At 33.9% G+C, this 142,748-nt stretch overlaps 11 protein-coding genes and 1 long non-coding RNA gene across 23 annotated transcripts; 7 read left to right on the top strand and 5 right to left on the bottom strand.

The window, feature by feature from the left end:
* Positions 1 to 14,424: 14,424 nt before the first annotated feature.
* On the top strand, positions 14,425 to 18,407 carry LOC132632742 (calmodulin-binding protein 60 A-like). Its single transcript, XM_060348804.1, has 7 exons — positions 14,425 to 14,580; positions 14,783 to 14,855; positions 15,972 to 16,018; positions 16,192 to 16,637; positions 16,722 to 16,882; positions 17,432 to 17,635; positions 17,955 to 18,407. The coding sequence occupies exons 1-7, from the start codon at positions 14,498 to 14,500 to the stop codon at positions 18,318 to 18,320; spliced, it is 1,380 nt and encodes a 459-aa protein (XP_060204787.1). The 5' UTR covers positions 14,425 to 14,497; the 3' UTR covers positions 18,321 to 18,407.
* Positions 18,408 to 27,068: 8,661 nt separating this feature from the next.
* LOC132632741 (uncharacterized) lies at positions 27,069 to 34,599 on the top strand. 3 transcript variants are annotated; one of them, XM_060348801.1, is made up of 6 exons: positions 27,660 to 27,719; positions 31,681 to 31,733; positions 32,795 to 32,955; positions 33,163 to 33,369; positions 33,456 to 33,620; positions 33,789 to 34,599. In XM_060348801.1, the coding sequence occupies exons 4-6, from the start codon at positions 33,178 to 33,180 to the stop codon at positions 34,263 to 34,265; spliced, it is 834 nt and encodes a 277-aa protein (XP_060204784.1). In that variant the 5' UTR covers positions 27,660 to 27,719; positions 31,681 to 31,733; positions 32,795 to 32,955; positions 33,163 to 33,177; the 3' UTR covers positions 34,266 to 34,599. The 3 variants fall into 3 exon arrangements, with proteins under 3 accessions (XP_060204786.1, XP_060204785.1, XP_060204784.1); XM_060348803.1 differs by lacking the exons at positions 33,163 to 33,369; positions 33,456 to 33,620; positions 33,789 to 34,599 and adding exons at positions 27,069 to 27,254; positions 32,220 to 32,686 and having other exon boundaries at positions 27,650 to 27,719; positions 32,795 to 32,951; XM_060348802.1 differs by lacking the exons at positions 33,163 to 33,369; positions 33,456 to 33,620; positions 33,789 to 34,599 and adding an exon at positions 27,070 to 27,254 and having other exon boundaries at positions 27,650 to 27,719; positions 32,220 to 32,951.
* A 9,710-nt stretch (positions 34,600 to 44,309) lies between these two features.
* On the top strand, positions 44,310 to 55,670 carry LOC132632739 (calmodulin-binding protein 60 A-like). Of its 3 annotated transcripts, none has more exons than XM_060348799.1 (8): positions 44,310 to 44,462; positions 45,028 to 45,109; positions 52,725 to 52,777; positions 53,249 to 53,712; positions 53,830 to 53,990; positions 54,146 to 54,352; positions 54,440 to 54,604; positions 54,803 to 55,670. In XM_060348799.1, exons 1-8 carry the CDS (start codon positions 44,365 to 44,367, stop codon positions 55,400 to 55,402), a joined length of 1,830 nt encoding a protein of 609 aa, XP_060204782.1. In that variant the 5' UTR covers positions 44,310 to 44,364; the 3' UTR covers positions 55,403 to 55,670. The 3 variants fall into 3 exon arrangements, with proteins under 3 accessions (XP_060204782.1, XP_060204781.1, XP_060204783.1); XM_060348798.1 differs by having other exon boundaries at positions 54,800 to 55,670; XM_060348800.1 differs by lacking the exons at positions 44,310 to 44,462; positions 45,028 to 45,109 and adding an exon at positions 51,640 to 52,269 and having other exon boundaries at positions 54,800 to 55,670.
* A 748-nt stretch (positions 55,671 to 56,418) lies between these two features.
* LOC132632735 (calmodulin-binding protein 60 A-like) lies at positions 56,419 to 62,371 on the top strand. The gene is made up of 7 exons (XM_060348794.1): positions 56,419 to 56,809; positions 57,113 to 57,197; positions 57,999 to 58,048; positions 58,162 to 58,652; positions 59,421 to 59,575; positions 59,858 to 60,052; positions 60,161 to 62,371. Exons 1-7 carry the CDS (start codon positions 56,694 to 56,696, stop codon positions 60,701 to 60,703), a joined length of 1,635 nt encoding a protein of 544 aa, XP_060204777.1. The 5' UTR covers positions 56,419 to 56,693; the 3' UTR covers positions 60,704 to 62,371.
* A 308-nt stretch (positions 62,372 to 62,679) lies between these two features.
* On the bottom strand, positions 62,680 to 64,424 carry LOC132632737 (uncharacterized protein At5g50100, chloroplastic-like). The gene is made up of 6 exons (XM_060348797.1): positions 64,212 to 64,424; positions 63,958 to 64,014; positions 63,808 to 63,861; positions 63,668 to 63,728; positions 63,325 to 63,368; positions 62,680 to 62,809 (listed from the first exon to the last, which is right to left on the bottom strand). Exons 1-5 carry the CDS (start codon positions 64,311 to 64,313, stop codon positions 63,334 to 63,336), a joined length of 309 nt encoding a protein of 102 aa, XP_060204780.1. The 5' UTR covers positions 64,314 to 64,424; the 3' UTR covers positions 62,680 to 62,809; positions 63,325 to 63,333.
* Positions 64,425 to 65,540: 1,116 nt separating this feature from the next.
* LOC132632738 (uncharacterized) lies at positions 65,541 to 69,639 on the top strand. 2 transcript variants are annotated; one of them, XR_009579459.1, is made up of 7 exons: positions 65,541 to 65,679; positions 65,783 to 66,278; positions 66,752 to 66,889; positions 67,191 to 68,078; positions 68,170 to 68,351; positions 68,577 to 68,717; positions 68,904 to 69,639. It is a non-coding gene; the product is annotated as an uncharacterized LOC132632738 (long non-coding RNA). The 2 variants fall into 2 exon arrangements; XR_009579460.1 differs by having other exon boundaries at positions 66,752 to 66,904.
* Positions 69,640 to 69,749: 110 nt separating this feature from the next.
* LOC132632736 (uncharacterized protein At5g50100, chloroplastic-like) lies at positions 69,750 to 100,428 on the bottom strand. 2 transcript variants are annotated; one of them, XM_060348796.1, is made up of 8 exons: positions 100,273 to 100,428; positions 71,969 to 72,111; positions 71,734 to 71,841; positions 71,478 to 71,534; positions 71,330 to 71,395; positions 71,189 to 71,249; positions 70,733 to 70,776; positions 69,750 to 70,106 (listed from the first exon to the last, which is right to left on the bottom strand). In XM_060348796.1, exons 1-8 carry the CDS (start codon positions 100,409 to 100,411, stop codon positions 70,068 to 70,070), a joined length of 657 nt encoding a protein of 218 aa, XP_060204779.1. In that variant the 5' UTR covers positions 100,412 to 100,428; the 3' UTR covers positions 69,750 to 70,067. The 2 variants fall into 2 exon arrangements, with proteins under 2 accessions (XP_060204779.1, XP_060204778.1); XM_060348795.1 differs by lacking the exon at positions 100,273 to 100,428 and adding an exon at positions 72,353 to 72,558.
* Positions 76,536 to 78,591, bottom strand: LOC132634234 (nucleobase-ascorbate transporter 6-like). Of its 2 annotated transcripts, none has more exons than XM_060350520.1 (5): positions 78,320 to 78,591; positions 77,469 to 77,566; positions 77,184 to 77,357; positions 76,948 to 77,007; positions 76,536 to 76,811 (listed from the first exon to the last, which is right to left on the bottom strand). In XM_060350520.1, the coding sequence occupies exons 1-4, from the start codon at positions 78,408 to 78,410 to the stop codon at positions 76,948 to 76,950; spliced, it is 423 nt and encodes a 140-aa protein (XP_060206503.1). In that variant the 5' UTR covers positions 78,411 to 78,591; the 3' UTR covers positions 76,536 to 76,811. The 2 variants fall into 2 exon arrangements, with proteins under 2 accessions (XP_060206503.1, XP_060206504.1); XM_060350521.1 differs by having other exon boundaries at positions 76,536 to 76,804.
* Positions 100,429 to 104,411: 3,983 nt separating the features above from the next.
* LOC132632734 (LIM domain-containing protein WLIM1-like) lies at positions 104,412 to 107,449 on the top strand. The gene is made up of 5 exons (XM_060348792.1): positions 104,412 to 104,853; positions 106,357 to 106,453; positions 106,551 to 106,588; positions 106,705 to 106,794; positions 106,958 to 107,449. The coding sequence occupies exons 1-5, from the start codon at positions 104,716 to 104,718 to the stop codon at positions 107,159 to 107,161; spliced, it is 567 nt and encodes a 188-aa protein (XP_060204775.1). The 5' UTR covers positions 104,412 to 104,715; the 3' UTR covers positions 107,162 to 107,449.
* Positions 107,450 to 107,846: 397 nt separating this feature from the next.
* LOC132632733 (pentatricopeptide repeat-containing protein At2g20540-like) lies at positions 107,847 to 112,334 on the top strand. Of its 2 annotated transcripts, none has more exons than XM_060348791.1 (2): positions 107,847 to 110,658; positions 111,913 to 112,334. In XM_060348791.1, the coding sequence occupies exon 1, from the start codon at positions 108,217 to 108,219 to the stop codon at positions 109,894 to 109,896; it is 1,680 nt and encodes a 559-aa protein (XP_060204774.1). In that variant the 5' UTR covers positions 107,847 to 108,216; the 3' UTR covers positions 109,897 to 110,658; positions 111,913 to 112,334. The 2 variants fall into 2 exon arrangements, with proteins under 2 accessions (XP_060204774.1, XP_060204773.1); XM_060348790.1 differs by lacking the exon at positions 111,913 to 112,334 and having other exon boundaries at positions 107,847 to 110,251; positions 110,335 to 110,844.
* Positions 112,335 to 114,850: 2,516 nt separating this feature from the next.
* On the bottom strand, positions 114,851 to 116,377 carry LOC132632731 (uncharacterized). The gene is made up of 3 exons (XM_060348789.1): positions 115,923 to 116,377; positions 115,670 to 115,815; positions 114,851 to 115,305 (listed from the first exon to the last, which is right to left on the bottom strand). Exons 1-3 carry the CDS (start codon positions 116,272 to 116,274, stop codon positions 115,216 to 115,218), a joined length of 588 nt encoding a protein of 195 aa, XP_060204772.1. The 5' UTR covers positions 116,275 to 116,377; the 3' UTR covers positions 114,851 to 115,215.
* Positions 116,378 to 126,699: 10,322 nt separating this feature from the next.
* Positions 126,700 to 136,274, bottom strand: LOC132632730 (nucleobase-ascorbate transporter 6-like). 4 transcript variants are annotated; one of them, XM_060348787.1, is made up of 15 exons: positions 136,254 to 136,274; positions 135,546 to 135,698; positions 134,679 to 134,776; positions 134,395 to 134,568; positions 133,958 to 134,058; positions 131,858 to 131,933; positions 131,702 to 131,761; positions 131,427 to 131,611; positions 129,337 to 129,433; positions 128,895 to 128,981; positions 127,889 to 127,947; positions 127,710 to 127,801; positions 127,526 to 127,603; positions 127,276 to 127,436; positions 126,700 to 127,155 (listed from the first exon to the last, which is right to left on the bottom strand). In XM_060348787.1, exons 2-15 carry the CDS (start codon positions 135,634 to 135,636, stop codon positions 126,940 to 126,942), a joined length of 1,575 nt encoding a protein of 524 aa, XP_060204770.1. In that variant the 5' UTR covers positions 135,637 to 135,698; positions 136,254 to 136,274; the 3' UTR covers positions 126,700 to 126,939. The 4 variants fall into 4 exon arrangements, with proteins under 4 accessions (XP_060204770.1, XP_060204768.1, XP_060204769.1 ...); XM_060348785.1 differs by lacking the exon at positions 136,254 to 136,274 and adding an exon at positions 136,040 to 136,192; XM_060348786.1 differs by lacking the exon at positions 136,254 to 136,274 and adding an exon at positions 135,788 to 136,024.
* Between the last annotated feature and the right edge of the window lie 6,474 nt (positions 136,275 to 142,748).

Genomic DNA, 142,748 nt, shown 5'->3' with positions numbered 1-142,748 from the left:
ATTTGATAAATAAAGTACAAAATAGCAATAGATGATTAAGAAAGATCAGAAATGCATTTATAGATTTTGCAATTAAGTTTCAAAAGATGAGGCAAAGCAACAAAAGTCTTGAGCATGATTCAAACCTCAATTTTAAAATCGTGCTATTTCAAAAGTTTTCTATATGTTCAAACTACCAAGACTCCTAGAGTAAGAATCCAATTCTTCAAAGTCTCTCCTGGTTTGGCATCCCGGATGGTTAGTGTCTTGGTGTCGACATGAATCAACTCTTTTTGGGGATATAAGAACATAAAAAATGCAAAATGATATCAGTCCCATAACATAAAGTCAAGTAGGTAAAGTCATGATCACATAGAGTCAAGTAAGTCATGTAGCAAATAATTCCGCAAATAAAGTCAAACAAATTGTCAAACAAATGTAAAGGATTATATCAAAAAAAAAAAAAAAAATAACGCGTCCTAATATGCATGTGACCTCTTTGTGCCAGAGGTAGGCCTAACGTTTGTTTGAAGGGTAAACTGTGCCATAATACGTCATCCCATTGCTTTGATTGATTAAACAAATTCTATTTCCCTAAAATAAAGTACAAAAGTAGTGTAATATTTATTACATGTCAAATGAGTACAACATAAAGTGTTTCCTAATCTAAGTAAAGTAAATACAATTTCCTATGTCTAAATTTAAGCTCTGTTTTGTGATGTCATTGATCTTCGTCATTCATTGTACTCCAATGTAAATCCATACCTGTCATAGAAACGTTAGTCATTCCCTCCCTCCTAAAGTTTAATTAATTAGAGCAAATAGTCAATATTTAGGCACAGTTATCCTTCAAACGTGCATATAAAGTAAGATTATTGTCGCTTGGGGTCGTGAACCCGCTTGGACGTTTGGGTAAAGTCATCTAATGGACTTAATACACCAAGGGTATTAAACCTCCTAGGTCATGAAATGTATGTTCTTAATAAGGGTGTTGGTTTAGCTCTATCTTAGGCTGACTAAGAGTTGTTTTCCTATGACACAAGGTTCCCCCAAGCGGACAACTTGGGAGTGGAAATTCTGTGGCCGTCGACTGCACCGCCGATCGACTAAATCCACAAGATCGATCCAACTAAAAGGTAATTTGATAGTGAACGGGCGCGAACCGCGAAACCGTTTTAAGTGTGTGAATATGTGTGAGTTTTCCAGAAGTGGAGGAAATATGAACGGAATGATAGTTTTATCAAAGCAGTAACACATAAACAGTTTATATCAAACAAACAGTTTATATCAAGCAAACAATTAATAGCATGTAAAAACAGTTAACAAATGATAAAGTAATTTCAAATAAGCACACAAAGCATGTTTAAACTAAGTCCGTTATGGTTAGAACCTAAGTAATCCCCAGTGGAGTCGCCAAGCTGTCAAACCCCATTTTTTAACCCCGGAGGTTAAAGTAGAAGTATGACGTATTGGAGATTCCTGTTTTTTTGTTTGTTTAAGGAGTCGCCACCTAATTATTTACGGTGAATTAGGACACCTAAAGTTTATTAAAGTTATTTTCTAAAGTTAGCTCTGTTTAAGGTCTGCGAAACTTAAGATTCTAGATAAGGGTTCAATTAGTCTAAAGGGAAGGTATTAGGCACCCTTTAAGACCCATTAACAATGGTTGACCGACCGGACTTATAATTAATTAGGCTAAGTGTAAATATAGCTTTATAGAAAAAGAAAGTAGATTTGTAAGTATGGCTAAAGTTATAAATAGAAATAGAATGTTATTCAAAATAAAACTTGTAGAAAAGTAATAGTTGCATAAAGAATTTAGTTACTAAAAGAAGCGAGATGTGTAATGTTTTTATGTATTTGAAAAAAAATGACCAACAAATTTAAAAGTTATTTAATAAAATTTAAAAGGTTTTATAGAATGACTATTAATTCAATGTATATTATGCAAAGACTGTTTTAAACAAAATGTGTTTTTTGAAGTGTTGAAAAATGACTAATGTGAAAGAGCTATCGGTGGGAGCTAGTTTACCTTTTATTTCTCAAAACAAATTAGCGTTAGTATAAAATTAGTAACGTTTTAAATTTCTAAGATAGTAAGAATGAATCTTGATTCTCAAAATATGTAGTCATGATATTTTTAAAAAATCAATTATTCTAATAAAACCGAATAGTATCGATACTAATAATTAAAAAAAAAATGAAATGAAACCTATGAATTAATTGTTAGCTCTCTTTTAAATTAACTACCCATCCTATCAACTCACTAATTACGCTAAAGTTTATCCTAGCTAAGAAAACAAACCAAGTAAAGTACTAATTGTACAATATAACTTAAATGTACGAAATAAAGAGCAAATGAAATTAAATGGGTTTAGCCCATCTTATAGAACTGCTGTGACTTGTTTGTTACTGGGTTTCGGCCCAGCGAATTTAGTATACGGCTGCGGATTCCATGTGGTAGCGGTGTCGTTGAGTCTCAAAATGAAACTCATCGAATCCAGTGTTCATGCAAACAAAGAAAGACACAAAGGATAAATATTAGAAAGCGATATTTTTATACTCAACAAAAAATAAAACACCAAGAATTCCTAGTAAACAATGGCTAAACATAATTCTGAGATGCATAAGGGTCTGAAAAGTACTTTGTTGCATTTTAAGTATTCAAACAGGTTCATACCACACGTACATCTGAAGCATATGTTAATTTTTAGCATTTAATATCATTAGAAGTTACAAAGCAGCTCCTTTTATCCATTACACCGCAGCTTTCAGTTACGTGAAAAACAGAAAACAAACGTAGTGAAGTGTAATTAAAGTTGTCCAACAAAGCAAGATCTCACTCCTGCAGAATATTCCAGTGAATAATTCCTAGCCACCATTAAAGCCATTAACATTGGAAGCACATCGCTAAACACAAGATCCCTTTCGACACACTAACAGGAGCTTAAAACATGTTTGCTAACATTTATTTCATGTATTCCACTCATGACCCCAAACTAAAACGAAAGACGGGAACGAGTGAAGGAGTTGGATTGACCTCTTGTGATGCAATGAACCACATGAACAACCAGAGCATAATTTCTAATAGGCTTCTAAATATAGCATTTATTAGCTAACATTCAACATATTTATGCAGAGATGAACACCTTAACCATATGGCTGAATATTGACTCCTTGAACTATGCTAATGAAACAAACTATAATGGGCCATATAAGGATTTTAGCAAAGAAGCAGATAATAGTCAGATTCCTGAAGCAATATGATGATAAGTTTCAACTAACAATAACATTAAATATCTCAATCATTCGAACTGGACATATTACATATTAGGGGTGACAGACTGAATCACTTACAAGCAACGAACGGATCTGAATATGTGATCGTATTTGAAGTATCTAATGCTAGCTCGAGGTTGATAGATTAAAACAAGTTCCATTATCAGGTCATGTAATTGGATAATCCAGCAATTAAAACTAATAGAGGCCCAGCCTGTCGCCGAAAACAGGATGAACAGCATACCCATGTAAATAAGGACCTAAAAAAAAACCTAAACTCACTGAATACAATATAAACTATGAGACTGCTTTTGCCTTATCTATTTCTACCCATTATTTATTCGAAGTAGAATCTGGAAGTTGGACATATCAAACAAGGCACATTAACTCGGAGAACAGATTGGGATCGAGATAGCAACACTACGGATATTTGTGACTACTAATCAACAAATTCGACTAACTATCGGAACGGGCTGATTAGAGAAGCCATTACGTTTAACTCCATATTCTGAGCTGATCTATTCAAAACCAACAGATAGTCGCAGAACCAAATAACTACTGAAGCAAGAAAAGCAAATAAAGGAAAAGATTGGAAAGTTATTATTTTCTTCTACATACGGACATTTTCAAACCGCCTCATTTCTATATCAAGATGAAATTGTGAAACTATAGAAAATATTTCTGTACCTGATTACTTAATCATAGTTGAAATTAACCCTGCTAAAGCATAATGTGATATCTGGTCGCATAATAGCAGTAATTCGGACCCAATAAAACAATCTTTGATCAAAACATCAACTCACAAACATTGTTTAACTAACATAACCAGCAGTTAAATTAAACATTACTCGTTACTAAACCGAAATTAGACTAACTAAAACTTGGACATACACAATACTACTAAACTGGTAAATTGAAAATTAACCAAAAACTGAAGCAACAACATATACGAATAACATCACAGATTTTAAATTCGAAATAAAAGAGCACGCTGACCTTTTGTGGGTGCAGTGAAGTGGGTATCGACGTCTCGAATCTATGCTCGAACTCGAACGAACCCGAACTCGATTAGAATAATTAAAGTTTCAAAACGAAGAAATAGAAATAGAGTAATTGTTCCCCCACGGCTAAAGTTCACCGGGAAAAAAAAATCAAGTGTGGAAAATGGTGTGAGTCTCTCAAAAAATACTGAAAACAATTCCCAGAATCTGAAAATCCTTCAAGATACCGAAAAAAATCCCCCCTAACTCTGTTCTCGATTCCCCTTTTTATGGAAAAAATGGAGGAGCGTAGTGGAGCGGAGGAAGAGTAGCGGTGAGTGGAGAGTGGGGTAGCGGCGGTGATGATAAAAAGGAGAAAAGAAAGAGAGGTAGGGTAGAGGAGGAGCGTGGAGTGGGGTAGCGGTGTAGGGTAGGCGGCGGTGTTGGAGTCGTCGGCGAGGTGGGGACGAGGAGGTGAGGCGGAGGAAAGGGGGAAAAGGAACGGCGTGGTGGGGAAAAGGGAAGAGGAGCGGCGGTGGTGGGGTGAGTCGGCGTTGAGTGGGGAAGAGAGAAGCGGGAAGGAGAGAGGAAGGAAGGGGTGCGGCGGTGTGAAAATGAGGAGATGAAGGGTAGGGTTTCCCTCATTTTGCTGAAAAAATGAATTGGACCCGGTCCATTTGTGGACCGGGTCAAATTTTAGACTGGGTATTAAAAAGAATGGACTGGTAAACTAAATATGGACTGATCTAAAAATTGAGATAAAAAATATGGTCTAGTCCAAAAATATTAGGAATTAATCGGACTTTGATTTGGGGTCCGGTAAGTCAAAATACGGACTGAGTGCAAGAAATAATTTGGCTTCTAAATTTGAATAAGAGACACATTTTGATTAACGATGTACTAAGGGTGCCAGAATATCACCTACGGAAATATGTAATTATAAAAAGACCCGGGTAAAAATTATATGATGTCGCAAATGACCGTGCAATAATATTTAATAACAAACGCTATCATTTAAATGTGCGAAATAAATGCGATGTGTGTGCAGAAGTTGGTAGAAATGTCGAGAAATGCAAGTTTCAATAATACTAAATAATAGTAGCAAATAAATAGCGGTAGTAATACTGCTAAATAACAATGATAATGGTAATAATGATAATGTTGATGATAATGGTGATAAAATAATAATAGATATAATAATAATGGTAAATAACAAACATTGATAATTAAAAAATGATAATAATTAATAATAATAATAATAATAATAAAGATGATAGTAATTAATAAATAAAAAATAATAACGATAAATAACAATTACTGATAATAACAAAAAATGATAATGAATTAATAATAATAACAATAATAGGGGTAATAATAAAATAATAATGATAATAATAATAATAAGAAATAATAATGATGATAATAATAATAATAAATAACAACTATTGATAAAATAATGATAATAATTAATAATAAAAATAACGATGATAATGATGATTAATAATTGATAACAAATAACGCTGATAATAATGATTAGTAATTAATAATAATAATGATAATGATAATGATAATGGAAATAACAAGAAATAATAATTAATGACAACTGATAATAAAAAATGATAATTTAAGAATAATAATAATAATAATAACAATAATAATGATAATAATAAACTGCAGAAGAATAAATAAAACGTGGGTGTTAATAAAAGACTAATAATTATAGTAAAACTTAAATGCATATTTTTTTAATTTCTCGAAATACCAGAAGTATAAATAGGTATTTCGGAGGAGATGCGGGACAAAATTGGGTGTCAACAAACGGTATAGTTCCGTTTTCTTGTGCTAGTACATTTTGTATGTATTGAACGGACCAAGTAGAGATAAGTGTTTTTGTACTGAATATATAAAACAACCTCTCTAGCTCGTTAAATGTACTTGTACTCTTAATCTTGATGTGATTGTTATGATCAATGTGCTTCGTTTATTATTTTCATTTATTAAAAGGTACGACTCAACCGCGAGTTAATGTATTCCTGGTAAATTGGATAATGGCAAAGTGCATTTGTGAAATAACAATTAGTTGACAGAATCCATGTCTCGACCTTGAGATTGATGATACCCCTTTATGGATGCTTATAAGTTTTCATGTGAAAACCCTGCAGGTGAATTTTGTATCCGTCAGATGAAATAAGTTAAGCGGAAGTATAAAGGATTAAATTAGTCGATGAATTAAATTGTCAGTAATTTAATTTATTTGATTGGTATCTGTAATCTTAACATGGGGAGTTAAATAAATTTTAATGAATGATATTACAGTTACAGTTTTCTAGTGGAATAAATTGTAATTTATTGTGGCGGGATTAATTCACTTATATTCCGAATTAATGCCGCAATAGGGAGCCTCGTTATTAAATCTGTGGTCCTTGTTGTGCCTGAATATTCTAGAACAAAGAAAATAAAAAAGAAAAATAATATCCTTAATGGAAGGAAAGGCTACACGTTTTTGCTAGGGTTTTACCCTAAAAACGTGTGCATATAAAGAAAGTCATTCAACCCTAAATGATATTCATTCTTTAGCCGCAATACTTGTCACTCAAGTATTTCGTTCATAGAAGTTCAGGATACACAGTAGAAGATCATAGACCTGGAGAGTACGGACGCTATTGAAGACTTGTGCGACAGCTTCAAAAGATTAGTGTTACAATCTCGAATTTGATTATGTTTATCTAATTTACATGTAAGAATATGATCTTGGTTGTTTGCTTCCGCCGCGTATATATGCCTATTTTCTATCAATCTTAGCCGTCGTTACACGCGTCTTTCTAAGCAACACGTAGGAAAAGGAGAGGCACATGCACGACCCATTTAATATTTTTTCGGCACCCCTCTAAAAACCCTATGTATGTATATATAAGAGAACTATATGTCAGGTGCCCTACACGCATTATCTCTCATAGATCATAGCATTCATTTTGTTGTTTTTATTTTTAGTGAAAGAATACTTAATGGCACAAAACACAGTTTTCGAAGATGTTAATAATGCTGGAGAAGGAAACAAGAGCTCACATACTGGAACAACAAACTCTACTCCTCCTCTTATAAAACCTGTGATTTGTTCTTTCTTCTTCCTTTTCTAAACTTATAATTTCTTAATTTTGCCCTCTTTCTTGTCTAATTCTCAATCATTTGCTCATTCTTTAATACATTTATTTTATTTTGGTGGTGGATTCATTTTCCTTTTTTTTTTTTTTTTTTTTTTTGTGTCTATGTTCGAATTTCACTTGTGTTATTTAAAATTGTCGTTTGCCAATAAGCTTTCAGGCTACTCTTGATTGGTTAGAAAAAGCTTAATTTCGCACATTTCAATAGCATTGGAACTTTTGTGCAACATTAATATATTGGTTAGGGTTGATATGTTTCAAATCGAAAAAAGATTTTTTTTATAAACAATGATATTTTCACCTAAAGACTATAGTATAAGATCAGATGAAATAATAAAGAATAAAATGTCCAAGACAGAGGGTCCTCCCGAAAAGGAGAACAAATTGGCTAAGTCGAGACCTTATCAAAGCCCAATGTGGTAACATGCCTTCCTTTTTCCATTTTTTGTTTTGAGCGGACTGCCCTTCTTTTGGGGTGATCTTTAATTTTTGTCATTGGCTTGACACCCAGAGGTCTTGAATTCGAACTTAGTCTCAATCGAAAAAAGAAAAAAAAAACGCAAGGTATAAGTCCCAAAATTAGGCCTTGAGGTAGAGGTTTGCAAAATTTCAGCAATTTTTTTTTTGCCTTAAGGCAGAGTTTGAAACCCAACTTATGTCTTGCGATTTTTTTTAAAAATTTTTTTGACTGAGCGGGATTTCGAAACTGCAACCAAAAGGCTTTTAGCGAAGGGCAAAATTAAAGGCCACTGATTTGAGGGACAAAAATTAAAGACCACCCTCAGCGAAGGGCAATCCTGCAAATTTCCCTCCTTTTTTGGGCAATTTGCACGATTGTCCTTCGTTGGGGGTGGTCTTTAATTTTTTCCCCTCAAATTGCTGGACTTTAATTTTTGTCCTTCGTCTAAAAAATCCCGAAGTTCTGGGTTCGAACACTGGCTTAGTCATAAAAATAAAAAAATTGCAAGGCAAGGCTTTGCTAAAAGCCTGCCTTATGCGGCAGATTTTGTCTTAAGGCATAATTAAAAGTCTGCCGGATACGGCAGACTTTGCCTTATAAGACAGACTTTTAGTTATGCCTTAAGGTAAAGTCTGCAGCATACGACAGACGTTTTGCAAAACCTTGCCTTACAAAATTGTTATTTTTTTGACTTGAGCGAAGGTTCAAACTCGGAACCTTGAGATATTTTCGGCCACCTTTTAAAGCGAAGGGTAATCCGCGCAAAAAAATGTTCTTTTTCTGGACCTTTTGTTTGAGCTGGAGATTTGGACTTTAAGGCATTTGATGTAATCGATTGACCCAACTTACATTAGTCCTCCTGTTATTTACACAAAATATAATCTGTTTTATAAGGTTTTAAATGGTAACACTGCTAATCGGTGATAGAGAATTATTCGTGAATCACTACTGCAAAGAAACTGAAGACCAATTGACTTACCCAAATGACAATTTTTTGTAAGGGTTGGCCACTTTTTGGCTCATTTTCTAATGTTCAATCACGTATTGAAATTTAACTTAAAATTCTCCATCTTAGTTATAAAGATCTTTTTTTGTTGCGCTTCTTCATGATTTGAACTATACAATTCAAATTCTAGAATTTTTTCATGAAGTTTGAAATGTGGTGATTTAAAACTCCAGGTATACAATTAATGTTTTGTTTATCTTACTCATATACAATACTATTACGGTAAAAAAAAATGATACAAATAGAAGAATTATAATACTGAAAAAATCCTGGCGTTTCGTCAACGTTTTGTGACCAAAATAATGACGATCAAGTTAAGATGAGTCTTGCCTAATATCAAATAAGAAATTCTGGTGACTGACCAAGATTTTCTTCTCGATTCTGGTGAAGAAGTTATTTTTTTAGCGAGGTCAAACTTAAACAATAACACTGAAAAATCCCAATTGTGCAAAGATCACCCTGAAGTGAAGAGATCAAGGTTGACTCGGGACCTTCTCTAGGCACATTGTGGTGATATACCTTTGAGTTTCTGGACTTTTTGCCTGAGTGGAGCTTTGGACTATGGGTATTACTTATTAGGGGAAAGGATATAAATGGCCATCCGGCCTAAAATAATCAAATCCATTTTGTAGCCGGCCAGCCCATTTACTACCCCCCCCCCCCCCCCCAACCAACACAAAAAAAACCTTTTGTGGCGACATAGTCGCCACTACAAGTCGTCACTAAAAGTTCGTTGAAAAGGACTATTTGTGGCAAAGATCAACTATGCATAGAAAATGTAGTAAAAATGTATCATACGTATAAAAAAAGTATCATTGTTGTATAGAATTTGTATCCCTACCGTATATCTATAGAAAATGTATCATAGGTTTGTATATTGTTGTGTATAATAAATGTATCATCAACGTATACTCACTAATCATACATATAATGTACATTAGTTATACATTGATTATTACACTAATGATTCACATATTACACATAAGTATAGAAAATGTATCATTGTTGTACAATTTATGTATAAATTGTATCATTGTTGTATAGAAAGTGTATCATACGTCTAGACAGTGTAGCATACATATACACTATATAAACTGTATCATTCTTGTATAGAAAGTGTAAATATAATCCCAGCATATGTATATAAACTGTATCATTCTTGTATAAAAAGTGTATATATAATTCCAGCATATGTATATAAATTGTATCATTCGTGTGTAGAAAGTGTATATAAACTGTAAAATTCTTGTATAGAAAGAGTATATATAATTTCAGCATATGTATATCAACTGTATCATTCTTGCGTAGAAAGTGTATATAAACTGTATCATTGTTGTATAGAAAGTGTATATATAATTCCAGCATATGTATATAAATTGTATCATTCTTGTATAGAAAGTGTATATATATATTTCCAGCAATTGTATATAAACTGTATCATTCTTGTGTAGAAAGTGTATATAAACTGTATCATTCTTGTATAGAAAGTGTATTACAATTCCAGCATATGTATATAAACTGTATCATTCTTGTATAGAAAGTGTATATATATTTCCAGCAAATGTATATAAACTGTATTATTCTTGTGTAGAAAGTGTATCATACGCATGAAAAATATATCATGCATATACATATAGAAACCGTATCATTGTTGTATAGAATTTGTATCACTACTGTATATGTATAGAAAATGTATCATACGTATAGAAACTGTATCATTATTGTATAATATGTGTATAATAAATGTATAATTAACGTATAATATATGTATAATTAACGTATAATTTATGTTTAATAAATGTATACTTACTAATTTTTGTTAGTTTGTAAAGTTTTCGATGATGGTTCCTTTAGTTTATTTATTTAGTTCTTCTTTTTTGATCCCTAGTAGAAGATAGATAAATAAACGGAAGTTTGCAGTGAACCTTTAGTGGTGACTTTCACAAAAAGTTTGATTTTTTTGTTTGCAACAAACTTTTATGGCTAAAGTCTTCACAAAAAGTCTGATCGTTTTTTTTTTTTTGGGTCAGCGCATGGCATTAGTTTGACCGAATGGCCCACTCGGGACATTTGTTCAAAATGGGGCCTTTTTGGGTTTTTTATTTTCGTAATGGTCACACCATGTACTTTTTCCTACTTATTAGGCTGTAATGGATGGGCCCAACTTCTATATTCCTTTTACTTTTATTGTTCACACACAAAGCATCTGTTTATAACTTTATAACGATATCACTGTTAATCGGTGTTTCGTGAATCATACTGCAAAGAAACTGAAGGCCAATTGACTTACTAATTAAGATGACAAACTCTTAGAGACTACAGTAAAAAGAATAATATGCAAAAGAAGTAAGAAGGTGCTTAGAGTCTTCAAATGAAGCCGTGAAGAGATTTGTGTCTCTCTATCTAAATGATTGATAATTCGTGGCAACTACGCTTTATGTAGGATAATGTGGTTTAATTTTTCATACTTTCTCAACAATTTAATAGAACTCGTTATCTTTCACTCTAGTGTGACAAATATTTAAACCTCCCCTCGAAATTTATATTTGATTACATTGACTTTCTGAACCATCAGTGATCAGTCTGCATTATGTCCGTGTAGTATGTACGAGTACTATTTACATAAATTGAGAGACCTCGAAATGAAGAGCCATTTTTTTTGGGGTGGGGGTGGGGGGGGGGGGGGGGGGGTTGGTGAGGGGGTGAAGTAAGAACTACAGGGTTGTCAATAAGAATTTGTTACATTAGTGGTGAACCCCCTGTAATATCCTTTTGATCCCTTTTCTATTTTATGTTGCTCGCCCTCTATGGATTTAACATCTGGCTTTTGTAAATAGAGTTCGGTTTGAGTGTTCATCGATCGGGTGAATCTATATGCTTTGGGGTGGTGAGACGAGATGTAACACAGTCTGGTCAAAACATCTGTTTTGGAGCTTTCAGGCCGGAACATCTGGCATAATAATTTAGAAAAGGCAGAATTATTCAAATTTTAATTTATTGCGTTCGACAATGCATATTAATTAACGTGTCAATTAATCGGCCTTAAATAGTTTTTCTTTTTCAATCACTAAATTATCTCTTCTGGCGTGATGGATCTCTGACAAATTGGATATTTGTTTCAATTCAAGTACTTTTATACTATATTAGAAGAGTGGGTTGGATCTCGGCACCTTTCGATTCACGGAATGTGATCTGGGACACGATGGGAGTTTGCGTGTCTCGGTAGGAAAGAGATCACCGGAGTATAGCACCACTCTTCTAATATAGTTTAAAAAAAAAAGGTGGAGCTCACTCTTTTATAATAGTAGAAATAAAATAAAAAATTAAGGTGGGTACACGTGAAGAAGTAGGAGGTTATTGCAAAAAAAATAGGACATTTAAATAATGGTAATAAATTCAAAAAAGGGTAAAGGTACGCTTAGAGAAAATTTAAAGAAGAGAAATTCATGAAAAAAGAAATAACGGTTTAAATTGAACACAAAAACCGCTAAAAAAGTCATAAAATCAAAAAATTTCAAACTTACACCTTTGGGTATAAGTTTAGACACATACGTCTCACACAAATAATGAGGAATAACATCAAGAAGACGAAATATAAACGGTCAAGAAACGTATACACATATTTTCTTAAAATGATGAAGTTGGTCTATACTTAAAAATTTAAGACTACAACAGATGCTAACACATGAAAATGTTTTTCAGTGTTGTTGAGTAGAAAGAGATGATGACATGAAACTCGATAGGAGAAGGTGTATTTCAAATCTTTCAATTGGAGAACCAAACCAGGAAAGTCATATATGGGAAAAGCGAACTAAGTGAAATAATTTATTGATATTTTTAATTAATTGAAGCATAATACTTTCTATAATAAAAATTCCACAATTATATTACTAAAAGGTACTCTCTCTATCCTAATTTATGTGACATAGTTTGACTAGGCACGAAGTTTAAAAAAGAAAGGAAAGATCTTTGAAACTTGTGATCTAAAATAAGTCATAGATATTTGTATAAATTTAAATCATTTCATTAAAGATAAAAGGGAAAGTTTCAAATTAAATTACTCAACATAAAACTATATCATTCTTTTCTTTTTAAGACGACTAAAAAAAAAATATACTACTATTTTTTTGTGTTGGGCCTGTGCTAGCTTTCATCATCGAGTTATCATAAGAAAGAATAGAAAATTGGGCAGGGAGTTGAAGACACACTCACATCGTTTTCTTATAAAAGACAAATTATTATACTTTTCAACTGTCTAGCCACTTACATAGAACGGCAAGATTATATAATGATTCTGTTGAAAGAACTTATTAGTCTAGTCTAGATATTTAATAAGTCTAAATCAATTCAAGCATCTCTAGGACTGATATAGCACGCACTGAGAGAAGTACGAAATTATAATTTTCAATCAAAGTTGGATATTATATCTAAAAATGAATAAGAACTAAACCAATTTCAGACATTAATTTATACGCGGAGTTGGTGCCATTAAACAAAATACTAAATAGTACTCCATACAAATTTAAAATCTAACTGTCTAAACCCATCAATATATTATCAAACAAATTTAACCGTATGCGAAATTTCAGTCTCTGGGCAATTCATTTTTCATGTACTGTTCCATCGGTTCGAATTACGTTTTCAATCCTTATTCTTGTTTTTTTCTGGTCCAGTCAATTCTTATTTCTTAAAGCGGCGGAACACAAAATGCAAGAAAAAAAATTATTTAAGACTTCAAGAAATTAAAGTATGGAAAAAATACAGAAAAGAACTCATCAAAACACAAAATGCCATACGTTTTGCAAAACTACGGGAGCGCGAAGAACTACAACTTCAGTACAAAAATAATCAAAAGTAGATACAAAAGTATAATTATCTAAATGATAACTTATTCCAATGACATCGAGAGAAACGGCTTGCGAACGATTAGTAATTGGAAGGTGAACTTCAATTGCCTAAAATATATATATTAATCAACTTCCAAACAAAAGGAAAAGGACAAATGTGAAGGATAAGGAAAAGAAAAAAAGAGAAAATATGAAAGAACATGAGTAAAGCCCTAGTTCACTTGGTGAACTCCCCGCCTTCGATAATTGTGGTGGAGGGTTCAAATTTATCAGGCATTCTCTTCTCCTATTCACCTCCCCTTTCCCTTATGTAATTAAAAAATATCAAAACGAGAAAAAGAACAAATGTCAATTGAGGTGCAAGAGTCCATAGGGTTCAAAAATTTAAGTGGAGATCATATAAACAGATTTTGAAAACTTAATCAAACATTCTGTACAACCATTCTTACATGCTAACCTAAGTTGGTTGCTGTTTTTCTCTTTTTTGAATTTGTCTCTCTGTCTTACTATATCTTTTTCATGTCCCCTCTCATGTTTTTTTTCCCTATGCCATTGGAGTTGCAATGACTTTTCAAAAGAGTAGTATAGTAAATTGCATTTCGGTTTCACTGATATTTCTCGGTAGAGTTGGGCCTACGCGGTTTCATGGATATTGAGTCTCCCGATTTGCTATAAATTATGTCGCGCTGTCTCTCGCTTTAGTACTAAATACACTTTCCAAAACTACTCTTCTACTTTAACAATATAGTCACAAGCTTTTTGAAAGAAAAAAAAAACACCTGCAAATGGACCTGGGAGAAAATTCTCCTAGTTATTCAGGACCTCCCTGGTTCTCATTTCATAAGAAGAAAAAACTCCCCAAACTAAAGTCTGTGCTTTATCTGGGCTATTTTGTTATTATCTTCGCTTTTTATCTTGCTTGGTGTTATTTAGTATTTCTGAATATCTGATAGCGTTAATGATTTGCATGTTCCTGATGGGGATTAACAGTATTGATTAAAAACTGAAATTTTCGTTTAATTTTGCTCTCTTCTACTAGTTTTACTCCATTTTGGGCTATTGATGATCAGGTCCGTTATGGTTGTGCTCCAAGTCTTGCGTTTACTCAATAAGTCAATGAGGCGGCTATGCATTGATCCAGCTGTGAGTAGCATCTGCCTTAAATCTATATTTTACACCTGTCTTTATGCCTTCATATGTTAGTACTATAGTAGTTGTTTACTTGCGCCTTGTGCCTAGTTAACGTGATACTCCTTATTAAAATAGGGCTCATGAACCTTTTAGGGTTGCCTTTTTTCATGAGACATTTTTCTTTTTATTTAGCAATCCATTTTAATTTATTTATTTGTAATTCAGAAAAAGCTTCTAAGAAGAAGCTAAAATGACTCAGCAAATATTAGTAGCAAAATATTTGGTGTTATTCAAAAGTCTTAACATCACTTTCTCGCCCGTGCAGGTTATCGGAGAAGTAACTAGCACATCATGTGACTGTTTAGCCCAAAAATATCAGAAAATGACAACCGTAATTTTTTTCAATATATATATATATATATATATATCTTTGACAATATATATACTCCAGCTTACTAGTACTGATATGTTGAGATAAAAACTTGGTTAACTAATATATAGTCTAATAAGGTTTGTCGTATAGTTTCTGAATCGTTACATTTAATTTATTGCCAATGAACATTAATCTATGTATCACCTCGTTAGCTCCAACAATAAGCAATTGAAGATTGGAAGCCAAAAGAGGAGACAGTTAAGTTGATGAGATGGACCGGAGGTAGTAGAATTTGGAGCAAATACCACACGAAGTCAACGTAATTATGTTATTTGTGTCAAAATAATTGTAGTGCAACTTCTTGTTGTGCCAAAATAATTTTGACAAGGAATCGTCTTTTCCGGTCAATCGATCTATTTCTAGGATATATGCTATCGCATCATATCCCTAAAATCCTAGTAGTTTATTTGTACTTACAATTGTGTGCTAATAGCTAAGCGTGACATTTAATTTCTCTTTGCCAGTTTACCCCTTCCAAGAATTTGTTCACTTCATCGTTCATTAGCTTCTGAATATGTTGATCAATTTCTTGTGCTGATAGTCATCTAATTTATTGGTCTTTGATGTTTATGTCTTCTATTCATGCCAAGATGATTGAAAAAAACAGTACCATTACTTTTTATTTTTGGCCCTGATGATTTGATTTTCAGTCTTAGCTTCTGTCATCTAATTAAGTTCTTTGTGAAACTATACAGGCTGCAGGAGTTGAACCGAAAGTTGACGAGATTTCAACCGGCCCAAGGCAACGATAAGCGTCCTTTACTTAATACTTATAATTATTAATCATCATTGTCGTTATCCTTGCTGCTTTTATTTTCATTAACCCTGTTCCTGCTAGTGTTTGATACACAAATTTGTGTTCTATCCTATTCCATTGCTTTTTATATGATAGTGGGACTTGTACATATTGCACAGGAAAGAGCAGGAAAATTCGAACCCTTGTGATCAGTGTGGATCACGGCATTTAAAATTAAAGTTTTCAAACAACATAAATGGTACAATTTATACTGGGCTACCCGTAGGTGGAGATCGGGGCAGCACCTTAAATCTAGACTTAGTTGATTGCCGTACTGAGAATATTGTTAAATCTGAGCCAGAAGCATCAGCAGAGGTGGAAATAGTTGTCCTTGAGAAAGATTGTACAAGTTGTGCTGGTGACAAATCGCTGATTCGAGGAGATCCTCATGTCAGATTGAAAGATGGCACAGTTTCTGTAAGTCATATTTCATTCAAACATACTAACAAACCTATGAGCAAACGTGAGTTGAGACTAGGTGCAAGAGCTGTGTATCCCTACAATATTGGAACTAGAATTAAGGAAGCAGCCACTGAACCATTCTTCGTGATGGATCGTCGTTCCAGTAAGACTTTCTAATTAATCATATATTCTTGTTCCTAAATTAGATCCGAATGCTGCATATATAAATATTGTTTGAATTTTGCAGTGCCTAAGAGCAAGAAGCCTCTACATCTTGATGATCAAGTATGGAAACTGCAGACGATTGGCAAAGGCGGTCCTTATCATGATCGTTTAATGAAGGAAAACATTAAAACTGTCAGGGACTTGTTAATTCAATATTTTCTGAACCGTGATAACCTACTAAAAGTAAGACTTTTCGCCCCTCTTAATAGAAATCGCTTCAACAGCATATATAGTTGAGGATATAGAAACTTTTATTGCTTAATTAAAATTTTACTTTTAACCTCTTTCGGATGAAGGTTCATCCGAATTTGCCTGATACTGTGTCGCCGATTCCTGTCCATCATATCTAATATGGATGGTAAAAATAGTTGGACCAGTAGTTGCAGAGAAACAAAATTAATTAGTAAGGGTAGGTAGCCATAGATATTTCCCCCGCTTCCCGTCTATTGGCAAGCGGTTCAAGCTGTAGCTTGTACTGAGCAGGATAGGATATGAATTCATGATATCACCTGCCGGCCGGTAATTTATTATTTTTTTGGTCGTCATAGCTGGTTACATGTTTTAACTAGTTAAAGAGTTATGAATTGAAACTTCTAGCTAGCTGTTTTAATTTGATATTTTGTCTTCACTATGATGTTAATTTGTTTTACTAAGGCCAATCTAGTGCACTTTCTCTTTTTGTTCATGTTGCATAATGAACTACTGAAACATTTGCATATTGCATATGTAAAGATCATCGGCAGGCATATGTGCGTTAAGAAATTGGATGCAGCAGTTAATCAGGCAAAGAGTAAACTTGACTTGAAAAGATACGTGTATCCTTCTGCCCATTCCCAGGAAAGTCTACCAGTGGTATTTAGTGATGTGGGAGAATTGCTCGGAATATACCAAGAGGGGCAGTTCGTGTCGGTCGAAAAGCTGACTGGACCTCATAAGGTTCTAATTTTACCTTTTTTCACTTCCTTTTTAACATTTTTCTTCAACAAGCAAGCAGTATACTAATATTTTGTCACTGGCAAGGATGGAAGAGTCATTCTTAACTACAGGTCTCGGATTTTAAGTCTCGAGAAAAAGATTCTGGCTGGGAGCGTTTTCCTCTTTAGTAGGCTTTACGTGGCCTAAATTAAAATTAGTTTGTGGTTCCAGATCGATACCGAATATATAGTTACCAAAAAGAATTAGGTACAGTAATATTTTGTCATGAGGATTAATGACTGACTTGCTTTTATTCCCTTTCTACTTCATGTGATGACAGGCTTATGCTATGGAATTGGTAAAAACGGCCTTTCAAGATGGCCAGAATTTCAAGGTTTTGGATGATGATACTATTAAACTGCTTTGTTCTTCCTATTCATCAAATGCCGTTTGTCCAATGGAAGTGGTTGCTCTTGATGGCTCTAATGGATTCTCATTTGAGGCTTATTATCCAGTTGACACACAGCAGGAATCTAATGCTAATAATTGTATGCCGGGCACAAGTACAATCAATAATTATGACTCTACAAGCCAAATGAATAGCTTAGAAACTCTTACTGGTGAAGTACCAGATCCTCTTCTGTATGACGATTCCATCTCCTATTCTCTCCCTGAAAGCTTCTGGGATTTTTATAATATTTTTTAATCTATTGGTTAATATCTTCTATTTTATTGTACTAGAGTAATATAGAACTGAAATTTACAAGGAGACTTCAAGAGTTTCATATTTAAAGTGTGACTGCAAAATTAGCACTTGTTATTTTTTAAGTATTTTTTTTTAATCTTTTCTTAATATTCTCTATATGAGAGCGCTGTAACAGTTTTCACAACTAATAACATTTTGTTATAATATTTAAAAAGAATATCAATATCTGCCTCAAGCCTTCTCTATTTCTTTGGATAAAGTCTTGATATTTTGCTAAATATGAACTTAGCCGCCAGTGTTGAACCATTATATGTAGTCACAGGAATTTGGAACAATATACTTATATGGTCATGTAAACATCAGTTACTGTTGAGGTGAGACAGACATGCTCTTATTTTAGCATTTAGAGCCCATTTTTCTCTTATCCTTGATATATTGGTTATTAAGTAGTAGTAAGTAGTTGTTTCATGTAACGTCAATCCAATTTATTTTGCCTTATTGAATCATGTTATCTTTTATCTCAACTCACGTTTTCTTATAGGGTTTTTAGTATGTTTGAATGAACTATGACTTGCTGAATCTGTAGGGTTATATTTGACCCAACTTATAACGAAGGGTAAAAATAGCTAATTTTTTAAAGTAAAGGATTATTTTTTACCCTTTTCGCCTTCTTAAATATCAATTGTTTAACTACTTAAGAGTTGATTCGCAGTGATTGAAAGTATATTTTCCACAGATTTTAAATCAGCCGACTTAGTTTAGTGATAATTAGAGTGATTTTTAAATGATATGTCCAATTTATAAATAACTACTAGTTGTTCTCTGCCCTTCCATAGCAAAAAGAAGAAGATGCTCGGGCATTACATAGCCAATTAATTGCAACGAAAATACATTTGCTTGTAGCTCAAGCTTACCATCACTTTCACACACAGCTATCGTTCCTTAAGTGTTTTTTTCTCTTTTTAGTCTTTTGTTTTCTTTTTCACAGTCAGCCACGTTTAGGATAATGATTTGACCATTGGTCCTCTTTTTCTTTCTTTTTTCTCAAAATAGACATACGCATAATGAGCCTCAACTTTTTAGGCATGCTTAATTTTCTTAAAATTAGCTTTTGATCTTAATAAGTGTCCCACAGATATTTAATTAAATTTGTTGATGTAAATTTGGTTATTATCTATAATAATTTGGATAATAATGAGATTTGAGTTATTAATTCAATAAATACACCGATGACTTAGATACGATTAACCAAACAATTCTATATTGTGGGTGTTATTAATTATAAAAAGTCTTCTTCTTTTGTCTTGTCTGTTGTTTTAATAATAATAACAAATAAATAAAAGGTTTGATATAAGATTCATGATTCTCTGACAATGATAATAAAAGCTTGAATTCTATTTAGCCATTTTTTGCCATTTCTGTGGTTTATTTTCAAAGATTGATTATTTTGATATGAATTAATTCTTTTGAGGAGGTGAGATCTTTTGGCTCTAATTTGAATATAAGAAAATGATTTTTTCAGATCTTTTATGTGTAAAAAATAAAAATCTGCTATAAAAAAGCCATAAAACTAAACAAAATTTATGAAGGGTCGAATAACTATTTTCCCTAGTTTTTTCCAGTTCTCTTATCGTCTTAATTAGGTCCATGACATTGTTTTATAGTATTACACTCTTCTTTTATAGATCTTTTTATAATTTTTTTATTAATAGCCAAATTGCTCTTACTTTAAACAGGGAGGGAAACATGATAAGTATATACTCTGCAAAAGACTATATAACCTCTTCTCTATTTCTGGATAGTACAAAACTTTGTATCAAGATAAAGTACCAATTCCAATTATTGAACGTTCTTATTGTTTGACTAATAAACGTAACAAGAGAAAGAAAAGTACTGAACCAAATCCAACCTTAATTAAGCGCCCTTATAAGAGAATTCCCTAAAATGTTTCACCATCTTTAGCCAGTTTCCTTTTTAGATGATTGATGACTAAAAGAACTAAATGTATAGAATACAGTCATTATTGAAACCTCATTTTCAAACATGTTCGAATTCATTAACGAAGTAAAAATAGAGTACTAGTCATTTACTTTGCCTTTTTGAATCCCATCAAGGAGGCAGTGTAAAGATGCCACGTCTAGGCCAACTTGATCTTATATTAAATGAGACGAAGTTTCATATTGCCGACTTTAATATACGACCCATAATTGCATAATGACGACATTTATCCGGAAAGAATTACTTTACTCCCACTGTTCCAATCATTTTGACATTTTTACACTTCTCGAGAATCAAACGAATTATTTTTTGATCTTATTTTTTTACATATTTTTTAAATATTTTAAATTATTAATAATGATTGACTTATAATATTTTTTGCATAATTTTTAAATATATAAATTTTATTTTAAAAAATTTAAAAATTTTATATTTAAATATATAGTTAAATTAAAATATTTAATTCTTAAAAAGTGAAAAATATTAAATAAATGGTACGAGATAGAGTTCATCTTAATATAAAAACAAAAAGGGAGACCAGATGTTAACGTCAATCAAATACGACGTAAAAGTTACGGTCCTGCATTATTTACGCTCTGATTACTTTTACCGATGTTTATTCATTCTTTAACCTTTTGCTCGTGCTATTCATGAGCACACCTCACTTCATGATTAGATTTTAAAATGTCATCCAACTATGACCTGTTTAACATAATCGCCAGTTAGATGGACTCCAGAATTTATTTTGATTTTTTATTTAAATTCTTTAATTGAAACGTTGATCATCTGAATCTTTAAATATAAAATAAATTGTGTTATTTGAATTTCTCGTGCTAGGTGGGCACACGCGTGCAGCTCACTTGCTGTGACAGAGTGTGAGAGACCATTTTTTTTTACATTTTTAATCATTAAAAATTAATTTAAACAAAAATTCTATTTTAAAATTTATTTAAATAATTAAAAACCCAACCCATCCTCTCTGATAGTCCACTTCGCTGTCACCGATGCTCCACTTCAAAACTATTTAAACAAATCTCCGATCAAAAACGACACCATTTTTTTAATTATTTAAATAGATTTTGAAGAGGCGGCAGTGGTGATGGGGGCGGCGGAGGCAGCAACGGCAGTGGCGGAGGTGAAGTGGGCTATCGAAGAGGATGGGTTGGGTTTTTTTAGATTTTTTTTTAAAATTATTTAAATAGATTTTAAAATTAATTTTTTTTATTGACATGGCTTATTTTTATTGGTCTGTTTTTCCATGTCACAGCAAGTGAGCTGCACGCGTGTGCCCAGCTGGCACGAGGGGTTCAAATGACACAGTTTATCTTATATTTAGGGGTTCAAATGGTCAATGTTTCAGTTGGAGGTCTAAATGAAAAATCAGAATAAATTCAGGGGTCCATCTATGACTTTGGCCTAAGATAACTACACCAAATTATGTGTATTTACGTACTTTGATGGATGGTTTTATAAACACTATAGGTGGCAAACGAGCGGATTAAATGAGTCAAGCTAATAAGCGAGTCATAACTTAACTCATCTAAAATTTAATTGGGTGAAAATATATTTACTCCATCTCAAATTATTTGTCGTGATTACTAAAAATAATTGACTCAAATTATTTATTGTTTTAGAAGTTTAAGACACAATTATTATTTTTTTTAATCAATTTTGCCCTTAATAGAATTTTGTCATTAATGGAGCTGACACCTAAATAAGATAAACATTTATGGAGAGAGATTATAACTTAAATATAAAATAGGAGTAAAGTTAGTCAAAAACTTCTCATAATTAATATTCCTTAGAAGGGATGTAAAATTAAAAAGATAACAGATAATTTGAGACGGAAGAAGTTTTATAAAACACTAGATCATAACGCAATCCGCCGATATAACTCAAAGTATGACCAAATCATAAAAAGAAGCACCCTTTTATATTCTTCTCATAACCCAAGCACCAAGTTCTAAAAGTTTTTTTTTTTTTTTTTTGCAAGTAGAACTTTTAATATATTTCTTACTTCAATCCTTTACCTTTCTCGGTCACAAAAGTATCTGGAAAATATTTTTCAACAATGGCTACTGTTTTTGGCTTTCAAATAACATTAAACTTGTGTTTTGCTTTTTAATCATATCTCCCAATAATGAAGCTTTGAAGACCCAAAAAAGAGGATTCTCCGTGATAATTCATTATGGGCAAACGACTTATCCAATTCCTTTTTGTCCCACTTTCATAGTACTTCTAATATTGAGGAATAACAATTCCAACCTATTTTAGTTTTTCTTCTTTTATTCCTTAACGATGGCTTTTCCTCACCATCTTATTTTAATTGAAGGTGATTGATTTCGTTTTAAATTCTCTCAAAATTAGCCCTCCAAGAAATGAGATCACCACGTGAAATCATGTTGAATGACAACATTGTTGATGTCATCTTGCACTATGAAAAACTTTTTAAAGTGTAGCCGCAAAGCAAGACCATTTAGAACCCTATAGCCATAAGAGAAACAATAAGTAATTCATTATTTTTCTCCTTTCTAGCTGGACTTCGTCACATGGATTTTTCACCTTATTACATTGCTGTTAACACTCCATCCGTCCCTTTGTCCTTATTAGTTCTTTCTTTTCCTTATTCGTCTGAAAGTATCGTTACTTATGATATTTTTAATATTACGAATAATTTGACGAGAAAAAAAATACTCTTCTCGATACATTTAATTTTATCCGCTATCCTATTTTTCTGCAACCCAAGAAGTAGCAATATGGTTCCACGATATCCTTCAATGTTACAACTCATAGGTCAACAAGAATTCCACAAACCCGTTTTAAATTACAAAGCCAATACCCATAATACTACAAATTAAGTCACATCAGTATTTATTGCTTTGATATTTCGTGTTTTACTTTAATGAATAATATTGCATGTTAACAGTTTGGTTAAAATCGATCCAAATCGAAAATCGAACCAAATTGATTAAATAACCCGATATTTACTTGGGTTGGATTTGATTTGGTTTTAAATTTTAAAAAATTGATAATATTTGATTTGATTTTAGTTTTACTATAAGCAAATCAAAGGAAAAACCGAATCAAACCGATAATTTTTTTTATAATTATATATATACAATATATTAATTTTTATAAAATACTTTTAAATAATGTGTATGCTTTTTAAGCAAAATTTCATTTATCTCTAATAGGTTAATGAACTTGATATCTTGAGCCCATTTCTAAAAAGAAATCCGTGAATTCAAACTCATTTATTCAAAAAAAATAACTATGAGATTTATCTAGATTTGTTTTTTATATTTCTTATAAACTTTATGTTGAAATATTTATGTGATATCTCAAAAAGACATTCTTATCTAAATTCATTCCTTTAATACTAATTAAACGAGTCTTATTATTCAGGTTGACTAGACTCTTAATTAGCCATTATGTGCTTTAATGTTACAACTCATTGCCAATTATCTTCATTCTACCTAACTTATGTTTGCAGTATTGTTCCAACAGACAATTGATTCCTAAACTTCATTATGGGCAAAACGTATGACTCTTGACTAGCCTTGATTGGATCCATTATTACATTGCTCTTTATTGATATCAAATCAATCCTTTCTTTGGACCGTTGTTGCTGCTATGATATTCCATTCTAGCAATTTATTCTTTGATCTCTTATAAATACGTGCAGCTCTTTTACCTTTAGGAGATAGAGATCAATACAAAATCCTCCTACCATATTATAGTGTGCTGGGTTTTTCTTTTTTAATCTTTGTTAAATTGTGACTCTTAGTTTTATACTAAAAAAATTTGTTGAATCCTAAGAAATACATCCATACCTGGTGAAATATTCTTAAGGATAGTGTCTTAATTGATACGCGTCAAGCTACGTAGAATTCTCTACAAATGTTCGTGATCAAGTATTTTCCATAAGATTTCCAACACTTTATTCACTTAATTAAAACTTATAAATCGTAAGACATTTTCTCCATAATCCAAGATAATTGTAGCTTTCCTAATAAAAGAGTAATGACGAATAATAAGTTGGAAAAATATAAAATTCTCTCCTAATTGCAGGAAGAAAACATGAAAGAGGGAAATACACCGTTAGTTTTCTTAAAAATCGAAAAACTAAATCAAATCGACTACAACCAAACCGATGGATATGTATTATATTTTTTGATTTGATTTTAATAATTTTAAAAACCGACTAGATTGGTTTGGTTTTGGTTTTGGTTTTAACCCAAAACCGACTCAAAATGACCCATAACACCCCTAATTATGCATATTTTAGCATGCAAACAACAGATGCCATCAAGATTTTCAATCATTGTATTGTTGCAGAGTCATTGTTCTCTCTTTTTTTGTGGTGAATTTTGAGAAATTCGAATGGGAAGTGGACACGAGTGACTTGACATACTTAACCCTTAGAAGAAATTGGCGTGTTTTACTTAGTTTTGCGTAATTTGTCATCGTTGATCATACATTGGGAACAATTATTAAGTTATCAAATCAAGAATCAAGAATTACAGACAGTTCTTGATAATTTAAATATCACAAAAAGTGTAAATCTTCTTCAGATTCTTTAAAACAAACTTAAGAACTATAGTAGATTGTGAAAATTTTACTTTACAAAATCGTTGTTTTCGGTCTGTTGGGCCTCGTAGTCGTGGATACGAAAAAGGCGAGCTCTTTTCGGAGAAGCTCACCATCTTACGCGTCAGTCTAATTCAGTTTAAAGTGCTTACGAAACAGTATAAGAGAATATTGTTATGTGGCTGGAAGAGTAGAGTATAACGCGCAGTACTGACTTATCGGTATCCGTTAGTACCTGCCCCTTTTCCTTGCTGAGAAAAATAGAATGTCTCACATTGATTGGATTTCATGTAGTAAACTTACGGTTACAGGTATTCAAACAATGCAAAAAGTTGAGATGAATGATAAACGAAAATAAATATGACCCAAGAACTAAAGAATGTTTTAAAAAGCGCCTAAAGAATAATGTTGGAAGAAATTGCTTGAAGATGTTGTTCCAATTGGAAGAAGTGGAACAATTTAACTTTCCGATTATATTCAGCAATGCTACTCCCACCTATAGGTGGACACAGTTTGGGCCAAATAAAATCCAAACCGGAATCCGAACTTTTTAAATATTTAGTTTAGATATTTGGATTATGTATGGATTTAGTACTATGGATTTTTAAATATCCGAAAATTCGAAATTTTTATACCTTTTATCTAGACCTACCTATATCATATGTACTAATAAATCTAGTTTCTAAAGGTCCAATCGATTAGTACCTAAGACCCTACCCATTAAAATATTAAATCCAATATACAATTCTCTACTAAATCAAATATAATATACGGTTTTCTTACTTCTCAAGTCTCAAAAGTCTCACGTCAGTGTAACCAAGGCAATGTTCTTTATTATTTTTCCAGATGACTACGTAGATTTTATTTTGTTCATTTCCACTTTTCCATAATGCTTTTATTTAGTATGGATTTATTATGTTGGACATGACTTGGATTTGTTAATCCTAACTTGAACTGGAAGGCTTTTTTTACTGAGCAATTAAGATTTACTCTGGTGGAACTAACACATGAATTTCATTCCTAAAAGTTTGTCTTAAGTCTCAAAAGTCAAATTCGAAAATCCGAAATATTCAAACCGAATAATCCGAAATCGAACTTAAAATATTCAATCCAATCCGAACTTATTTGGATTGGATTTGGATTGCAATTTCTTCAATCCGAAAACCGAATATCCAAACCGAAAATTTCATATCCAATCCGATGGCCCAAACGCCCACCCCTACTCCCACCCCAGCTTCTAAACCTGTCTTAGCATGTGTGTGTACACGTGTTCATAAAAAAATATTACTCCCTCCGTTTCAATTTATTTGTCTTACTTTTCTTTTTTAGTCCGTTTAAAAAAAATGTCTCTTTCCTTTTTTGACAATTTTTTTATTTCAACTTTTCACATGACATGTTTAAAACCACAAGATTAAATGCATTTTGGTACATTATATTTATCTTTAATCTAAGACCACAAGATTCAAGCGTCTTTCTTACTTTCTTAAATCTTTTATCAAGTCAAAACCCAAGAGACAAATTGAAATGCAGGAATAAATATATCATTATGTGACGGTTCATTGGTGCTTGATTTTTTGAGCCCAATGTTAATTACTGAAATTTATGTATTGGGTTGGGCGGGGGGGGGGGGGTGCGGATAGCGTAAAAGCGCCAACAATTGACAATTGTTGGCTTCTTCAAGTACCCAAAGGTTAAAGGAGTGATTGCTTCCTTTGACAGACAAACACATGACTTCAAACTAATATGAAATTAGACCAGTTGACCATACCAAAAAAAGTACAAAAATATCAACCACCACACAATATATCACCACTTAAAATGTCATGGGGATTAACACCGCGTATTTAAAATTTGGCCTTGTCTAGTTATTTAAATCCGGTTGCACCGTTAAACTACTTAAAATACTCCCCAAAATTAATATAATAAGGGGATATATTAATAAAATAAGCAACTTATGACATGACAATTCCACGGCAAGCCTTTTTGCCATTGGAAAGTATGAAAATGTGGATTGGCAATGGCATTCCCTACCATAAGTACGACTTAACGGAGGTTATCTTAGCGTCATTACACGCGTCTTTCTAAGCAACAAATAGGAAAACGAGAGGAACATGCACGACCCATTAAATTTTTTTTCCGCACCCCTCTAAATATAAATGTATAAGAGAACTATTTTTCAGGTGCCCATTATCTCTCATAGATCATAGCATTCATTTTGTTGTTTCTATTCTTAGTGAAAGAGTAATTGATGGCACAACACACAGTTTTCGAAGATGTTAATAATGCTGGAGAAGGAAACAAGAGCTCACATACTGGACCAACAAACTCCGCTCCTCCTTTTACTAGGTAAACCCACTTCAGATCATGCCTCTTTAGTTTTTTTCACATTATAAAAATGCTGGATTAAATTTATGTAAATATCATTAACAAATCCAAAGACACAAATAATGAAATGGTTTGTTGCTTGATTTGGTTAGCTGTGTTGTCGCATGCTTGAACTATAATTTTAAACTCAATTAGTCTTATCCATGATTTGCCGTATAATTATTCGTTGGTGACTTAAACATTATTTTTGTCCCGTGCTGAAAAACGAAGAGGTTATAAGTGGGGCTTCCCGCTATCATGTGTGACAAGTTGGCGCATGTGATGCTTCTGCTTTGATAGTATATTGAATATGACAATCACCGTTGACGTTGACTTAGTCATTTCTGGTCTTTTATTGGTCTCTCTCCCTTTTCTAGGGCCATAAGGGATGTCGTGTCTCTCTGCAAACTCCGGCGGATTCTACTGGCTTTGTTTCCTAATTTTCCGGTGAGTTCAATTTGCCATAAATTCCTACTTTAATTAGTAAGTATATATGTATTTGTATACTATTATTTGCTTAGCTTTGACGTGTTCTTTTTTCCCTTTCACCACTTAAATTTGTTGGTACAAGTTCATTTGTTTCGGATAAATTGATAATCCTCGTTTTGCACTTTAACTTTGTGGTTTTATTGGCTGGATGCAAATAATTATACGCTTGTGTTTTTATAACCTTACGTTTCTGTAAATCCTTGGACTGTTATAAGTTTTTAGTTACAACTACGTAACCTAAATCAGATGTTTTTCATCGAAAGTTGTGGACCACCAATTTTCTCCAGATTTTTTTTTTTTTTTTTTTTGTGAAGGAGGGTGAATTACGGGTGGGGGGTTTACACCAGTTAGGCTTGACTCACTAGAAAAAAATTGATAGTTTTGTGTGGCCAAAAATTAATAACTCTTAGCTCATGAGGCAAATGATTGTGCCGTAGATCTAAGAGTGAAACTATGGCATTTTTGTTGTTGGTGGGCATGCAAACTAAAAAAGGTCTTTTGGCATTCGGTTGGACAAAAAATAATGAATCCATTTTTGGCAGATCTGGAATGAAAGAGTAGGGTAGGAGATAGATCTCTGTGTTTTTGTGAAAAAAAAGGACATCGATCATATGTAAACTTAAAAGAGATATTGTTTTTTAACATTCCAATGTAGAGGTCCCCAAAAGAAAAAGGAAAAAAAAAGACACTAACACAAAAAGGATATTTGGTCACGGACTGAATTGAAAAATAAAAGATAGAAAAAAGGGTCACACACTGAATGCAAAACTGACTACAGAATCTCACTTACCAGGTAAAAACTGAAATAGACTGACACCCTTGTCTATCCCTTTCCAAAAGTTCCGAATTAAAAGGCTGTTTTGTTTCCACAGTTTAAATTATGTGTTGATGACAACGAGGTTAATTAGAAGCACAAAAATTCACTTCTATGAAATTTTTCGTGTGAGCTTGTACTGGATTTTCTTCGGCTAGTTGTCGGACATGTACGTTGCACGTGTATTCTATATTAATTGGTAAACTCATTTTAAAATAGAATACATAATATTAGAATATGTGTGTCATGAGTTACACCAAATTATAGAGTAAAAAATTCAAGAAAAATGTATTTCTTAGAGATACACCTTATATATATATACCTTAGAGATGCACCTTATATATATATTAAGCCATCACCTTAGGTTGTGAGTCTATGGTGTGGGGGTTGACTTGACCCTGCCATGTCTATTATAAGCAAAAAACTTACAAAATAGAGGAGGACATGGACCTTGCCTCTTAGCTGCAAAAGAGGGTTGATAAAACAATCTGAAGGGGAAGGATCAACTGCCAAAACAAAGATCTTCCCCAATAAAAAACTTGTCTCACAAAAAATTACATTTTTCAAACCTTCTTCTAACAGTAGGAAGGTGCCATTTGTCAAGTTGAAATAGACCATTTGCCTTTCTAGGAAGTTGTTGAAGAGAAGGATATAAGGTCCTATTTCCACTTGTTGAGACAAGTGTAGCAAGAAAATCCGCTACTTGATTTACTTCTCTAGAGATGCACTTGTTCACCGATAAAACGCATAACATGCATGACTACTTACTATTGTCTACATGACATCCATAGTTTCCATCATCTATCTGGATGATTGGTATGTACAACTGAAACATCTATCTGATGCTAATATCCTCTAATGTATAAAAGAAAATGCAAAAGCACAAAACTGAAAAAGAGGAGAATATTTTACTTCCCAATTAGACGGAAGAACATTAGCTTTTGTAAATTAAAAATGAACAAAAATGTTTTGTTATGGTTGGAGTAACTACTAAACAAGTATTTTGTAGTAGCTTTAACTCTTTGAACTTCTTGCAAGGCACACCTTTCAGCACTTTGTAGATTTCTCCTTTTAAAAGTGTTACATTTCTTTCACTTTAAAATTAAATCAACATCACATATGTGCATTCAAAATCAAAATATTATTACTCCTCCCATCATACGTTCATAGAATGAAAAAAATAAAATATCAAGCAATTATATCAAATGTTTACCAAAAGTGGCTAATAAGAAATTACGAACAGAATCAAGGAAACAAATTGTGAAAAATCATATATATAAGTCGCATCACAAACAAAGTCTTGTTGTAGTAAACTGTTGGAGATAGAAGGGGCGGACACACATTGGCTTAAGCGGTGTCGGCCGAATTGTTTTAGGAAATATATGCATGTAATTAATGTGAAAAACCAAAATAACTACAAATAAAATAAAACACGGCTTAACATAGAGAGGCTCCAACATATTTTATCTATCACTACAACAACCAAAAAAAAAAAAAAAACATAAGACATTGTAGGCTCAGTTGGTTGGCTACCTGAACGCTCACCCTGTTGGTGACGGTTTGAATCTCCACATTGTAATCTCCTCTCCTCCCCCATTTCCCCTTCCTCTTCTCCCTATGTAATAAAAACAATTTTAAAAAAAATTAAAAAAAAGACATTGTAGGCAAAGAAACCAACAAATATTATGAAATAAAAACGACCACGTGATAAATAAATATTTGATATTTTACACTTTGATTTACAGATCTACTAACGGAATAAAAATAGATTAAAAAAAGACATAGTAATTACAAATTAAAGTAAATGATAGGGAGAAAAGATACAGAAGACTTGCACAGATCTAAGAGACATTAGCTGAGAAGCCATGTAGACTAATGTCATCACCAACTCGACTTCTCTTTCCTAAAGAAATCACAAAAACCTTCTCTTTTGAAACTGAAGAGTTATGTAAATGTTTTTTGGTGAAGATTAATCGTAAATAGGAGAAAGACAATTAATTAAGTTGGAAAATAGGTCTCTCCAGACGTCTTTTTGTGTCCAGATTTTCACGACCCATAGGCATTTAGTAGATGAATATGATCCATCTATTAAATTTTTGGTTAATTGACTTTAGTGCATTAATTATTCGAAAAAAAACTCTTAGAATTCTTTAGAATTTCTATAACAACAAAGAATATGTTGATTAATGTACCGGTTTATGAAGAAGGTTTTATATTATTTTTTTTTTCATTCAAAGGGTTTTGTAGTTATTCTTGAACTTTATAGGGTTATTTTCGTAATCCAATTTTTAAGTTTATTGCTTCTCACTTTTAGTATCATATATGATGAAAGTACCATAATTTCTAGGTCCAGGTAAATTAAAGTTACTGTGTCAATGTTCGCTGTAAACATGCATAAAAGTATATAACAAGCTTTATCAGGAGAATAGTTCAAAGGTTTTAGGAGAGTCTTTATGAGCCCGATTGTAGAGATCTTCATTTGGCTTCACGTTGTTCAACAATTTGCTAGAACGCTAATTTTATTCTCTCAAAATTGAATTTCTAGTCAATAGTTTCACGTCCTGGAATGGAATCCATATGCAAATTGAGCATCAAATGTTTCTGATTAGTTCCATGTTCCATGGGTCAATTTTTAAATAGCAAATATTAGCTTTCAGTGCACCTTTTAAAAAAAAAAAAAAAAAAAAAAAAGAGAGAAAAAAAAAAAAGAAACAACAATTGAAGAGGAGGATAGAAAATTAGAACCTATAAAAATGCATCAATATTGTTGAAGTGCGTGTTTATTGCGTGGACCTGATTTTCCCGCAGGCCAAACAAGTGTAAAGAATTTTTTAACTTTTTTTGTGGCAGATTGATTTGAATATAGGGCCAACGTTTGTTTTTATCTAATGTTGAAGTGTTCTCATCTAAAAACGTTAAGCTATTATAAATAATATATTTTTAATTATTTAATTATAGTATTACTCTATAAATACAAGCTTTCATTAGTTCAGGATATAAAATAGATACCTCTTTAGACCGAACTGATTTTGTAATCTTCTTGTCTTTGAACAAATACCTGTCATATTAAATCCTGACTATTTAATTAACATTTTATATTTCCAGGTGGTGACTGAGTTTCACTTTGACTTGGATATAATTTTGACTGCCCGGAACAGGTGAGAAAACAGAGAGCTGTTAGGAATTTTTTCAGAATCATGGTTATATTGCTTATATTTATGCTCAAGTCATTAGAGATTGGATTTAAGTAAAACACACTGACAATGTAATGAGCTTTTGTATTATCAATTTGATTTAACATGTTATAGTAGACTACTTGCCATATATTCTAAGTTACTAATCAATGCTTATTGAATAGAGTTATTAATAATTATCTTTTTAAATGACTTGATTATGTAAATTGTTTTTACACTGTTAGTGCATAGACTTTAATATCAAAATGATTTTAGAATCCCACTGATGGTGGAGAAAAAAAATTACAAAACACATCATTTGTACGGTAAGTACAAGTAAAACTTTAGGATAAGCATTAATTGGTATAACCTAGTTAAAATGGTAATAAACTTATAAACCCTTAGAACTTGCATTGTAATTTCATGCTATATCGGAGATTAAACTATATTCTACATTTACATTTAAAACAGGAATTCCGAGAAGAAAATCCATCCTTCTAAACGAAAATGTTTACTTTTAAATTTCTCACACGAGATAGCCCCAGTGATATTTACTGGAGAGTGTATCTTTCCCCAAGGAACCAAGTTGGAATTGGTTGATGTTGTTACAGGACAACAAGTGAGACATGGGCCTCTTGCCTCTGCACAAGTTGAAATATTTCTACTCAAGTGTGACGAAAATCGGACAATTCAGGAACTAAACGGTCATATTATGATGCAAAAAAGAGGTGGAAAATTAGGGCACCGCAAAAATCCGTATCTGAGGTTGCAAGAAGGCGTTGTTTCTTTTGGTGAAGCTAGATTCAAACACACTCCAAAGCATATGAAGAAGTTGAAGGTGGTAAAGCTAGGAGCAAGGGTTGTCGATCAACCTGAAGAAATTAAAGTGATGGAGGCCGTGACAGGACCCTTCACTGTCAAGGATAAACGTTTAATGAGTATTTCCATTTAATTCCTACACACATACTTAATTTAATAAACATCATTTCTTTCTAATTTTCACTGAAAAAGAAAAAATGACTCTGTTTGAGTTATGGGTTTCACAGGAAGCAAGTAGAGCTACCCTCCTTCGCTAACTGATGATGTATGGAGACTAGAGAAGATTTACAGAAATGGTGCTTTCTACAGGCGGTTGACTGAAAATGGTATCAAAACTGTGGAGGATTTCCTAATTGGACTCCACAACAACAGTCAGAGGCTACGCCAGGTAAGAAGTTACTAATTCTATCTAAGAATCTTACTTCACGAAATTTATAGGAGTATCATATGTTAAGATAATTAATTAGTCCATAATGGTTTAAGGTATCCCCTAAACACTTGGACCATGCACCTTAACAGTATTAGATGAACTGTTAATATTTTCCCGTTTCAGTAAGAAGCAATACAAATGAGTGTTTACTTTTTATGCCTGTAGATCCTTGGCAAAAGCATGTCTGATAATTATTGGAAAAAGGTTACAACGCATGCTAAGACATGTGATATTGATGGAAGAACATACTTGTATTATCATACGGAAACAGAACAAAAATTTGCAGTGGTGTTTAATATTGCTGGTCATGTGATAAGGTTGGACTCAGGGTGCGGTTTACATCAATTCAACAAACTCTCTGAATCTCAAAAGGTATGTATCTATTGATTGATTATCATGAATCTATCATTAGTTGGCCCATTTCTAGTTCCCTGCTTCAATTTTGGATTGATAAACAGGCGTATGCACGCAAGTTAGTGGAAACTGCATTTGCAAACTGGGAAAGTGTCCTAAAATTTGATAACAATATTTCTATCATGGATCACTTATCATCGTCCATATTATCCCCACCATCCTGTCCCACACTTGATGATTTCCAGCACTCAGAACTTCAAATTACCTCAGTAAGTACTCTTTCACCAAATTGTTTTTTCTTACACTACTACCCTGTGCATAAATGTCAATGTGATGAAAAATGATAGTACTATATACTTGGCGGGTTGATTCTGAAAATCACTCTTGTTTTTCACAAATTAAGAACAATTTCTACCTCTTATGCAATTGTTGACCAGCATGCAGAATCAGATGAGATGTCTCTTGATATCCCCACTCCTGCCCATACAACCACCCCCAACCAGATCACCTCTATGAATGCAGATTCAGAAGATTTTTTGGAGTATATTATGCAGCTTCTCAATTCTGATGAACTTCAGTTTGAGGATTTCTCATACGGAGAGCCTGGACAAGCCAACTACTTTGCTGCTGAAACAAGCGATGCGCAGTTCCATGAATTGCAACATGGTGAGACGATGGATCTTTCCCAAAACCAATTCACAAATTTCATGGTTTCTGAAAATGTTCATTCCGCCATCCATATTGGAGGTAGCACAAATGTCAATCAACGATGCCAAATGAACAATGTCTCGGTAGTTCCAGGGGCCAAAGGCAAGTCGAAGAAGAACTGGGCCAAGGTATCTCTGCGATGGTTCTTATTGAAAAGCTTTGTTAAAAAGGTCCGAATTAGCAAGAAGCGGAAATTGTCCAAATAAGCATATGGTAAACAAGAACCACCGGCTTTATCCCATTTAGCTCCGGTGGAGATCGATCAGCAGTCATTACAGTTTTATACCGTGTGACGTTTTTAGTTCATCGTTGAAATTAGTGTGGGTATATTTTATGAATAACTTGAGTTCATGCTTTAACGTGAACTAGTTGACGAGTTTGAGTTGTTGGAACTTACGAAACATGTAATGATTTTAATTATTAGTATTATGTCTGAAAGAACGAATGTTAATTCGAATTGGAGGAACATGCCATACAATAATATTTGTGTACAACTAAACATGCTTTGCAATTAAGTGGCCCGCTACATTTATTTGTCTCTGTTCTACTGCCAAAGAATAAAGTACAATGGCGCCCATAATTAGTCATCTTTTGAGATCTTCTTGCTTGCAGAACTAAGGATGTGCCAATAATTTACTTTCTTGCTATCTTATAGTCACTGTTTTGAGCGAAATACCTGTTCAAAACAGGTATGATGTCTGTTCGGAAAAGGCAACAGAAATATCCGTTGGGAAAATGAAAATATTCTGTGAATTTCTAAGTTAACTTTTGCGCGGAAAATATTAGAAATGAAAAAATGAATAAAATAAATTTGATCTAAAAATATTATCAATCAATCAGAAATTGAAAACATATTTGTTATATTTCAGATAACGTTGTAACCGTTTTGTTATATTTCAGAACATTGTCTGCCACAAGCCTTCTCTATTTCTTTGGATTAACGTCTTGACATTATTTAGAATTTTGCTGAATACGAACTTAGACGCCAGAGTTGAACAATTATGTAGTCACATGTATTTGGAACAATATACTTATATGATCGTGTAAAAATTGATGAGAAACAGACATGCTCGTATTTTAGCGTGTAGAGTCCCATTATAATGATTATCACTATTTTCTTTTATCCTTTAATTAACGAATTGATATATTGGTTAATTAATTGTTGTAATATTTTCATGCATGTCACGTCAATCCGATCCGTTTTGCCTTATTGGATCAGGTTAACATTTATTTCCGAAATTTACTGTCTTTTCGGCGAAAGAGGACCATAAATTGCATATTAAAAAAATATTATACCATCTCTAGACTAAGTAGAAACCACTAATTTGAGTTAACAAATATAAGGCTTCCTGTGATTTCTTGTTTTCAAATTCCAATTATGCACATAAACACATCTGCTCCAAATGTATGAGATGTTTATTACCTTACAACTATGTATAAGTGTCAATATAGGGCTTTTATCGTCCTCACATTAGGCTTTGTAACAATAAGGCTCCTACACGTGGCTGTTTCACCCTACATATTTTACTTTTGCTCTCTTTCATTTTCTTGAAGCCATGCCCACTTGGGCCTATGTAATTGGACTATGAGCCCGTTTGGATTGGCTTACAGCTTAAAGCTGTTTGCAGCTTATAAGCTGAAAAAAATAAGTTGGGGTAGTCCAACTTATTTTTTTTGGCTTATAAGCTGTTTTCAGCTTATAAACTGCTTTAGATAAACTAAGTCAAATGGGTTCAATTATTTTTTTGAGCTTATTTTAAGCATAAAATGACTTTAAGCTGGCCAGCCAAACACTCAAAAAAGCTGAAAACAACTTATAAGCCAACTTATAAGCCAATCCAAACGGGCTCTATATTAAGTACTCACACTATATATCTTATTTTTTTTTGTGGACATATCCCTTATTAAATCATTCATCCCGTTTGTTTTACCTCATAGGCTCAAATTAAAAGTTTTTTTACTTGCCCATTTTAGCAAAGCACGAAAGATTTATTAATTTTTCTTATACTTCCCTTATCATTAAATGTCGATATAGAGTATTAGTAGTCAAACTTAAATTTTTAAAGCATAATTAATAAGGGTAATTAGTATGTTTTACCCCTAATAAATAATTTATGCAATTTTGGAGTCACAGTTTCATTTTCAATCAGAGCGTATATTAGATCGTCCTAATTAGTACCTCATATTATTTTCTTTAGATGTGTCCAGTATAAAGGAGAATATTATTTTAAAAATGATTTTCAGAGAAATAGATATGTTCTTACTTATTTTCTTGTGTTCGATAAGTAAACAAAACATATTATTCTATAATTATTTGTATATAATCTAGAAAAGTAATATGGGAGGTGGGGCTAGGATGGGTGGCGGAGATGGCAGCAACGGGCGATGGAGGTACTGAAGATGAGGTGTATTGGACGGTCTGGAAGGAGGAATTGACAAGCTATACCCACTTTCACAAACAATTGGCATTTCTTTGACCCATTTTTATTTAGCAAAAGCAAGCCTGATAATATTGGCATTAGGTAGCCAAATATGTATTAACCCAGCGCAAGAACAGGCATTCAAATTATTATTTTTCCTTTTTCTTGTTTTGAACAATAATGTATTTTCCTTGTTTACCTCCGTTTCTGTTGGAATTGGGAGTTACATGCAAACTTTGATTTTGTCTTCCATTTAATAAGCAAAGTTTCATGATAGAGTTTTATATTACTTTACCTTTTTTTTTAGTAAGTAAAACTTATAACTTCTAGCAGCCGTAAATGAGTTTTTTATTAAAGAGTATTCAAATAAAAATAATTTGAAAACATTTATTCACAAAATATTTTTCTCCCGCGTTTGGAATATATACTTGATGGTTATAGTTTTGCAAATTTAATGCATAGTTGATATTTTTATCCCTTTTTTATACATAATAAATATTTTTTTATACATAATAAATATACACATTGTCTAATAGTATAATAATTAGAATGTATACATGGTATTTCACATAATATATCAGAATGTATACATGGTACTTCACAATAAATATCTGAATGTATACGTGGTATTTCACACTATATATAAGAATGTATACATGATACTTCACAATATATACCAGAATGTATACATGTTACTCTTCTTCTCTATTGCATTCACAAAATGTACACATGATACTCTTCTTCTCTATTGAATTACTACCGAATTCCTAGAATGTATACATAGTACTCTTCTTCTCAATCTATCGAATTCCTGTAATGTATACATTACCATGTATACATGGTACTTGATCTTCTTCATATCGAATTTCCAAAATATATACATAGTAATGAATACATGGTACTTTACAATATATATCAAAATGTATACATGTTACTTCACAATAATACCAAAATGTATACGCGATACTCTTCTTCTATAGTGAAATCCTAGAATTTATATATGGTAATGCATACATGGTACTCGATCTTCTTCTATACTAATAAAACAAATGTATATACCATTTATTAGATGAATAGAGACCAATGTATACAGATACGTTAGATGAGTACAAACTAATGTATACAATTTATTATTCTAGTTTTACATCAGAGCAGTATGTATACTAGTAATATGTATACATATTATCCCAGCCATACATACTAGTATTATCTCATATTTTTTTAAAACTATGTATACTAATTATTGCAAAATAGAAGTATATGAAATGTATTTGGATAGAATATCGGTTTTAATTAGAAATACCGATCGATGAAGAACTCGAAAAACATTTATGAAAAAAAAAAAGCAAATAGAAAATAAGAAATCCTAGTGGAGGCATCACGAAAATGTCTATTCTAATAACTATTGAAGAAAAAAAACAAAAAATTGAAGAAAATAGAAAAGAAGACGTGTTCTTTTTTTTTTTTCCATAAAAAGTTGGGATAAGGGCCTGATTTACCCCTCTACTATTGGAAATAGTCCACATTTACCCCCGTTATACTTTCGGCACAAATTTGCCCCTACCGTTACTTAAGTAGCAATATTTGCCCCTATGTTTAACACCAGTCCACTGTGGGGCTGATTTACCCCTCTACTATTGGAAATAGTCCACATTTGCCCCCGTTATACTTTCGGCACAAATTTGCCCCTACCGTTACCAATAATAATTACCAACTAATGTAAACTTATCACAAACACAAATTCACGAGAATTCAATAGTTTTTTTTTTATCAAACTTATATTTTTAATTAAAAAAAATAATTGAATAACTATGATTTAGATACCAAATTTTTTACTCGTTTTATCAAACCCAGTTAAATGAGTCTTAAAATTAAAAGACCAAATGATGTCTTCTTCTTACCATTAAAATGTTGTCTTCGACATGTTCAAGAATTGATTGATAAGGAAACCACAACACAACACCACAACCACGGCCACTATAGTTACAACCCTTGGTGCTTCAAAGCGTGATTTCTCTTTTTCTTTTTTACTTTTAATTTGTTGTGAACTTGTGATGCTACTTTTTGACACGAATTTATTGTTTTGGTGCTTACTTTTTTTCTGGTGCGTACAAAAGACGATGACGTAAATTGAATGATATTATTGTATTGAATTTTGTTGTTTATGATCTGAATCTTGATATGTTAGTTAATGTGTGCATTTATCAGCTAGATTTTGAGATAAAGAGTTAATTGGGGTGAAAGGGAACAACTTAATTATCATTGTCAAATTAGTTTCTTTTTCATTTTGGGAAAAGGGCCTGATTTGCCCCTCTACTTTGGGAAATGGTTCATATTTACCCCCACGACTTGGCCACAATGGACAAGGGTTAAATATAGGGGTAAATATTGTAACTATTCTAACGGTAGGGGTATAAGTGGACTGATAGTATAACGAGGGGTAAATATGAACTATTTCGCAAAGTAGAGGGGCAAATCAGTCCCTTTTCCCTAAAAAGTTGAGTTAAAAAGTTAAATATATAGAGTAGACAGGGAAGAACAAGGAGAGAGAATAAATGTATTGAAAAGTATGGTGAAGATTACTAAACAATTTTAAGACAATATATAATGAAAGAGGGGGAAAATGGTAGGAGAGAGAATTGTATATTCAGCTATTTTAATGGGCTGATTTATGGATAATGGGATACAAATTTTAATGACCCAAAACGTGTGAAAATGACTATTCATTACCAACTTCTTAAACCACGGCCATTTTATGCCAAATATTTTTGAAAGGGGGTATGTCATGTCAATTGCCCGTGGGGGAAGACACAAACTTGATTTTCCTACTTCTATTTCTATTGAACAAGTCATTTTCTTCATTTTTAAGGATCTTATTTTTCTAGAGAAGATGTTTTTCAAAAAATTTGACCAACCCAACATTAAAAAATTAAAAATTATTTTTCTCCAAACTAAACACACGCATTATTTGATTTTAACCTCCAAAGTTTTGATTCTTTTGTGAATATCGAATATTGTGTCCCCTTGTATTTGTTAAAACTTCTTCAAAACTTCCTTCCTCATAAATAATTTGTTCTTTAAAAATTATTCAATTAGACTAAGAGAATTTTCATAGTTATGAAGACTCCAACAAGACATAATTATCGTGTCACTAAATTAAATTAATTATACAATAGAAAAACGTGATATAAGTTATATTTTTATAATTAAATTTACTATTTTTATATCTTGAGCTTGAGCCCGAACTTAACGCGGACCTCATGCAACTAGTATATGTATATCTCTTTTTAGCACGGATTGACCTTCATTTGGGGTGGTTTTTAATTTTTGCCCTTCAAATTGGTGGTCTTTAAGTTTTGTCCTTCGCTTAATACTCAAGCCCATTTGCAGCGAAGTTTTGCCTGAAGGGCAAAAGTTAAAGACCACCATTTTGAAAGGCAAAAATTAAAGACCCCCCCCCCCCCCCCCCCAGCAAAGGTAATCCTGCAAATTGCCCTATATATATCTCACTAACTACATGGACCTTGATGATTATATACGAAGTTAAATATTTAGTTATTATAATTCTCTAGCAAATATATAAGTATTTAACTATCAGAGGTGCATCAATTTATGAGTTTAATTACCTGAGCATAATAAACGGATAAAGTAATAGAAAACATGATTTGGACACTATGAACTAGGAAGAACTAACAATTAAAATGGGTCCTCTGCAGGGCATATGTAAGACATCTCCATCCAAAAACTAACATTAGAATAGAGGTCGCATTTACATAAATGTTGAATTTAAAGGCGTCACATGTGCCACTGTTAGAGAACCTAAGATAAACGACTCACAACACATAAGAATTATGTATAAAGTGGAAAGGCAATTTTGTCTTTTAATTTTCATTGTCGTATTATATGTTCTACCGAGTAATTATTCTCACAAAATATCATCTCTAAATTCTAATGAATCCTTAAATATCAATTGTTTAAGTACTTAAGAGTTCATCCATAGTGATTGAAATTATATTTTCCACAACTTTTAAATCAGCCCACTTAGTGATAATTAGTTTGATTTTTAAATGATACGTTCAATTTATAGATAATTACTCCCTCAATCTCAATTTACGTGTCATTTTTTCCTTTTAAAGACTCAATTTGACTAAAATTTGAAATTAAATTGAATTAGATTAATTCAATAGTTTAAGATTAAAATTTATATATTTGAAAACTACATAAAAAGTACTATATGTTGCGATTTTTGCATATCAATTTGGTAAAAAAATATATCATAAAATGTTGATCAAAGTTCATGCGGTTTGGATTTCAAAAAGTGATAAGTGCCACATAAATTGGGACAGTATTTCTTTTCTACCATTCCATGACAAAAAGAAGATGCTCGGATATTACATAGCTAATTAATTTCAACGAAAATGCATTTACTTGTAGCTCAAGCTTACCGATTACCATCACTTTCACTTACAACTATTATTCGTTATTTGCCATTTTGTTAGAGAATAAAGATTATTAAAGGAAATACAACAGTGACAAATATATAGAGAGAGACTGATATATTATTCAACTTTGAACTTAAGAGAGATTTTATTATGTAATATTATTCTACAAATGAACTTCTATTTATAGGAGGGGAAAACTTGATGGCCAAGTTAGCTTGGTGACCAAGCTAACTTTCTCCTAATAAACTTAATGGATATACAAAAAACTAATATTTACAACACTCTCCTTGCTGTCTTCACCGTTTTCCTTTTTGAACAGTGTGCTTTTTCTTCCCCCCTTTCACATTGCCTTTTTTCCCTCACCTTTTTCACGCTGCTGTCTTCACCATTAAGGTACCATCTTTTAATTGAAGACATAAAAACGTATATTATAAAATATTTACTAGGACTAAATTTAATTGCTTCAAAATTAATTAAGACTTACTCTCTCTGTCCTATATTACTTGTCCACTTTTCTCTTTATATGCACTTTAAGAAATCATAAATAAAAGTGTACTTTTATTATTAATAATTTTGCATCTCAAAAAGCTAAAAAAAAATTGTCAAATAAAATTAAGTATGATTTTTTTTAATGAAAAGCTTAAGGCCTCTCTTTGAAGTTTCGCTTTAGGCCACAAATATCAACAAGTCGCCCCTGATCCCATCGCCCAATGCCATCTCTGGCGAAACCAACAACCCACAGCTCCCTCTTCTCCTTCTCATCAAATCTTAGCATATCCTCAGATCTGAGTGTATTTTATTTCTTGTAACTCAGATATGAGTGTATTTTATTTTTTGTATATCATATTTGAGTGTATTCGCTATTTTTTAAGTCTAAAATAGACTATTTTCTTTATGTATTTTTCGTACATATTTCAAATGAGATTTTTTTTTATATAAATTAATACAGTAAATTTTGAATACAGCTGGATCCCTGTATTATTTTTGCATTTATGTTGTTTGAATACAACCGAAAATTAAATATAATAAGTTGAATGCAATGTAAACGTAGTTATGAATGAATACAACCTAATTGAATACATCCGAATTCAAATATAGCCGAATTTGAATAAATGTTACTGTAGCTACGAAATGTAATTAGTAAAAGTGTTACTATGCCTAAAAAAAAAAACCTAAAGTGTAGTCATTTTTGTAAGTTGTTGTGAATTAAATTTGGCCGGATTAAGTTGGGTCAAGCTAATACGGGTTATAATTCAACTCATCTAAAATTTAATTGGGCCAATACGAGTTAGGTAAAAATAAATAAAACACTGGATTATAACCCAAGCCATCATAACCCAAAGTTTGACCAAATTATAAAAACAAGCACCTTTTGATATTTTTTTCTCGTAACCCAAACACCAAATTCTAAAAGCTTTTTTTTGCAGGAACTTTTTATATATTTCTTACTTCAATTCTTTACCTTTCTCGGTCATAAAAGTGTCTGGAAAATATTTTCCAACAATGGCTACTGTTTTTGGCTTCAAATAACATTAAACTCGTGTTTTGCTTTTTAATCATATCTCCCAATAATGAAGCTTTGAAGACCCAAAAAAGAGGATTCTCTCATAGTTCATTATGGGCAAACGTCTTACTTATTACACTTCTTTTTCTTCCACTTTCATAGTACTTCTAATTTTCCGGAATAACAATTCCAACCAACTTAGTTTTTCTTTTATTCCTTCCCATGGCTATTCCTTACCATCTTAACTAAATGGAAGCACATTAATTTCTTTTTAAATTCTCTCATAATCAATCATGAAAAAAGTTGTTTGAAAAGCATAAGTTCACTGCCCTCCAAGAAATGAGATCACCACGTTAAATCATGTTGATGTCATTTTGCACTATAAAAACTTTTAAAGTATAGCCGCAAAGTAAGACCACTGTAATTTTTTTTTCTCCTTTCTAACTGTACTTGGTAATGCGTTACATGTATTTTTCTCATTATTACATTGAGATTAATGCTTCGTCCCTTTGTCCTTCTCAGTTCTTTCTTTTTCCTATTCGTCTGAACGTACAAATTAAGTCACTTATTATTATGTATCTAATAGTGTAAACGTTACGTGTGGTACTTAATGAATACTAGTATGCCCGTTTTAATATGCAAGCAACAGATACGATCAGTTTCTTGAATCATTGTGTTGTTGCAGAGTCATTACTTTATAAGTGAATTTTGATAAATTGGAAACAGGAAGTAGACGCCAGTGCCTTGACATAATTAACCCTTCAAGAAATTAATTCGCCTGTTTTACATAATTTATCTTCCCAACTCCCATAGTCGTCATATATCGAGTCTAATTAAAGTCATACTTTCATTATCAGATAACATTTTTTGTTCGGGTAGGCCTCATGGGTACGAAAAAGTCGAGCTATTTTCTGATAATGCTCACATAGTTTAGACTGCTTGCGTCTCCGTATAATTCGTGACTAAATGATTAAACCTTTTCGTAAACGACTTCATTAATTAGGGATTAGATCCGTATGAAAGTATTTGCTATATTTTCAATGATTCCTACCTCCACTATACTGAAAATAAGTGTACATTTTTACTTATGTTTGGGAAACCAAAACATAATTTATCATTAAGTTCCTAATGTAACCTTATCATTATTATTTTCCAAAAGATTGAATTTATTATAATCAAAGAATGATATTAATAAACTTATCAATTTATTAATTACTTTTTATGGGGTGTGCCAATCAAACATTCACTAAGGGCAAAAAAAAAAAAAAAAAGTTAAATTGCCTCTAATTATAGAAAGGTGATATTTTTTGAGACATACCAAAAAGAAAATGATGTCACGAAAATTGAGAGAGGGAGTATCTCACTAGACCCAGAAAACTACATATCCATATAGGCATAGCAATGCTACTCAGCAATTTAGCCTTCCGATTATACTCAGCAATGCTCCTTTTCCCCAATTTCCAAACCAGTGTTGTTTGTCTACGCGGCATTTTAAAATTACTATTTATTATTGAAATGTATCTCAGTATGTGATGGTTAATTAATTGGTGCTTGATTCTTCAAGCCCAATGTATGTATGTAGATCGTAGAGAAAGGGGGGAGCGGGGTAAAAGCGAAGGAAGCGATTGATTCCTTTGATAGTCACAAACAACTACAAGTTCAAGATAATGTATACAGTAGGAAAATAAACCAATTTGAACCATCAAAACTGAAGAAAGTACAAAAAGATCAACCGCCACTATCCAATCTTCACAGTTACACGCATCTTTCCAAGCAACATGTAGGAAAAGGAGAGGCACGTCAACGACCCCTTTTTCTTTTTCCTTTTTCTTTGTCGGCACTCTAAAAACCTGTGTGTGTGTATATAAGAGAACTATATTTCAGGTGCCCTACACGCATTATCTCTCATAGATCGATCATAGCACTCATTTTGTTGTTTATGGCACATAACACAGTTTTCGAAGATGGTAACAATGCTGGAGAAGGAAACAACAGCTCACATACGGGAACAACAAACTCTACTCCTCCTTTTACCAGGTAAACCCACTTGAGATCATGCAACTTTAGTTTTTTTCGCATTATAAAAATGTTGGATTAGATTTACGTAATTATCATGTGACCAGGAGGTCACAGTTAAGTTGCTGTCATGTGACTAGGAGGTCACGGGTTCGAGTCGTGGAAACAGCCTCTTACAGAAATGTAAGGTAAGACTGCGTACAATAGACCCTTGTGATCTGACCCTTCTTCGAATCCCGCACATAGCGGGAGCTTAGTGAATCGGGCTGCCCTTTATCATTATCAAACGCAAAGACACAAATAATGAAATGGTTTGTTGCTTAATTTGGTTAGAACTATAGTTTTCAAATTCAATTACAGTCTTATCTTATCCATGATTTGCCGTACAAATATTCGTTAGTGACTTTACCATTATTTTTGTTCCGTGCTGAAAAACGAAAAGGTTATTAGTGGGGCTTCCCGCTATCATGCGTGACAAGTTGGCGCATGTGATGCTTCTGCTTTGATAGTATACTGAATATGATAATCACCGTTGACGTTGACTTAGTCATTTCTGGTCTTTTATTGGTTTCTCTCTCTTTTTTAGGGCCATAAGGGATGTCGTGTCTCTCTGCAAACTCCGGCGTATTGTGGTAGGATTTCTACTGGCTTTGTTTCCTAATTTCCCGGTGAGTTTAATTTGCTATAAATTCCTACTTTAATTTGTAAGTATATATCTATTTGCATACTATTATTTGTTTAGCTTTGGCGAGTTCTTTTTTCCTTTCACCACTTAACTTTGTTGGTACAAGTTCATTTGTTTCGGATAAATTGAGAATCTTCGTTTTGCACTGCAGCTTTGTGGTTTTATTGGCTGGCTGCAAATAATTATATGCTTGTGCTTTTATAACCTTACGTTTCTGTAATTCCTTGGACTGTTAATAGTTTTTAGTTACAACTTCTTAACCTAAATCAGATGTTTTTCATCCAAGTTGTGGACCACCAATTTTTACCCCCTTTTTTTTTGGTGAAGGAGGGTGAACTACGGGTGGGGGTTTACACTAGTTGAGGCCTGAATCACTTGAAAAAATTGATAGTTTTGAGTGGGAAAAAATTAATACTCCATCCGTCCCAAAATAAGTGTCATCTTAGTAAAAAACACGCATATTAAGAAATCAATAATGTAACCTGAAGTTTACTAAATTATCCCTATATAATAAAAATAAATTATTTTTTTCTTTTGATTAGAGTATGCACAAGTAGTAATCCTTTTGACATTGGGAATCCAGCGTTACTACATGGCTTGTTGAAGGGAAAAGGGTCAAGTTTATCCTTATACTTTGAACTGAGGGGCGGATTTACCCCTACTACTTTAAACTTTTCAAACGTACCCCTACCGTTATCAAACATTGCAAAAATATCCATCCCACGTGGAAAATATATATATTTATTTTATAAAAAAATTGATTTTTTTAAAGAAATAAAAAAAAATAAGAAAAGTATTTGTATAATTCTTTATTAAAAAGTATGTTTTGTACAGGACCTGTCATCATTTTGTGAGGTACTTAAAATCTTTAGCCCATGGGACCTATCATCATTTTGTCTTCTCTATACCATGATTTTTCTGTACAAATTTACTATGTTTTCTTCATTTTTATAGTAGAATGAATTAAAATGTAGGGGAAAAAAATTAATGCCTAATAACTAAATATTTGATAAATAATTGAACTCCCTATGAGGAGATAATGAATTTTCGGAAGGATAAAGTACGTATATATACATATTAAGGAGAAATATTTACAAAACGTAACGATAGTTTTCTATGTACAAAACTTAACATTACAAATCCTATAAAAACCATACTTTTAAAAAGAATTATACAATTTTTTTAAAAAAAATGTTTTTTCATTTCTTTTTAAAAAATTAGTTTTTTAAAAAAATATATATTTTCCACGTGGCATGCTGACTGGTTGCCCAGGTGGCTGACATGGCAAGCCACCTGGGCAGCCAGTCAGCATGTCGTTAGGGCTGGGGATATTTTTGCAAAGTTTGATAACGGCAGGGCTAGGGGTGAAAAGTTTAAATTATTAGGGGTAAATTTGCCCCTTAGTTGAAAGTACAGAGGTAAATTTGACGCTTTTCCCCCTATTCAATTATCACTTAGATGCTACTTTAACTTGTCGTTTTTTGTCTAAGGGTAGAGTTGGAAAAAACTAACTAATTTATGTCTTGATTTTCTAAGGTAACACTTATTATGTGATAAATCTTTTTCGCTAAGGTGACACTTATTATGAAATAGAGGGAGTAACTCTTAGCTCATGAGGCAAATGATTGTGCCGTAGATCTAAGGGTTTGCTGAGTTTAGTGTAATAACTATGGCATTTTGTTGGTGGGCACGTCAACTAACAAAGGTCTTTTGGCATTCGGTTGGAACTAAAATAATGAGTCCATTTTTGGCAGATCTGGAATGAAAGAGTAGGGTAGGAGATAGATCTTCGGTTATTTGTGAAGAAAAGGACGTCATATGTATACGAAAAATTTTATGGTGTGTGAGATATGCCACGTCATACTTGTGTGAGGGTCTCTATTAATGGACAAGTGCACATTTATGGGTCTCACTCCATTTTAACTTTTCCTCTCTCTTCACCCACTTTCTTCAATTCACCCTCGTACCCCTCCAGCCATAACTTATTACTCCACTTACTAATCTCTCTTTGCCTAAGCTTGACAAAAATAATGTTAATTTTTTAGTTTGTTTACACAAGCCTTTTAATTATATTAATTTAAATAGCAAAACAAGACACAGTGGAAAAGACAACTTAATGTCTTGAAATTAGTTTTTTCGTATTTAATTAATTAATTAAAGTCATTCACAAGAAGAAGATAATGATAAAAATAAGAATGTCGAATTTTAATTATTAAGTTACATCTGTGCAACAATAAACATTCATTAAAGTAACTTTTCCGTTATTTCACTAACACAGTGCACAAAAATAACATTATACCAAGTACGAGTATATAAAGGAAATCGATAAATCATAACCAAATTGATAAATTGAGCTAACTGAAATAATAATAATTTATTGGTTTTGATAATGAGGAAAAAAAATGATTGTAATTTGATTTAAACTTGAAAAAGGTCAAATTAAGACAAACCAACCTAACATTATATATATTCAATTTTTAAAATTACTATAAATTAAATATTTATTATAATCTACTTTGTAAATATCTTTTTTTTACTTTGTCATAGTTTTTGTTTCTTAACATTTTTAACACCATATTTGACCTTGCAATTTTATCCCTGTGCGCGCGCGCGTCTCTCTCTCATATATTAATTAAATGAATCCATTACACCTATGATGTTTTTGTTGTCCTTGACAAAAATTTATTCATTTTTAATCAAGTTTCTTATGGCATTGTAAATTTAGTTCTGTGTGTAATTGATTAACATGAACTGGAGTAGATATATTGTATGAAATAGTATGGCAGTTGCATCATATTTCACAAAAAGCAAATTAATTTTGTTATAAAATATTTCACATCGAATCAACAAAAAATCAAAAAAAAAAACCCAAAAAAGCAATAAAACTCGATTTTATAGATTTAATTTTATTTATAGATATAAAATACCGACACAATTGATTTGATTTAATAAATAAAAAAATTCAAATCAATCAGATCTATTTACACGTACCAAGCATCATATGAACAATATAAATATATACATGAATATAGAAAGAATTGGGTGAAGAAAAAAATTATGACGGAAAACTGATTTAGAAAATAAAACGATGAGAGTAAAATAAATAGAGAAGACGATTGCTGATGGTGAAAGCTGAGGTTGGAGAGAGAATTAGCACTAGGAATGAGAAGGGGTCATAGAAGTGGGATCCATATATTTTTTTCAATAAAATATTACCCTCACATGCCAAGTAATATTTGTGTCTCACCCATGATAAAAATTTTCATATGTACACTTAAAAAAGGAATTGTTTTTCAACATTCCAGTGTGCTTTTTTTTGCGCGGATTGCCCTTTTATTTGGGGTGGTCTTTAATTTTTGCCCTTCAAATTAGTGGTCTTTAAATTTTACCTCTCGCTTAACATTTTAAGGTTGTGAATTCAAACTCCAACTCAATTAAAAAAATTCGCAAGGCAGACTTTGCAAAATTCTGCTTTTGCACAGGCAGAATTTCTGCCCATGCACATTCTGCCTGAAAAGTGAATTTCTGCCTTAAGGCAGAATTTGTACGGACAAAAATTCTACCTGTGCAGGCCAAATTCTACCTGAAGAGTAAAATTTAAAAACCACCATTTTGAGAGGTAAAAATTAAAGACCACCCCAGCTAATTGCCCTTCCAATGCTAGAGGTCCCCAAGAGAAAAAAGAATCGGAAAAAAGGGACACTTTTCACAAAAAGGATGTTTGGTCACTGACTGAATTGGAAAAGCAAATAAAGAAAAAAGGTCACACACTGAATGCAAAACTGAGACAGACTGACACCATTGTCTATCCGTTTCTAAAATTTCCGAATTAAAAGGATATTTTATTTCCACAGTGTAAATTATGTGTTGATACAATGAGGTTAGAAGTACAAGAATTCACTTCTATCAAAAATTTCCTGTGAGCTTGCAGTGGATTTTCTTCTATGAAAATCCTGTGAGTTCGTGTCGTGGAACGGAATCCACCTGCAAATTGAGCATCAAATGTTTCTGATTAGTTCCAGGGGTCAATTTTAAATAATAAGTGCTTTTCAGTGCACTTTATTAAAAAAACAATTGAAGAGGAGGACAGAAAATTAGAACCAATAAAATACTGTTGAAGTGCATGATTTTCTCGCGGGCCAAACAAGTGTAAAGATTTTTTTTTAACCTTTTTATGTGGCAGATTGATTTGAATATAGGGCCTATGTTTGTTTTTCATTTTTTTTGTGCGGATTGCCCTTCTTTTGGGGATTTATTTGTGGTCTTTTAAGTTCGGCTCTTTGTTTGGATACTTAAGGTTTTGAGTTCAAACTCTCGCTCAGGCATAAAAAATAAAAATAAAAATAAAAAATCGCAAGGCAGGGCTTGGGGTAGTGTATGCTGGATCCGGCATACAGTCCTTAAGAAAAAAGTAAAATTATGCCGGAGGGGCAGACTTTTCTTTGAGACATATATTTTATTTTTTCTACTTTTCAAGGCAAACTTTTAGTTATGCTTTAAGGAAAAGTTCGCCTTATGGGACATACTTTTAGTTATGCCTTAACTAAAAGTGTGCCCCATAAGACATAACTAAAAGTATGTCCCATAATCCGGAAATTCTCCTTAAGGCATAGTTAAAAGTTTGTCTTATAAGGCAAAGCCTATGTCTTAAGGAAAAGTTCGGCCTTATGGGGCATACTTTTGGTTATGCCTTGATTAAAAGTTTGCCCAGGCATATTTCCTTAAGGAACAGTTCTGCCCCATACGGCATAACTAACTTTGCCTTGAGGAAAAGTTATGCCCCCTCCGGCATAACTTTAGTTTTTCCTTAAGAACTGTATGCCGGATCCGACATACACTTCCCAGCCTTGCTTTGCCAAATTATTTTCTTATTTTATGCCTGAGCAGGACTTCGAACCCAGAACTTCAGGTATCTAAGCGAAGAGCAAAATTTAAAAATCACAAATATGAGGGGCAAAATTTAAAGACCACAAATATGAGAGGCAAAATTTAAAGACCCCCAAAATAAGGGAAATTCTGAATTGCCCTTTGTTTTTCCGGGAAAAGGACATAAAGGCCATCCAGCCCAAAGTGTAGCCAGCACGACTTTAGTCTCTACTAAAAGTTCGCTGCAAAAAAAAAAAAGGATTACTTGTGGCGACTTTAGTCGTCACTAAAGATCTTTTTTTTTTTCGGTAAAAGCCACTGAAGATAAACTATGTATAGAAAACATATCGAAAATGTATCATACGTACAAAAAATATATCATTGTTGTATAGAATATGTATCTCTACCGTATATGTATAGAAAATGTATCATATGTTTTTATAATTGTTGTGTAATTTGTGTATAATAAATGTATCATCAACGTATACTCACGAATCACACATATATTATGCATTAGTATGCACACTATACATTGATTATACACTAATGATTCACATATTATACATATTCCATACATAATAAGTATCATCAACGTATACTCAATAATCGTACATATATTATACATATAATAAATGTATCATCAACGTATACTCACTAAACACACATATATTATGCATTAGTATGCACATTATGCATTGATTATACACTAATGATTCACTTATTATACACATTCCATACATAATATGTATCATCAATGTATACTCACTAATCATACATATATTATACATTAGTAAGTTTATTATACCTTGATTATACATTAGTCATTCACATATGTATCGAAAATGATAGAAAATGTATCATAAGTCCATAAAACGTATCGTTGTTGTATAGAATATGTATCCTTACTGTATATGTATAGAAAATGTATCATTAGTATTATTATACATGTTTTGAGATATTTCTTGAAGGATCAATAAACTTATAAATATGCACATATTATACATGTTTTGGAATATTTTTTGAAAGTTCAATCACTATATAAGTATACATATTATACATGTTTTGAAACATTTGTTGAAGGTTCAATACAAATTTAACTTTTAGTGGAGACTTTTGTAATTGCCACTTAAAAAAAAAAAAGAGAGAGAGAGAGAAAGAAAGAAGAAGTTGATCTTAGTGGCGACTAAAAGTCGCCACAAATAGTCCTTTTTTTGCAGCGGACTTTAGTGGCGACTAAAGTCGCCACAGAAAGTCTTTTTTTTTCTTTTTCTTAAAGGGCGTTTGCGCTGCTGCCTGCTAGGCCAGCCAGCGCTTGAGAATAGCTTGGGCCGGCCAGCCAGCTCACGGTATTAGGCCCAAATGTGGGATTACTTTGGCCTATTGGCCATTGTATATCTTTTTGAAATTTTTACTTAGTGTAGTAATTATTGATAATAACTACCTTTCAATTTATTTATATTTAGAAGCTACAATGATTTTGTAAATTACCATTCGTAGCTATATCAAAATACATCATGTTGGAGTGGTTTAATCCAGGTCCGAACCCAACCAACAACATTACTTTTCTTATATTTTTTTCCTAGCTTCTTCTCCTTATATTTTGAGTGTATTTCGTCATATGTATCATCAAGTTGGAGTGGATGCAAGGGCGGACTCACATTGAGCAAAGTGGGTGCTCGAGAACCCATTGACCGCATCTCGAGCTTTATATATTTATATATAAAACTCAACAAAACGCCTATATAAAATGCTTAAGCACCCATTAAACAAACATACCCCTTGGTGCGTTGGTTGAAAAGTGAATGTCAAAGCATCTGCTTGCGTGAGATTCGGGGGTTCGATCCTGGTTTATAATGCATTTTCTTTTTGAAACTATGCTGGTTCGTAACTTCTTTATTGAGTTGGTGTTTCTAATTAAGTCTTCACTGCTTTGTTTCTCAATTTTTTTGGCAGATTCTTCTTTTTATGTTTACCACCTGGCTTTCCTTTTCTTTTCTTACTACTAACTTAAAAAGAAAAAAAAAGTTTTCCTTTTTAATTAGTTTGTTTAAGCGTGGTGAAAAAGAGAGAGAGAGAGTTATCACTTGTAGTAATGTTCTCTAGTCTTCCCTTCAGTATCTTAACTTGAACACAATAGTTTTTCTTTTTCTGCCGCTTTGCCTTTTTTGACGACTATTATTTGTCATTAAAGGCGAGCACCCATGACCTTAAAATTCTGGATCCGCCACTGAGTGGATGAAGTGGTTATTGGGTGTGGCTCTATCCCTTCCCACCCAGGTTTGAACTCAGCCAACAATATTACTTTTCTGACATATTTTTTCTAGCTTCTTCTCTTTGTATTTGAATGTATTTTTCGTCATATGTGAGCCAAATACATATGAGATGAGTGTATTTGGCCAAGTCAAATGCATTAGCTACGAATTGTAATTTGGCAAATGGTAGCTACATATAATAAGAGCTTCATATAAGGTAGTTATATCTGTAAGTTTATCTTTTTCTCTTGTTTTTTCGTAATGTTCAAGTGTTCTCATCTAAAAACATTAAGCTATTATAAATAATATATTTTTAATTATTTAATTATACTATATTTCAATAAATACAATCTTTCACTTGTTCAGGATATTAAATAGAATATCCCTCTTTAGACCGAACTGTTTTTGTAATCTTGTTGTCATTGAACAATTACCTGGCATATTGAATCCTGACTATTCAATGAACATTTTTATTTCCAGGTGGTGGCCGTGTTTCAGTTTGACTTGAAACTAATTTTGACTGCTCGGAACAGGTGAGGAAACAGAGAGATGTTAGGATTTTTTTTTTTTTTAGAATCATGGTTCCGACTGCTTATATTTATGCTCATATCATTAGAAGTTGGATTTAATAAAACACACTAATAGTGTAATGAGTTTTTGCATTATCAATGTGGTTTAACATGTTATAGCTAGACTACTTACCATATGCTCTAAGTTACTAATCAATGCTTATCGAGTACATTTACTTGTAATTATCTTTTAAATGACTTAATTGTGTAAATTGTTTGTACACTGTTAGTGCATAGACTTTAATATCAAAATGATTTAAGTATCCCACTGATGGTGGAGAAAAAAAGTACAAAACACATCATTTGTACGATTAGTACAAGAAAAACGGTATAACCTAGTTAAAATGGTAATTAACTTAAATCATTAGAACTTGCATTGTAATTTCATGTTGTATCGGAGATTAAACTATATTCTACATTTTACATATAAAACAGGAATTCCCAGAAGAATATCCATCCTTCTGAACGAAAATGTTTACTTTTAAATTTCTCACACAAGATTGCCCCAGTGGTATTTACGGGAGAGTATATCTTTCCCAAAGGAACCAAATTGGAATTGGTTGATGCTGTTACAGGACAACAAGTGAGACATGGACCTCTTGCCTCTGCACAAGTTGAAATATTTCTACTTAATGGTGATGAAAATGGGACAATTCAGGACCTAAACAGTCGTATTATGATGCGAAAAAGAGGTGGAAAATCAGGGCGCCCCAAAAATCCATATCTGAGGTTGCAAGAAGGCGCTGTTTCTGTTGCTGAAGTTATATTCAAACACACTCCAAAGCATATGAAGAAGTTGAAGGTGGTAAGGCTAGGAGCAAGGGTTGTCGATCAACCTGAAGAAATTAAAGTGATAGAGGCCGTGATAGGAACCTTCACTGTCAAGGATAAACGTTTAAGTGAGTATTTCTACTCAATTCCTACACACCTACTTAATTACCTTCAATAAACATCATTTCTTGACAATTTTCATTGAAAAAGATAGAATAAGTCTGTTTGAGTTATGATTTTCACAGGAAGCAAGAAGCGGTACCCTCCATCACCAACTGATGATGTATGGAGACTAAAGCAGATTTCCAGAGATGGTGCTTTCCATAGCCGGTTAACTGAAAATGGTATCAAAACTGTGGAGGATTTCCTAATTGAACTCCATAACAATCCTCAGAGGTTACGCCGTGTAAGAAATTACTGATTCTATCTAAGAACCTTACTTCACAATATTTATACTTGCAACTTCAACTTGTGAGATTTTGTGGTTCATGAAAGGTCTATTACTGCAATATCTGTGTTTTCTACATTCCGGAAATGACTCTTTTTCTTTCATGCATGTAGATCCTTGGCAAAAACATGTCCCATAATTCGTGGAATACCGCTACAAGGCATTCGATGACATGCAATCTTGATGGAAGAAAATACTTGTATTATCATATGGTGACAGAACAAAAAGCTGTAGTGGTGTTTAATGTTGCTGGCCAGCTGATATGGTTGGACTCAGGGTGCGGTTTACATCATTTCTATACACTTTCTGAATCTCAGAAGGTATGTATCTATTGATTGATTGGCATGTATCTACTCATCTGTTGGCCCATTTCTTGTTCCCTGCTTCAATTTTGGATTGATAAACAGGCATATGCACGCAAGTTAGTGGAATCTGCATTTGCAAACTGGGAAAATGTACTAAAATTTGATAGCGAGATTTCTGTCATGGATCACTTATCTTCGTCCAAATTCTCCCCATCATCCTGTCCCGCGGTTGATGATTTCCAGCATACGGAACTTCAACTTACTTCTGTAAGTGCTCTTTCACCAAATTGTTTTTCTTACACTACTAATGCACTGAGTAAACGTACACTGCAATGTGATGAAAAAGAATGACATATTTCGTGTACTGATTTGAACTTTGAGAATCTCTCTTTATTTTGCAAAGAACAATATAACTATATCAGCTCCTTTGCCTTGATGATAATTTTGTTTAACTGTGCACAGAAGTCACATTTGATTCAGCGAACTGCTGAAAGTAACCAGTGCGTAGTCAAAGCTGAATGTTCTACTTCTAATGCAATTGCTGACCGACAATCAGAGTCAGATGAGATCTCTTTTGCTATCACTTCTCCTGGCCATTCAGGTCTAGGTACCTGGGGTTATCTGGGATCCCCCAACGATATCACATCTGTGATTTTAGATTCAGGAGATTGGGAGAAAATTATGCAATTTCTTTGTTCTGATGCAATTGAACTTGAGGATTCCCCACATGGAGAGCCTGGCCAGGTCTATCACTCTGCTGATGAAACATGTTCCACGCAGTTTAATGGATTGCAACATGATGAGAGTTTGGATCTTTCCCAAAACCAATTCACACACCTGGTGATTTCTGAAGATTTTCACACTGTCATCCATGAAGATGGCACAAATGCTAATCAATGGACTGAAATGAATGATGCCTCGATGGTTCCAATGGCCTCTATGTGCAAAGGCAAGTCCAAGAAGAGCTGGACCAAGATATCCAGCATACTGAAATGGTTCTTATTGAAGAGGTCTGTTAAACTGAAAAACATCTGTATTACCAGGGAGCAGAAATTTTCAAGATAAGCCACAGGGAAAACAAGAACCACTGGCTCTGTCCCATTTAGCTCCCATGGAGATCGATCAGCAGTCATCAAAATTTTATACCGTGTGATGCTTTTAGTTCATCGTTGAAATTAGTGTGTGATTTTTATGAATAACTTGAGTTCATGCTTTAACATGAACTACTTGACGAGTTTGAATTGTTGGAACTTATGAAAAATGTAATGACTTTAAATATTATTATTTTGTCTGAAAGACCGAATGTCAATTCGAATAGGAAGAACATGCCATACGATGCTGCTTTTGTACAGTTAAACATGCTTTGCAATTAAGTGGTCCACTACATTTATTTGTCCGTTCTAATGCCAAAGTAAGTATAAAGTACAATGGCGCCCATCATTAGTCAATCTTTTGAGATTATTTTTAGGTATTTTCTTCCTGCTTATGGAGATAAGGATGTGCCCATAATTTACTTTCTTGCTGTGTGACTTCATTCCGCCAGGAACTCAAACCAACCGGGCTCATAGGAAAGCACATACAGATCAAGATTTTACATGTTACTACTACTACTTCTTATCACAATTAGGTGGTGAAAATTTCAGATTCTCAAAATTCTCTTTCCATAATAGACTCCTCTTCCCACTCCATTCCATTTTCACCATTTATTCTTCTCTGTATATTAGTCATTTTGATAAAACAATTGTTTTATTATCAATTTTTAACAAATACATTAGCTGTTTATTATCAATTATTTTAACTAACCACATCAATTGCTTATTATCGAAAACAGTCTCTCTACTTATCACAAGGTAGAGGTAAAGTATGCGTACACCCCACTCTTCTTAGACCCCACTTGTGGGGATATATTGTTGTTGTATATCACTCGCTTATTATCAGTTTCAATAGCTCTACAAAAACACATTAATAACTGTTTATTTATGAAATCACATTTTAGCATTAAAAAGGGAGTAATTTTCAGCACTTTTAACTACTTTCAAACGAGCTCACATCAAAAACCTAATCATAAAGGGACAGCTTGAATTATAGGAAAAATCTGAAGGCAACAACACAGTTAGTGTAGTATGGTGTGCTCCTCTCAGATAGGGTCGGCTCCTCTTCGTTAGAAAAACACGTCTTCTTTGGGACCCACTTTTCTTGTCTCTATCTCACAGTATCTCCCTATATATATGTGTCTTTTGCCTCTCTACCCCGTACACTTTGATCCCCATCTTAAACTACCTACTTTACATCTATTCCTACTACTACTACATAGTATACTGTCCAAAAGCCTCTGAGTTTACCAAATATAGTTCCCATGAATGACATAATGTCAAATTCTCAGGAGTACTTAGGTGAAAGTAGCAATATTATTGGATCAACCCAAAACAGCAATTTAGAGGATGAGTTGACTCCCTTTTTCTGTTCACCAACGTAAGTCAACTCTTTGTCTCCTCCTTTACCCTTATCCCCATGCAATGCTATGGAGTATTCAACCAAGAATCTGGCTTTTTTTTGTTCAGCTTAATTGTATACTGGATAGTCTTGCTCAAGTAAAGCAAGATTTTTTTTTTTTTTTTAAATAATCTGACCAGCGTGATTTTTTTTTCCTTCTTGGTCTGACAATTTCGTCAGCTTGATGTTGCTTCGAAAAGTTTGTGTTTTATATTTCTTAATTCTTGCGTCTGTTTTATGCTTCTTAATTCTTGCGGTTCGTTGTTCTATCCTTGTACTTAGAATGAAGAAAATGCTGGAGGTGATGGTGATCCGGACCTTTAACCATGTTCTAAAGCCAACGTTGGAAAAATCGATTCGTAATGTTGTAAGTACACTTGTTTCCTCTATGAATATGATTAATTAGACCGTACTCAAATTCAATTCATCAAAATAATTCTGTCACTTTCATAGATGATGCTCCATATAACAGCTTTGAGTTTTCATTTGAGGTAAATGGATTTTTATTGCTAGTATTTCACTTTACCAGTTAAAGCCTGTTTGGATGGGCTTATGCCTATAAGCTGTTTGCAGCTTATAAGCTAAAAAAAATAAGTTGGGTAGTCTAACTTATTTTTTTTGGCTTATAAGCTGTTTTCAGCTTATAAGCTGCTTTAGATAAGCTAAGTCAAATGGGCCCAATTATTTTTTTGAGCTTATTTTAAGCACAAAATGACTTTAAGCTGGTCAGCCAAACACTCAAAAAAGCTGAAAACAGCTTATAAGCAACTTATAACCAACTTATAAGTCAATCCAAACGGGCTCTTAGTTTTGTCAAGTTAAAAATTATCTTTAGTGCTATTAAAATTGGGAAAAATGAAGAAAGCTGATAACGGGTGAAATAATCACCTGATGTTAGGCAGAGCAACAGTTGCTAATCTGTCATATGAATTATCATGACTTTACAGCTGAAATTCCGAATTAATAAGGTAGTATTCTGTTTTGGAACTCAGTTTTTCAATATACAAAACAAAGGCCAATTAAAACATGAAACTAGTGTAGTGGATATTTCCTATCCGGTGGCTAATTGCTCCAGAAAGTTTATATACTTAAATCTTGAGGGCATAGCTGTTATGACTTTGTTGTTCGTATTGCAAATGAATTCTTCTAATTGTAATTCTCGGTCCAGGTAAAACACGAACTTGAATTGGCTGAGAAGAAGTTTTTGTTCGCCAAGGGGTAAGGACCATTCTCTGTTTTTTTCCTGTATTCCTATTCTCCATTTAGCCAGTGATTCTGTCACAATCAATTTGATTTTTCAATCGCATATCTGAGACATCATTGTTCTATAGAAACTCTGAAAAAGATATTCAAGCTCCTAAACCAAGAAACTTGAAGTTGAAGTTCTTGACAAAGGTATCTGTTCCTGTACTTACTGGAGTGGCAATTAAAGGAGAAGGAGGTAATACTATTCAAGTGGCTTTGATTGATGGTAATACTGGAGAAATTGTTGACTCTGGACCAGAAGCCTCCGCTAAAGTGGAAATAGTTGTTCTTAAGGGAGAATTTGGAGGTGATAATGAAGGTAATTGGACAGCTGAAGAGTTCTGTAGCAACGTTGTGCGAGAGAGGGAAGGAAAAATGTCTCTTCTTGCAGAAACTGTAAATGTGAGACTTTATAAAGGCATTGGTTCTATAGATAAAATCAGATTTACACATTCTTCAATCTATATGAGGACGAGGATGTTCAGGCTAGGTGCACGAATTGCTGACACTTTCAATAGTATTCGAGTAAAAGAAGCAAGGACTGAATCTTTCACTGTCAAGGATGGGCGCCAGCTATGTAAGTAGCTTCCTATTTACACAATATAAAGAAGGTTTTGCAGGGGTCAAAGTTTCAGAAAGAAAAAATACAAATAGCATCTTAGGAATTTTTACGAGAAATTTTTCCTATCTTTTGGCCTAATCCTGCATCCTCCATTTTACTCCATCTTTTCTCTGTGGAGTTGTAGACTAGACCAGTATCAGAATTATTTTTTTGAGAAACATATCGGTGTATGCATATATGAAACTTTAATTAATAACTTGGCCAAACATGGTGTCGTTGTTAAACTTATGAGAGTAAAGTTTGCTCAGAAGGTGAACCTGAAAGGCTGGCATATTGTGGCCATGCACTTGGAGGTTAGAAACATGACTAAGTTTGATAGTTAATAAAAAGGCTAGTTACACCTAATGCCAAAGAATTGGTGTGGTTATGAAAACAGCATGAAGTTGATGGCTAATATGGGTTTGCTGTACTTATTTTTCAATTTCTAACTTAGGTTTCTCCATAGGAGGATAAAGTGGAGAAATTAAACTACCACAAGCAGTGGCGGAGCCACATAGAGCCGAGGGTGTTCATCCGAACCCCCTCGGCGGAAAAAAAATACTATTTTTACAAGGCTAAATTTTTTTTTTTTATATATATAGTAGATGTTGAACCCCCTTAGACTTCTTCGTATATTTACTTTTTTATATTTTGAACCCCCTCAGCGGAAATCCTAGCTCCGCCACTGACTACAAGATCTAACTTGTTAGAGTAGATACTGATTACTTGTTGTTCTATCTGCAGATAATGAAAAGCATGATCCACCATCACTATCCGATGGGGTACAGCGGTTAAAAAACATAGGTAGAGGCAGTAAGTATCGCCTCCGGGATGAAAACGTCAACACTGTAGAGGACTTTTTGATTTTGCTCCTAAAAGACCGTGAGCGACTCAAATGTGTAATTCGTTTTGCCTTTTATCTTATAAGTTTCACATCAGAGTGCTTGTTACCGAAATAAACATGCTTATTTGAAATGCATGTACCTTTAAAGGTTAACTCTGAGAACTTACCAACTCACTGATTGTATATCTAGCCCTACTATAAGATCATGGATTGATGCTGTCAATTTTAACCTTGTATTGGAACTTAGCATTAAAATAAATAGTGTAAAATCAAACTTTCAGTGTGCAACCTTTATTACAACCTAAAGCTAGTGACATATATAGTTGTTGATTTTCAGGTACTTAATCTAAAGCCAAAAATGTTGGAGGAGACAATTCGCCATGCTCAAAGATGCATAATTAATGAACAGATATACTCATATATTGACTTCGAAGAAAATGAAGGTGTGGTTTTTAACATTGTTGGAGAGGTGCAAGGACTTATTCTGGGGTTACAATATCTACCTATGCATCTATTATCTGAAAGTGATAAGGCATGATTTTTTTTAGACCAAAACTTTCGTTGTTCTCTCTTTCCTTTTGGTCCCCTCTTGTCTCACATTTGTTTCTGTTTTCTTCCTATCTGTGATTGAGATTGACAGGATAATGCTCAGAGGCTGCTGGTATCTGCATGTGAACATTGGGATCATGTCGTACCAGTTGATAATGAAATGTCTGTCGTGCAATATCTTTCTCAAATATTGCCAACCAAGAATCCGCCGAATTCTTCAAGACAAGAGGTTCCTAGCACCAGTAACAATGTTGAGAATTTTAGAATAAGTGATGGACACTGTTCTACCTCCATCATTCCAGCCAGAGACTGTTCTACCTCCATCATTCCAGCCAGAGATGCAAGTGCAATCGGTCTGAATGATTGTGGTTCCACCAGTATTAGCAACATGGAGTTCTCTAACTCCCCGATATATAGTCCTTCAGTCCAAGATTGGATTGATCAGTGCAACTATCGTTTTGAAGATTTGGTTTTTGGATTTGATGCTCATCAACCGCATGATGCTTCTGCGTCTAAGGTAAATGTGCATAACAGGTGGAAAATGCTGCTTACTATCTTTAGACAGTCCTCGATGAGAAGAAGAGCTGCAGCATTAATGGATATTCAACCTACAAAGAAGCAGAAAGTCTGTTGATTCTGTTGCTTTACCCTATTAGTAAACAGTTTGACAGCAGGTGCATATTTCCTTGGTGATGTTGCTGCTTACCAAAGAATATTAGTAATTGCTATTGAAGAATGAGTTTCGACTACTCTGGTTATTTTATGCAGTTGATAGGATACATCTCAGTGCTCCTCATCACAGACAAGGAAAGCATAACCTTCCCCTGCAGGTTCTAGTTACTCGTTGTTCTGGTGCACCAGTAGCTGAGATTCGACATTTCTAGAGCTGCTTTGAAGTCTTTGTTGTTTAACCTGTGCTTCACTTTGAGTTTCTCTTGTTAATTTGAGAAGGCGTGTCGAAAGTCTAATATAGTTATATGTTAGAATGTCAAAATAATATAGTTGTATGTTCTAAGTGTTTAGATTCATTTTATATCTTGGTTAATTGTATAGAAAACTATTGATAATCATCTCATAATTGGAAATCCCAATAATTAAAAGTGTCTTTACTACAACAACAACAACAAAAACAACAACATACCCAGTGGAATCCCACAATGAGGAGTCTGAGGAGGGTAAAGTATACGCATACCTTACGCCAATTTGACAGGTAGGGAGGTTGTTTCCGAAAGACCCTCGGCTCAAGAGAAAACAAGACAAAAGAGTCAGATAAGGAGTGTCTTTATTTCACGAAATCTAAACTTCTACATAAGGAGGCATTTTTTTGTTATTCGCCACTTAATTCAATAAGATGTTTTTCTCTTTTACAGTAAGTTTCTTGCAACTGTATCCAACATGAAAGGAGGTTGAAATAATACTTGGTGAGGCAAGCTTTTGTGTTCATATTACTTGCTGCAGATTTGGACGAGATGCATTTAGTAGAACTGCAGAAGAAATTGTAGTGTCCATCTGTTGGAGGGACAACAAAGATATTATTATTTTTAGTGCTTATCAAGCGAAAATAAACTTCTCTCTTAATATGGAAATCGCTCCCTGCTAGTGTATGCCTCTCTCTATCTCTCTCACACACATCGATTTCCCCATTTTTCAGCCACATACAGGGAAAATGGATTTTCATTGAGACCTTCTTTTCTATTACTAGTTCAGCTCTATGTGTAAGAAACTGCAGTGTAAATCTTGTCACTATTAGGATATCCTCGCAAGGTATTACCTACTGAGTGCTACCGCGGTTATCTCTTATAACGTGTATTACACCTCCTATATCTTCTTTGTAATTCTCTGTACTGAACTTACTGTTCTTTTAAGTTTATTTTTTTACTAGTTTTAATCTGTCTCTCTGTTTCTGATATCCTCAACTACCACTACTTCTTAAAGTTCCCCGCCAGAGAGGCAGAGACTCAAGGATTGTTCTGCCTACCAATTGCACTCTTAATACTTAATACTACTTCTATGCCTTCTCTATTGATGTTTCCTTGTTGGCTGAATTGTCTGACTTAGAAAGATGATACGGGTAGACAATTATTGATTGCGGTTACTATTCTCATCAGCAATGATTTGCTGTACAATTGGGCCTGGTTATTTTGTGAGCTTCCATATATGACCAGTTTGACATGAGGTGTCAAATATAAGCATTACCAAAGAAAAAATTGAACTAAATGAAGAAGAAGCTTTAGATGGTCATATTTACATGTTATCCTTCAGCTTTCTGAAACATGGAACTCTACATGATATAGTGATAAATCTCACTCTAATACCATGATTAACACTGGTGAGATAAATTGCACTTGGGATTCACCTATTAGCAGAACACATTCGATGACTAGGTAATGCAGGATTTTCTCAAGACCAAGGAAGAGTCCTATCTTTTTTTTTTTTCTTGTTTATTATTGAATAAATTCAGAGAAATAAAACGTATTTTAGTACATCAGTTGACCCACTATTGGACAGATTTCTGTATACTCTAGTATATGCTCTATTCTTGAGATATGTAGTAGAATAGAAAACAACTGCTCTGTATACAATTCTGTAAAAATTGTTAACAAGACTAAAGCAACTATAAGGTCTTTCACATTTGTACACCATATCAGCTTGAAGTAGATCCGAGTATTGATGAACACCTGCAGGCTCCAGCAATTTGAAACTCTTACATTTTGCAAGCCTTGCTGTCCTCACACATCTCCTATATGGAAAGAAACAACAAGGTGAGTTTTATTAGTCTGTAGCCTTTCCTATGTATCAAAACATGCTCCTCATTATGCTTTATGTGTTGAAGGTCTTCCAGCAGAAGTTCAACATATTAGTCAAAGACAAAATGAAAGATCTAAACAAGGTTAGCTTTCTGCCAGGAACAGCAAAGAAAATGTTATAATGCATGCAGTTTCCATGTGTCGTGAGAGAAATTCAAAAATCTAAACTGGAATTTTCTTCATTGCTAACAGGAGAAAGAACCTGAATGTATTTATAATTTCAAATACTACTCATGGATCTGAAGTCAGTAAGAATACGACCTGCACATCAATTAAAAGGCTGAGAAAGGTACTCTGCGTGATAAATATGTAGACTGGCAGAGACAAAGATAGGGCTTTCGTTGTGAATATGCATATACGCAATCCTTGAAAAAGGTATGAACAGTAACAACTACAGAACATAGCTTATAAGAAAATGAAGACCATTAATGGATACAGTAGAGCCCACCTTCTTCCTTCATACCTCCAGAACTTCTTCTAGAGATGGTCGACCTGTAACAAGAAACACAGTTTCAGGAAATTGTTTTTTAGACTATAAGTAAAATTTCTGCTGCCATCCCATGATGGACAGGGACATAAACTGCTTAGAAAAGTGCAACAATGTAGTACTTCTGTATTAAACATTTCAAAAAGATTGAATGTGTAATATATACTAAAATAGATGTCTATATCCATTTATACATGTGAACTAGATAGGTAAGGGTTCAACATGGAGCTAGAATCCGTCTGTTCTCTGTCTCCAAACTTTTTTATACTGGAAGTTTGGAAGGAGACAACCAAGTGGGATTAACCTGTTATTTGAAGACGATATTTTGCCCAGACTCCATACACGGTATCAGCAATAGTTGCAACCTGCAAATCACAAGCTTCCATGAGAACATTTCAACCATCTTGGCACAACAAACTTAATCTAGAATGGAAGAGGACTTACAGGTTCATATTTTGTAATGGCATACACCCATCGTAACCCAACTGCTTCGTAGAGCTGTTTAAATGCCTTGAACAAGTTATAAAAGAGGTAAAACAAATTGTAAATCAAATACACATATGACAGAGAATATTACATCAAGATTTTCCAAACCTCAACATCTGTCACCACAGTTCCATCTGATAGTATAGCATGCATTCTTCCCATAACCTAAACAATTGGTGACAAATTGTCATTTTTTCCTAGAAGTAAAACAAGAAAAGGGAGCTTGAGCAATGGATACAAAAGAAACTGTAAGAAAAAAACTATGAACAGCTAGCCTTACATGAGTTTAGTTAAACTAGGTACTTGATAGATAATTAAAGAGGATGTATTTAATTAATGAATGGTTTAATCATGGAACATACCGTCTTGTAATCAAGTCCTTCATTCTCCTCTGGGCGGTATTCATCCAAACTTATGTCGAGAAAGTTAATTGTTCCATAACCTTTATCCCTATCTCTTAACATGTCAACCTGACAAAAATTAAACCTACACCCACAATAGAGCTCTATTTCTTACTTGTAATTCAAAGAATTAAAAGAAAAACTGTCCTCCACTACACGGTGCAGAAACAGGGAGAAGACAAATTTATTTGATTCAGTGTACCTCACACATGCATAGGGGACATTCTGTTAGGGTTTGCCCTGAATTTTCTATCTTATTTGAATTTTATCATAATTGTGTTTTACTTTAAAAGGAATTTCTTAATAGAAAGGGTTTTCTTTGTGAAAAAAGATTCTACCACGTTTATTCCTTTTCTTGTAGGAAAAGGTTTGGACTTCTATAAATAGGAGTTCCTTTCTTCTCATAAATAACACAATAGTATCCACAATGTAGCCGTTTAAAGAATCTTGTTTAGGGGGAAATTATTCTCTCAATGGTTTTTATGTTTTTATATTAATTTTTTATATGTAGATCAATTAATCAAACCATGTTAGAATATTATGTCATTTTTAGTATGTTTTTCTTTATTATCTGTCGTTTGAGGTTTGTAATTATTAGCTTCCGTATAACGCCCTGTTTATTTCGATCCCAACACATTCTCCATCACAAAGCATCTTAATTTTCCAGTTTTCTGGAGATTGCTCTTCATTAATATCCTTCTTTGGTGCCACAGGATCCACAGTTGTTCCACTGACTGCCCTAGCAAGATTCTTTTTTTTTTTTTTTTTGAATAATCTGACAATTCCTTCAGCGTGATGTTTTTTTCTTCTTGGTCTGACAAGTTCTTCAGCTTGATGTTGCTTCGATAAGTTTCTGTTTTATGTTTTTTAAATGTTGCGTCTGTTTTATGTTTCTTAATTCTTGCGGTTGGTTGTTATATACTTGTACTCAGCATGAAGAAAATGCTGGAGGTGATGGTGATCCGGACCTTTAACCGTGTTCTAAAGGCAACGTTGGAAAAATCGATTCGTAATATTATAAGTGCACTTGTTTCCTCTATGAATATATGATGAATTAGACTCTACTCAAAGTCAATTGTATTGAATCCCCTGTAGTTGATTCTGGTGAATGCACACACTTTCATAGATCAAATAACAGCTCTGATTTTTGATTTGATGTTAATGGACATTGATCGCTGGTATTTCACTTTACCAGCTAGTTTAATCCAGTTAAAATATCATAAGTAGTATTAAAATTGGGAAAATCAAGAACTCTGATCCTTAGTGAAATATTTAGCTAATGTTAGGCGGGGGAACAACCGCTAATCTGTCATATGAATCATTATGACTTTGTTGTTCGTATTGCAAAGACTTCTTTTGAATGTACTTTCTCTGTCCAGGTAAAACACGAACTTGAACTGGCAGAGAAGAAGTTTCTGTTCGCCAAGGGGTAAGGACCGTTCTCTCTATATTTGTATTCCTGTCCTCCATTTAGATATCGTCACAATTAATTTGATTGTCAATCTCATACCTGAGACATCATTGTTCTCCAGAAACCTTGAAAATGATATTCAAGCTCCTAAACCAAGAAGCTTGAAGTTGAGGTTCTTGACAAAGGTATCTGTTCCTGTACTTACTGGAGTGAAAATTAAAGGAGATGAAGGTAATTCTATTGAAGTGGTTCTAGTTGATGATAAAACTGGAGCAATTGTTGACTCTGGACCAGAAGCCTCAGCTAAAGTGGAAATAGTTGTTCTTAAGGGAGAATTTGGAGGTGATAATGAAGGTAATTGGACAGCTGAAGAGTTCTGTAGCAATATTGTGCGAGAGCGGGAAGGAAATCAGTTTCTTCTTGCAGAAACTATACATGTGAGACTTCACAAAGGCATTGGTTCCATAGATAAAATCAGATTTAATTTACACATTCTTCAATCTATATGAGGACGGGGATGTTCAGGCTAGGTGCGCGAATTGTTGACACTTTCAATAATATTCAAGTAAAAGAAGCAAGGACTGAATCTTTCGCTATCAAGGATGGGCGTCAGCTATGTAAGTAGCTTTCAATTTACATAATAAGTCCACATAAAAGGAGCCTTGGAGGGGTCAGTTTCTCAAAATAAAATTACAATAACTTATTCGGAATTTTTACGAGAACTTTTTCTATCTTTTGGCCAATCTAATCCTGCATCGTCCATTTTATACTATCATTTCTCTGTGAAGTTGTAGATTAGACAAGTATCAGAATTGTACTCTCTAAGAAACATATCAGAGTATGCAAATATTAAACTTGATTCATCTAACTTGGCGAAACATGATATCATGGTTAAGTAAACTTATGAGAGTGAAGTTTGCTGTACCATCTAGTTACGTTTTTTCCTGTACTTCTTTTTCAAATTTCTAACTTAGTTTTCTCTAACTTTGGTTAGTGATGAGGCATAATAGGAAGATAAACCTGATAAATTAAACCATTACAAGATATAACTTGCAGTGTAGATACTGATTAATTGTTGTTCTATCTGCAGATAATGAGAAGCGCGATCCACCATCTCTATCCGATGGGGTAAAGCGATTAAAAAACAGAGGTAGAGGCAGGACGAATCGCCTTCGGGGTGAAAATGTCAACACTGTAGAGGACTTCTTGATTTTGCTCCTAAAAGACCGTGAGCGACTAGAATGTGCAATTCACTTTGCCTTTTACCTTTTTGAATTTCACCTACAGAGTGCTTGTTACCGAAATAAACATGTTTATTTGGACTGCATGCACCTATAAGGGTTAACTCTGAAAATTTACTAATTTACTGATTGGATACATAGCCCTACTATAAGTATCACAGATTGATGCTGTCAATTTAAACTTAGCATTAAAATAAATAGTGTAAATCTAAATTTTCATCACACAGTGAATGTTTCACCTTTATTACAGTTAAAGCTAGTGAAATATATATATTTGCTGATTTTCAGGTACTTAAGCTAAAGCCAAAGATGTTGGAGGAGACAATTAACCATGCTCGAAGATGCATACTTAATGAACGGATATACTCTTACATTGACTCTCAAGAAAAGGAAGGGGTAGTTTTTAACATTGTTGGAGAGGTGCACGGACTTATTCTGGAGTTCCAATATCTACCTATGTATCGATTATCTGAAAGTGATAAGGCACAATTCTTTTTAGACCAAAACTTCCTCTGCTGTCTCTTTCCTTTTGTTGCTCTTATCTCACGTTGTTTTCGTCCTATTTGTGATTGAGATTGACAGGCTAATGCCCAGAGACTACTGGAATCTGCATGTGAACATTGGGATCATGTAAAACCAGTTGATAATGAGACGTCTCTTGTGCAACATCTTTCTCAATTATCACCGACCAAGAGCCCTTCGAATTCTCCAAGCAGAGAGGTTCCTAACACCAGTAACGGTGTGGAGAATTTTAGAATAAGTGATGGACACTGTTCTACCTCATTTCAGCGCATGTTTCATCCGTCATTCCAGCCAGAGGTCCAAGTGCAATCAGTCAGAATGATTGGGTTTCTGCCAGTATGAGTAACCTGGAGTTCTCTAACTCCCCAATATATAGTCCTTCAGTCCAAGATTTTTGGATTGATCCATACAACTACCGGATTGAAGACTACTACTGGATTGAAGACTTACTTTGTGAATTAGATACTCATCGACAGCATGATGCTTCTGCCTCCAACGTAAATGTGCATAACCAGTGGAAAATGTTGCTTACTATATTTAGACAATCCTCAATGAGAAGAAGAGCTGCAGCATTAACGAATATTCAACCTCCGAAGAAGCAGAAAGTCTTTTGATTCTGTTGCTTTAGCCTGTTAGTAAACAGTTTGACAACAGGTGCATGTTTCCTTAATGATGTTGCTGCTTGCCAAAGAGTATTAATTACTATTGACGAATGAGTTTTGACAACTCTGGTTATGTTATGCAGTTGATAGGATACGTCTCAGAGCTCCTCATCACATACAAGGAAAGCATAACCTTCCCTGCAGATACTAGTTACACGTTGTTCTGGTGCTGTAATAGCTGGGATTCGACGTTTCAAGAGCTGCTTTGAAGTCTTTATTTTTTAACCTGTGCTTCACTTTGCATTTCTCGAGTTAATTTGAGAGGGTGTGTTGAAAGTCTATTATAGTTAATATGTTTGAATGTGCTTAGATTCATACTATATCATGGTTAATTATATAGAATTATTGATGATCATCTCATAATTAGGCATCCTGATAATTAAGAGTGTCTTTATTTCATGAAATCTAAACTCCTATATAAGGAGGCCTTTTTTTTTTTTTTTCGCCACTCAATTCAATAATATGTTTCTCTCTTTTTTCTATTTTACAGTAAATTTCTTGCAACTGTAGCGAACATGAAGGAGGGCTGAGATAAAACTTGGTGAGGCAAGACTTTGTGTTCAGATTACTTGCTGCAGATGTGGACGAGATGCATTCACTAGAACTGCAGAACAAAAAACTATGTTATCTGGTAATTTTGGAGAGACAACAAAGATATTATTCTTTTTAGTGCTTATCAAGTAAAAAGGACTTGTTTCTCTGGTAATATGGAAATCACTCTATGCTAGTAGTGTACACCTCTCCCTCTCTCTCTCTCTCTCTCTCTCAACACAGACATTTATTTTTTGTTGTTTATACTGGTTTTCTCATTTTTCAGCTACATACGAGGAAAATGGATTTCCATTGAGCACCTCTTATCTATTTTACTAGCTGAGCTTGAAGTGTAAGAAACTGCAGTCTAAATCTTCTCACCATTGGGATATCTCACAAGGTATTACCTATTGAATGCTATTGCAGTTAGGATATCTCACAAGGTATTACCTATTGAATGCTATTGCAGTTATCTCATATGACGTGTATTACACCTTCTATATCTTCTTTTTTATCCTGCACTCTTTTTTTTTTTTTTTTTTTTTAAGTTTATTTTGTACTAGTTTTTATCTGTCTCTCCGTTTCTGATATCCTCAACTACCACTAGTTCGTAAAGTTCTCTACCAGAGAGGTAGAGACTCAAGAATTTGTTCTGCCTATCAATTCCACTCTTAAAACTTAATGCTGCTTCAATGCCTTCTCTATTGATGTTTCCTCGTTGGCTGAATTGTCTGACTTAGAAAGATCATACATGTTGACTTATTTTGTTATTATTCCTCACAGAAGGTCCTTAAGTCCTGAAAACGAGAAAGTTATTAATAGCGGTTAGTATTCTAATCAGGAATGTTTTATATGTACAGATGAGTCTGATTATTTTGTGAGCTTCCATTTATGACTAGTTTGACATGAGGTTTCAAGTATAAGCATTACCAGAAAAAATCGAACTAAACAAAGAAGAAGCTTTTGATGGTCATAATTAGATGTTATCCTTCAGCATTCTAAAACATTGAACTCTGCGTGATAATGATAGATCTCAGTCTAATGCCATGAACCCATGACTAACACTGGTGAGATGAATTGTATTTGGGATTCACCTGTTAACAGAATACATGCCATGACGAGGTATGCGGGATTTTCTCAAGAACAAAGGAGGAGAATCCTATTCTTTTTCTTTTTATTATTGAATAATTTCAGAGAAACAAAATGTATTTTATTACATCATTTGACCAACTATTGGATAGATTTCTGTACTCTCTAGTATATGCTATATTCTTGAGATAGGTAGAAAAACAAAAAACAACTGCTCTGTACACAATTCTAGTAATTGCTAAAAAGGCTAAAGCAACTGTAAGGTCTTTCACATTTGTACACCATATCAGCTTCAGCAAGAGCGTAGAAGTAGATCTGTCTGTATTAATGAACACCTGCTGGCTCCAGCATTCTGAAACTCCTACATTTTGCAAGCCTTGCTGTCCTTACACATTTCCTCCTATATGAAAAAGAAACAACAACGGTGAGATTTTAGTAGTCTGTAGCCTTTCTTATGTATCAAAACACGGTCTAAACAAAGGCTGCTCAGTATTATTTATCTGTTGAAGGTCTTCCATCGGAAGTTCAACAATTTAGTCAAAGACAAGATGAAGGATCTAAATCAAGTTTGCTTGCTGCCAGGAAAGGAAAAGAATATAATTACAACAACAACAACATACCTAGTGTAATTCCACAAGTGGTCTGGGGTGGGGAGGGTAGGATGTATACATACCTTACCCCCTTTGTGGGGTAGAGAGGCTGTGGAAATGTTATAATGCATTCTCTCCAGATAATGTACAGTTTCCATATGGCATGCATTCAAAAATCTAAACTGAAATTTTCTTCAATGCTAACGGGAGAAAGAAGCTGGATGTATCTATAGGTTCAAATACTACTCATGGATCTGAAAGCCAGTGTGGACGTGACCCCCACATCAATTGAAAGGCTGAGAAAGGTACTCGTGTGATAAATACATTGACTGGCAGGGGCTTTCTTTGTGATTATGCATATATATCAATCCTTCAAACCAGACGGAACTTAGCTTAAAGAAAAGGAAGACCATATAGGGGACACTGTAGAGCTCACCTTCTTCCTTCGTGCTTCCAGAACTTCTTCTAAAGAAGGTCGACCTGTAACAAGAAATACATTTTCAGATTTTTCATTTTCGTTTACAAATAGTGCAAGTATTGGATGGCAATCTGAGGTGCACCATGATGGCTTGATAAGATATCATATATTGCCGTCAAAGTTCTTTCGACATTTTGCCTTTATATTGTTAAGCCTGTTGAAAATAGATTTCCCTTTGCCATCTCATGATGGATACGGATATAAACTGCTAAACGAACTGAAACAATATACTACTGTATTAAACCTTTCCAAAAAATTGAAGGCAGTGATTTACTAAGATAGATGTTGATTTCCGCTTATGCAGGTGAACTAGATAGGAAAGAGGTTCAACATGGGGCTAGAATCCATTTGTTCTTTGTCTCCAAACTTTTTTTATACGGAAAGTTTGAAAGATAACAGTCAAATGGGATTAACCTGTTATTTGAAGACGATATTTTGCCCAGACTCCATACACGGAGTCAGCAATAGTAGCAATCTGCAAATCACAAGTTTCCATCAGAACATGTCATCCGGTGTGGCACAAGAAATTGAAAGTTAAATTTGAAGAGGACTTACAGGTTCATATTTTGTAATGGCATATACCCATCCCAATCCAACTGCTTCATAGAGCCGTCTAAATGCCTAAACAAGTTAATAAAAGAGATGAAACAATTGTAAAGTTTCAAATATGAAGGAGAAATTTCAAGTATCAAAAATGGCAAACCTCAACATCTGTAACCACAGTTCCATCTGATAGTATAGCATGTATTCTTCCCATAACCTAAACAATTGGTGACAAATTATCATTGCTTCTTGAAAAGTAAAAAAATGAAGGGAGCTCAAGCATTGATACAAAAGGAACATGTTGGGAAAAACTATGAACTGCTACTAGCCTATGCATGAGTTTGTTATATTAGGTACTTGCTAGATAATTAAAGAGGATGTATTTAACTAATGAAAGGTTTAATTTAGGAACATACCGTCTCGTAATCAAGTCCTTCATTCTCCTCAGGGCGGTATTCATCTGAACTTATGTCGAGAAATTTAATTGTTCCATAACCTTTATTCCTCTCTCTTAGCATATCAACCTAATAAAACCATCATCCATAATATAAAGCTTCATGTCCTACTAGTAACTCAGAATTAAAAAAAACTGTCCTCCGTTACACGTGTACAGAAACAGGGAGAAGACAAATTTATTTGATTCAAGTATACCTCACGCATGCATAAGGGACATTCTCCATCATAAAGCATCTTAATTTTCCAGTTTTCTGGAGATTTCTCTTCATTAATATCCTTCTTGGGTGCCACTGGATCCACAGTTGTTCCACTGATTGCCCTAATCGAAAATCTTGGTCCTGATAATTTTAAACACAGAAATGGAAATTAACCCAAGTTTAACCATTATGATCATGTAAAGAATCAAGAGAATCATCTCTAAAGTGAGAAAAATCAAGAAAAATGAGAACTTTCTTGAGTGTGTTGCAATCAAACTATCATCTTACAAGGCCATTTGAAAAAAAAAAATAGAGAGCGAGAGTCTTGAAAATCAAGAAAAAATTAGAAATTACAAGTTATATGTGGATGGAAATATTTTACCATTTTGGTTGAGCAGAGGGGTTGGATTGGGGAGAAATTTTGTGGAAGAAGTGTGGGATTTGGCAGTGAAAAGTGAAAGCAGAGATGTATTGGGTCGTCTTACAACAGGACCTGCCGCTACTCTGAAAGCCATTTGCATATTTTGCCAATGTACAAAACTGATGGCTTGATGAAGGAGAAGGAACAAATTCCTTTGTTTTTGTTCATGTTAACGGCCACACTTACGTGGCAGTTCCACATTCACTAAACTGATTTTGTTTTTCATGACCAGAAAATAATACAACATCCAACTCTCCCATTCATAGAAACTCAAAAATGTTTGGGCTTATACTGGGCTCACATTAGACCATTTAGGTTTCAATGCAGTACGATTGAAAAGGCCCAATAAATATATATGGCTCTCTTTGTCATTTTGTTGCGCGGATTGTTTCTTTTGGGGTCGTCTTTAATTTTTATCATTCACTTAAAAATATGGCCGAAAATATCTCGAGGTTTTGGGTTCGAATTCCAGCTCAATAAAAAAAAAAAAATTTCGCAGGACAAGGCTTTGGGAAAAATCTGTCTTATGCGGCATAGGTTGCCTTAAGGCATAACAAAAATTCTGCCTCTTAAGGCAACCTCTGCCAGATCCGACAGAACTTTAATTATGCATTATGCCTTAAGAAAATCTATGCCGCATAAGGCAGACTTTTTCAAAAGCCTTACCTTATGAATTTTAATGTTTATGCCTAAACAGGAATTTGAACCCAAACCTCAGGGCATTCTAGGTGAAGGCCAAAAATTAAAGACCACCCCAAATAAGATGCATTCCTGCGAATTGCCCTCTCTTTGTTAGTTTGTTTCCATCTATTTGGGTGAGAGAAGGGAAGAAGGAGCGGATTGTGGGGTTGGGTGGGTGGGAAGTTACCCGATGAACTTGAAAATTGGTATTCTTGAATTTTTGACCCCCCACTTGCCCCATGGACAAATCTTCAAAGTCATAATTCAAAAGTGTTGCCCATTGACACAATTTGTTAAACTTGAAGTTTTGTCCATGGGGATAAGCAAAGGCCTTGTAAATCACCCGAGGTAGGCGGTGGGGAAATTGTTTCAAAATTCTTTCTTTGCTGAAAAGGAAATCTCTTTTTATTTTTTTTCTTTTCTGTTTCCGTTTACATATTATACTGGACTGGCTTTAACTTTTCAATTATAAAGTTGCATTCACATAGATCTATGCCTTTTTAATTATTCTCCTTAAATCTGCTATGCGACCATATATACTACTACTCATCAAATGTAAGGAATTAAACTATGAAAATCCAACGCATTCGCATACATTATGGCAGTGACAAATCGTCAAGGAAGGGCGGAAAATGAAGCCACCTTAAACTTAAAGTATAGAATGAATTAGACAATTGATATATTATGTTGTACGTGTTATTATGCTTAGTTATCTGATTGATTGTGGGCAAAAAAATCACTTTTGAGTTTTATAAATTTCTATGTATTTCATACGTTCATATTTTATCTATTTTCAGTTTTATTTCTTGTTTTATTAAATTCAAATCGTACCATCAAAGAATGCCTCGGATTGTGCCCCACATTTTAGAGCACTGTTTAAAACGGACTAATGCACATTACCTAGTCTGGATTTCGACTTTAGCCCCCTCCGTTTTAATTTAAATGAACAAATTTTTTTATTAGTGTGCGTCAAAAAGAATAATATATTTTTATATTTGGAAACAATTTAAGTTAATATAATGATCTATAGTCACACAAAATATATATGTAACTCATTTAACACCACAAATTTAAAAATTTCCTTATTTTCTTAAATTTGGTGTTCAGTCAAATGGGTTCCCATTAATTGCAACGGGGGAGCATTGCTGGAACGATGGAAGAATCCTACTCCCACTTGGTGTGTGCCCTAGCCCCTATAACCCTTTAATCAATTTAAAAGGGCCTGATTTACCCCTCTACTTTCAAAAAAAGTTTATATTTACCCCTCGTTATACTATCAGACCATTTATACCCCTACCGTTACAATAGTTGAAATATTTGCCCCTATTTTTAACGGAGGGGTAAATATGAACCTTTTCCAAAGTAGAGGGGTAAATCAGGCCCTAAAAAATAAAACACCCTAAATTTTTCAAACAAAACTTACTTCGGGTACCTTTTCAACCCCTAAAATGACTATCCGAACGTCTACATATCCTTGATGTATTGAGCCTACATTATTGTACGCAGAAAAAATATCAGGTTCTATATAAAATATTGACGTTTCGGAGTCTTGACACACCACTAATCATTGGTCAAAGTATGAAAAAAAAAACTAAATTTTTTCAACCAAAACTTACTTCGGGTACCTTTTCAACCCCTAAAATGACGATCCGAACGTCTACGAATCCTTGATGTATTGAGCCTACATTATTGTACGCAGAAAAAAATATCAGGTTCTATATAAAATATTGACGTTTCGGAGCCTTGACACACGACTAATTATTAGTCAAAGTATGGAAAATAACACTAAGTGTTGCAAAAAATAAAGTTGGCCAATTTTTGTTTACTGTTTATATAACGCAGTAAAATACTGCGTTATAGGAGCACCAATTTTTTTTTTTCTATAACGCAGTAAAATACTGCATTATAGCACTTAACGGGTCCGTCTCCGTTAGTGCTATAGCGCAGTAAAATACTGCGTTATAGGTACTTTAGTAACTTTTTTTTTTTGTTGGGTATTTTGGTTCAAACTGTTTTTTTTAAGGCATTTTGGTTCCGGACTCACCAGTTTCGTTTGAAAAAACTTAGTGTTATTTTTCATACTTTGACCAATGATTAGTCGTGTGTCAAGATTCCGAAACGTCAATATTTTATATAGAACCTGATATTTTTTTCTGCGTACAATAATGTAGGCTCAATACATCAAGGATTCGTAGACGTTCGGATCGTCATTTTAGGGGTTGAAAAGGTGCCCGAAATAAGTTTTGTTTGAAAAAATTTAGTTTTTTATTCATACTTTGACCAATGATTAGTGGTGTGTCAAGACTCCGAAACGTCAATATTTTATATAGAACCTGATATTTTTTTCTGCGTACAATAATGTAGGCTCAATACATCAAGGATTCGTAGACGTTCGGATCATCATTTTAGGGGTTGAAAAGGTACCCGAAGTAAGTTTTGGTTGAAAAAATTTAGTTTTTTTTTCATACTTTGACCAATGATTAGTGGTGTGTCAAGACTCCGAAACGTCAATATTTTATATAGAACCTGATATTTTTTCTGCGTACAATAATGTAGGCTCAATACATCAAGGATATGTAGACGTTCGGATAGTCATTTTAGGGGTTGAAAAGGTATCCGAAGTAAGTTTTGTTTGGAAACTTTAGGGTGTTTTATTTTTTAGGGCCTGATTTACCCCTCTACTTTGAAAAAAAGTTCATATTTACCCCTCCGTTAAAAATAGGGGCAAATATTTCAACTATTGTAACGGTAGGGGTATAAATGGCCTGATAGTATAACGAGGGGTAAATATGAACTTTTTTTTAAAGTAGAGGGGTAAATCAGGCCCTTCTCCCATTTAAGTTTATGAGTTGATATTAAATAATTAAGACAATTATTTTTGGGTTATTCGATATTCCTTTCTGTGAGTTATTATATAATAACATTCTTTTTGTTTTTATTTATTCGATTATCAACGTCTAATACAAAGAATTTTATTAGTATAGAAATATTATAAGTTTTTATATTTTTTTAAAACTTAACAGAGATTCAAAAATAAATACACTTTCTACAATTTTTTGATCCATTTGAGCGTGGTTGAATTTCTCTAATTTTGACAAAACTTTAAGATGAGAATTCTACCTAGCTATGCGATTATGGAAGCCTAATTACCACTATCTAATCTACCGTTAAATATGGTTCTTACTTAGGATAATGATTCTGTATTCTTATAAGGAGTAGTTATTTAATTTAAAAGGCGGAAAATTCATACGGAGATATTTACTGTAAAGATTATTAGTTGTGGGCTGAAAGTGGGCTCAGAAACCTAAATAATCGAAAGAAATAAAATGCCAATCAGACCTAGTTTTCACTGCAATAACAAAGAATGATAAAGCAATCCGCATGATGCAGTGAACCACCAAAACAAACCCTTTGAGCAATTACTTGATCTTTAATACCAAAAAAGGCACATACCAGATATAGAAAAAAGTGATTTATTAAGTTGTAGGAACTAAATCGGAAGTCTAGTATAGGGGATAACATCACCCAGTCACATATTGACAAAATAGGAACTAGATCAGAAGTCTAGACATAGGGAATGTTGGAATAACATCAACCGGTCATACGTTGACACTAAATGGCACACATATAAATCTTATCATACTAACAAACCTTACAACATTGCGCCAGAGACCACTGAAGCCTTGGACAATCTGAATTGTTGAAGCAACAATAAGTGGCCCTCATTGTCTTCTTGAATCTCTCATGAAGAATAAGAAATGTAACATAATATTAGGATGGAATATCACAAGATGGAGTAGATGAGTCTAAGTTAAGCCTAAATATCTTCTACAAGAATCAAAAGAGTACGTGCTGAAAGAGGAAAATGATAGTACCTAGTTCCCAGAGCTGCTATGGATTTTGTGCATCAGTATTTTTGGCACTCGATTTGTTAGCTTAAATAGGATAAAAGAAGCTAAACCGTCATTCCATGATTTGACTGTTAATACTTACGAGAAAACTGCATCACACAACCAAAATTTCTATCCTTCTCTTTAACATTCAATTGACTGTAATACGAGATTCAAACTTCAACGAACAAAGGACAAAATCAGTATCTGAATACACTAACCGATACAGGGTCTGGCTCAATCCATCGTCCCGAAAGGATAATTGAAATTGTAGGTGCAACAAAGGTATAAGACGCTCCAATCACCGCAGGTAGTCTAGATCCGAAGTAAGATTGCAACAAGGTGTTCAGCCCAGCAACAAACAGAATTGTTTGAATAACTTTGGCTTTCTCCTCCTGCGGAAGGGCAGATAATCTTTTGTTTAATATTTTCACACTAGTTTTCATTCTAAAAAAAACTATTCATATTAAGCAGTATGACATCTTTGCAGTGTCGGTAGGGCTCACATTTCCTCCTCCCATCTGGGGAACCAGAGCTGTAGTAATGATAACTGCGGTACCGAGCATAACCAGATAATGTTGAAATCCAAAAAGGATAGCCTCAGCTGCATTCAACAATTAGACAAAGTCAGCATAGTCCACAATACACATTTCGGAAAATAATCAACAACATACAAAAGACACAGAGAAGTATTTCATGACATTTTTTTTCACGATCAGCAGCCCGAGAAAAGCAAGTACTTTACAGAGTAGATATTACTCCAATATCAGTCACCGTGACAATAGTTTCTACAATCAGCCCACCACTCCAGATGCAATAATTCTACTAACTCTGCTTGATATTTAATGTGTGTGACCAGAAATGGATAGCATAAGGCATATTAATCACCCAAAAAAACAAGAAAGGAAGAACTTTTAAACATGAGGAATGGAATATAATAGAAATGCCATTAATTACAGTTAAATGTAGTATGAGCCTAAATGGAAAAAAATAATATATATTTTAACAACTAGAATTAGAAAAGGTGTTCACAGAGATCCCAAATTTCCAGCAAAACACCTAACCCACCGCGAATTCGCCATGATAACATGACATACACAATTGGCCTGTGAATTTCTCAGAGAAAAAAAGAACTCAAAACTTGAAATCAGAGCAATTAATAGTATGTGTTATGCTCAATACAGCAACACACATTACATTAAGAAGCAATTCACTGAGAGATACTACAGCCTGTAGGACAAAAAACCAAGTTCAGGAAAATCAGGTCCCATATGCTGCAAGCAATAAGAGAAAAGATTATGCAAAAAAAAAAAAAGGAGAGATAGAACAAAGCAATCTCACAAAATTCAGTACTTACGCCATGGAGGAGGACTAGTAATGCAGTAAGAAACATTAGGAAGCTGATCTTTTGGTGGATGTGGTGCTGGTTCATCTGATTTTGCTGCCATTTCTTTCTCTTTCTCTCTAAGTGAACACTTTCACTACTCACTCAAGTTTTCTAGAGATTAGACAACTAAGCGGTGCAAAACGCCAAATCTGCACAGTGACGCGTAAATTCTAATTCTAATTCTAACTATTTAGAAGAGCCGGTTGGGTTCCTTTTTCATCGTCCAACCGGCTATTTTTGGTCGTCTTCCAAGTTAAAAAAAAAATTATATTATGGGCCCCATAAAATAACAATTAATATTAAAAAAAAATTTGGACTCCATATTAAACACTAACCAGTATTAAAAAAAAAAATAAAAAAAAAAAAAACTCACCACATCCAAACTCACGAGAAAAAAAAAGTGAACCTCATATTAACACAAATCAAACAATATAAAAAAAAGTGAATCCCATATTAAAAAACAAACAATGTCAAAAAAAAAGTGCAGACTTTGTATTCGTAGTAAACACTAATATAATAAAGTTTTAAATACGGAGCACAAACTACAATGTTATATTAATCATAGTGCAAATTAATAATGTAAAAAAAAAAAGTGCACCCCATATTAAAAAATCAAACAATATTTATGTAATTTCCAAAGTATCTCATTAAGTCAATAATGATGGATTCATTGTCACGTACTTATCAAACCATTAGTGGGAGCAAATAAAATTGTTTTTCTTCAAAAGGTTAAGTAATCAAACCATATAATTTTTTTTTTATATTAGCCTGAGATCTAATCTAGATATTAAACTGTTATATTTGTTATTCCGCCATGTCATTTATTTGTTATGTTTACTAAAATAAATATACTTAAAATATTTATATTTTAAAATATTTTTATTCTTACTCTATAATAAATGTGAAAAGAGATTAATGTCGTAAAAAAAAAATATCAAATGGAGATCAAATAATGAATAAGGTAAATTAGTCAAATTATAATTCTAATCGACGCTTTCTTAAAAAATCATGCAAAAGACAGCATAACAAGTAAAATGAGCTAAACCGAGAATATAATAAAGTTTTAAATACGGAGCACAAACTACAATGTTATATTAATCGTGTTTTGAACATAGTATCCCATATTGACAAAATCAAGCAATATAAAAAAAAAAGTGAATCTCATAATAAAAAAACAAACAATGTCAAAAAAAAAAAGTGCAGACTTTGTATTCGTAGCAAACACTAATATAATAAAGTTTTAGATACGGAGCACAAACTACAATGTTATATTAATCGTGTTTTGAACATAGTGTATATATATATATATATATATATATATATATATATATATTATATGCATAAAAATAGTGCAAACTAATAATGTCCAAAAGGGTGAGCCCCATACTAAACAACACCAAACAATATAAAAAATAAAAATAGTGCAAATTAATAATGTCAAAAAAAAAAGTGCACCCCATATTAAAAAATCAAACAATATTCATGTAATTTCCAAAGTATCTCATTAAGTCAATAATGATGGATTCATTGCCACGTACTTATCAATCCATTAGTGGGAGCAAATAAAATTGTTTTTCTTTAAAAGGTTAAATAATCAAACGATACAATTTTCTTTCTTTTTTTATATTAGCCTGAGATCTAATCTAGATATTAAACTGTTATATTTGCTATTCCGCCATGTCATTTATTTGTTATGTTTACTAAAATAAATATACTTAAAATATTTATATTTTAAAATATTTTTATTCTTACTCTATAATAAATATGAAAAGAGATTAATGTCGTAAAAAAAATATATCAAATGGAGATCAAATAATGAATAAGGTAAATTAGTCAAATTATAATTCTAATCGACGTTTTCTTAAAAAATCATGCAAAAGACAACATAACAAGTAAAATGAGCTAAACCGAGAATATTTACCAAAAATAAAAAAATAGTATTTCTTCTTTTAAATAGAAAATCAATTTCTACTTTATTTCGTTTTAAACATGTAAAATTAATTTAATAATTTGAATTAGAATTATCCAAATCAAAATTTGATAAAAAATAATAAATATTTTACACCTTTAAATTAATCGAATTAAAATTGAAAGTATCAACTGATGCTAAAATATTGCTATTATTTTATCTCAAAGAGAGGAAAATAGTTTCCTTTTAAACAAATCTTCTCTTTTAAAAAATATTAATAAATTTGCCGATTTTGTATTCGTAGCAAATATTAATATAATAAAGTTTTAGATACGGAGCACAAACTACAATGTTATATTAATTATGTTTTGAACATAATATATATATATATATATATATTCACTATTCAAAGACAACTACATATATATATATAGATTGCAGTATAATTTAAAGTGTTGGGCCCGTGCGCATAGGCCATCTAGTCTCTTTAGAAACCAATGTAAAAAGTTAGCAATCTTTTTTTAGTACCAAGAAAGCACGCCCCTATAAAGCAAGATTGCAAAAAGATTAAGTAGGCGTTTGGTCATACATACCAAAAATAATTTTTTTTTTTTTTTAATTTTTGAAGTTGAAGTTGGAGTTAGAGTTGCGTTTGGCCATAGTTTTTTAAACGGAAAAGGGTCAAATATACTCCTCAACTTGAGTTTATTAGCTAACTTTGACATCCGTTAGCCAAAGTGTTCAGTTATACCCTTAAGTGGATGGAAATTCTCAATTCAGTCAAAATTACCCATTTAATTCAAAATGGCCGCCCCATATTATTACCCGCCCCGACCCATAAAAAATAATTTTATCCCACCCAAATATATCCATTTTACGTTCTAAAACATTGTCCATGGAAACTTTTACGTTCTAAAACATTTCAGTCCATTTTAGAAAGTGGGAAGGACTTGCAACAGTTGACGCCATGGAAATTTTTTAGTTTGAATAATAGTAAATTCACATTTGAGTTTGAGTAAGTTGTTAATATGGGTGATTATTATGCAGCGAAGAAAGATGATTTATTTTGCACAATTGCTAGCCGATCATAGATATGACAGAATTCTTGCACTTTTGAGTTTTGAGTAATAAGTTATTAATGGATGGTTGCTATCTAGCCAAAGAAAAATGATTTATTGTGGACAAATGCTGCCAATTCTTAGCAGATTGCAGATATGACAAAATTCTTGCACTTTAGAGTTTGACTGAATTATTAATACATAGATGGTTGCTATTAGGCATTAGCCCAGTGCTGCCTATTGATAGCTTACAGCAGATATGGCAAAATGCTAGCTGTGTTGTCAAGTTGTGCAATTAGCCATGTGTTACTTTTGCCATATGATCAACCTGAAAGTTAGGAGTTAAATAGTTACAATATTTCTCATCTTAGTCAAGAGTTGCTTAGTAGCTACATTGCTTTACTGATTATATGACTATATAACTTGAAATGTTTTAGAACGTAAAAGGGATATATTTGGATGGAGTGAATTTTTTTTTGTCGGTCGGGGTTGGTTATGGGGTATGAGTGTTTTTTAATTAAATGGGTAATTTTGACTGAATTGGAGATTTCCATCCACTTAAGGATATAAGTGAACACTTTGGCTAACGGACGGGTATATTTGATCACTTTGGCTAATGGAGGGCAAAGTTAGTCAATAAACTATAGTAGAGGAGTATATTTGACCCTCTTACCTTTTTAAAATTATAGTTTTTGGTGAAATGTAGTTGTAAAAAAGTGAAAAAAGTGAATTTTTTTTTAAAAATATGTTTTTTGAGTTTTTGATATTCCGGAATACAACTTCAAGTTGTATTTGGAATATTTATGGCCAAACACTCAAAAGTAAAAAAAAAAAAAAAAAAAAAGTGAATAATTTTTATGGCCAAATAACACCTAATTTTTCCGAGTACCCAGAAAGCTCAATCACTATATATGAACAGCAAAAATGACGAGATTAGGTCACACCCACATGGACGTACCACGCGCCCACTCACTCTTATTAAAAAAGGAATGCAAAGGAAACGAAACTGTAAACAAGAAAGTATAAAATGTGTGAACAGATGGTTGAAAAAACTACCTAGTGTTATAAAATGAAGCTAAAAGAGTCACAATATTAAAGGATGAAAACCATAGAAATAGAATGACAAAAGAGGAGAGATTATTACTATTCTTCCAAAATGTGTTACAAGTGTATTTCATATGAAAACTTATGCATCTATTTATAGTGCTACATATGCATTCAATATATGAGAAAATGGAGGAACCATTAAGATGGTGGAGGAAAATGGAGGAATGATAACGTCCAAATCCACCCTATTAATTAGAATGGGCACGGTCGTATGCAAATATATTTACCCAACTATGAGTCGGGGTCGAATCCCACAGAGAACAATATGTAGGCGAGTAGGAAAAGTAGGAATTTTCACCAACTACGCTAAAGCCAAACGATAGATAATATTTTGGTTTTGTTTGAGAGAAAATTATAACTAATGCAAAAATGTAAACTAACCTAGAAAGCAAGTAAAATGATCAATGGCCACAAGCATGGATACAAGGGAAACTACGCTCAAGTAACGATCCAATGTATTTCATGATTTACAAATAATGGTGAGTTTATATTACTTAGCCTCGGATAATGACTCTAAATTAGCTTCTTCCGAAGACTAACTAGACTACCTAATTGAATATCCCTAAAGCAATTAGGAGCATTAAGAACACCCGAATATGGCTACAAGTGGTGTCGCCTATTCCTAGGTCGATTTCCATTAGATGAGGGTTAACGCCCCAAATTCTTGTTAATTAATCTTTCCCAATCCCGAGTTTGCCTCTTCCAAGTTTAAACCGAAATAAATGGGCAAGTCTTAGGGTTAGCTACTCCCTTAAGAATCATTCAAAATGAGATTAATTAAAGAAACAATAACTCACTTCATTAGGAATAAAATCATTCAACACATAAGCAAAACAAGAGATTCAATCCAAACTTAAACAATATATACTTCCATAAACAAGGTTCAAGTATTGAAATGAAATACTACACACATAAATATTCAATACAAAGCAAGAGTAGAAGAAATGGGTAAAGAATTTCTCATTGGGTGCTTCCAAATCTTCTCTTCCAAGGTGTTGGTGAGGAGTGAGGAACCCTAGCCTCCAAGAACTTGTGTGTTGTGCCAAAGATAATCTGATATTTTGCCCTAGTTTTCTATTTATATGAACTGGGATGGAAGGCATCGTCAAAATCCGAGTTCTGGTCGAAAACGCTGAAAAATCCTTCAATGCGATCGCGCCACGTCACTGCGCGATCGCGTGTAATTGTTTCGTTTACGAGTCACGAACGCGCGTCACCGCGAGCGCGTGATCTTGCCGCGCGATCGCGAAGAGCAATATTTCGCGAAAATTTCCAGAACTTCCAGTTATCCCCAGTTTTGCAACTTTTTTGCTTGCTTTCCACACTTAGGCTCTAGGGACCTCGTATAACCTGAAACATGACAAAAACCACGTAAAATAATACAGACTTGCTTAAAAACAAGTAAAACTTATAGTTAAAAAGCATCGATTATGGTGTAAATTCACGCCACATCAAGGAACCATTAAGATGGTGGAGGAGAAGCATTATATTTGTGTATTGGACATCCATAATATATTTCATAACACTCCCCTTTGGATGTCCATAGATGATGTGCATCGTTAAAAACCTTATTGGGAAAAACCCTGTGGGAAAAAGCCTCAATGAAGGAAAAAGAATACACATATCTAGTAATACGCTTTGAGAGTTGCCTCATTAAAAACCTTACCAAGAAAACCCAATGGGACAAAACTTGGTTAAGAAAAAAAGAGTACAACACGTATTTCACTCCCCCTGACGAAGACCAATATTCAGATGTCGGAGTCTTCGCATTCCAATCTTGAATATCATTTTCTCAAGAGTTGAAGTTGGCAAAGATTTGGTGAACAAATCTGCAGAATTGTCACTTGAACGAATTTGTTGCACATCAAGATCACCATTCTTCTGGAGATCATGTGTGAAAAATAACTTTGGTGAAATGTGCTTCGTTCTATCTCCTTTTATAAATCCTCCTTTTAATTGAGCTATGCATGCAGCATTATCTTCATATAATACTGTGGGTATTTTTGTATCACACTTTAAGCCACATCTTTCTCTGATGAAATGTATCACTGATCTCAACCACACACATTCTCTACTTGCTTCATGAATAGCTATTATCTCAGCATGATTCGAAGAAGTAGCAACAATGGATTGCTTTGTGGATCGCCATGATATAGCAGTACCTCCGCATGTAAACAGATAGCCTGTTTGAGATCGAGCTTTATGTGGATCAGATAAATAACCTGCATCTGCATAACCAACAAGATCTGTACTACCTTTGTTAGTATAAAACAGACCCATATCGCTAGTTCCCTTCAGATATCGCAGTATATGCTTAACCCCGTTCCAATGTCTTCGTGTAGGAGAAGAGCTATATCTTGCTAGCAAATTAACAGAGAACGCTATGTCAGGTCTTGTAGCGTTAGCAAGATACATAAGTGCACCAATTGCACTAAGATATGGTACTTCAGGACCAAGAAGTTCTTCATTTTCTTCTTGAGGTCGGAACGGATCTTTACTCACTTCAAGTGAGCGAACAACCATTGGAGTACTTAAAGGATGCGCATTGTCCATGTAAAATCTTTTTAAAACCTTTTCGGTATAAGCAGATTGATGGATAAGGATCCCATCTGTCAAATGTTCAATCTGCAAACCAAGACAAAGTTTTGCTTTTCCCAGATCTTTCATCTCAAATTCTTTCTTTAAATATTCAATCGCCTTTTGGAGCTCTTCTGGAGTTCCAATTAGGTTTATGTCATCAACATAAACAACGATTATAACGAACTCTGATTTTGCTTTCTTAATAAAAACACATGGACAAATGGCATCATTTATATAACCTTCTTTTACCAAGTACTCACTGAGGCGATTGTACCACATGCGCCCTGATTGTTTTAGACCATACAACGATCTTTGTAATCTGATTGAATACATCTCCCGAGACTTTGAGTTAATTGTTTCAGGCATTTTAAATCCTTCAGGAATTTTCATATAGACTTCATTATCAAGTGAGCCATAAAGGTAAGCTGTAACCACATCCATCAGATGTATCTCAAGGTTTTCATGTACAGCTAAACTGATGAGATATCGAAATGTTATGCCATCCATAACTGGTGAATATGTTTCTTCATAGTCGATACCGGGTCGTTGAGAGAATCCTTGTGCAACAAAGCGTGCTTTGTATCTCACAATTTCATTTCTCTCATTCCTTTTTCACACAAAAACCCATTTATGGCCAATTGGTTTTACACCATTAGGCGTTTGGACTACAAGTCCAAAAACCTCACGTTTGGCAAGTGAATTCAATTCCGATTGAACTGCCTCTTGCCATTTTGGCCAATCATATCTTCGTCGACATTCTTCGACAGATTGGGGTTCCTAATCGTCAATGTCTTTCATAATATTTAGGGCAACATTATATGCAAAAACATTATCCACCATAATCTTCGATCGATTCAAATTTATCCCATCACCAGAAGAACTCAATGATAGTTCTTTATTTGCTTGAGTCTCGAGTTCCCTAATATCTTCAGGAGTATCAGGATTAGTCAGACCTTGAGTATCTTCATGATATTCTTTCGTAGTGTCATTTTGATCATTTTTCGTGTTTCTTTTTCGAGGATTTTTATCCTTAGAACCCAATGGCCTACCACGCTTCAGGCGTGTATGAGATTTAGAGGCTATGACACTAGTAGATTGTCCCTTTGGGATATCAATTCGGATAGGCACATTCTCTGCAGGGATATGTGATTTAGTTATCCTTTTCAAATCAGTAAATGCGTCTGGCATTTGATTTGCTATTTTTTGCAAGTGAATGATCTTCTGGATCTCCTGTTCACATATGGGAGCACGTGGATCAAAATGAGATAGTGGTGGAACTTTCCACACAATTTCTCTTTTGATTTCTTTTCTCTCTCCCCCTAATTGTGGAAAATTTGTTTCATCAAATCGACAATCTGCAAATTGGGCAGTGAATAAATCTCCCGTCAATGGCTCAAGATAGCGAATAATAGAGGGTGATTCAAACCCAACATATATACCTAACCTTCTTTGGGGGCCCATCTTAGTACGCTGTGGTGGTGCTACAGGCACATATACAGCACAGCCAAAGATTTGGAGATGAGTAATATTTGGTTCATGACCAAATACTAATTGCGACGAGGAGTATTTATTATAATGAGTCGGTCTGAGACGAATAAGAGATGCTGCATGTAAGATAGCATGTCCCCAGACGGTAGTGGGAAACCGTTTTTTCATAAGTAGTGGTCTTGCTATCAATTGTAGTCGTTTAATAAATGACTCAGCAAGGCCATTTTGGGTATGAACATGTGCTACAGGATGTTCAACTTTTATCCCAACTGATAAACAATAATCATCAAAAGATTGAGACGTAAATTCTCCGGCATTATCGAGGCGTATAGCCTTAATGGGATAATCCAGAAACTGTGCCCTTAAGCGTATTATTTGTGCTAATAATTTCGCAAACGCCAGGTTTCGAGACGATAGGAGGCACACATGAGACCATCTTGAAGATGCGTCTATTAGGACCATAAAATATCTAAATGACCCACAAGGTGGATGAATAGGTCCACATATATCCCCATGTATACGTTCTAGAAAAGCAGGGAATTCAATGTCAACTTTCATTGGTGATGGATTAGCTATCAACTTACCCTGATAACAAGCAGCACATGAAAATTCACCACTTTCAAAAATCTTCTGGTTCTTAAGTGGATGCCCATTTGAATTTTCAATAATTCGTCTCATCATTATTGATCCAGGGTGACCTATTCGGTCATGCCAAAGCACAAAAGTACTTGAATCATTAAACTTCTGGTTTATGATCGAGTGTGCTTCAATTGTACTAATTTTTGCACAATACAGACCAGAAGACAAAGTTGGCAATTTCTCCAAACCATATTTCTGGCCGGAGACATTCTTTGTAATGGCAAGATATTCATCAGTTATTTCATTTAATGTCTCAGCGTGATATCCATTACGGCAGATATCTTTGAAACTTAACAAGTTTCTTGAGGATTTAGAAGAGAATAATGCATCTTCTATAACAAGTTTCGTCCCCTTAGTCAGAAATATAGTAGCTCTTCCGGAGCCTTCAATCAATTTCGAATTGCCAGAAATTGTATTAATATTTTCCCTTTTTCTACGCAAGTGAGAAAAGTATTTCTCATCTTTGAATATGGCATGTGTTGTTCCACTATCAATCACACATATATCTTCATGATTGGTCATTGATCCAAATAAAATTTGAGGAATTTTCATAGATTCTTCAAAATGAAATAATAGATAAAGTGAATATCGAAGTAGATATTATGATTAGGTAAAGCATTACACACATTTTATTACATATATCACTATTTAAACAAAGCATTACACACACTTCATTTACATAAACATGGAAACATAACCACATACAAACGACACGTATGAAATAACTAAGTTTTTACAGATCCATCACCGATCAAATGATCTATTTTTCCTTCAGGGAGTTCAAAGAAATCTGTCACATCTAGATGCATGGGCTCAACATTATCTTCAGAAATAAAATTTGCTTCGGCATTCTTTTCTGCCCTTTTGAGAGAGGCTTGATACAAATCAACTAGGTGCTTTGGCGTACGACAGGTACGTGACCAGTGCCCCTTTCCTCCACATCGGAAGCATTTATTTTCTGCATTTTTCTTTTGCATAGCTTTATGCTTTTCATCCTTCCTTTTACACTGCTGGTGGTGAAGGATATTATTTGGTGCAAGACGAGAATCATGATTAAAATTCCTTCCTCGACCACGACCATGACCACGACTGGGGCCACAACCTCTTTCACGCCTAGAATGACGAAAATTTGCCTCATTCACTTCAGGGAATGGGGCAGTACCAGTGGGTCGGCTTTCATGATTTTTCATTAATAATTCATTATGTTGTTCAGCCACTAAAAGATGTGCTATTAAATCAGAATATTTCTTGAATTTCATCTCTCGGTATTGCTGCTGCAGGAGCATACTCGAGGCAGGAAAAGTAGAGAATGTTTTCTCCAGCATATCATGATCAGTAATATTTTCACCACATAATTTCAACTGAGAAATAATTTTAAACATGGCGGAATTATATGCCTTAATAGATTTAAAATCTTGTAGCCTTAAATGGAGCCAATCAAAACGTGCTTGTGGAAGTATGACCATTTTCAGGTGGTCATATCTATCTTTTAAATTATTCCACAGAGTAAGAGGATCTTTAACAGTGAGATATTCCATTTTCAAGTCCTCATCAAGGTGATGGCGGAGGAATATCATAGCCTTGGCACGGTCTTGGTTTGATGCCTCATTTTTATCTTTGATGGTGTCTGCCAGACCCATCGCATTAAGGTGAATTTCGGCGTCAAGAATCCAAGACATATAGGTATTGCCAGAGATATCTAAAGCTACAAATTCACGTTTGGAAAGATTTGCCATTAGTAAAGAAAAATAGAAAATCAATACCTTCGAGGCTTTAAAGTATTTGCTCGGAACGGCAGAGTCTCGTACTGATAACGTGTTATAAAATGAAGCTAAAAGAGTCACAATATTAAAGGATGAAAACCATAGAAATAGAATGACAAAAGAGGAGAGATTATTACTATTCTTCCAAAATGTGTTACAAGTGTATTTCATATGAAAACTTATGCATCTATTTATAGTGCTACATATGCATTCAATATATGAGAAAATAGAGGAACCATTAAGATGGTGGAGGAAAATGAAGGAACCATTAAGATGATGGAGGAGAAGCATTATATTTATGTATTGGATATGCATAATATATTTCATAACACCCTAGTTCTTTGTTGAAGCAATCTTTAGTTGGTATGGTGTATTAAAGTTGGACAATCAGAGACCCCACTTCAATTAATCATTTTCAAGGAAGAAAAAAGGACCAAGTTTTAGAGCCCGTTTGGATTGACTTATAAATTGATCAAATCAGTTTATAAGTTATTTTTAATTTATTTCGGTGTTTGGTAAAAATAAAAAATAACTTAAATTAAAATAAAAAGTACTTAAAATAAGTCAAAATTAAATGTTAATCAACCCCAACTTATTTTTATTGGGACTTAAAAGTCTTTTTGGTTTGACCAACAACTTTATCCTTTTATTCTTTATATTTTCTGTTAATTTCAATACTATTCTTACTTCTAAAAACTCTTTAAACAATTTTATCCAAATACGTAACTGTTTATTTATAAAATAACTTTCGACACTTAAAAATACTTTAAGCACTTATGCTTAAAATTCACCTTTTTTTGTGCTAATTCAAACGGGCTTTTAGAAGATGGTATTTGTTGTTGTTGTTAATTGTCTGAAACAGGAAGAAAAGCAAGTGTAGAAACAACACTCTATAGGAAAGCGTTATCGTTTTATCACCTCTGTCGGTTAATTTACTATTTTTCACCTTTTGTCCTCCATGTTAAAAGGATAATGCATCTAGTTTTTTGTTTAAATTTATTTATCTTCTGTCACCAAAAATTCCGTCTTTTAATTTATCTTATCTACGTCTTACATTGTTTTAGTTAGGTGAAAAAAAAAGATGATTATTTTTTTAACATGATGGATATGTTATGTCCTTGAATATACTAATGGCTCCAGAGGCGGATCCACATGGAAGGATGAGAGTGCACGTGCACTCGTTAGCTTCGGAAAAAATTATGTATATATATGTGTATATACTTTGAGAAATTAGTATATATTTAACTGTGCACTCTAACAAACGAAAGTGTCTTTGGGACACGTTGGTTGCAACTGCTGCTTCCCTTATATGTCACTCCGGATCTACCTCAAATGTCACTTTTAATTATTTTTTGAGCCTATTTTTAGGAAAACAATAAGCGTTAAAGAGCACGCCAAGATTCGAACCTACATTGTCAACACATGTTGCATTAGCCTTAGCCACTAAGTTATCTCTTTCATTTGTTTCATTGTATTAAATTTTATTTATTACACATATTTTACCTATATACTTAGGATCATTCTTTTAAGTGAATCACAAGATGGTTCTACATATATTTATCTATTTCTATTTATAATACTACTGTTACGTATGAAATAATTAAATGCATTGATGTGGCCAAAGATGGCACCGTGTTAATTTTTAAGCATACCAACTTTCCAAGATCAGAATTAAGAGGAGAATCAAGTTGTACTGAGGTCTTATGCCAGAAACTTCAGTCCAACAAATGAATCCATGTAATCATTAAAGTCCAAGGTCGCATAATTTAATATAAATAATTTTGGGTAAACTTATTTGCATTATCGTCCTTCCTCAACCAAGGTTGATGTCTGTTAGATTGCTACAACACTTCATGCTTCCTAAATTATCAACATGCTGCAAAAAATTTAATCAAAATCTTCCAACCGAGACTAATTTTGTATGTATTGCATCTTGTCCATGTCATAATGAAGTTGTAATTGGCTCAGACTTTCAATTCTGTCCATCAAGTCATATTATAAGAAATAATTATTGAGAACTGAAAACATGATTCTGGAACATAGAATTAGATCAAGATTAATATGCTCCGCGTATTAAATTTGTGAAATTTATATCTTGAACAATTGCGTTTTGACCTTAAGTTCCAGGACTTGTGCATAAGTCGGCTTCAAAAAGTGATGTAAAATCATAAATGGCATTTGTATCTCCTGAAGAGGAAGAAGCACCACATAAATGCAGAGAATATTTAAAAAGTATTTATCACATTAATGGTGAAATTACGATATGTTAGAGCACATGATTAGATCATATTATTTTGATAAAATTCCAATTAGCATCTTTGTTTCTCAATATAATGGTATTGTTCCCCGCCAAAGAGCTCGGCATCTTTTAAAAGCATAGAATTGTATTAGAAGCAAGAAGAAGAGCAAGTCGTCATGGATTAATGATTCCCAACATAACAGTTGATGTATAGTTAAGTGGAGTTGCTCTATTAGCAGCTGATACAACATTCTTCGACTCTTTTCTCCATGTAAAATCTCATAAGTTGTAATTATAAACCAACCAAAAAGATTTCTTCGTAAACACTAAGCAGTAGAAGCAACATCTAGTTAACATTGTAATTTTGATAGTAAATACACGAACATGGATTAAATTATAAACCCATAAAAGTAAATCTTGTAATAGCAACATCTAGTTATCACCTGACCGTAATCATCGTGTGAATCATCTTTTTATATTTTTGGGTCCCCTAAGATTACAAACCAATTCCTTGAAGATCCTAAATATCACTATCAAAATTTGTGCATCGCCAACTCGGCTCCTGCAATAAAAAAAATTCTTATGGTGTGCAGTACATCAGCGTCGATCCAATAAAACTACTTATAGTTTTCTGTATAAGTCCTTTCCTAGCTCTCTACTTCGTAATAATTCCTCTAGATTCCCTAGACAATTGAAGAACATGTATATGTCTGCAACAAAGGAGTAATGCAGTATTTCTTGATTCAAAGTACAGTACCATTTTTTGTCCTCCCAATTGAGCTTAGACATAAAGATCTTTCTTTATGCTATTCGTGCTTATATGATTTGTGATGTGTGAAATTTATGGTATAAATTGCTGAAGAACTCCAACACAAACAGTAAGGCTTCAATCTCTTCAAATCAATATCAAAGGTGTAAATAGATGAGTTTTCTAGTGCATCGAATATACGTAAACACTAAATATATGAAATAGCACAAAATAAAACCAAGAAACGATTTACATTGATAATATTAGTACCTCTTTATAAGAAAACTGTTATGAAGGAGGAACCTAATACGGCTGATGTCTCTATTAATTCGACACCAATATGTCTCTAAATATTTTATTGAATTTAACCTTTGCAATTATTGATTTTACCGAGTTTGATCTAATATAGAATTAGTTTAATTGGTATAATTTCCAGGTGTTAATAACATATAAACCCAACTTGTAAGCCCAACTTTTTGTATCCATATTGAGATAGGTAAGACGCTTGGATTGTGGAAGAAAATTTGCTAGGAAGCAGAAAGTTTAAAGCCTAGTCGTGGTTATTGGAACCAATGTATGGATCTCAATTCAAAGATCTCTCTTTCTCTATAATGCTGGGGAAGTATCTGTAATTTAACTGAACTTACTCTGAAATAGTGTCTATCCAAGGAGTGCTGTTAAGCCTATTTTAATCATCCAAGTCAATTCTAATATATATCCTTGTAATCTAAACACGAAATCATCATTCCTAACCTAGGGTTTTCAAGAAAATCCATCTCAAGGTTCAAGAATTCAAGATTTTGGAAATTTTCTTCAAAGTTCAAGTCTTTAATTCAAGTTTTGGAGCATTATCAAGTATGTAGAGTTACTATCTAGTGTGGGAACATCATTGTTCTTCCTCACGCCTCATAATCCATAAATTATAATTCTCTATGAAAACTAGGGTTTCTATACCATGCTCATGATAACCCTAGGTCCATGTTCATGATTATATTATGTATGAATTGTTATAATTCTATCATTGAGTTCTTAATATTTCTTTATGATTATTAAGAATCTGTCTGTAATCTATGAAAAACCCATATATCTCATTTCATTGGTTCATGCATGCTAGTTTATGATATATTATGCTATTTTCAAGAAAACACTATACATGTTTTACAAGTTCATGTAAACAAGCTATAATTCATGATATCCATGTACAAGAAAGTTATATTCATGAAAACCATGGGCAGCAAGAGCCACTTATTTCACATGTTCATGTTTTGGGAGTTGCATTAATTACCGAGAATGCTTTAAACAGCCTGAAACTACGTAGCCACCGTAGGATGAGGATTGCTCCACCCATGCTTAGCACGATCTCTGGATCCTTTCATAATATTATTAAATCTCATGTCCCTGACAAGGTATGAGTGTTCTGCTGGTAGGACGCAAGTACCAGACCATGTTGTCGGTTATATTTACTGCTCTCCCTACTCACGATACTTTACACATGTTATATTTGTATATGTACTCATGTTCATGATCATGTTTCAGCTCAGTCTTTGTTATGTTATTTTCATGTCCCATGTTATTTCATTCAGTTGCTTTACATACCAGTACATTCAATGTGCTGACGTCCCCTTTTATTGCTCAGGGGCCTGCATTTCACAATGCAGGTATGGATTTACTGGACGACACATCTGCTCATTAGGATTCGCTCATATCAGCTTATTGGTGAGCCCCATCTTATTCGGGATTTTAGTCAGTGATCTTTATTTTATTAGTTATGCATTTAAAGGTATGTTGGGGGTCTTATCCCAGCAAGTACATTTTCCAATCAGGACTCATAATTAGAGGTTTCATAGACTAATCAGTTTAGTTATGTTAGACATGCAAGGTGTTTAGACATCTTTGGCTCAACTCATGTTATTTCCTCATTTAGTGCCTCTTTATAAGAAAACAGTTATGAAGGAGGAACCTAATACGACTGATGTCTCTATTAATTCGACACCAATTAGCACTCCTTGGATAGACACTACTTCAGAGTAAGTTCAGTTAAATTACATATACTTTCCTAACATTATAGAGAAAGAGAGATCTTTGAATTGAGATGCATGCATTGGTTCCAATAACCACGACTAGGCTTTAAACTTTCTGCTTCCTTGCAAATTTCCTTCCACAATCCAAGCGTCTTACCTATCTCAATATGGATACAAAAAGTAGGGCTTACAAGTTGGGTTTATATGTTATCAACACCTAGAAATTATACCAATTAAACTAATACTACATTAGATCAAACTCGGTAAAATCAATAATTGCAAAGGTCAAATTCAATAAAGCAATTAGAAACATCTACGATGGTACTATATGTTGCATCTTTATGAAGGAAAAAAGGTTCTCCCATTTTAAGTTTTAAGGCTTCAAAAAGTGAACATGTGTTCAATGTATTACTACTATCCAGAATTCAAATTAAAAGTCAGTAATGATAAACACTAAGAATTAGGTGAATAGTAAAACTCTAAAACCATGAAGTTTTGCTTCAAAAGAGATGCATGGAAACTCAAAAATAAATTTAGTCTAATTGCAAACTAAAATTAAGAAGGCTTGACTATGTTGCCAAGCACGTGTTAAATTAAAGAAATAATTGAATATAACATGGTAAACACAATTTTAGATAAATAACCACGGGATAAGGCACTATTACCCTCCCCCCCCCCCCCCCCAACTTGTACCAAATTTGCTGGGACACACCTTTCCTTTCAAGGGGTCCTATTACCCCCCCCCCCCCCCCCGCCAAACTATATTTTCCCGTAATTATTTACACATTTTGTGCTGACCTGGACTAGTGTCCCAGTTATATTGCAATCTGTGTTATACACGCGTTGTGGGCCCCAAGACAATTCACTTTTCCTTTTAATTTTATTACATTGCTCATTTGGACCAAAAGACTACACCCAAAAATCAGCCGAACCTCTTCGATTCTTGAACAAAATTTCCCCAAATCCTTAATTCTCCTGTGGTTCATCATTAATAGAGTGAACAAAATTTCCTCAAATCCTTCAATCAAACGTTCTATCTTCCTTCAGTTCAATAAAGTATAATCTAGGGGTTTTTTTTTTTCATTTCTTTGGTGGTACAACTTGTTGATTCACGGTCAGTTGGAAGGCTAAGCTTATCTTTCGACCAAAGGTTAGTACTTTACTACATTTAATTGGGTTTGTTTTAGTCTAGGGTTTTAGGGGTTTTTATGTTCGGGATTTTGATGAATCGACTAAAATAGTATTTTTCTTGAATTGCTGCTAAAATGTTAGATTTTCCACTTGATTTGCATGTCTACACTGCTTTTTTGCTTTAGCGAGTTTTTCTCATTTTTGTCGATTACTTAGTTTGTTGAGAATTATGATGAAATTTTTTTTGTTATTTGTGTTTGTTTGCATTTAGGTATGAGTGGATTTACATTTATCACTGTAAGACTGTATCATGGTGGGGATTCAGTGTATGAAGATAATGAGGATGAAGCAAGATATGTGGGTGGGGTAATGAGTGAATTTACTAATGTTGATGTTGATACACTTTCTTATTTTGAGCTGAAGGGTTATATTACAGATCTAGGGTACAGCTCATGTTGCAACTTTAGTATTAGGCCACCTAACAGTGACATTTTAGGAAATATTGACAATGATAGGGTTATTTCAAGAATTGGTAGGACTTTGCAAAGTGGGCAAATTTTGGAAGTATATGTGCACATGGACGAGGGGGAATCTGATTCTTCTCTTTATAATCGGGTAGGGACCATTGAAGGAAGTGCTAATCAAAACATTGAAGTTGGTGAGGTATCTTTAAATGCCCCAGCTTCAACCCTAAATACTGCCTCTAAAAATGCCCTAGATACTGCCCCAAATACTCCTCCTCCATTAGAAGTAGTACCTCCAAGCACTCAAGATCCAGTAGATCTAGCTGCTGCTCCATCAGATTCTGAAAACAGTGAACTTTCAGTAAAGGGATCTGATGATAGTCCAGATTCTGAAAATGGTGGCTTGACTAGAGAGGATGATTATTTCAGTGATGCACATGAGGAGTACATAGAGCTTAATAATGAGAGAAGAAAAGCAACAAGGAGGAATAGAAGGGAAAGAATTCCAAAAGACACTGAAGAAGTACCATGTGGTGAAGCTGGCCCAGATTTGGGATTTGATGAGACTGCAGAAGTAGGGGGAAAAATTTAGAAGGTAGACTAGGGGGTGATGAACCATATTACCCAAGTTCTGATACTGGTAGCTATGAAACTGATGATAATGAATATTGGTTTGAAGAGGGGCAACAGAGGAGGGTAAAACTGTCAAAATCTAAAAGAAAAAAATCTGGTACAAAGGGTGTGAGATTTGATCCAACTTGTAAAAAAAATTGTGTGGCAGTCGGGAATGACTTTTGTGAGTGTGAAGGAGTTTAGAGATGCAGTCACTAGGTATGCAATCCAGATGAGAGTTTAGATTGAGAAGTATGTTAATGAGCCTAATAGAGTAAGGGTGAGGTGTTGCAAGGAAGGTTGCAAGTGGCTTCTGTTTGCTAGCATTGACAAAGTAAGTAATAATTTTATTAGTAGGACTTATATTCCAGTTCATAAGTGTGAAAAATCTTCCAGAAATTACTTGTGCAATGCTAAATTCTTGGCTCGTGCCTTAAAAAAGATAATAATTGAACAACCAAACATTAGAGTGTTTAAGTTACAAGATATAGTTAGGAAGAAGTTTAAATTCCATGTTGGTAAGACCACAGCTAGGAGAGTAAGAGCTAAGGTGCTGAAGGAGATAATGGGAGATCATGTTCTTGAGTTTGGGAGAATTCTTGATTATAAGGATGAGTTGTTAAGGACAAACCCTGGAAGTAGTTGTGTTGTTAAACTTGGTGATGCTAATGATCTTGGTCAACCAGGTTTTGAAGCTTTTTACATCTGTTTTGATGCACTCAAGAAGGCATTTATGGTTGTTAGAAAATGCATATGATTAGATGGTTGTTTCCTTAAAGGAATTAGTAAGGGGCAATTACTATGTGTTGTGGCTAGGGATGGGAATAACCAAATGCTTCCACTTGCTTGGGCATTAGTGGAATATAAGAATAAAAATACTTGGACTTGGTTCTTGACTTTGCTGAAGAATGACTTGGGATTAGGAGATGGAACAGGCTACACTATTATTTCAGACATGCAAAAGGTATGTTCTTATCGTACCTTCTATTTATTTTCACACTTTCTATTTCTTTATTCTTTATTGTTTCTGTTTTTTTGTAGAGGGAAAAGATCCTGAAAAATGAAAGATCAACTAACAAATGCAGGTCGGGCCCACATGCTATGACGCAATTTTAACGATTTATGTCGTCTTTCAAAGAAATTCCACGAAGCAACTCATTTCTTGTTAATTATTTTCAGCCATTTATAGTGGCTAATTTTTCTGTGGCTTACAATCAAAACGTAGTAAAATCCTTCCCCCGCACCCCAGGGGCGGATGTACCAAGAGCTCAGGGTATTCACCCGAACACTCTGGATAAAAAATTACAGTGTATATTTAGGGTAAATTTTATGTGTTTATGTACATATATTAACTTTTGAACACCCTGAACATATATTACAGTGTATATTTAGATTCAATTATTTTTCCTAATACCCTGAGTGAAAATCCTGAATCCGCCACTGCGCACCCCCCGCACCCCCTCGCAAAATATAGGACATTTGATTGAAGGACCAAAAAAAGAAAGGTACGTAGCATATGATTAGATTATTGCAAATTTTGGATTCCTATCTATCATTTTTACGTATTAGAATCATACGTAGCAAATTTCGAGTCTGCCACGTTTGATTGAAGAACAAAAAAAAGTCAAAGGTACGTAGCCTGTGATTGGATTAGTGCAAATTTGGTTTCCTGTTAGCACGCCATATCGTCTGCGTCCTCTGAGTTACTGTAGCAAGTCACATCGTCTGCGTCCTCTTAGCTGCATCTGTCTTTATAAATAGACTTTCCTGCTGCATCTAACATTCTAACCTTACAAAAAAAGAAAAAGTAGCTAATTGTTCTCTATCATTTCGTTTAGTTTTCATGGATAATAATATCAGCATTGTCTCGATCGAGAAAGTGAGTGGTGAGGTGGCTGTTGTTATAGCCGGGGTGGTGATCTTGTGTGTACTCTATAAAGTATTTTTCAACTGCAACCCTGGGCCAAATCACCAGGATGCTGAGATTGGCCGCAACCAGGATGGGATTGAGCTGAATGTTATTGTTTAGAGGTTTGTATTCATTCATAATACTATTTTTTGTTACATGCATGTGCATTTCAAAAATCAGCACATTGTAACACCACTCTTTCTATCTCCTTATTGTTTAAGTGATTACTTGTAGGTCACGTAACATAGTCAGATCTGGGCACATTGGCAAGCTAAGGGGTTCTATGGCGGGGGGACATACGATGTCCTGTTTTCTACAGTATAATGTATGAGTGTGCTTAGTCCTTTTCTTTAATCTTGCATCTATTTCCAATATTTTGCGCGAACTTAATTCTATGTATTGTAACCTTTGAAGTATTTACATTATTAAAATTCCCTGTTTTCTTCTGAGACGTAACAAGCTGGCTTGCTCCATTATCGACGTAAAAAAAGTTTTAAGGGAGAACTCAACGGGATCTGTCCCGGTCTGTTATGTTAATCTGACCCTCTCGGGATCTGTCCTTCTGTGTGTTGTTAAAAAGAGAATTGAACAAAGGGTACGATAATGTTTCAAAAAAGATGTGTAGGCGGTCAAAGGCGGGATCAAAATTTTTAAATATGAATATAAAATTTGAGTCAAAGTTATTGAATTTTACAGATTCTGTAACTCGAATGGCGGCTGCGATCTGCCCCGGTTAGTGACATGTATGCACACTTTGTTTTGAGAACTTGTCTAATAATCAGGCAAAATCAGTTCTTTGAGTCACTTGGTAGGCGTTTTGATATTAATTTGGTGATATTTGAAAAAAGAAATACTAACATTTGAAATTCGGTTATAAAAAGGGTATTTGAAAATTAATGTTGTATTTGGACATGAATTTGTTGAAAAAAACGATATGTGAAATTTAAGTTGTATTTGAACATGAATTTTACTTCAAAAAATATTGAATTTTGTGAGGAATTTTTTTTCTTGAAAAAGTGGTTTAAACCAAATTTTTAAATATTAAACACTCAGCTTAGAAAACGACTAATTAATTAAGCCTTAATTTACTTTTATAATATAATTCTTTTGGAGAGAAAGACTGCAGTATCTAGGTTTCCATAAGGACATAAATATCTACTTTACAGGACCTTTTGCGCATTAGTTTTCCTACCCGAGAAATGGAAAAATCTTTTCCAAACTCAGAGGCGGAGCCAGAATTTAAAGTTTATGGGTTCGGGATTCTAGTTATTTTAAATTAATGGGTTCTAAACTAAATAATTTGTATATATTTAATGAATTTCTTAACAAAAATAAAAGATTTCAACTAAAGCTACTAGGTTCGATCGAACCCGCATGCTCTACACTAGCTCCGCCCCTGTCCAAACCATGCCTATCATTGATAAAAGATAACTAATGTCAATAATAAGCCATATTTGCTATCATTTTTTGTCATGTCAATAATAAGCAACATCTCCTATCATTGGTTTGTCATTCTTCCAGACCGTACCAAATTTCTAAATATTAAACACCTGCTTATCCGTAAAACGGTTTAGTTGAATTTGTTCACGTGGCTAGGAATACGTAGATCAGAGTAACCAATAAAATTAAGATGCTCGTGTCTAAATATTGTGAATAAACGCAAATAAGATAAATAAAGAGAGAGAGTCTGGATTATAGATACTTATCTGAGGTTGGATTCCTCTTGTTATCAATGAGTCGTGACTTCGCAACTTAGTAAACAGTAGCAAGAATATAAAATGTATAGAAATACGAGAGTAAGAACTGTGTGTATTAGCTTGAATATCGTGTCTTACAATAGGAATTACCTCATCTATTTATACATAGAGCTAGGAGAACATATTTCATGTGTCACGCCCCTGCTCATAATAAGTTTTAAAGGCATTATAATGATGTACAATAAAGAGGGTCATAAAATCGTAATAACAGTGAATCTTTAACGCCCCATTTGTGTAATAACGGATGACCGTTTGGCCATTCAGGTCCGGAGAAGCTGCACGTTACACCGGACCTGCAACTTCTTCCGTTACCGTAGACCTTCCCCCGGCGACAGTGATGCTGACTCATCAGAAGTCTCATTCTTCGTGCCACGTGTCTCGACCACATTGGTACAGCTGGGGGGATGAAAGTATTTTACCTATTCTCAAGGTCATTGGGTGTATTTTACCGTTGGTACTGTAGATATTACAAGTTATATGTGGATGAAAGTATTTTACCATTTTGATTGAGCAGAGGGATTGGATTGGGGAGAAATTTTGTAGAAGAAGTGTGGGATTTGGCAGTGAAAAGTGAAAGCAGAGATGTATTGGCTCGCCTTACAACAGGACCTGCTGCTACTCTGAAAGCCATTTGCATGTTCTGCCAATGTACAAAACTGATGGCTTGATGAAGGAGAAGGAACAAATTCCTTTGTTTTTGTTCGTGTTAACGGCCACGCTTACGTGGCAGTTCCACATTCACTAAAACGATTTTGTTTTTCATGACTAAAAAATGATTCTACGTGCAACTCTCCCATTCATAGAAACTCAAAAATGTTTGGGCTTATACTGGGCTCACATTAGACCATTAGGTTTTAATGCAGTACGATTGAAAAGGCCCAATAGATATATGTATATAGCTCCTCTCTTAGTTTGTTTCCATCTTTTTTGTTGAGGGAAGGGAAGAAAGAGGGGTTTGTAGGGGTACTTGGGGGTGGCAGAAAATTACACCCAATGATCTTGAGAATAGGTGCCTTTTGATCCCTTCTTGTCTCATCGGCAAACTTTTAAGGTCAAAATTCAAATGTGTTGTCCATCGGGCATTTCTTAGGCTTGAAATTTTGTCCATTACGTAAGCGGGATCAAAAGTTCAAAACTACTCACCTCCAAGTTCATTTTTATAAATCACCCGGGATGGCAGGTGAGGCGATTATTTCAATATTCTTTTTTCTTTTTTCTTTTTTTGCAAAAAAGGAAATGTTTTTTTTTTCCGTTTGCATATTATACTAGAGTGGCTTTAACTTTTTCAAAAATCGCACTTCTAAAGTTGCATTCACATAAATCCTTGCCTTTTGGATTATTCTCCTTAAAACTGGTATGCGACCATCTATACTACTGCTCATTGTATATAAGGAATTAAGTGATGAAAGGCATTCGCAAACAATATGGTCATCATAAATGATCCGCTCGCCCGGAAATGACCTGGACCAATGAGGAAATTTCAACTCATTAGGCCTTTCGATACAATCAAATAGAAAGCCCCAAGGGCGCCATATTCTATGAGCCCAAACTATGTGATTGAATAAATCCTCTTGCGGTTCAAGGGCGCCTTCTCCCCCTCCCCTTCTATTACATACTCTTTTTCTACTAGATTCTGGCTAGTATGTAGATTTTGAAGAAGAGTATAAATAAGACAAAGAATTTTCATAATTTCATTTTTCTTTGTCATAAATATTCGCCAACAAGAATTTGGTTCTTTTAAGAACTTGATATCGATAAATATGCGAATCTAGAAATTCATTTCGGCCAATTGAACCTTCTCGAACTGTTTCTTTTTAAGAATCAAAAAGATTTTGGCAAGTGACGAATCGTCATGGAAGGGCGAAGTGAAGCCACCTTAAAGTATAGAATGAATTGGATAATTGGTATACTATGTCGTACGTGTTATTATGCTTAGTTATCTCGATTAATTATGTTTAAAAAATCAGATTTGAATTTTATAATTTCGATGTATTTCGTACGTGCATATCTTATATAATTTCAATTTTATTTCTAGTTTTATTAATCCAAATCGTACCGTCAAAGAATGCCTCGGATTGTGCCCCACATTTTGGAACACTGCTTAAAAGGACTAATGCACCTTACCTAACCTGGATGTCGACTTTAGGTATATTACATTGCTGGAACGATGGAAGAATCCTAATCCCACTTGGTGTCTGCCCTATATGTTACCTTTAATTAGTTTATTTAAGTTTATGAGTTGATATTAAATTTTTAAGACAATTACTTTTGGGTTATTCGATATTCCTTTCTGTGAGTGATTATATGACATTTTATTTATTCGATTATCACCATGTAATTCAAAGCATTTTAATAGTATAGAAATATTATAAGTTTCTATATTTTTTTAACTTAACGGAGATTAAGTAATAAAAATTAGTATTAAGTTGTAAAAATTATGTAAAAATAAATACACTTTTTGTTGATCCATTTGAGCGTGGTTGAATTTCTCGAATTTTGACAAACTTTAAGATAAGAATTTACTAGCAATGCGACTACGGAAGCCTAATTACCACCATCTAATCTACCGTTAAATAGGGTTCTTACTTAGGATGATGATTCTGTATTCTTATAGTTATTTGAAAGGTGGAAAATTCATACAGAGATTTTTGCTAAAAAAATTATTAGTTGTTCCAAACATGGGTGTATTAGTGTGATGCCTTCTTGCTATATTTCTTTATTAGGTGTACCATACTCTTGTGACTACCACCTATCTTTCGGTGATAAGGAAGAAGATTATAAAGTAAATATTAGAAAAGGTCGACAAAAGAAAAAGAGGGCTCATTCATTGGCCGGGGCATCTCATAAAACAATCATTAATCGATCAACGACTACACGCTTTATTTGATGAATGAAACAAAAATCTGAATACAAAAAACAAAAAATATATGCCAAAAAAAAAAAAAAGTGAAAGTGAAACAAAAAGAATTGAAAACATGATTGAGTATGAGCTGTGCTGTACCTCCCTACTTGCATTTCTGTCCTTCCAAATGAATAAAATTGATGAGGAAAAATAAAAAGATGTAAAATAATTTTAAACCAGAAACAAATCATATGCAAACTTTTTTTTTTCTCCTTAAATTATTTCTAAATATTTTCAGAAACAAAATTAATCATCTTATGACTTTGGAATCGAATTTGAACAGTAAATGGAATGTGATTGAACTATTTTGGTTTCATATTCTTATATTCAAAACTTTGACGGTTTGACCAGCTGCGATATCATAAGCTAACAGAAAGGCTTGTCCTTCAAAGACCGACAAAATATAAGGTGGAACGGTTCCATTCGTGGCTGGCGAAGTGTATAATCACAAATTCGGTATTCTTTTTTTATTAAACAAACGAAGGAGAAAAATGTTAAAGCATTGGATAACTTATGTATTGTTTGTTTGAATTAATTTAGTTTAAGATGTTTGTATTTAAATAGAAATATACTAATCATTAAAATAATAATTTTAGGTTTGAACACTAAATAATTAAACTATGTACTTTCTCGACAGATGATTCGTATAATTTATCTTTATTTAAATGTATATAAGAGAATTAATTTTTATGGAATGATAAAATTATTGTTTATTTGATAAAACACTTTCTATATCAAAACACTTTCTATAAACTTGTAGTGGTGATATATGGTGGTTGTGTATTAGTTGGTGATTGCTAGAAAATATAGTTGTCATATATGTTGTTACTTAGTGGAGATTGGTAGCGGAAGTAGTTGGTGTGGAGGTGATTGGTTGTAGCGGTAAAGATGGCGGGAGGTAGAGGTGATTGGTCTTTGTGGCTAGCGATGAAAATACGTGGTTAATGGATATGATAGGGTGGTGATATTCATGACTAGGGACGGAGGTGGTTGGTGATTATAATTAACGGTGGGCATGGTTAGTAGCGATTGTGTACTTAAGACTAGCGGTGATGATTGTGTGCTTGTAATAGGTAGAGTAGTGTCAAAAGTCATATGAACTCCGTCTTAGTGATTTTAAAACTCATTATAATGTTTGAATAATTCAAACTTATTAAGAGGAATCAGAAAATATATTTAATGCGCTGAATTATGAATCATCTAAATTCCAACTTTCATTTAGTGAAGAAAAATGGAAGCTTACTATAAGATTAAACTTCTAACATATTATTAAATTAGTACAATGTGTATCTCTATTATTGCTGAAGCGCCTGATTTCTTCTAAAATAAAACTTAAACTACTAGAAAAATGCCACATTTGTTTATTTAGTAGCTCAATAACAGGCACCCTCCTGTACAGCTTTAAACTTTTTCTTATGCCAAGTTGATAGAACCTGTGGTTCACACTTTACTAGTTCACAACGTGAGAGTCTATTAAAATAGTCTAAGGGACCAGGTCTCTAAACTGTTTTTACAGATAATGACAGAAAATAAATAAGATAAGTAATTTTACGCGAAAAATTCCCTTGCTCAAGGAATTGAAAATCACGACTTATCCCAGTAGGATTTCCTTTAACAATCGGCGCCTATTTCGGTGATGGATATTATTATCCCTCCACTATTATAACTTTTCTATAGTCTATGCAATCATAAGTAAACAAATTTTAATTAAACATTAGACCCTACGGCCACAATGTGGAGTTGTGGACTGCCAACATTATTTATTCACATTTGATGACTTGAAAAAGCATGTCTGCGGCTACTACTAATAGGTATTCAACACGACTATATACCATACGGCAACGCCAGCGCTTCTTCTCTGACTCCTTCCTTAGCTGTAAATTACTCTTATTTTCAAAGCCTCAGAGAAACTGCTAAGACTTTTTATTGGAAATAAGGTAAAAAAGGGTCTCTTTATTCCTTATTGGATCGTGTTTCAGAATTCCACTGTGAGTCTTCATTGAATTTTGAGTAGAGATCTATCTTCAGAGAAAAAGCAAATGGCAACTTTTGGAGGGACAACACAGAAGTGTAAGGCCTGTGAGAAAACTGTATACTTGGTGGATCAACTTAAGGCTGACAGTAGAGTCTATCACAAGGCTTGTTTCAGATGCAATCATTGCAAGGGTACTCTTAAGGTGATACTACTACGTACATATCTAAACAATTATGTATATAGTGACTTTCTGTTGCTTGAGATCATCTATGGTCAATAATTTTTCCTGAAAGCAGTATTTTTCTTTTTGCAAACGTTATTAGTAGGGATTTTCTTGTTTTGTTAAAATGAATTTTTGGCTCGTTCATGATCGAAAAACCCATGATACTTGTTAACTCAATTTGAAGCTAGGCAGGATTGTTTGTTAAGATAATAAGTAGCCTTGATGACATCTTGATAATGAGGCAATCTACAGGGGGTTCTCTGATCTTTTATGTCTCTGTGTTTTAGTGTCGGCCAAACTGCATTATCAATACGTTATACTCATACCCCAAGGTACTATGGGGCGATGGTTCATTATATAGTTTAACTTTATGCATCAATAGACCGACAATCGCGTAAAGAAAAATTTTACACTATTATATCATCAAAAAGATATCTACCATAAAAAGTGAGATCGGTAATCTTGAAAATAAGGTAGATAACATGACCTGATAGTATAAACTTTTTCATGATGTAGGTGTATATAAGTTAAACCCTTCATATAAAATATAGTTACATCAAAGGAGATTTATCTTCTTATAAATTTCTAAATGCTACACTACAGGTTCTAAATTTCCAATGAACGAAGACTATACGTTGTTGTTTTTCACTCCCCCTCTCATCCGGCTAATTTTTTCTGTTTAATGTGGAGATTCTCCTGGTTTGCTACTCATAATTGGTCCCTGTTAACACTGCTTCTTAATAAGAAAATGCCAAGTTGCAGAAATTTGAAATCTAGTTATAATTCTGAAAGATGAATCGTTTTATTGGGTCATTAAGATGTTGATAAAGGTAGTGCAATCAGGAGGAAAGTGGTTGACCTGGCAGGCTGGCAAATCATTACATGGTTTCCTTTCACTTTTCTGTTTCTGTTTATGTCTTGCTACATTGAAGGTTTGAATTCTCTGCACTTCTGTTATGCTTTTGCTTCTCATTTATGATTCTTTTCATTGTATCTCTTTTATTTTGCCATTAAAGAACTTTTTATATATGCTGTAACGAAGTACATCATAGCAGTACCAAAATTGATTTTAATTTTAACTTAAATATTGCCTTCTTGACTCCTCAATTTACCTCTCATACTGGCACTGATTCTGCTGTGATAGCTGAACTGTGAATTCTATATATATTAGAATTTTCAAAAGATAGTGCAAAGGATAAACCATGATTTTATAACTTCTGAATTGTTGTTCAATTGCCCAAGATATTTGTATTTCTTCCAACTTCATTACCAGGGAATGCTTGTTAGAAGCTCTCTGTGATTTGTGCTACTTGATTAGTATACATAACAGTTTACAGCTAATTCTCATGTAGTATAGGTTGACTAGTTGTATTATGTCAACTATCTGTCATGTATCTTTATCATCACTTCCGTGCCTTTTTTTGTCGATCCATAAAAAGATATCCTGGTTTTAATTTCCTTGTCATTTTTAAACTTCTGCAGCTAGGTAACTACAATTCCTATGAAGGAGTTTTATACTGCAGACCTCACTTTGATCAACTATTCAAAATGACTGGAAGCCTGAATAAGAGTTTTGAAGGTTACTAGAGCTATCAAGTTGATATGTCTTATAAGTCATTTTTGCATCACTTATTCCTTTGAAGCTTGTTTTCACTTGCTGGAAATGTTGTTTGCAGGGGGTCCAAGAACAGCCAAGGAAAGATCTCTTGATAAGGTATTCCATGATTGATTGATTTCTAATGTCAAGATCATCGATGATTCCTTAAACATAGACCATCGTCTTCTTTTTACCTGTTGATCTCACTTCTGTTGTATTATCTATTTGCCCAGACACAATCAAACAACAAAGTTTCAGCTTTCTTTGGTGGAACTCAAGATAAATGTGTAGCATGCAAGAAAACTGTTTACCCCCTGGAAAAGGTAGAGACATATTCTTTTTCTATGTATTAGCAATTAGGGGAAGAAGAGGAATGCCTATCAACAGATTGACTTTCTCAAAATATGTTATAAACACCTATAGGTAGTTGATTTCTCTACCGAAATCCAATCCTGTGATACTTAAATTGTTACTGCTATTTCACAGGTGGCTGTTGATGGCACTTCGTACCACAGGCCTTGTTTCAAATGTAGTCATGGGGGCTGTGTGATCAGCCCCTCAAATTATGTGGCCCATGATCACAAGCTCTATTGTAGGCACCATCATACACAACTCTTCAAGCAAAGAGGTAACTTCAGCCACATGGAAGACCAGGAGATGAAAGGGGTGACTGAGAATGGAAAAGCATGAGTCCTGCCACGAAAGTTTTTCATGTTTTGTGTGATTTTGCAATACAACATGCATCGAGAGTCAGCCTTCTGGCCTAACGGGTGCAGAGGTTAAACACATATATACAAGAGGGTTATTGTCAATGCCTAAATGTGATATTTTCAAGAGAGTCAGCAGAGTTTGACCTACATTTTTCTTTTTCTATTGGTGTGTGCTTTACTTGATAAAGCTAATAGTTTTGCCTAAAGTATGTACATTGTGATTACTCTTGTGGTTGTCTGGAAATTGGAGTGGCTTTTTTCAGGGAAATGTCTACTTTCCGTCGCTCATAAACTAGGTAAATTCATTTTTTTCAGTTTCCATTATTGCAGTTTGGTTTGACTACTTATGCTCAGTTGCTAATCCACGTTATGCTCCTTCGAAGGTAAGAGAGAAAAAGGCTTAGCCATTTAACTCTGGTTTACCCTTCTCTGTATTTTAATGGCATGGTAAACTAGTAGTGATCATATAAGGGTTGAGCCATCGACGGAGACTCAAAAAGTTAAAAATCAGAATGAAAGCTATGTAATACATAAAAGCGGCAAAATCAATTCATTTTTAGTAACTCGTTCAGTCCGCCTAAATTTAAAAGGCATAGATCATGACTCATTTGTTGACTTGACCAGTGACGGAGTTAAAGATTTTCACTATACATACATAAAAAAAAAAACTATGTATAAATAATGTAATTTTCCGCTGATCTTGGCCCTACCTATTGGGCCGTAACCTGATTGGGTCAAAATGTCATCCAAACTTGTACATACAAAATGAATCTTATAAATTTGAAAAAATTTAAGTAAATAATTTAAGAAGAATACATCAAAGACATCAACTTTCGTATTTTGACACAATCCATGTTGATCCAATCAAACTTTGGGCAGACAATCTCTAACTCATTTCTGTACAAATAATGTAGGCAAGTCATTTAGCATTACAATAAGCCAGAACTTTAGTGCAGAACACTGAATATAAGTATATGCTTAGAGCTGAAACGTCCAATTGATTTCCTGTTTCTCTTCTTCATTCTGAAACTTCAAATGCGCTTGCTTTCGTGGCGTAAAGCCAAACACTTGACTGTTATTAAGCCCAAATATCCAATCTTTACTTATTCTTCAACAACCAATTTTCCCGCCGTGTCCCAACACAAAATTCACATAACTCGAAAAGAATTGTCTAAATTGCTACACCAACGTCCACCTAAATCTCAACTGAAACAAATACATGCCCAAATACTCACCCAACAACTCTCATCAACTGCTTCTTTAGTTAATTCTCTCATTCATTGTTACCTACATATCAAGGAAGTTACCTCAGCAAGATTTTTGTTCTTTCACTATCCTTTACCTTCACCACCTATTCTAATATGGAATTTGATGATCAGAGCTTACTGCAAACTCCAAAATTCTTCAGAAAGTTTCAGTCTTTTTCGACAACTCCTGAATTTAGACCACTCCATTCGGGTTTTTCCCGACGAGTATACGTTCACTTTTATTGTTACTTCATGTGCCCACCAAAAATCAATTGTACAAGGGAAAATTGTTCATGGGCTGGTGGTGAGAAATGGGCTTGAATCAAACTTATATGTGGGCAATTCATTGATTAACATGTATGCTGCTTTCAAGATTACAGATGATGCTTACAAAGTTTTTGATAGAATGACTGAAAGAGATGTGTTCTCTTGGACTAGTTTGATATGTGGGTATGCAAATAATGGTGAGATGTATGAAGCTTGTGAAATCTTTTATAGAATGCCAATGAGAAATGATGTTTCTTGGGCTGTTATTATATCGGGTTTTGCTGGAAACGGCAGGTATATGGAGGTACTTATGTATTTGAATGAAATGTTTTGTTCCCTTGAGGATAAGGTAAGGCCTAATGAAGCTGTTCTTGTTTGTGCTTTGTCTGCTTGTGCTAATCTTGGGGCCTTAGAACAGGGAAATTGGATTCATGCTTTTATTAAGAGGAATGAAATTCATGAAAGTTCAAATATATCTACTGCTCTTATTGACATGTATGCGAAATGTGGTAGAATAGACATTGCAAGATTGATTTTTGATAGAATTCCAAGACCTGATGTACACAACTTCACAAGTATGATATCAGGTCTATCATATCATGGGCTAGGTGAGCATGCGCTAACTGTGTTTAACAGAATGGTAGATGAAAAAGTTAATCCAAATGAAGTGACTATTATAGGGGTGCTTAATGCCTGTAGCCATTCAGGTCTGGTAGAAGAGGGTTCTTCAATCTTCTATAACATGGAGAGTTTATGGGGACTTAAACCTCAGATTGAGCACTATGGCTGTTATGTTGATTTACTTGGCCGTGCTGGGTACTTGGAAAAGGCACTAGAAGTTGTAAAGAGCATGCACATAAAACCTGATATAGTCATATGGAGGGCTTTGCTCAGTGCCTGCAGAATCCATCGTAATATTTTCCTTGGTAACAGCATTATAGATTTTATAAAGCAGCTTAACTCTGATGGACCCAGTGGCAGTGAGGTACTGCTCTCTAATCTGTATGCATCTCTAGGCAACTGGGAGAAAGTTTCCGAAGTGAGGAAAGCGATGGGTCAAAGGAAGACCCAATCTGACATTGGATGTAGTTGGATCGAGGTGAATGGTGTTGTTCACGAGTTTCGTGTTGCTGATAAGCTACACCCACAGATTTTAGAAGTTTTGAACAAATTAAACGAACTCTGGATAGTGCTTTCTTAGAAGGAATTGTTGCTGACGCCACACATACGATATACGTTCATTGAACGAGAGAACGACGAAGCAGCTGCTTGGCTTGGTCAAAAGATAGCCGTTGTTTTTGGTTCCGTGAATCTGTTTTCTGAGACTTGGATTACTATATTATGAAGTTAAGAGCTCGTCACCACTGCCAATCATAATTGAAGGCTATTTCTGAAGTTTATGACGAAGAGATCCATTTTATAGAGGCTGCTTCTGATTTTTATACTTTCAGAAGAAGAATTTTTCTATGATGACTACTCATAGTAGTTAGTTCCAGGAAAGAGCACTGATATCTGTAAGGAGTGTTGAACAAACTGATCGTAGCAGAGCATAATCTGTAAGGCCTTTCTGATTTATTGATTTTCTCTTTACAGGATGGAATTGAAGTCTGAAGTTTCCTCTGTGTATTTCATGTGTCAGGTTCCTATCGTTTTTATCTTTTAATGATTTGGTATCTACTATACCACCCAACGGAAGGGTTTGCTTTTGAGTTTTGATACCAGGTCTCATGCATAAGGTGCATCAGAAAGTTAACCTCTTTGGACATGATGTATTTTTAAATTGTATGAGTGCCCTGATAGATCAGATTGAAAAGGAATGGAAGGATGTTCTGGTATTCGAATTATCCATGGAACTACACAACGATGGAAGTAGACTGTCTGGAGCTCCTTCAAATCAATTATATTGGGAAGCCTAGCGAGTGACAGTAGTTCACAGTCCGACTGCTTTTTGAGTGCCCTGAACGTAATCTCTAACTTATTGCATCTCTGTTTTGCCTTTTTTCTTTTTTAGCTATATCACATATGTCTTCTGTGTCATTTGCATTCCTCTTCAGATATGCTTCGGCTTCTTTCCAGGAAATCTCGCTAGATACTGAGTTCATTCTCATTTTAAGTAATCAATGAAAATGTATGCAATTTATTTGTCCTATGTTATCGCTCTCTCTCTCTTAGTTTTACTTGCAGACTTGTTTCATTTTTTGTGTCATACTTTTATCATTTGCAGCATAAGTTCTTGAAATATGCTTGTCCATTTTCCGTATCCATCTTACATCACCTTATTGCTTCTACATTTCTTGACCCATTTTAGACTATTTTCAAAAGCCAACCATGAATATTTGTATGTATCTTGATATGATCAGATGCTCTCAAGATGTACTCACCACAAATTTTCAGGCATGATTAACCATGCTGAAAACTGCATAGTAATTTTTTTTAATTAGGAAGTCTGGGTTTGTATAGCGTTCAAGCTCTTTCTTTTATGTCCTCTTTAGGATTCCAATAAATAATTTCCTATAAGGTCTCTAGGGGTCAAGGGCAGTTGCCTAGTCCCAACACTTGCAACTTTATTGACCGAGATACTACTCCTTTTGTTTTGAAGTAAATGTCCTGTAGATAATATGATATTAAGTCTAGCTTAATTTTATTTCAAGAGGACAATTGGATCGAAACTGCAGATACTTGCTAGGGACTTTACCAAAAATACTGGACCTTCACCTTCATAACATTACCATCATCCTCTGGTGCCACTGAAATGACCGATGGAGAAGTTAAAGACGTAAGAGATGCAAATGGTTGCTGGTTAGTTACGAGTTTTCTTCACATTTTAGGTTGGGAAATTGCAAATCAAATAAAGGTCCTACAAATGGATATGATTTGCCACATTTTTTGTTTGGACCCCAGCTACATTAATGCCGTGATCGTAATTTGATTCGGCCAAGTTCCTGTGGTCAAGAACCAGTGGGAGAGTTGGCTAAATTTCTCCCCAAATGTCGGCACTCTTGACTCTACCTTTTTAATTCAACAGAGCAGCTGAAAGTAAAGACATTCAAGAAAAAAGCGAATCTAGGTAAAATAAAGTAATCCACCTAAACTGATGTAAAAATCAATGTACAACAATATTTGATTTGGTTTGATATTATACCAAAAAAAAAAAAAAGTAATAAGTTTGAGCCGATATTAAACAAACTGATTATATTTTTGTACTTCCATTTTACAGGAGCCAATTTTGAAAAGCTAAGTTTTGTTTTCTCCAACTAGTACGGTTTGGCGAGCTAGCGTGGTAGCTGGGAAATGCAAAAGAAAAGAAGGGTCTAAATTGGTTTGTGCCTTTGTGGGGAAACTAGAAGAAGGGCATGATGCACATGCAGGCTTGTTCCAGTGCAACAAAAGATGACTGAAATGATTACTTCAAGTCAAAAAAGAACAAAACATTATTACTAGAAAATATTCTTAAATTTTGCTCATCAGTTGTTGTCCCATTCATTATACCTGTCACACAGAATGCTAGCTGCTTTATTATATATTACCCCGCAAGTCATGTAATGATTAAGCAAATTACTTTCCCAGCTTGAATCAGCATGTGAGAATTGTTAGAGTGGGGTTTGTAGCTCCTTCAATTTAAACAAGGATAATGTTGGACCATTATATCATATTTGTTGGGTGTGTGAAAAAAATCATGTTGATAGCTGAAAAGAAAAAGAAAACCACATACAAGGTGTGGAAATATTCTTAATGATGTGAAACGTTTTAGGGAGAATCGTAGGAATTTAGTCCAAAACAAAAACATATCACACCGTGTTAAGAGTATTTTTAGCTGGTTTTATCAAAGGTGGCCAGCTGATCCATTTTCAAGGTTTGATTATGGTTTTATGCTACCTATTGGGGTTCCTTTTCTTAGTGGATCCTAAAATAATCTTAATGATGCCCGGCCTGTGGAATATCAAGTAAAAGCATTGTCTTTTTTCAAACAATTGTTGCAATTATTTCCTAAGATAGTGATTAGTATATTAAGTATGTGGAACAGGGTGTCATAATGGGAAGATAGGTTGCCCGTATCGTTTAGTATAATGTGTCAAATACGTGAAAGTATCATGACATCTAATGGTCACCAGACTTCAAAAAGAAATCACAAGTCGTGAAAGAATTTCTCAAATCTCTTGTTAGACCTCTGCTGAATCAAACAATTCTGTGGGCAAGTCATTGGCGCCTTTTTAGCAAAAAGTAACAGTGGAAGTGGATCACCCAATTGATAAAATTATCCTGTAAGGAAGTTGATTTCTTTTTAGGAATATCCCAACTTTGTGCATCATTTTGTAATATAAGACCTTCCTTTCCCATATAGTCCTGTCTTTATTGTCCCGATTAAGTATGGAACAAATAATTATGGCACGTTACCGATGTCATTGCTAATTCGTATCAGCCTATATTGATTTTCCGGAAAACATTATGCTCATGCCATCTTTCCTCCAAAGAAGAACAAGACGAAGTTCCTAATTTGAGGCATTAACTTATATTCACTGATAGCATAATGAAAATTTTGTATATTCAGTGCTATTTGACCTTATAAGATTACTTACCTTATTTGATTTTCAAGTCATTAATTCAGTTTATTATAGATAATTACCCATCAAGTGTTCTGATAGTAAAAAGGAATTGCAGAACTAGTGTGTAAAAGTTAGAATTTTCCAAGAAACCACCATTTTGCATTCCCAGCTATCCCACCAATCCACCGAACAAAGAAAAAAGAAAGAGAAATGGGATGATAAATTAATAGATGTGATAATTCAACTCCTAGGTTCATTAATTATCAATCTATTACATGATTTATTCGATGAAAGGCTTAAGAAGAGCCATTCTTAGTAGGGTACGTAACGGGTCCAGAAATTTGATTAGCCTACGTAGGAATGATTAGATAGCAATTCATAATTCATGGGGGCATATATGTGTTTGGTTCTGATGAATTATGCATAGTACTATATATTGACGTTTGACTAGCAAAGCCCCATTCATTTGGCAAATCAAAAAAGCATTATTAAGGATAGATAGATATATATGAAGCTCAGCATATCCTACCAAATAATAATGCACGCATGCATATCATACTTTTTGATTGCTGTCACGTTTGTTCCTTTTGGCGTTTTGAGTTGTTTTTTTCACACTTTCACTCTCAAATATCTTACTACTTTTTCAATTTGATATATTGTTCCGTCTCTCTCATTTCCTCTCCACTGCCTTTTGCATTTGTGTTTTCCCTTTTTGCTACAAAAGTTGAATTTAAAAGCATTGCGCACTCATCATCGCTCTGATGATTCTATTCCAAGGAGCAACTATTTATACTTCTATGATTGTTGGGTAAAAATTTAGAATACCTTTTCATTTTTTCTTTTTTATTTGGCTCTGTGTATAAGTGGAGCTCATAAATATTATAAATAATAAAGGAAGGAGAAACAACAAAGTTGAAATTCACTAAAACCAAAGAACGGAAAGCCCTTATAGTGGTCCGAGTAGTATAGAGAAAATAAATTGTGGAAAAGTCCAATTTTGCTAATGTACAATCTGAAATAAATTTTTTCTTGATATTAAATAATGGAAACTTCTGCGTGAAATGAGTGTTCAATTTCTTCGAGAAAGATCTACAATTTTATCCCTCTACTCTGGATTATGGAAATAATTCTAAGGTTGGAGCTCCAATAGAGGTTAAGGACAATAACAAGACTTTTTTTTAACAAGGAGAGCAATATTAGATCAAGAGTTTAATGAGGGACAAAATTTCTCAATTTCAAATAGTAGAAACAAATTTGACCTTTTTCGTAACAAAAATTTAAAATTTGACTAGTTCATTTGTTCTTGTTATTAGTATATTTCACTATCTAAGGATTATATCATGCTCATTTAATCTTTTTATCTATAGTTTCAATGCAAAAACTTCCAATTGAGAGGGCAATCCTCTTTATGAACTTCTGCAAGTGTTACCGTGTAAGAAATTGGAAAAAGAAATCGCTGTGCCAAGCGGAGTACAGTAGTTGAATGTTACATCACTTAACTATTAGAGTTCCTTTTCAACCTTCGTATCTTCCATGATTCACATACCTAACCATCTAAAAACAGAAAAAAAGTCGGTGAAAAAGAGAAATTTGATCAATTCGTACAACTGATTTCGCCAAACGCAAATCATAGTAATTCATTCAACGTTGGAAGTCTCTTAGAATCCAAGCAAGTAAACAAAATTTGGTGCTTCGAACAAAGCCCACAGTAATTCTCCAATTAAAGAAGGCATGCATCCAAATGATTACAAAGTTAAGCGATGCGGGTTCCTTTTTCTCTCTCTTTTTTTTTTTTTTCCTTTCTCATATTTGCTGTACATGTGATTAATTAATTCTGCATAGCTAGACGTGCTAGCTCTAATTTCATGACGGAAAATTACCATCTCCAGCCAACTTTTTCTCCAGGTTGAAGTGAATTGTTCTTCTCCTCATCCAGAATCTCATACACAAATCCAAATAGAAGCATCAAATTAGTCTCAGCTTGTAGCCTCAGATATGCTGTGGAGTTTGGGATGCCATGTTCTTGGTTTTGCACCTGTTGAGCTCCGATGCTTTTCTTGTTTCACCTGAAAATTTTACATTTACATATTTAAATAATGAATTTTCTATTATTTTTTTCCCCACTGGTAAATACATCATAAACTGTAGTAATTAATTGAAGCTTATATTTTTTTTTTCTTTTTTGGTCCCTTCAATAGATTAAAGAGGTTGTACTCCATTTTGAAACTCTAAAAGAAACAAACAAAAACTTATCACCGTTATCCTATCCTCTTCATTTCTACACACAACCGCTCGTTTCTTTCTTATTTTTTTTAAATTCTTTTCATGTTCAATTAGAAGCAGGTGAAATACTATGTACCAGTAGTAGCAAGAAGTATGAGAAACTAGATAAGCATGAAGTTTAATTTGAAAAAAAAAATAAAAAATTACCTGTTTGGAGTTGTCCAATTCTGATCTTCTAACAAGTCCGTTCTTAGATTGTGAATTCGTTGATTTCTCAGTACTCTTGTCCCCTGAGTCTAACTGCTGTTGCTTCATCTTGGAATACTTCTTAGCCCATAATCCTTTCATCACCTCTGCATAATTAACAGCACAAAACTCAGTAACCAAGGACACCAACGTAGTTTAGCAGTACTAATAAACCAAAAAAAAAAAAAAATTAAAGAGAAGAAAGAACACCAACCTTGAGTAGTAATTAGCCTGTAAACATGACCAAGAACAAGAGTATCCGTGGGCTTGAGAAGCTTAATACGTGTTATACGAACTGGAACATTAGTACCAGTATTTGTTACACTATTATTATTATTATTATTATTCTTAACGGTGGAGGCGGCGGTGACAGTGGTGGTGGCGGTGGTGGAGGAGGGGTTAGTAGGGGGAGACAAGGTGGTGGTGGTAAGAAGAAGAGCAACATAATGGCCTGGATTCATCTTCATGATTTCGTTAGCAGTAACAGGCCAGTAGAGTTTGTCAACTCTACCACTTGGGTGTTGTATGAGCAAAGTTGCATTATCAATGGCTTGGCAGTTGCCCATGTCTCTCAATATACTACAGGCTTCTTGTCCTGTTTTTTTCCCCCCTCTCTCTCTCAAAAGTGTTTTGCGGAGAAGAAATAGCAGTGTTAAAGTGAAAGAGATAACGAAGCACAATAGCATCCTCTTTATAGCCATACTAATGCACGAACTGACCCCACCCACCTTTTTATGGAATTAATTAATTCAGTCATAATAATAGCTTAAATTTATCCCTAAACTATTCACTTCGGTTTAATTTTGTCCTCAATTAAAAATAGGCCTAAACAATATTCTTGTTGTTACTCTTTTATGGAGCATTACGGTTGCTCTTTTTTCCAATTCAGCAAATAAAATCCTCAGTATTTTACAAATGAACACCTGCGATGAGGAACACATGTTTGATCCATTTCAGCCAAACGAACAATTAAACGCTCACTAACCTAAGAACATACTGTCACACACTCTACCTCCAATAATACTAGGAGTGTGGACGTATGATTAATGAGTGTCGGGTTTGATTTTATTTGAATAAAGTGGCTCGAATGTGTATTTTTATGACATGTATCATCATATGTGGAATTAACGAGTTGATGAGATGCAGAAGAATGATAAATATTATACAAAAGGGTGATGGCCAACTTCTAAACGGAGAGCAAAGCTAAGCGAGATCGATAGTTTACGAACAAATTTAAAACTTTCTTTTTTGTTTAATTTCATAAAATTTTCTTAGAATTGAATTAATCAATTCCTAAATTACATGGATTTACTTTTAAACCGCGTAATTTAATAATGAGATGTACGTTACGAAGATTTTAAGAACCAGCTGTTGTACAATACTGCTTTAAGGTAAGTGATGTGATGTGAATAATGAGAAGGTGTTGCTATTCTCTCACGTAAACACAAGCACTTTACGTCATTCTACTGCCAAAGCTTTTTACTGCTATACATCAGTGCACTACTCCATTAACTCAGCTGACGCGCCAACTTCTACCTGCTTCATTTCAAGAACTCAAATAAGAGCATGTTTGGATGGACTTATGGCAAACAGCTTATAAGCTAAAAATATAAATTAGGATAGTTTAATTTATTTATTTTGGCTTATAAGTTACTTTAGATAAGCTAAGTCAAATGGACCCAATTATTTTTTTGAGCTTATTTTAAGCACAAAATGACTTTAAGCTGGTCAGCCAAACACTCAAAAAAATTGAAAACAACTTATAAACAACTTATAAGTCAATCCAAACGGGCTCTAAGTCTCAAATGGACGCTAAATATATTCTTTATCCAAACATGGTAGTAATAGGATAGTACCGTTCCTACGTCCTTTTCGCTTCACGTGACACTTCCTTTTCTTATGTTTATCCAAAAACGACAGATTCTTTTAGACACTGATTAATTTTAATATTTCTATTTTATTTTAATGACATAAATTTTATGCTTACATAAATGTTGTAGTAAACATATATTATAAGTTTCAATAATTTTTTCTTTTTTAAATTTGTTTCATATTAAATACCTTTGTATAAAAATGAGAAGAAAGAATTAACGCTTAAAAGTTACACAATAAATCAACAAAGTTAAATCTATCTCAATCCAAAATACTTGGGAATTTGGCGAAAAGTTAACATATTTTAATTTCACCAAAATATAAAATAATGATACTTAAGAAAGAAAAACAATCTCATTAGAGAATATGCTTTTAGTATATTTAAATAGTATTAAAAACTTTTTACCTATGTTCTTTTTCACAAACTTTTCTATATGTAAATAGTGGCGGAGTCACAATCAAGAAAGGGGATTAAACTTTATATTTTTATCTTATTCTTAATAAGATCATACGAGAATATAATAACACAAATATTTAAATTTATTTTTTATTTAAATTTAAAATTAAAATTATTTTCTTAAAATTGCACACCTAAATTAGGATAGTGGGGGCATTCAAGTTCCATAGGCTCAAGCTTCACACAAATAGTCAAAAGCCTTATTGACCTTGGAGATTGAAGTGCACGCGATAGGTATAACGGGTGGGTAAAGGAGGGAGAGAATAGAAGAAGACGGTAGGGGCTGTTTGGCATGGCTCACCAAACAATACAAAAACTCGAGGCGTGAAGTTCCGTGGGGGAAATTATAGGATGAGTTTTCTCATGAGTGTGGGGTCCACGGGAACAATTCACACAATAAGCATGCACCACACCCAAACAACCCTCATAAGTGCTTGTCGCGTGTGAATCCCATACATAAACAGTTTCTTTATCTTTTTTAAAAATTTCTATTTTGTAATTTGTAGTAGTAAGGGAAAAGTGAATTAAAAACAAATTTGTCTTCCTCTTTTACATCTTTTGCTCGTGCAATATGCGACACTGGTTTTTGTCGTAGTCAGCTTTATTTCTTTTTTCACCTAGCAGCCTCTGTTATTTTTTCTGCTAATTCCATTTTTGCTTCCCTTAAAAGGAGCATACATCTATATAAAACTCTCTTTTTCTGCCTTTTGCCCATATCTTTTTTTTTTTTGAAAAATATTTTCGTTGAGGTAAGGTTTCTCAATAAGTCAAATTCATCTTCTATCAATTTCACTATCTAAGAACGTGTAAAATTGATGGTACACCTACCAACCAAGACTTCATATCTACCAATCACTTTTGATTTAAGAAATAACAGTTTGTTCTTCCAAGAAAAAGAATATTTTATTGATTAGGGTAAAGTGCACTCTTATTTCACCAACAAATAGAATTTTAGATGTTAAACTATTATAACAGCAAGGATCACCTTAAAATATAGAGATAATCATGTCGGTTCAACTAGGATCCATTATATATATCTCCGTAAATTTCATCGATTGATGTTAAATGGCGAGACAATTTCTGAAAGCATTTTACTGTCTAGATTTTTTATTTTATTCTTAGCTGTCATCCTAGAAACTCCTCAGAATTCAAGAAAAACTCCAACACAAAGACCTATGGAAATGTGAGAATGAAGAAAGCATGCTGAAATGGGAACTCATTGGCCTGATGTTGCCATTTACCTTAAAGATTACGTTTTGACCAAATAGTTACAAATGTGACAAACTGGTCAACACACTCTATCATGTTTCAGTCAAAAACACCCAAAGAAAATAGATTGGAGTCTCAAATATGAAGTGCTAGCTTGTGAAAGTTTAATCAATCAATTGTTCAAATGATAGTAAGTAACTTTCTTTTTGACAAATGAACTAAGTACTTGAAACAGTAATACATGGGCTTCTTTTCAATCATCACTCATGCGCTAGTTTCCTTCATGCCTCTAATTCAATGAGATTCATTGCTCGTTCCACACTAATGATATATGTATTGACTTTCTCTTGACAATTGACAAAGAGGATGATAACAAGTTTTGAGTATTCATGCATGCATGGCTGCAATTCATCCACATCGTCCTTGTGAATGTCGTACTAAAAAAAATTCAATCAATTAGTCGACCATGTAATATGTGTAGCAAATGAATTCAGAATTTAGAGCCTGTCAATTCTACTCGTTTAGACGAGTTGATTTTGGTCGAACTTGTTGCGTCCATAGTCTACATCCTCCAATAATGTAATGTCACATATTCTACTTCGATCACAAAGCCTTCGTAAGTTATTTTATCATATGCATAAAAATGATAAGGTCGCTTTGTTTCATATAATAACGAGGCTCATATCTTAATTACTTCACTTAGGAGCTCATATAATACTTTTCCTCCCCCTCTCTCTCTCTCTACGCCAGCTTCTACCCATACTGTTAATTAAACATAAACATCTCTTCAATGATAAGACGATCGAAGTGTGAAAAATAATGGATGCGAATTGTTTTTTAACCAACCTAACAACTCTTCCATTTATCTCTCATGAAGAAAAAGTAATACTCGTAGAGTATATGATTGGTGGTTGGAATTTGGAAAGAAACAAGAAGGTACACAGATCAAGTGCCAATAACCCAAGAAAGGGAGAACAAAGAATATCAAAGTGCCAGGGCCAAATCCTCTTATGGTTTTTGTGTCTTCACATCCGACGAATGACAATTCATGGTGGTCCTTTTTCCCTTTGTTTCTCCCTCCAGTACCACTACCATGATTTGGTCACACTATCTCTTATAATATAATTTATGACTTGATCGTGATTTTGTGTCTTTTAAATTAGTATTATTATTCTCCAGAGAATTGATCAGAAAAATTCTCCTAATGTTCTCTTCCACTTTTCATTTTTGATGTTTCTAGTGCAGAAATAAGCAAAATAAAAAATAAAAAGGTGACCTTTTCCCGTAGTATTTTTATTGAAATGGTATCTAGAAAGTACAAAGTTTGAACTAGGTAGCATTGGTCATATACTCATATTAACGTCGTAGAATAAAGTTCATCTCTTCGTGAAAAGGTTGCCTGAACTAGAATGGTGGCAGTGTACATTCCAACATTGATCAAGATTTTGCACTACACAAAAATAAGTGATAGATTTTCTTATTTATTTTCTAGTGTTTGGCGAGTAAGGATAAAATATTATTCCATGAGCAATATTTGTATATAATCTACATATTAAATATGAGGTTGGAGAGAGGGTTGAGGGTGGGTTCGGACTTCAGTCTGGGAGTGGATTGTTGCAGATGGAGGGAAGACAATCTGGGTAGAATGTCATTTATAAAACTTATTTTCTCTACTTTCACCATGAAAATCATCTTCATGAATTTTAGGGAACTTATTTTTCTAGAGAAAATATTTTCAGAAACATAATTAACAACTAAACATTAGAAATTCGAAAAATATTTTCCGCCATAACAAACACATCCCAGTCCTCTTATTTTCTGTTTTATTTTCTTTATTCCCAGGTCTCCTTCTTTCCTTTTTAATTTCTTTTCCCAAATGAGAAGAAAAGAATAATTAAAAAAACAAGTTTTATTGAAGCTTAATTTAGTAGTATACTGCTAATTATTACTGGCCATGAAAATTTTAAAAATTAAAAAATATAGCAACTTTATTATAGCTCCCAAACCAAAATAGATGCGTCTGTATTAAAATCTGGTTTGACTTGACTTATAAGAAGGTTGGACCAAGCCATGATTGTCGCTGATACAAGTGTGGCCTACTTCAAGGATTGAGTTTGTATGCCCAATTAACGATCAAATGTTTATATGTATGTAGTATGTACATTATACATATTTGCAATTTATTATACTTTTCTTGTGGAAATTCATTAAGGTTAAGTTGATGAATTACGTGTGGACAAGTTCAAAAGATGACTACTCTATGAGTCCCAATTTATTTGACACTTCGCTTTTCGAAAATCAAACAAGATATTCTTTAACTGTAATCTTTATATATGTCTTTTAAATCTTTTAAATTAGTACTTATGGTGACTTATAATATTTTTTATGTAGTTTTTAAATATATAAATATTATTTTAAAAACTTTAGAGATTCTATGTTTAAACACAGTCAAAATTAAAAAATTTGACTCTTGAAAAATGAAAAGTGTCAAATAAATTAGGATGGATGAAGTATTATTTTTTGATGTGTGACACACCGTTTGAAGCATAGAGAATGTCCGTCTGAGCTTTAGTTGTGACGGCAACGGTTAACTTCAAAGATACAGCAATATTATTTGACTCTTGAAGGGTTTCATTTTCTCTGCTACAATAAATGCTTTTATTAAATGTTGAAACCTCTGATTTGAAAATAGGAATAATTCACATAAGGTTGCTGCTTCCGAACCAATTAACATCTATTGTGGGGCGAAGAATATAAGATTTTTATACAAATCAAATCGAATAGTATAAGATTTGATACAACGACCTTAGCTTCTTCAGGTATTAAAACTTGGGTTAATTTCAAATGGTCACTCAATTTTTATTTTATTACAATAAAGTCAACAAACTATTTTTTGTAACGAAAATGTCACTCAACTTTTCCTAAGTATCATCACAGAAAGTCACTACAATATTTTGATCATGAAAGAGTCACTCGATTTTGCCTAAATGTTACAATAAGCCACTAAACAGTTTTTTCTGTAACCAAAATGGTCAATCAACCTTGGCTAAGTATCACAGAAAGTGTCTCCTTTGTTTCCCCAATGACTTTCTGTGATATTTAGCAAGGTTGAGTGGCTTTTTAGTTAAAAAAAAAATCTAGTAATTTTTGTGATACTTAGAAAATATTGAGTGACGTTTTCGCTTTAAAATATTCCGTTAATTGGTTTTGATACAATTAATGAAAACTGAGTGATCATCTATGAAATTAACCCATTCAAACTCCTTTTGGTCAGATTCTAATGTTTTTTTTTTTCTTTTAGAATGAGCCCTTTTTACAGCAAGAATTGAACTGCTTTTTTTTTTTTTTTGCTTTTGTTAATTGTCTCCTGCACCACCATCTAAAGTTGAGTATAAAACAGTTGTAACAAAAACCAGCCTCATCGAATACCCTGCGTTTTCTGTTATAAATGAAAAATCCAACGTTTACGTTCTCCAGTTGTTTAAATGCAAGGAAAAAACTAGTGGATGGCAATTATTTTGATTTCTTTTTCAAGTACTGGAGTGGGTTAGAGCACTAATTCTTGGAGGTCCCAGTTAAGTATCAGTACCTTTGAATTTTCACATTCTAAGCAGGACCAGTTCTGCGTTCCCATCAAACACTTTAAGCACTAGAATAGCTCTAGTAAATGTGATAAAATTGTTCTTGCCATTTTTGTTTGGATATTTCTAACTGATTGTCATTATTATTTGATTAGAAAGTTAACCAGTTTCTTGAAATGTAGTTAGTCATTGTTAAAAGGAAATTTTTTTGAACATAACCAATCACTGGTTCTGATAATTAACTAATGCAAGAGAAAATACTGATCAGATCAGCCAAATTAATCCAACTAAATAAGAAGATCTCATGTTTAGAATATTAAAAGAAAACTAAGTGCTGCAGTTTCAAATTGATTTTGGGCCAAAATAAAATTCGAAACCAGTTCCTTCTAGCCTTATTGTGTCCCACACCAACTTTAACAAAATGGTCTAGCTAGTATTATTATTTTTTGATATATTTGGCAGCATTAGTGAATGTCATAGCCATAAGTTAGTTGTAAATGGTCAACATTCATCATCACTACGTTGGCCGAATCTTATCACTCCCCAAACTTAAGGGATTTGCTAATGTTTAGTACTAATTTATTTGTTTCAACTGGTACGTATATTTAAGATGGATTATTGTGGACTATGAAAACAGTAATGCTTGGATTTTGTCCTAAGTTCAGTCATGCACTATGGTCTACACGGCTCAACTTTGACATTTTGTACATAAAATTTCAAACTTCCATTATTTCCCTTTGAACTTTTAAAAATTGGAAGAAATTCAAGACTTAGACTTTCTTATGATATCAACAGAATTTGAAAAACCAAGAGGACGCATTAAAAGAGAAGCTTACAGAACCGCTCTGCCAGTTTGCACGTACCAAGCCAATAATATGTTACATGTATCGTTAATTTTCATCACCTAACCGCAATCAATTAACACGCATTTTGCACCAGATTTCAAAACAAAAATATTTTAAAAACTTGTTCACTTACTTTTCTACTACATCCAATTATAGTGATAATGCTAATTGGAACTAGCTTATATACAAGTATGAGAACAACTCATTTCAAGAGTTCTTGATCAAGAAAAAACAAGTATAAAAGCATATATAAAGAAGTCTAAATTTGTCACTGGTGCTCCATTTAAAGCTAATTAACTAGGGATTCTTAGGTGAATGTACTATCGGCCAAACTTAATTACCGGTTGTAGCCCAAGTATACAAAACCTATACTAGTACATGTATATTCTTCGTATAGTATATGTATATTATATGTATAGTACATATGTATATTATATGTATAGTATATGTATAATGTATTTATATTATATGTATATTTAAATATAAATATACAAAACCTATACATTTGCTGGTTATTTTGTAAATTAGATCACCCAAAGATATTAGGCTATAATTTTTCCAATTAACTAATACACGGCACAAAACTGGCCGCTAAAAGTAAATGTTTCCATTTTTTTGCACGGATTGCCCTTCATTTGGAGTGGTCTTTAATTTTTGCCCTTCAAATTGGTGGTCTTTAAGTTTTGTCCTCGCCTAATACTTAAGGCAGCATTTGCAAAACTCTGTCTTGCGATTTTTTTAAAAAAATTTTACTGAGCAAGGGTTCAAACCTGAAATTAAGAAATTTTTAGCAAAGGGGAAAAGTTAAAGACCACCAATTTGAGGGGCAAAAATTAAAGACCACCCCAGCGAAGGACAATCCTGCAAATTGCCATAATGTTTCCATGCACAGGATTTAAATATGAAATCAACAGCTTCACGGGTGAGTGTTACTACGGCCTTCAAATTATGGGGCCACAAGGCCTGTCATGTCTGAAAATGGCAGAATCAACCCAAAAAATGGCCAAAAATATCATAAAGGAAAATTTACTGGACATAATTACCTCTAAGAATTATTTATTAATAATAACTACCTTTTATTTTATTTATTTTTAGTAGCTTAAATTAATTTCAAAATTACCAGTTGTAACTGATCTACAAGCGTCTCTGTATTTCCCCTAAACTTACTGTCCATGTTCCCCAATAACTCCCAATCTCTTCTCTTTTCAAATTAATTTCTCTCCCATCTTCAATATTTTCAACCGTATTATACGTCCATTATCTATCATCTTTATTAGCACGATTCCATCTTCCTTAATCGTTACCCACACAGTGTAGGTAACGAATAAAGGAGCACAACAGGTAAAATGAAGAAAATGGATGTCTTAATCAACAGGAAAGTTTACAAAATTCGAAAACCAGTTGGGTAAGGGAATTGGGAGCTGAGGGAGCCAATTCGGATGACAAAGTCCCGTTAAACTAGACGGATTGCTCAAGTGCTCCATGTCAATTTTGCTTTAAAAGCCCAACCTGTTGCAATCTACAGAGAAGACACTAAAAGAGTCGAAGCTCAAGTTGGCACCTGTAGGATAGAGAAAATTCTGGGCATGATAAAGGAGAATTGTTCTCAAAGTTGTTCACTTTTTCTTCTTCTTGGATTTTTGGTGAATCTGTGGTTAGTGTGGAAGTTGTAGAAACACCATTGATGAGAGTTGTGGAGATTCACGCCCACCAAGTGTTTGATAAAATGTTTCAGTATATTTCAGTGTATTATTTCACTGTATTTATCTTTTTTTTTTTTTTTTTTTTTTGTGTGTAGAACCTATTTTTGCTCCACTTTGTTTTCACGATTTTTGTATTTCACTGTATCTCAATGTAATTCTGCATTTTGTATTTCTAATTTATGAAATAGTTTCTGATATATTTCATCTTCCACATGCTTCAAAACTAATAACAGATGTTTTGGGGAACTATGTCATTCAAAAGGTAGCCATTCTGGTTCTCTGTACTTCTACATCTCTTCAGGACATTTTAAGTTTTTTAAACCCTTGAGCCTTTAACCGTCCATCATCTTAAACCATTGCATATCTGAATTATGTGTCCAGTTCTTTGAGCATGGAAGTCATGAGCAAAGAGAGATGTTGGCATGTCAATTAACAGGACAGATGCTGCCATTAAGTTTGCATTGCAGCGTATATTTTTTTATATTTGAAAGTTTTCAGATCTTTAGTGGTTTTTGAATTCAAAAAGTTTTGATTGTGATAAAAGTTGAGAGAGATTCGTGAGCTGTTATGGAATGCGTGAAATATGGTTGATTTAATTTAACTTACCATTTAAAAAGAAAAAGAAGAATTTGTTCAAAAAATATAGCCAATTTTTACTCAACCCTATTTCCCTGTATTTCAAAAAAACTATTCCATAAATAGCTCCTGATTTCACTGGAGCATGTTTACTATTCACTGTATTTCTCTATATTTCAAAAAAAATAGAAATACACGCGTTTTTAAAAAAAAAAATAGCTACGCTTGATAATTTTGCATTTTATAGTTATATCTAGTTAGAAGCCAATAAAAGGTAGCTATTTATGTAAGTTACCCTATCATAAAACTGTTCAAGTGTCTTTCTTTTTCTTAGCTTCACAAGTCATACATAAAGGCTAAAGCTTATGGCAATTGCAAATTTTAACAAGGATTATGCAGTGAGCATTCTTTCTAAGTTGACCACTGTCGCTTCATCAACATCAAGCTCAACAATATTACAACTATTCAGAATTTATGTACCTTTTTTTCTATTGAAAACTATTCTCACACGGTACAGATGACTAATTAATCAATTATACGGTCATATGTAAAGCTTTCCCTTCACATTTGCCAGAGAAAATTAAATTATAATTGTTGCTTGCATCTGGAATTCTGTGTATCGGTTGTGTTATTTTATTCTCTATTTGCTTAGTGTGTGATAGTCTCCTAATTAAACCACGTTCTTCGCAACAATAATACTATACTAATCCATATCCAACAGGCTTATTGCTGCAGAAATCAGCATAAGTTGAGAGCAGCAAAGTTTATTCTATTATTATTCATAGTACATATAACCTTAGATTTACAACAAAAAGAACAATTAACAAATGTTCTAAGCATCTTCCACAAGAGTCAGACTATTTATACCTATTTCAAGTAGCAGATACGTATAAAAGCAAATTGGCAACACAGCATTAATGCGCTCCAATACAGCTTTGTACTTGTGATGCTATGCGAATGACCCTTCCATCTTCATGATACGGGCCAATCACACGGATGGGAAATACTTGTTGAGATTGAATGGGAGGGAATAGAATTCCTCACTTCTCGTGTCGGTCCTGAAAGACCTGAACTTGTCCCACCATGGGTCGCCTCTGTCTCTCCTTATATTATCCCTTCTGTGCATTGTGTTGTCCAAGAAATAAGCCAGGATACCCGCAACAAAAGCTTCCGATGAGAATGGCACATTAACCATATCGTTGAACTGAAGAATAACAAAGCACAAGTAACTTCACTCAGCAAGCTCTTATACATGACTAGAAAACAAGAAAACAAGTGAAGATGATTAATATGATGTTTAGGAGCTAACGCCAATTTGCCATACCCATCGTCCACCCGTGTGAACAGGTCCATAACCAGCAATAACTGTGTACTCGTTGAAGTACTGTGGAATTGACAATCCCAGGAAGATGGAGAAACCTAATATAAACTTGGTGCGGAAGCTATTCAGATTGCAAAACTGAAGGAAGCTTAAGCCTACTGCGCCTGCAAAGGACGAAACAACATAAGAACCTACAAATTCATCAATAACATGGATCAGAGAATATTGGATGACCTTGGTTCCATAAACTTACCCACATAAGCGAAGAAAATGCAATACAAAGCACCTACAATTGGTGTTGGTATCGAAGCAAAGAGAGCTCCAAATTTTCCTGAAGACCATAGTGTTTTCAAATCACAAGAAAGAAAGAATGTAGTGGATAATCAACTTTATTAGTAAGGTCTTTCTCAAAGCGAATGTCTTAGCAGGTGATTTACCAAGAATTGAGAAGAAAATCATAAATCCAGCAGATATTTGAACAACTCTTCTGCTGCCAACACGTGTCAGTGCTAAAAGACCTGCATTTTCACTGCATGTACAAAGGAAAGAAAGTTTATCTCACTCGAATGTCGCAACAAAGAGTTTATCACCTACAGAAGATTTTTTCTGTACTTACACAGATACAGAAGATCCATTCCCAGTTCCAAACAACCCAGATAGTAAAATGCCAATTCCCTGAGATACAAACAAATTGTTAAATTCATGACAGCAACAAGACTTGTAATTAAAAATATTAACGAGCGCAGTGGAAAGGCCAAGCAAACAGTTCATCTTCATCAAAATCATCGTGCTCTTCTTTTCCCAGTACATGCTCTCACAAAAAGAAACCTTCCTTTCTCTTCTCATGGTCCAAACATTGAGTTATCCAGATCCGGTTAATCAACATTCCTCTCTCTTACTCTCTAGCCCTTGCTTTTCCCAATTTAACTAATGGGTTAACTAGCATGTACAGAGTAGTGCATAGGTTCAAAAGATGGCTATAAAATGAGTAGATTGCATTAAAAAAATGAGAAAGCTCAAGAAATAAAATTATTGGAACTGGATAACAGTCGCATAACTTTGGCTTGTATTCTTGTAATACCCTATTTCCCAAGTCTTCTTCTGAGAATATCAAAGAATGCTCCAGGGTAAACACACAGAAGGCAGTGGAAAAAATATTAGATAGTGCAGATAGTAAAGGGAGCCGTGGCGAAACAGTAAGGTTGCTGCTATGCGACCAGGAGGTTATGACTTCAAGCACAAAAAAATAGTCTCTTAAGATATGTAAGGTAAAGCTGCCTAAAATAGATGTCCAAAGTGGACTGGATTCTGTAGGTCAGTAAACAATTTGACTAAAATTGATTGGAGAAGAATTGTTCTATTGACCTGAATTTGAGAGGAAATAGATTTCACTTTTGTGATGTGAGATAGATGTATCACAATATTGATGGATAACCTGAAGGATTTTTTAATCAAAAGGTGAATTATGCAAGTAAAAATGTCGAAATGGCAAGAGCAGAAGTCATTCCAAAAGATCCTATGAATTTGATTCCAAGTAAAGATCTTCATCAATTAGACGAGTTTGCTAAAGAACGGGGAGGAAAGGGAGCAGGAGGCATGATTCTAGGAAAATGCCTTTTTACCTGCCAGCCTACACCTCTGCTGAGTACGGATGGTGGCAAGGGAGTAGCACTTGCGTATCTCGTAATTGCAATAAAAGCACCCGTGGACTGAAAAAGACAAAAGCAATCATCAGAAGGCAGTTGGTTCCAGGCTTGTATAACCCAAGTATCTGTTTCTTCATAAAAATTAGCAGTCAAAAGAAGTGCGCAAAGAAACAATAGAACTGCAAAGGAAGCAAAACGGGCAAAAACAGAGCAGGGGGGCATAAAAGAACGGAACAGATGAAAGTCGAGAAATAACTCTTAGACAACTGCCACAAAAAACTAGGGGCTCATATTATTTATTGAGCCTATTCTATGCAGTCAACAACATTGTCTAACAAGAAAACCCTCCAATAAAAGATCGTGTAAAGCATTCACAATTTCAACAACTTTCTATGTCAGGAAGGTAAACAAAGGGAACCTCAACAAGAGCAACAAATGCAGCCATCATCATAGCAAATGCTTCACCAGCATCAAATGAAGGTGGTCCCCATTGGAAGGGGTATGGAACTCTAATCCTGCGGACAAAGACCAGTGAAAAGGGAAGAAATATTATCAAAGGTTACAGATTATAAGTTGCTTAGAATTGAGCAACACTTGAATGCACCAAATGGAACAACCAAGTAAACTCTGAATTATAGAAGCACTTAAAACAAAAAGTAATAAACAAATTGAAAGCTTGGAGCAGAAAAACAGCACCTTGTGTGTTACAAGAACTATACCACCATTGAAGAAGCAGAGATCGAGAAAACAGTTTACTTTTTGTGCTTTAAGTAGTACAACAATAAAAAACTAACAGCTGACTTCAACAGACAATGTATCTACTCCTAAACATGTAAATAGGTAGGTGAGTTTCGGACAACCATCCTTATTAACTTGCACATATAACTACGACAACAACGCCTCAATCACAAGCTAGTTGGGGTATTTATTACCTGCACAATTTCCTAAATCGCAATTCCAATGTTATATCTTCCAATAATGCTCAAAGTAAAAAAAAATAGCAATAAATAGGTTATAAGCACTTTTCAATTGTGACTAATATGGTGATGAGGACAAAAGCACGGAATCTCATCCCATGCAAAAGCATATTTTCCAAATTGTTTGACCTATCTCTCTTAATCTTTCCTCCATTTCCATTTGAATCACTCTACCAACGGTGTGACTCTGCACATCATGGAATGTACCAGACACGTATCTTCTTAGATTTCCTGCTGATGGAATCTAATGAGGTGATTTAACCTTAAATCACGCAACAAAATACATGGGTCTATTAAAACATAGGAGTAAAGGCTGATTATGGGGTTACCTCATGTATCAGCATCGAAATGTCACTATCCCAAAGTTTGTGGTTTTCATATACGTAACAGGAACTACCCTCTCTGTCCAACATAGAGATGTATAGACAATCCAAAAATAAAGCTCAAATAGCTCGTTTATGCATTGAATGAGCCAAGTTTTAGATCCCTCTCGAGCTTGATTATTAACAAACATATTCTCGCCAAACCTTGGCTCGACTTAATAATCCTAGCAATGTATCTCTAGGTATAAAATAACATCAGCATAATGTCTTGCAAAAGCACACTCGGATACCTGTGATTCTTTTCCTTCACCATCCAATCCTTTGCTCACCATCCCAAACCCCAGACATTAATCACATCTTCCATTTTTTTTATCTATATGCAGTCGCCATCAATCATCACGAACCCAAACACTCAAAACTTCAACATGAAGTTGATGATGATTGATGACTCCAACTTCTTCGTATCTCAAAATTTTGTCATTCTTGTTAATTATCTCAAGATTCAGTGTAGATTTAGTCAAAGATTGACAAATTTTTCATTGGTTTTATTGACAGAGTACATATCTGATTATTGCCTTCCTCATGCTAGAAGAATCCAATACACCTATAATCCTGAATTGTGAATCTGGTTGCTGAAAGCTTATATATTAATTATCCCACAAAGGTAACCAAACTGGCGTACTATGTATGTGCTTTCAGGCTGCAACAGGAAAAAAAAAATCAAAAATTTGATGGTCCAGGGTTTTGAATTTGGAGGGTTTGGTTGTTTCATTCGAGCTCAAGTTCAAGCTCAAATTTTTGAGCTATTTCTTGAGTTATTTGATCAAAGTCTTTAGCTCGTGTGACAATCAAGATGAGCTTGAGATCAGGAAATTGCCAAGCGAGTTTGACTACCCACTTCTCGGCTTAGTTGGCGCAGCGAAATATCTAAACCTAATTATTCTACTTTCTTTTTTATTCTACCCTGATTGCACTATCTCCCTAGTAAGAGACTCTTTATTTCTATATTAAAGAATACTTGTCAAATTACGTTAGCAAACTAGTAGCATGAAAGCCACCTACTACTTAAAAGTTCAACGTCATCAAAAAGTTTCATGGCAGTCCTACTTTTGGACCCATAAAAGGAAATCCTATGGAATTTCCAGAGGTGTGTCTAGGCCCTAAAGTAGCAGAAAGTAATGAGGGGTGAGGAAGAGTAAACCACTCACCATGGAGCAGCACTAATGAGTCCAGCACGATCAGTTCTGCAGCTTGCTTGGGTCTTCGGTGGAGCCCCATTATAAGCCCCACCCACTGTAAGTAGGAGGGCGTAAATCCATACAATTGCCACCGTGAAAAGAACAGCAAAACGATCAAATATGTTCCTCCCTGGGTGTATCAGATGTGCCAAATACTGAAATGACAACCAAAATCAAATTTGTATATGCTACAATTCAGAGCAACATAAAGTGATACAGATACATTTCTTGATAAAGCATCTCACCTGAGAGAAAATTACCAAAAGGACCAGCATTGGCAACCCAATTTCAACACATTTGGCAACCTAAACATAGAAGATATAGTCAACATTTCGGCATTATATAGCAGCAAGCAAGTACACGCCCAAAAGGCAAAAAGGCGAATCTACATCAATACTTACCCCAGGAAAACCAAACTCAAAGAGCCCGAAGCCGACAAGAGCAACTAAAGGAACAGCTGAAAGCGGGCTCAGAAACCTAAATAATCGAAAGAAATAAAATGCCAATCAGCCACCATTCCTATTTATCTTTTTTCTCATTTTTTCTCATTTTTCTAATTTTTCCTATTTATATGACATATTAAAATTAGAAAATTCATTTCTTAATTAATTACATTCTCTTAATTATCCATCTTCAATTTTTTCAGTTTACAAAGCTCAAAAGTCACAGCTATTACTTTGCATTTAGTGATCGTCACCGCTTTAAATTTTGCAATTAGTGATCAAACATTTAACTCTCTTAGTTATCTACAATGCTCTGAATATTATAAGCAATAATTACCATTACTTACCAATTTTCTCAAGCAATAACATTGCACGAACCTATACATAAATAACCCACTCCCCTATTTCTTAATCACTTAATACACTATGATAATTATGATGGTTCCGTTACCTCATGAATGATTCAATAACGTGGCTTTTCACTTACCAAAACCCTTTGGATGAATTAAATTTACACTAAGCTCTCTCATATCTATATAAAGGTTTTCACATTATCATCCACCCATTGACAAAATCTGATTGGAGGTGTAGTTAAAAACTTGGAGACTTTTTTGGCAAGGTTTGATGCAATGGAGGTACATGAGATGAAACAAGAGTTCGGTGGAGTCAACGAAGGCGTTGGACGACGACAGAAAGGAGTTGGGACGTATGAGGTGAGGGAGAGCCGTTAGTTTGAGTATATTTAGGTCTTACAATTGAAGAAGAAACGACTTAAAGAAGAGCGGAGTCTGTAAGCGAGCGAAGGAGAACCGAAAATTTGGCGAAGAACAAAGGTAGAGGAACATTAACAAGAAAAGTGAAAAAATCGAGATTGAAATTACACTGAAGGATACCAAGGACTCATCGGAAGAAGTTTCTGAAAGACTAACAATATGTAAATGAGTAGTATATGTATTGAGGCTCGGACAAGGTCCTTCGTCCTTTATCAATTGTTCTTTCTTCGCAAGTAGTAATTCACTTTTCATAATTCAATTTCACAATGAATAATTTTGAAAATTGTTAAGTGTGCTGAAATTTCATGCTGACTAAGAACTTTTCTTTTTTACTATTTGTGTTTTAATCTGCTTATATAATTCATGTTTTGCTCCAAAATATCCTCTCCTTTCATAAATGATTTTCTTAATATAATGCTACAAAATATTATTAAAGAGGGACAAATGGAAAGAAGAATGAAAAGGGGGGAAATGAAAAAGGTGAAGAAAAGATAATTGAAAAGGTGCAGTTTTTTTTTTTTTTTTTTTTTGTACTTTCTTTTACTTTTTATTTCACATATCTTCTTTGTTATTTTTTTCAAAATATGATAAACTTCAGGAAATGTTTTAGAACATAATATGCAAATATACATATATTAAATATATATTAGTCAAAGACATTATTAATTGTTTCCAAAAATAAGAAATTATTATTTTCATTTTATAGAAAAGAACGAGCTAATTGATTAAGAAATGCGAATAAGCTAATTGATAAAGAAATGCTTATTAAGTAGGCATTTGGCCATAGATACCAAAAACAAATTCACTTTTTTTGGAATTTTTGAAGTTGGAGTTATGTTTGCCATAGTTTTTGAAATTGTAGTTTTTGGTGAAATGTAGTTGTAAAAAAGTGAAAAAAGTGAAAAAAAAATTAAAAACAAGTTTTTTGAGTTTCTGGTATTCTGGAATACAACTTCAAGTTGTATTCGGAATATTTATGGCCAAACGCCCAAAAGTGAAAAAAGTGGGAAAAAAAATCCAGAAAAAAGTGAATAATTTTTATGGCCAAACGGCACCTTAAGTTTACATAACAAGATTTCCGTTTATATGACTTGTAAGTATGGTGCTTGAAGTACTGAAATTACATCCATGATTATCTTTTATATCTCAAGATTTTTACATGGTCATTTCATGAAATTACTATTATTTTCTTTGAGCGGACAAGTTTACTAGTGTTGGAATAACATCAACCAGTCATATGTTGACACTAAATGGCACACATATAAATCTTATCATACTAACAAACCTTACAACGTTGCGCCAGAGACCACTGAAGCCTAGGACAATCTGAAGTGTTGAAGCAACAATAAGTGCACCTTGTGTGGCCCGCATTGTCTTCTTGAATCTCTGACGAAGAATAGGAAATGTAACATAATATTAGGATGGAATATCACAAGATGGAGTGGATGAGTCTAAGTTAAGCCTAAATATCTTCTACACGAATCAAAAGAGTTCCCAGAGCTGCTATGGATTTTGTGCATCAGTATTTTTGGCACTCGAGTTGTTAGCTTAAATAGGATAAAAGCAGCTAAACCGCCATTCCATGATTTGACTGCTATACTTACGAGAAAACTGCATCACACAACCAAAATTTCTATCTTTCTCTTTAACATTCAATTGACTGTAATACGAGATTCAAACTTCAACAAACAAAGGACAAAATCAGCATCTGAAGACACTAACCGATTCAGGGTCTGGGTCACTCCATCGTCCCGAAAGGATAATTGAAATTGTAGGTGCAACAAAGGTATAAGACGCTCCAATCACCGCAGGTAGTCTAGTTCCGAAGTAAGATTGCAACAAGGTGTTCAGCCCAGCAACAAATAGAATTGTTTGAATAACTTTGGCTTTCTCCTCCTGCAGAAGGACAGATAATCTTTTGTTTAATAATTTCACACTAGTTTTCATTCTAAAAAAACTATTCATAGTAAGCAGTATAACATCTTTGCAGTGTCGGTAGGGCTCACATTTCCTCCTCCCATCTGGGGAACCAGAGCTGTAGTAATGATAACTGTGGTACCGAGCATAACCAGATAATGTTGAAATCCAAGAAGGATAGCCTCAGCTGCATTCAACAATTAGACAAAGTCGGCATAGTCCACAATACACATTTCGGAAAATAATCAACGACATACAAAAGACACAGAGAAGTATTTCATGACATTTTTGTTCACGATCAGCAGCACAAGAAAAGCAAGTACTTTACAGAGTAGGTATTACTCCAATATCAGTCACCGTGACAATAGTTTCTACAATCAGCCCACCACACGCAATAATTCTACTAACTCCGCTTGATATTTAATGTGTGTGACCAGAAATGGATAGCATAAAGCATACTAATCACCCAAAAAAAAAAAAAAAAAAAAAAGGAAGAACTTTCAGACATAAGGAATATAAAAGAAATGCCATTAATTACAGTTGAATGTAGTATGAGCCTAAATGTTAAAAATAATCATACTATATTTTAACAACTAGAATTAGAAAAGGTGTTCACAGAGATCCCTAAGTGCCAGCAAAACACCTAAACCCTGCGAATTCGATACGATAACATGACATACACAATTGACCCCTGAATTTCTCAGCAAAAAAAGAAGTATATTCAAAGAGAAAATTCAAAACTTGAAACTATAGCAATTAATGTCTGTTATGCTCAACACAGCAACACACATTCCATAAAGAAGCAAATTCACTGAGAAATACTAAAGCCTGTAGGACAAAAAACCAAGTTCAGGAAAATCAGGTCCCATATGCTGCAAGCAATAAGAGAAAAGATTATGCTACAATGCAAAAAATGAGAGATAGAACAAAGCAATCTCACAAAATCCAGTACTTACGCCATGGAGGAGGACTAGTAATGCAGTAAGAAACATTAGGAAGCTGATCTTTTGGTGGATGTGGTGCTGGTTCATCTGACTTTGCTGCCATTTCTTTCTCTTTCACTAATCACTCAAGTTTTCTAGAGAACTAAGCGGTGCAAAACCCCAAATCTGCACAATGATACATAAATCTCTTCAGAAACCAATGTGAAAAGTAAAAAGGTTAGCAAAAAAGAAAAAGACTCAATCTTTCTGACTACCAAGAAAGCAAGATTGCAAAAAGACAAATTTTTCGAGTACCCAAAAAGCTCAAACGCTTATATATGAAACCCCCCACGCAAAAATGACAAGATTAGGACATCAACACCCACATGTGTATGTACCACACACTCACACATCCACTCACTCTTATATCAACTGTTTAACAAAAAGAAAAATGCAAAGGAAATGAAACTGTAACACAAGAAAGTATAAACAGTGTGAACAGAAATGGTAGGAAAAAAAAAAACTACCTAGTTCTAACAAGTTCTTGAAGCAACCTTAAGTTGGTAAGGTGTATTAAGGTCAATTAATCAAAGACCCCACTATCGTTAATCATTTTCAAGGAAGAAAAAAAGGACCAGTATTTATTGTTTTTGTCAATTATCTAAAACAGGAAGAAAAGGAAGTGTGTTGGAACTCTATATAGGAAAGTAGTGGCAAAAATGTAAAGATAAAAAGACCCACCAACTCTGAACACCGCTTCTGTTTTCCCCTTATCTCTGTCTGTTGATGTAAGAAAAAAGAAAAAAAATCTAAGAATCTCTCGAGCCGACACACATTTAATAAAAAAATTTACTGATATTATTTGTTTATTTTTCTTGTTGATTGGTCAACAAACATTCGCTCTCAGGGGTTGACACCTCAAATAAAAATTACTTAATAAAGTTATAGTGGAATATGAATTTATGACAAATTTCCAATTTTTTAAACAAGTGTTAGAGTTTTATCCCCTATGTCGGTTAATTTACTATTTTTCTCCTTTTGTCCTCCATGTTAAAAGGGAAATGCACCTAGTTTTCTGTTAAATTTATTTATCTGCTGTCACCAAAAATTGTGTATACAAAAATACTTCTTTTTAATTTATGTTATCTGCGTCTAACATTGTTTAAGTTGGGTGAAAAAAGAGACGATTGTTATTTATTTAACATGATTTGTTCTTGAATATACTGCTGGTTCATGTTCAACAAACTGAATTATTAAAAAATAAGTGAGTTTTGACTAATATAATTGAGGAAGTTGTGACCTTTAAAGAATAAGTGGAAGAATATTGAGTAGGATTTGTCCTTGAATATACTGCTGGTTCATGTTCAACAAACTGAATTATTAAAAAATAAGTGAGTTTTGACTAATATAATTGAGGAAGTTGTGCCGTTTAAAGAATAAGTGGAAGAATATTGAGTTTGCACAAAAAGAAGAGACAAATTAGAAAGGCTTACATAGGACACCGACGTATTATTTTATCCCACTCCCTATTTTGGTTCCAACTTGCATCATCAGAATATGCCCTATTCGAATTTTGTTGATAACTTGAGGAATTCTCCACCGTCATCCCTCCTTTCTGTATTCATTTTCTATTTTTCTTCCTCTAAATAAAAGAATAAGTATAAAAGGATCCTACTACTAATTCTTGTTTTGTAACTAGGAATAGTAAGTAGGGATTCTCCAAAAGAAGTTAGGGTAACGATTATCAGTTGCACTAAATATACATTTTGGATTTGAGTGTTTGACAGTCAAGATATTTCTGCCAATTGCTGGTTCCGGTACTATTTATTTTTTAATTAAATATTTAAATTCGCTGCTGAGTAGCTAATGTGATACTAGTGTACTAGTAGGTATAATAGTGCGCGCAGTATTTATCGTTAGGGTCCTGGTACAATAATGTATTACGGCTTTTTGTGCAGTTACTATTATGACTAAGAATTTATTATTATTATTATTATTATTATCATTATTATTATTATGAGTAAAAGAAAGAAGTACTCTTAGCTCCTCACAAGTCAGGACAAATAGTTGCAAGGACAAATATGTGCCTGTCATTCTTCAGTCGGCGAAACTTGGTGATTGCTTCATAGGTTATAAATCACGAGAGCATCACAAAATTCTAATTTTGAGAGATTGTTACAGCTCACACAAGAGAATATAATCCACCTCATATGGGCTTTTTGGTTCGAAATATAAATTCTTTATGGGACATTGGGCAAAATTTAAAGACGACCCCAAAAGAAGGGCAATCCGTGCAAAAGAATGGGGGACATTTGTACGGTGTGTCCAGGCAACAAAAGATAATTATGTGAAAATGCTCATGTTAAGAATATTACATTTTATATTTATTTACAGAAAAGTATTTACAATATTATACTCAGTGAGTTTGTACAATGTATTTTTTTGGATATACAATTCACATGTACACTTTGATTCAACTATTCTTATTCTTATTTATCATTAAGTATTTAAGTTATTGCATATGTGAATTGTATACCTCAAAAATATATCATATACGTTCTCTTCACTTGGTAGAAAAGTGAATTTGTGAAAAAGGTAAAAGAAGAAGGTGGATCTTTAGGCGGAATTGAGAATAATTAGTTAGGAAACAGTAAAATTAAAAGGAGCTTTTTCTTGTTGCTTTTTCGAACAAGTCATTTGGTAATAAGCCCGAGGTCTTAATTCCAAGAACCTTAAACCTAAAGTCAAGAATGATTGTACCGTTGTCTCACATCCACTTGCTTTTCGCTGAAATATAATATAGGGGTTTTGTTAATTTCAATTTCTAATCTATTCATTTACCAAAATCACTTCTAAGTTCCGACTGCAAAATATAAACTTGGGTTTCTGGATGATATATTATGAATTTTAAACATGCAACTTTTGCTTGTACCATAGGCTTGGTATTTGCACTTCTATTATCATCTTTTTCTAACACACTTATCCGCAAATCTCCTAGGCTCCTAATATAAATTTTTAAACGGAAAAGGGCCAAAATTACCCCTGAACTTTGGGAAATAGTTCATTCATACCCTTCGTTATACTTTAGGGTCAATTATACCATTACCGTTATGCTATGGGGTCAATTATACCCTTATGTCTAACAGCTGTCACGTGGCATCATCCCAGCCTTTTAAAATTATTTTCCCCTCAAATAATTTTTTACCCACTAAAATAACTCAACCCGACCCGATTTTTTTTCCAGCCAAACTGATACAGACCCAACCCATTACCCCTTGGCTGGAAAAAAAAATCGGGTCGGGTTGGGTTATTTTAGTAGGTAAATAATTATTTGAGGGGAAAATAATTTTGAAGGGCTGGGATGATGTCACGTGGCAGCTGTTAGATATAAGGGTATAATTGATCCCATAGTATAACGGTAAGGGTATAATTGGCCCTAAACGTGGCAGCTGTTAGATATAAGGGTATAATTGACCCCATAGTATAACGGTAAGGGTATAATTGGCCCTAAAGTATAACGAAGGGTATGGATGAACTATTTTCCAAAGTTCAGGGGTAATTTTGGCCCCAAATTTTAAATATAGCTTAGTTCAATGTTTGTCACTTGAGCTAATAAATAATTTGGCATGTGCATGTTTTCCCAAGATAACAGGGAAGTAATCTGTATGGAAACGTATAAAATGTTTAGCATAATCTCATGAGATTTATAAATATTTTTTTTAAGCAATTGCATTATATTACTTCATAGTATATGCCGTACATGATGTCAGCGCATCATTTAAAATCCAGCTTGGAAAATCAGAATCCCAAGAAACCGTATGTAAAAACAAAAGAGAGAAACTAGCTTATATTATGAGCTAGCATACTCCAGCGAAGAATGTATACAAAATTGATCTCTTCAAAAAAAACTCATGAAATTTCTAAATATTCACCTATTAAATGAACCAGTGAGTTAGTGATTTGTGTTTTTCTCCTTTAATTTGGATAACAACGTAATATCATAGAGCTTGTGCAAGATAATAAAACAAGCATACCATAATTGAACATTCTACACTTCCTATACTCTCTTCCAGCCCCCAAGCCCCCACCTACCTATACCTTCATTTTATGAGTTTTTATTTGGTGTTGCAATTATACAAACAGCAAGGTGATAATTGCCCAACAAGTACTTGTCTTGAACACGATCGCATAATTGACCGATGAACTAAAATATCGTACAAGAATTTGTTCAACCTCATAAGTTTTTTTTCACTATATTCTCATGTACAAACTCATAATATATGTTGACATGTAGTCCAGTCAATCTAATGCCTTCTATAAAACAAATGACATGTAATCCAATCAATCTAACTTCCTTCTAGCCACGTCAACACTTCACGAAATCGATATCTTCTGCATGAAAATGAATTCTAATAGTTTTATGGCTTTGCTCCAGCGCCATTTTCCCATTATTTACTCACCTAAAAATTAATAAGTGAGACGCATGTGATGTCCTAATAGGGCCAAGGGTCGCCATCAGTGTATTTGCCGCCTATAACACTCTTAAGTAACAATCAAGGTAGCAAAAGTATGACAGCCATTTTTCCACCGAAAATTGATTAGGACTACCTTCAGAAAGCACCAAAATCTCTTGAAAGATACCAAATAGTTGTCTCCCTTATGGCTTATAGCTAAGAAGTACTGTTATAATGGCCCTAACATGATGATTAGTTAGTTAGGAATTGTAATTTATCTATTGGCCGTAAGCACTTTTATGGATCTTCAACCAAACTCATAGTTGGGCTACTTATGTTTTTGTCCTCCTAAAGATTTCTTTTTAAAGCTTTTCCCCACCTTTTATGATATGTCAAGATCATCTATCATTCTGCGAGCTCAAAAAGCTACTACTCCACTAGCTAGCTAAAAGAAACAAATCCTATTGGTCATGATAATGGCTGCCCATTGACTCACAACAAAATCTTATAATGAAGTATACCTAGCAGTAGCAGATAGTATCTAGTTTCTCCAAAATTATATGTTTATAATTAAGCAGATGACGTGTGGATAATATCATTCAAAGGGGTCAATAATCCAGAAAGAACTTTGTGGGTGTAAGAAAGGAAAAAAGTAGGAAAACTATCCGGGAGGAAGTGGATGGTTTCTCACTTTCTGTTGCGAAGTCTTTTTGGTGCTCAATTGACAATAAAATATGTGAAGAAATGAAGAATAGAAGGTTAAAAAGGATTGAGAATCTTGATCAAGTAATTAATTTACTCCTACTAATTATCTTGAGAGAATTTATTAGTAATACATAGATCTGCCTTAACGAGGAATAAAAGAATTAATTCATCCAACCTTAAATCATGAGCTTATTAATACAACATAAGGTAATGATTAGAAGGAGCTCCGTATAGATAAGCTAAATCTATTTGTACAGTAAGGGGCAGGGTGAGAATAAAAAGAAAAAAGTGGACAGAACGTGGGTGTTGCTTAGGGGACCACTCCCCTCTTGCAAATCTTCTGCCTTTTTATCATGTTCTCATTTCATACATGATTTATGAGGGATGAAACTTCATATGTTATGCCCTTTGGTTTTATGAATGTGGATTAATCACTGTACTCATTACAACAACAACAACAACCCAGTGAAATCCCACAACGTGGGGTCTGGGGAGGGTAGAGTGTACGCAGACCTTACTCCTACCAAGGTAGAATAGCTGTTTCCGAGAGACCCTCGACTCAATAAAAACATAAAAAGAGGTCAGATACGGCTAAGAATCACTGTACTCATTATTCATTTGAAATAACCTATCATTCAAGTAGAAAACAATGGCATCTACATCTATTTGCTGAAAATTGCATTCATCGAGAAACTCTGATAAATTTGTTATACAAGCTGCAAAAGTAAAGAAGCTTTCCCCAAGCTTGAGGGTGAGGGAGTGGGGGTCCTCCATCCGATCTCTCTATATCTTTGGTCATATTTTTCTAGCTTAGTGTATGTACAAATTAAGATAACAAGTATAGTAAAAGGTGTATTAAATACTAATAGGTGGGCTATCTTAGCATGTAAGGGAGTTTTAGTGTTGGGGTTGGAGGAACTATTACGTCCGTGGGAGAAACTAGAAAGTATGTGGTCCCATCAATTATTGAGCTTTTTCTATGTTCACTTACAGAAACCAACATTTATCAAGGACTTGTTTTGTTTGCTTGATGTTACGAGAATAGCAGTCAAGCATTGAAGGAAGGATTGCGTGGGCCGACTATGTTGGGCTTAGTAGTTGACTTCCGCTGGGCAATTTGCAGGACTGTCCTTCGCTGGGGTGGTCTTTAATTTTTGTCCCTCAAATTGGTGGTCTTTAATTTTTTTCCTTTCGTTAAAAATCTCTTGGTTTCAGATTCGAATCCTGCTCAGTGAAAAAAATTTAAAAAAAATAGTAAGGTATAGTTTGGATTCGCAAGGCAGAATTTTGCATGGTCAAAATTCTTCCTTAAGGCAGAGTTTAGGCCTTGCAAAAATTCATTTTTTTTAATTAAGTTGGGGTTCGAACTCAAAACCTCGGATTATTAGGGGAAGGACAAAAATTAGAGATCACCCCCGAAGGACAATCCGCGTAAGAAAAGACTTCCCCTACACAATTGACCTAATGTGGGCTTTGTCTAATTTATCTTTCCACTTTCTTTGTCCTTCTTTATGCAAAATAAAACCAAGGGTAAAGATAATCTGTAGAACTTGGTGATGTACAAAAAGTAGAACTGCTGAGGCAGTGCTGTGCACAATTTCAAAAGAAAATCTTATTTGATCAGAAGGACAGACATGTTGAATTTTGATCACTAAATTGTCAAATTGAACCAACAAGGACAGAAAAAATTCATGCAAGTGATTATCGAGTTGGCATACGTGTCATGCCCATCCATGATCCATATAAAGGTGATTTTCCAAGTTAAGCACATTCTTACATTTATCAAAACACGAACGGTCAGAACAATTAATTACTATTTTTGTGAACTTACTTGAATAGACTTCCGAGTTTGACATCTTATCAGTATTACAGTGAAGTACTCTAAGAAAATATTAAAGTAACAACCAAAAGTTAATTTAGAAAGGAAAAAAAACCTTAGTCTTGTGAATTAGAATTTCTTGTAATTTGTAAAAATTGAATAGAAACAAAATGATGCATAAATTTTGAAATTCGAAAAGAAAATAGTGTCAAATTAATGGTAACAGAGGATGTATTTTCCATTATTATCTTTTGGAAG

This window comes from Lycium barbarum, chromosome 3 (genome assembly GCF_019175385.1).
Source record: "Lycium barbarum isolate Lr01 chromosome 3, ASM1917538v2, whole genome shotgun sequence".
Classification (NCBI taxonomy): Eukaryota; Viridiplantae; Streptophyta; class Magnoliopsida; order Solanales; family Solanaceae; genus Lycium; species Lycium barbarum.
The sequence above is the reverse complement of the archived record's forward strand: the minus strand, read 5'-3'. Positions and strand labels throughout refer to the sequence as shown.

Bases quoted from the DNA above. Each gene is read 5' to 3' on its own strand.
- LOC132632730 (XM_060348787.1), bottom strand. From the start codon at position 135,636: ATGGCAGCAAAGTCAGATGAACCAGCACCACATCCACCAAAAGATCAG. The intron at 134,059-134,394 runs GTTAGTGTCTTC...ATTCTTCGTCAG, and splicing joins GTGACCCAGACCCTGAATCG to AGATTCAAGAAGACAATGCG. The intron at 131,762-131,857 runs GTAAGTATTGAT...TTCTATGTTTAG, and splicing joins TTGAGTTTGGTTTTCCTGGG to GTTGCCAAATGTGTTGAAAT.
- LOC132632737 (XM_060348797.1), bottom strand. From the start codon at position 64,313: ATGTTAAGAGATAGGGATAAAGGTTATGGAACAATTAACTTTCTCGAC. The intron at 64,015-64,211 runs GTATGTTCCATG...CCAATTGTTTAG, and splicing joins AAGGACTTGATTACAAGACG to GTTATGGGAAGAATGCATGC. The intron at 63,729-63,807 runs GTAAGTCCTCTT...TGTGATTTGCAG, and splicing joins CCATTACAAAATATGAACCT to GTTGCAACTATTGCTGATAC.
- LOC132632741 (XM_060348801.1), top strand. From the start codon at position 33,178: ATGTCTGATAATTATTGGAAAAAGGTTACAACGCATGCTAAGACATGT. The intron at 33,370-33,455 runs GTATGTATCTAT...ATTGATAAACAG, and splicing joins AACTCTCTGAATCTCAAAAG to GCGTATGCACGCAAGTTAGT. The intron at 33,621-33,788 runs GTAAGTACTCTT...ATTGTTGACCAG, and splicing joins CAGAACTTCAAATTACCTCA to CATGCAGAATCAGATGAGAT.
- LOC132632735 (XM_060348794.1), top strand. From the start codon at position 56,694: ATGAATGACATAATGTCAAATTCTCAGGAGTACTTAGGTGAAAGTAGC. The intron at 58,049-58,161 runs GTAAGGACCATT...ATTGTTCTATAG, and splicing joins AAGTTTTTGTTCGCCAAGGG to AAACTCTGAAAAAGATATTC. The intron at 58,653-59,420 runs GTAAGTAGCTTC...TTCTATCTGCAG, and splicing joins CAAGGATGGGCGCCAGCTAT to ATAATGAAAAGCATGATCCA.
- LOC132632739 (XM_060348798.1), top strand. From the start codon at position 44,365: ATGGCACATAACACAGTTTTCGAAGATGGTAACAATGCTGGAGAAGGA. The intron at 52,778-53,248 runs GTGAGGAAACAG...CATATAAAACAG, and splicing joins ATTTTGACTGCTCGGAACAG to GAATTCCCAGAAGAATATCC. The intron at 54,353-54,439 runs GTATGTATCTAT...ATTGATAAACAG, and splicing joins CACTTTCTGAATCTCAGAAG to GCATATGCACGCAAGTTAGT.
- LOC132632736 (XM_060348796.1), bottom strand. From the start codon at position 100,411: ATGCAAATGGCTTTCAGAGTAGCAGCAGGTCCTGTTGTAAGGCGAGCC. The intron at 72,112-100,272 runs GTAAAATACTTT...TAAAATTATCAG, and splicing joins CCCTCTGCTCAATCAAAATG to GACCAAGATTTTCGATTAGG. The intron at 71,250-71,329 runs GTAAGTCCTCTT...TGTGATTTGCAG, and splicing joins CCATTACAAAATATGAACCT to ATTGCTACTATTGCTGACTC.
- LOC132634234 (XM_060350520.1), bottom strand. From the start codon at position 78,410: ATGGCAGCAAAATCAGATGAACCAGCACCACATCCACCAAAAGATCAG. The intron at 77,358-77,468 runs GTGAGCCCTACC...GCCCTTCCGCAG, and splicing joins CCCAGATGGGAGGAGGAAAT to GAGGAGAAAGCCAAAGTTAT. The intron at 77,008-77,183 runs GTTAGTGTATTC...ATCCTATTTAAG, and splicing joins TTGAGCCAGACCCTGTATCG to CTAACAAATCGAGTGCCAAA.
- LOC132632733 (XM_060348791.1), top strand. From the start codon at position 108,217: ATGCGCTTGCTTTCGTGGCGTAAAGCCAAACACTTGACTGTTATTAAG.
- LOC132632731 (XM_060348789.1), bottom strand. From the start codon at position 116,274: ATGGGCAACTGCCAAGCCATTGATAATGCAACTTTGCTCATACAACAC. The intron at 115,816-115,922 runs GTTGGTGTTCTT...TTAATTATGCAG, and splicing joins CAGGCTAATTACTACTCAAG to AGGTGATGAAAGGATTATGG. The intron at 115,306-115,669 runs GTAATTTTTTAT...TAAAATTTTCAG, and splicing joins AATTGGACAACTCCAAACAG to GTGAAACAAGAAAAGCATCG.
- LOC132632742 (XM_060348804.1), top strand. From the start codon at position 14,498: ATGGACCTGGGAGAAAATTCTCCTAGTTATTCAGGACCTCCCTGGTTC. The intron at 14,856-15,971 runs GTGAGTAGCATC...GAAACTATACAG, and splicing joins GGCTATGCATTGATCCAGCT to GCTGCAGGAGTTGAACCGAA. The intron at 16,883-17,431 runs GTAAGACTTTTC...GCATATGTAAAG, and splicing joins ACCGTGATAACCTACTAAAA to ATCATCGGCAGGCATATGTG.
- LOC132632734 (XM_060348792.1), top strand. From the start codon at position 104,716: ATGGCAACTTTTGGAGGGACAACACAGAAGTGTAAGGCCTGTGAGAAA. The intron at 106,454-106,550 runs GTTACTAGAGCT...TGTTGTTTGCAG, and splicing joins CCTGAATAAGAGTTTTGAAG to GGGGTCCAAGAACAGCCAAG. The intron at 106,795-106,957 runs GTAGAGACATAT...GCTATTTCACAG, and splicing joins CTGTTTACCCCCTGGAAAAG to GTGGCTGTTGATGGCACTTC.